General features: G+C 44.7%; 1 protein-coding gene across 3 annotated transcripts; it reads right to left on the bottom strand.

Moving 5' to 3' along the window:
- Positions 1-32,105: 32,105 nt before the first annotated feature.
- Positions 32,106-122,892, bottom strand: SYNDIG1L (synapse differentiation inducing 1 like). Of its 3 annotated transcripts, none has more exons than XM_053379535.1 (4): positions 122,829-122,892; positions 45,088-45,565; positions 41,514-41,651; positions 32,106-32,389 (listed from the first exon to the last, which is right to left on the bottom strand). In XM_053379535.1, the coding sequence occupies exons 2-4, from the start codon at positions 45,502-45,504 to the stop codon at positions 32,231-32,233; spliced, it is 714 nt and encodes a 237-aa protein (XP_053235510.1). In that variant the 5' UTR covers positions 45,505-45,565; positions 122,829-122,892; the 3' UTR covers positions 32,106-32,230. The 3 variants fall into 3 exon arrangements, with proteins under 3 accessions (XP_053235510.1, XP_053235500.1, XP_053235519.1); XM_053379525.1 differs by lacking the exon at positions 122,829-122,892 and adding an exon at positions 79,654-79,975; XM_053379544.1 differs by lacking the exons at positions 41,514-41,651; positions 122,829-122,892 and adding an exon at positions 79,654-79,980.
- Between the last annotated feature and the right edge of the window lie 3,006 nt (positions 122,893-125,898).

Here is a 125,898-nt window from a genome sequence, read left to right as displayed (position 1 = left end):
TGCAAGTTCCGGCAGATTGAGTGGATGAGACCAAAAGCAGGTGCAATGGTCAAGAAGGCGGTTTCTGCACGTGCTGTAAAGGGAAGTGAGGGGGCTCGTCGACTTGGGAAGGTAGCCTATCTAGGAGAAGGGAAACTGACCCTAAGCTTCCTCAGCCTTGTGGGACTTTTTTAGGAGACGAAAAGGCTAAGTAGTAAATCCTACACAAGTCTGGAGTGGAGTCCCTAAGATAGTTGGATGGCATCTTGCATGCCTCCTTCCTGCAGTGCCTGCAGCCAGACTGGTGCCAAACATATTGCTCTACTTTCCTTTGGAGCCCTAGAGAGGGGTCGTCATCTGGGCAGCCCAGAACCTCCATAAGCACTGCCCAGACTTGTGCCCCAGAGAGGTCACTTCAGTTTGTCTTTGCCCATGAAGGCACACACTATTGTCTCCTGAGGCAGACGGACGCCAGCAACTGCCCTCACCCTTCATCATTGAGCGGGATGGGATTGATGGGATTTTGGAGTCCAACAGTATCTGAAGTGCCACAGGGTAGCTACTCTTGCTCTAAAATCTTACATAGTTCTTCATTGTCAAATTCCTATACAGTGGTACCTCAGGTTAAGTACTTAATTCGGTCCGGAGGTCTGTACTTAACCTGAAGCTGTTCTTAACCTGAAGCACCACTTTAGCTAGTGGGGCCTCCTGCTGCTGCCGCGTCGCTGGAGCCCGATTTCTGTTCTCATCCTGAAGCAAAGTTCTTAACCTGAAGCACTGTTTCTGGGTTAGTGGAGTCTGTAACCTGAAGCGTATGTAACCTGAGGTACCACTGTAATTGTTTTCGTCGTTGATACCAAATGTTATATTTTTTTCACAAGTAGAATCTGATCGGACCCAGCAGGTGGCACCCTTGTAGTGCGGGATTGATAAATGCTTGCTGCTGGTTTTTTAAATGCACAGTTCTCTTACTTCCATTTCCTCTCCTGCTCCTGGATAATTTTTTTTTTGTATATATAAGAAAAGAGAGCTACGTATGTCTGCCTGTTAACAGCTATTGGGACTGGAAATACTGTTTTCAGCGCAGCATTTGTACAGCTCAGCCCAGTCCAAGGAACAACATGCTGTGCTGCTTCCTCCTACGTTTATGTGCCCAATAGGGAGCGGAGCTATATTGTGTAGTTGACAATACACTTGGCTGGCTTCCTTTAGTAAGTGGGTTTGTCCTTTTGGGAAAATGGTACATTTTCCATAGGCTCTTAACAGGCTATTAACATGGTTGCAGTCCTTAACAGCATTGGACCAGTTTACCTATGAGATTGCCTTACGCCACACGTGCCATCGAATCGTTTAGTGTGGCAGCACCTGCACTTTGAAAGTCCCTGCTTATTGAAATCAAGCAGGTGCCTTCACTGTACTCTTTCTGTCCCCTGCTTAAAACATTCTTGTTTAGACAAGTCTATCCAGCTGCTTAGAAAGTTGAGGTGATTTTAATCAGTTTTAGTATTTTAACTTCCGTATGTTTAGAAGTTGTGTTGTAATTTTTAAAAATCGTTTTGTAAACTGCTCTGAGGTGATGGTAGTTGTTTTTACAATTGAGCTGTGTATAATTTTTATGAAACCAATAAATAAATTTCAGATCTCAGAAGTATGGGAAGCTGTTGCCTGTATGCAGGGGCATGGTTCGGTACTTAAAGGAGATTTGAAGCCCAAATTTCCATAAACAGGGAGTGCCTCTGAGGAAACTGGAGTTGGTGGTTGGCTGTAGTCTCACTGCCCTGTAAACAAAGTTATTTTTAAAGGGGGGGGGGTGAAGGAAGGAGAACTGGGCTGCCCCAGCACTGCTTCTGCCTTCCTGTGTCCCAAAGAGAAGAACTGCAAAAGGCCTCTAGGTATGGACTTGCTTGAACTTTAGTCCGTTTCCCCTGGTGCTCTTCTCACAGTCTTGCTGTATGTCATGCCACAGAGAACCAGATGGACACAAAGTCTGCAGGGCAAAGGCTAGCTCTACAAGGGTGCCAAAAGTGACCCCTAAGGCCCTCAATTGAAGTCTGGTGAATGTGGGGCTATTCAGCTCAGCCTATTCCTTTCTGCTGTGGTTGTTTACTTTGCCCAAAATTCAGCACCAAGGAAAAAAAAATGCGGGTCCGATGTCCTTTACTCAGAAATAAGTCTTACTGTGTTGTGTTCGTTGAGCTTCGCTCACAGGTGAGCGTGCATAAAATTGCAGCCTAATCCCACGCAACTTTCCACAATGATTCAGTTTAAACAAATCTGCAAAAAATCTGGTTTCTGAGAGTTTCTTAGGCCCAACCATTCTTCAGCATATGGATACTTTAGCTGAGATTCCTGCATTGCAGGGGGTTGGACTAGATGACCCTTGGGGTCCCTTCTGTTATGTATTGAAGTTCTCACCCTGGCCACCAGGGGTATTGTGTATATAGTTTTCACTCAAGTCCACATAAGTTAATTTAGGCAGGAAACCCGGGGTTGTTGTTGTTGCAGTGTTGACAGCCGGCTGCCTATAAAAGCAGACCGGCTGAGCTGTTTGCAGTTCAGTTCAGTTCCAGCTTACTTATAAAGAATAACTTGGAGAAATCTCTGTGTCATCTGCTATGTCCACCCACTACTTAATACCATCCAACTCTACAATTCTATGATTCTATGTCTTTAAAGATCTGAGGGTTCCTGGCTTTGTGTGATTTTGCCTTTGATTGCAGTCCTCTGACACCAAACCCTCAGCTAAGTGGTGGGCCCACTGTGTGCATAGGATTTCACTGTAAGCATTAGTATTAAGAGATACTTCAAGGCCATGATGTTTGGAAATAAAATAGGGGGAACTCTTACATTAAAAAAGAATACAGTCTCTTTTTCTCAAGATTATACCTACTACTATGAGGACCAGAAACAAAAACTTTTTTTAAAAAAATGATCCGATGTATTTCATGCCTAAGTGAAAACAATGGTATTGTGAAAATCCAGGGTGGGAGAGCAGAAATAGACTTTTTTAAAAAATGACATTTTTATTCTTTAAGGCAAGAAAAATTCAGGGCATCACCCCAAAAAGGCATATGGAGGCGCTTCTTTCTCTTTAAGAAATGCACCTACTAGTGCCATCTTTCCACAGAGGAAGGTGTCTCTGGTTTCAAGCTGGGAAACGCCTCTTGCAAATAACATAAAAGCAACCCTGCAAGATCAGACCAAACAAGAGTTCAATCCTTGGAAGCAAACAGGAGACAGAAGATTTACTTGGGGTTTTTGGCTTTCTACCAAACTCCTTTCACTCAGCCCCTGAAACCACACAGAGCAGCCTTAGGGAATCCAGCTTTTAATTGATTTCATAGCAGTGTGAAATTGTCTTTTTACATGCTTTGTTCTGGCAGTGGCACATATGCCTGGACCCTTAATAGTGCAATGCCCATTTGCAGTTATTCCAGGTGGTTTCTGTAATTTTGTAAACTAACTGGGTTTACTCCCAGCAGACCCTCTCAGTGTCCCTATTTTCCAGGGACAGTCCCAGGTTTACAGAAGCTGGCCCGGTTTCTGATTTGATCCCAGAATGTCCCGCTTTTCCTTAGGATGTACCTATTTTCATCAACATCTTTATCAACGACTTGGATGATGGACTCAAGGGCATCCTGATCAAATTTGCAGATGACACCAAACTGGGAGGGGTGGCTAACACCCCAGAGGACAGGATCACACTTCAAAATGACCTTGACAGATTGGAGAACTGGGCCAAAACAAACAAGATGAATTTTAACAGGGAGAAATGTAAAGTATTGCACTTGGGCAAAAAAAATGAGAGGCACAAATACAAGATGGGTGACACCTGGCTTGAGAGCAGTACATGTGAAAAGGATCTAGGAGTCTTGGTTGACCACAAACTTGACATGAGCCAACAGTGTGACGCGGCAGCTAAAAAAGCCAATGCAATTCTGGGCTGCATCAATAGGAGTATAGCATCTAGATCAAGGGAAGTAATAGTGCCACTGTATTCTGCTCTGGTCAGACCTCACCTGGAGTACTGTGTCCAGTTCTGGGCACCACAGTTCAAGAAGGACACTGACAAACTGGAACGTGTCCAGAGGAGGGCAACCAAAATGGTCAAAGGCCTGGAAACGATGCCTTATGAGGAACGGCTAAGGGAGCTGGGCATGTTTAGCCTGGAGAAGAGGAGGTTAAGGGGTGATATGATAGCCATGTTCAAATATATAAAAAAGGATGTCACATAGAGGGGGGAGAAAGGTTGTTTTCTGCTGCTCCAGAGAAGCGGACACGGAGCAATGGTTCCAAACTACAAGAAAGAAGATTCCACCTACACATTAGGAAGAACTTCATGACAGTAAGAGCTGTTCGACAGTGGAATTTGCTGCCAAGGAGTGTGGTGGAGTCTCCTTCTTTGGAGGTCTTTAAGCAGAGGCTTGACAACCATATGTCAGGAGTGCTCTGATGGTGTTTCCTGCTTGGCAGGGGGTTGGACTCGATGGCCCTTGTGGTCTCTTCCAACTCTATGATTCTATGATTCATCAGAGAAATGTCGGAGAGTATTGAGTTATGCAACCCCTGAGCCAAGGAGATACGTAACTGAGGACTGAGGATTGGAGTGATCATTCTGTGATCTTATGGCAGTGGACAAAAGTGTATTGTAACTTTGGAATAAATAAAATAAAAAGGAGATAAGTAACTGTACAACCTTTAGAAGACCTCTGCAGGAGCTTTGTACAGAGAAGTTTTTTAAAATGATTAATCATGTGTTTATGATTAAGAGAGCCAGTGTGGTGTAGTGGTTAAGAGCAGTAGTCTTGTAATCTGGTGAACCAGGTTCGCGTCTCCGCTCCTCCACATGCAGCTGCTGGGTGACCTTGGGCTAGTCACACTTCTTTGAAGTCTCTCAGCCCCACTCACCTCACAGAGTGTTTGTTGTAGGGGAGGAAGGGAAAGGAGAATGCTAGCCGCTTTGAGACTCCTTCGGGTAGTGATAAAGCGGGATATCAAATCCAAACTCCTCCTCCTCCTCCTCCTCCTCCTCCTCCTCTTCTTCTATACGGTATGTTGGAAGCCACTTGGATTGGCTGGGGCAACCCAGTTAGATGGGCGGAGTATAAATAGTAAAACAACAACAACATTTTCATCGGAGGAATATTGGAGGGCATGCCCCAGGCATGTAAGAGCGTAACTTGTGTTATAGTTGGTGCAGCAGAAGAGTATGCACAGCGTAAAGCTTGGGGGTTAGAAAATGCCTACACAACAGCAAAATCTGCATTGCTTAGGGCTGTGCTACAATATAGGTACTGGAAAGCCATATAGTTCTTATAGATGGGCAGAGAGATCTAGGATTCAACATGAAGAAGCCTTTTGCAGCTCTGGAAAGAAGGTGGCTTTGAGCTAGTACCAGCAGCACCATCTCACTCACTGAGGCTGCCTGCATCAAGGGAGTAATTGGAGTAATTAGTTCCCAGCGACTTCTCACAGGTGAATTCCTCTGGGGGAGCAAACTGGTAATTACTCTAGAATGATTATCCATGTCTGTAAACTCTGCGCCGGAGGCTCTGTAAGTTCATCTGTTTGCTGCAGTGGCAGAACAGCTGCTATAAAATTGACATCTGGACTCCCAAGTGAGCTGTTATCTATTTCTGTATTTTATTTCACTGGGACCAGGAAAGAGAAAGAGGCTGAGTAATCTGACACCTCATGGATGCCCCCCACAATATGAGCCCCAACCCTTGATTCTACTGAGTCCCACTCCCAGCCCCAACATGTAATGTTGGAGGGTAGCATATGAATCTGTCTTCCCAGGGATACTGTGCCTTCTCTGCACCGGCTTGCAGAGTTTTGCATCTTCCCCTGGGAACAAATCCATAACACACATCTTAATATTTTATTTATATGTTTCATAAAATTTATACATCATGTGTAACCCCCCCAAAAAAACCTCAAAGTAGTTTACAAAAAGATAAGATAAAATCAAGAAAAAATTTACAACCTTGCTTTAAAACATACAAAAAGTACTAAACCAGATTAAAATTATCTCAATTTCCTAAGCACCTGGACAGGCTTTTTGATACAAGAATGTTTTTAGCTGGTGCCGAGAAGAGTGCAGTGAAGGTGCCTGCTTGATAGCAATAGGCAGGGAGTTCCAAAGTGTGGGATTGAATTCTTACAGATGAGGAATGAATATTATGTGGTACCTGTAACAATGTCAGTTCTATAGATTGAAGTGATCAGATGGGGTAAAGTGATCTCACAGGTAATCTGATCCCAAGTTGCTCAGGTCTTTATATACCAATATAAACTCTGGGGTTGTGGCGCTCATCTCGCTTTATTGGTCATGTGGCCAGCATGTGGCGAACCAGAGCAGCACACAGAAACACCGTTTACCTTCCCGCCAGAGTGGTACCTATTTATCTACTTGCACTTTGACGTGCTTTCGAACTGCTAGGTTGGCAGGAGCTGGGACTGAGCAACGGGAGCTCACCCCGTCATGGGGATTTGAACCGCTGACCCTCTGATCGGCAAGTCCTAGGCTCTGTGGTTTAACCCACAGCACCACCTGCGTCCCTTATATACCAATAGTAACACCTTGGACCTGGGCTGGTAGCAAATCAGCAACCAGTGCAGGTCTCTGAGCACAGGCATGATTTGCCAACAGGGTCTCCTATCAGCAATCATGCTGCAGCATTCTGCACCAATGTGGCAGCTTTTGAATCAAGTGCATAGTAATCCAGCCTTGAAGTAACCAGCGCGTGAACTACTGCTGCCAAGCTTTCATAGTCCAGGAATGATTGAAGCTGTTGTACCAGTCACAGCTGGTGAAAGGTGCTCCCAGTCACTGAGGCTACCTGAGCCCCAGACTGCAAACCTGCTCCTTCAGGGCATGTGCAACCTCATCCAGCACAGGCAACTGACTAATTTCTCAGGCAATTGACTTTATCCAAATGTGTTTTCCCGAGGCCCTAAGCAGATGGTGCAGCAATCAAATCTCTCCCTGCTATAAATTTTTTCTACCATTGCCACATAGAATAACCTGCATCTAGACATACCAAAAGAGGTTGTGGTCCTTAGAGCCCCCCCTTTATTGCTTGGCTACTAGCATTGCACACTGGAGATGCAGAGATGGGATGTCACGTAGGCCACCTAGTTCCCTATCTTCCTCTTACAAGTGGCCTGGTATTCAGAAGAAGTTACAAGAAATCCCCTGGGTGATAATTATAGATTACCTTGGCTGGGAGCTAGCATGCACCTTTTTTAAAAAAAAAAACTTGGTGGATGCTGCATAGCCTTCTGTTGAAAGATTTATTGCATATTCTCTCTGGCAAACGCACATAGAATTACTTATCACTGTTGTCAGTCCTTTCCTCTTACTCTTTTGGCATTTAATTATTCCATTATTTTATTCTGTGTTTCTTCTATCAAGATGTCAAACACATGCTTGTCTTTCATGGATACTCAGACTTGCTTAGCTTCAGAAAGTTTGCTTCATTGTGTGCCTTCAGCCCATGCACGGGGACCCACATGATAGCTCTGTTCCTTTGGGAAATTTCTGGCATCCCAGCCCTACACACAATCTGCCAAGCGGTAAGCCCCACTGTGTTAAATGGACTTAACTCCCAAGTAAGTATGTGTAGGAGAATTGTAGCCCAGGCTATTAATTTTGTATTTGAAAGACCTTTTGAGGCCGTATTATTTACAATTGATAATAGCAGGGTGGGAAAATTAGTTGAATAATGTGGTCTAGTCATATGTGCCAATTTTTTACAACCACCTTTGAGCAACATAATTTTTAAGAAACAAAAATGGAGGACGGAAAGGGTACATCAGAGTTAAATAGCGGGGGATGACTTGCTTTTGTGAAACCCATGCTTGGTCTTAGTGATCACAGCATCCTTTTCTAAGTGTGGGAACTTTGTCAAAAATGAGGGGGCTTGAAGGCTTTTAAGTGATTGGTCTGGATTGCTCTTATGCTAGACACTTCTCAGCTTGGCCATTCTTCCACCTTTCCTGTTTTCTTACTCATTGGCTACCCTCACTTGGTTTAGCCAGCCAATCAAAGCCATTTCCCAGGGTGTGGCCGCTGTCACATGCTGACAGCTTCTAGGAGCCACAGGTGAGAGAGTGAATACAGGATGAGAACCAAAGGAAGGAAAATATCCCAGAGGGAGCATGACTTGTCCCCTACCAGAGGTATTACCCCTTACCCCTCCCCAACACCCCATATACCCCACAGACCTGATAACATGGCATTGGCAAGAGGCACTGTGCAAAACACAGTGACTGGGTATGTTATAACAACAACAACAACAACAACAAATAACAATAATAAATTTTATTTATACCCCACCCTCCCCGGCCAGAGCCGGGCTCAGGGCGGCTAACACCAGTAAAATTACAGTAAAAACATAATAGGAAAAAAAACCCCCAATTTAAAATACAGGTTACAACGTAATTTAAAATGCAGCCTCATTTTAATAGTAGCCCATAGATCAAAACCATAAGGGGAGAGAAACATAAGGGTCAGACTGAGTCCAAACCAAAGGCCAGGTGGAACAGCTCTGTCTTGCAGGCCCTGCGGAAAGATTTCAAGTCCCGCAGGGCCCTAGTCTCTTGTGACAGAGCGTTCCACCAAGTTGGGGCCGGTACTGAGAAGGCTCTGGCCCTGGTTGAGACCAATATAACATGGCGACTTGGGAGACTACCATCACATGGATGACAGTGGTCAAGCTATCCTGGCTGAGAAATGGCCATAGCTGTCCTTCTAGCCAAAGCTGATAAAAGGCATTCCCAACCATTGAGGTCACCTGGGGCTCCTGATTTTTGTGAATTTGGGTTTGCCACCATCTGGGTCTGCCATTGTCGCGTGCAGGAAGCCATTCTTGTCAGAATGCAGCTGAATGGTCATAGAAATAGCCGGACATTCAATCTAGGCATATGCTGTTCCTGTTGGATAACGTTGCCAGATTTAAAATAAAATGCAGGACGCCTTGGATCTGTGTTGTTTAAAACAAGAGTCATCTATCCACCATGTTATGTGAAATGTGGAAATAAGCGGCAGCTATAATATACAGGCATTTGATGCCCTAAAACGACCCTTTCCTATAACTAGCATCCTTTAACATAAAGGATGTTGGACAGTTTCTGGCGACAGAAAGACTCCTGTGCCCAAACAGATGCACTAGTGGAAACAAATATGCTTTCCCTGCCTTAGGCTTTGTCTATGCCTCCCTCTCTAGGGAGACTATGGCACCATGACATAAGCTCATGGTTAAACAACTGCATGAGGTCTCTAGACAGTAACAGGACATGTTGATGCCAAGCTTTGATGCTGATTTTTGAATGATTTGATCCGGGACTGACAGGTGCTCGTAGGGTGCTTGGGGGCTCCAGTCAAAAGTATTTTTGTCTATACTTTTGTCCATATTGCAGTTTAGTCCTTTTCCATTACTGGGCATTTTGGACCCTGAACATAACACTAAAAAGGGGCAGAATAATTCCCTTTTGTTTTCCCAACCATATTTACCAGCTCAAATGGCACGTCTGCATTTTTACAATTGACCGTGGAGGTGTACTACTTGCTGTTGTGCTCAGATCCTGCTTACAGGTTTCCCACAGGCATCTGGTGGCCACTGTAAGAGCAGGAAGCTGGACTAGGCAGGCCACTGGCCTGATTCAGCAGGAAGTTCTTGTGTTTCCTGTATTGCCATTGGTTGCTAGCAGAGAATTTGCATGGTTCCTGCTGACCTGATCAAGTGAAGAGTCAGAAGCCTTTTGGCTTTGTACAGGGCAGGATTTAGGTTTGATGAGGCCCTAAGCTACTGAAGGTAATGGGGCCCTTTATATGTTCAGCTGTCCTTTGTCAACAAAAAATTGTTGCTGTTTTTTGTGTTGAATATATGCTATATGGTAATTTATGGACCTAATAGGTATCTAAAGCCATTTGCACATGTTGCCACGCAACCGGTCCATGCAGAACGTAGGCACCCTGTTTATAGAAATGAGCAAACCAGTGATATTTTAGGGAGCAGGTGGGGGCCATTACTTACATCATAGGAGCCTACACAACACAAAACACTGTTGCTGTATGTAGGTTTTATTTTATTTGTTTTTTATCTTATATTTTGGAAATGTACATCCAGTTTTTTTGGCGGGGGGGGGGCAAGAGAGTGGAGCCCTAAGCTATAGCTTGTTTAGCTTATACATAAATCCAGCACTGGTTTTGTAGTAGCAAGGGCTTACACACCTTTTATTTAAGGCTTGGAACAAACTTAACAACATGCCCCTCTCCTGTAGGCATTAATTGAAAACTGGAGGATTAATTCTGCAGGCTTATTGATTTAAATTCGTTATATTTCCAGATACCTGACTTGTGTTGATAGCTAGATCCATGTTATCTCCAAGCAATGCTGGGAGAGACTCCCAGTTTGAAATCCCAGAGAGCTTCAGTCAGTCAGTCAACCTTGGTTCCACAGATGATGTTGGACTACAACTCTCATCATCCCTAGCTAGCAGGACCAGTGGTCAAGGATGCTGGGAGTTGTGGTCCAACAATATCTGGGGAACCAAGGTTGAGAAAGGGTGGTGTAGACCAGTGTTTTTCAACCTTTTTTGGGCAAAGGCACACTTGTTTCATGAAAAAAATCATGAGGCACACCACCATTAGAAAATGTTTAATATTTTTTTCTTTAATGGCAAACAAAAACGTTGCGGACCGTTCTCTGCTCAGCGGGGATCGATCCGCTGATCCCCGCTGAGCCGGCGGATGACAGCTCCGTCTCCGCACTGTGTGCGGAGAGGGAGATGTCAGAGCCCCGCTGCTGTCTATGGGGAATCGGATGAGAGCGGACCGCCTGTCCGCTCTCATCCGATCCCATCCGATCTGATCCCCACCCAGGACGGATGGAAAATAGGATGGACACAGTCCGGCGCCCGCCTAGTGGGCGAAAATTTGACTTTTTTTAAAAAAAATCTTTCAAATTTTTCAATTTTTCCCATGGCACACCAGGCAACATCTCGCGGCACACTAGTGTGCCGCGGAACAGTGGTTGAAAAACACTGGTGTAGACAATACCGATCTAGATGGGCCTGATTCAGCGTAAGGCACCTTCTTATTTTTCCAAGCTTGACATGGGTTTAAATTATTAGTGCATATATTCCACAATCTGATCTCAGGTACAAAATTGAGCACACATGTTGTGGCGCCAGCCATCTTGTGGACAAGTGGGATACCAGCATGGGGCAAGCACTCCGTGAGGATTAAGCGCCAATAGCCCATCTAATCCCTTAAATTAGACTTGTCACCTGGATGTTTCCTGACAAGCCAGCCTTGCCTCTCCTCATGCCATTTGTTGCCTTCCCAGTTTCACTGTAATGAGGTGGTATTTTATTGCCACAGCCCATCCAGGAGGACGTGGACAGAGATGGTTCCCCGGCGTTAAACGTTCAGTTGTGGGTGTTTTTTATTTATTGAGGTAGTTTGTGGCTGAGTGGAGTCTAATTGGGGGGGAAAACACAACATACAATTTATCCCCATCACACTGAACTCTCATTGAGCTGACGGGGGAAGAGATGAATTTCAAACAGCCCCAGCTGCTCCTCACATTGCTGTCAGACTTGGCCCAATAAATCTCTCCCTTCATAGGGATGGAATAAGATTTAGTTCGAGTGTCACCTGCGAAATCCCTCACAGGATGGTACTTAAAAACACAAGCCCCAGCAAAGGAGGAAATGAAAACAGTAAAAAGAGATTAAAATGCAGGAGTTTGGGGAGGGGGGGGGGAGAGAGGTGTAGAGCGAAGAGGGAAGAGTTTTGTTTTTTAAAAAACAATACAAACCACCCACACCCAGGAGCTTGCCTGCTTGCTTCTGATTTAGCAGCCCAGAAGCTTACCTAATTCACATTCATCCCCATTTGTCATGCTACTTAAAACAGGCAGGCTAGGTGTGGGAGAGAGAGAGATAAGAGCCTCCTAATCCAATTCATAGCCCCCCCCCGCATTCCCTCAGGATATAAAGGGGCCCTTCCCCACCCAAACACAAACAAATGCAGCACTTTTAGGGTGAGATGCATATGGAATTTGCTTTGTTTTCAGTACTGTACAGCCGACTGCCCTTCAGATGGTGTTGGGCTCCAATGGTCAGGGATGATGGGAATTGCAGTCCAACATTAACTGGAGGGTGGGTTCTTCATCCCTGCTGTGCTAAAAACAAAACAAATCTGGACAGCCGCAGTCTCTCCATCCCTCCACTGCAACTAGGCCCTAGGAGTCATCCAGAAACCCTGATTGGCAGCAGATTAAGGACAGACAAAAGGAGCTGCTTCTGTACCCAAGGTGTCATTCTCTGCCTCTGGCCAGTTAAAAGACCTGCAATCCCCTGAGGCACAGCTGCTGCCCCTCTTTGGCCTGGGGAGGTGAAAAGAGCAGCAGCCCTGAGGGAAAAGGGAGTAAGGAGCACACAAACCACGAACCACCCAACTGCAAGCAGTCAGGAGAGTGAGATTGAATGGAAGGTGATGGGAACAAACAGCCCAAATGCCAAAGTGAGAACTGGATTTTGGGCAGTGTTTGAACTGCAGAGATGTGGGCGCAGAGGATACCTGGAACACATAACTTTTTGGTGATGGGCTCTTTAACTTCATCTTGCTGGCTCTGCTGTTCACTCTCAAGACACAGGACATTGGATTTCTGGAGGCAAGTTGGTGGCCATCGCTACACCTTAGGGGAGCGAGTGCCATCCACAGTTTAACTATGCACTGAGTGAAGAAGTACTTCCTTTTGTCTGGAAGAGGTCACACATTAAATAAAGGAGGAAGAGAGAGGAATAGTGTGTTGAGATCCAAGGAAGGTTGTATGATAATGGGGTGAATGGGAAATGGTCCTTGAGAGAGTCTAAAACAGGCTGAAAGTGTCACATTATCCAAACTTCTTCCCATTAGGATTCTAGGTCACTGTTCTGTTATTTATGCAGGAGAGGTAAAAGCTCCAGGCTGTTTAGAAAGTTAATGGAGGGACGATGAATGCAGTCAGGAAGTCATTGTGTCTTTTAGAGAAGCTGCTATTCAGAGGGTTTTTGCATTAAGATTCTCTTGTTTTTCTCAGCTGCAGTTTTTCTTCTTTTTATTATATTTGACGTGCAGCAAATAAACAAAAATGAATTATGCTTCCAGCATCTTCCTGGCCTGATTCCTTTTGGCAGGAGCGTCCCATGGAGTACAGGGCAATGGGCATCCTTTTTACACACTGATCCCCTATTACAGTCCACAGTATGTGACAGATGTCTGCTTAGATTAGTGTTTAGGGCTCACTCGGCTCTCTTCCTTGGCCCAGGATCTGGCAGGGACATCAGGGAAAAGACATGTGGAGATGGAGCTGAATATATTTTTTCCACAGCTGTTTTCCCAGGGGTCTCTTTGCCAGCTCAGGTGAGGCCCTGGAAGTGTAAACATGAAGAACAGCCACAGTCTAGATCTCACTCAGTTTAAAACCATGTGGAATCACAGGGCTGGAAGTGATCTCAGTGGACATGTTGTCCAACCTTCCCTCTTCCTTAGCTCCTGACTAAGTGCTACTGAAAGCAATGAAATAGAATTTAATAGCCCTTAATAAGTGTATTTACACAGAGGTCCTATGGATTTTAAAAGGAATTACCTTAAGAAAGTATGCATAGTATTCTTTTAAAGCTATCCAAGTTGGTGGCCAGTGAGTTCCATAGTTTAACAATGAGCTGCCATGTGTTTCAGCCATGTGCCTAAGTATGCCTCAGACTTGGGCCTAATTCTGCATCTTGGAAGTAACAGCACAACCATGTTTGTGACTCCTCAGAAGTCAGTCCCACTGAGTTTAATGGTGTGTATAGAATAGAAACCATAAGCATCACTTTTGTTGCATTGTAAAGGTAAAGGGACCCCTGACTGTTAAGTCCAGTTGCGGATGACTCTGGGTTTGCAGCGCTCATCTCGCTTTCCTGGCCGAGGGAGCCGGCGTTTGTCAGCATGACTAAGTTGCTTCTGGCGAACCAGAGCAGTGCACGGAAACGGCGTTTACCTTCCCACCAGAGTGGTACCTATTTATCTACTTCCACTTTGACGTGCTTTCGAACTGCTAGGTTGGCAGGAGCTGGGACCGAGCAACGGGAGCTCACCCCGTCATGGGGATTCGAACCGCCGACCCTCTGATCGGCAAGCTCAAGAGGCTCAGTGGTTTAGACCACAGCGCAACTGTCCCAATTAAGACTGCAGTGAAACTGTTGAACAACTATGTTTAGGCCCAAACAGCACGATTAAGAAAAGAACTTTTAAAATACTGTAACATAAAATATAGTATTCGTAACACCCAGTAGGATCAGTCAGTAAATGAGAGGCTCCACCTCTCACCTCAGACAAGGACTAAAAATGCTCTTATAAGATACAAGCCTCAGTTATTCATATCACATGGAAGTTCCAGGGAAAAAACCTCTTGAATGTTGCAGGGGTGTGAGTGGGTGTTCTGGAATTCGTATTGTTTTGACATGCATGGTAAAGTCCAATACAGACTTCATCCCTACCGCATGAAATACAACCAAATCAAGCCCCTGCCTCCATGTGATGTCCACCAATTTGGATGGCTTTAAAAGGATATTAGACAAATTAATAGAGGATAAGGCAATCAATGGATTATAATCATGATAGCTGTGCATCACCTCCAAGATCAGAGGTAGTAGACCTCTGAAGGCCAGTTGTTGGGAAGCATGATTGGGAAAAGTGCTCAGAACCTGCATGTGGGCTACCCCATAGACATCTGTTTGGTCACTGTGAGAGCAGGAGGAGTCAGATATCTAAAGGGCTGTCAATGGAAGACAGCTTGTTTTCTCCTCTGGAGGGTAGGACTCGAACCAGTGACTTCAAGTTACAAGAAAGGAGATTCCGACTAAACATTCGGGGGGGGGGGAATGACTTTCTGACAGTAAGAGCTGTTTGACGGTGGAACAGTCTCCCTCGGGAAGTGGTGGACTCTCCTTCCTAGGAGGTTTTTAAGCAGAGGTTGGATGGCCATCTGCCATGGATACTTAAATTGAGATTCCTGCCTTGTAGGGGGTTGGACTAGATGACCCTTGGGATCCCTTCGAAATCTACAATTCTACGATTCAATTCTTTGGTCTGACCCAGCAGGGCTCTTCTTATGAGGACACAGATGCTTAGATTCAAAGAAGAAGTTGGCCTCTCATTACGGCCAATATTAACTGCTGGTCACAGATCACATCTATGGCTGACATAACCCCTGAGATGACAACCTCTCCAGTGGAAATAGATTCATCTGTGCAATTAATTGGCTCTTGGTGAGCTTGTAAGAAGGAAGCTGAAATTACTGTCATCTCCTCGCCTTCCTTATGAAGTGCTTCACTCCCTAATCACACAGGTTTTTAGAAGAGATGGGGAGAGTATGAGAGGCCCTTGGCACTAAGTGCAGGCTTTTAGCTCTTGAACTTCATCTTTCTTAGTCTCCAGTGTAGAGTGTAGTGTGTAATCTGGGAGGTTGTTTGCTAGAACCTTGTGACTCATGATAAGAGGAGTCTATAATACGGAACTAATAAAGGCCAGAATGACATAAACATATAACTCAAGTTCTTTGAGCGGAAAATATAACACCAATGAGATGCACATTAATTTCCTTACGTGGTGTACTTCTTTAATGTTGGTTGCATAACTGGTTTTGTTTCCATCACAGACTGGCTAAACGCTATTATTAAATACAGTGGATCCTTGGTTCTCGAATTTAATCCATTCCGGGAGTCTGTTCAACGCCTGAAACTGTTCAAAAACCAAGGTGCATCTTTTGATTGGTTGCAAGAGCTTCCTGCACTCAAGAGGAAGCCGCGTCAGATGTTTGGCTTCCAAAAAAACGTTCAAAAACCGGAACACTTACTTCCAGGTTTTTGGTGTCCGGGAGCCGATTTGTTCGTCAACTAAGCTGTTCGAGAACCAAGGTTCCACTGTAGTTGCATTTCTGTATCTCACTTTTCCTCTAAGCAGCTTGATCTTTCCACATACCCTCCCCCCTTTTTATCTTCACAGCAACCCTGTGAGATAAGATTACATGGAGGGATAATGAGTGGGCCAAAGTTGCCCAGGCTGGATGAATGGGTTTCATGAATATTTGTGGGGGTGGGTGGATAGGTATGTTGGGGCAGATGTTTAGGGAATAGGAGCTATGGAGAGGACGAAGAGCCTACTGGATCCAGCCAATTGCTCATCTCATGCAGCCTTCTGTTCTCACAGTGGCCACCCAGAGGTCTGTGGGAATCTGCCCCAACAGGATCTGAGCACAAGGACACTCCCCCCTCCTGTGGTTTCCAGGAGCTGGTTTTCAGAAGTATCTACTACTGCTTTGAGTCGTACTTGATGCACAGGCTGGATTCACATTTAACAAACAGAAAAATAATAATATGCAGAATGACCACATGCCCCCACCCAATTTTTTGGTAGCTATGGAGGCTGAACATCCACTCCTTTTCGTCTACAGAAGTACAGGGGTTTTGATCGGAATTCTATGGAAACTGAGGAGTCTTCATTTGGAGCCCCATATAAATGGCGGAGCTTCAATCTGCTTACAGCCAGCCAGTCACTGGCACTCGGCAGCTGCTCCTGCTCCTGGAAGTTTTTACACAGAAAGGTCATGGCCTCGGTCCTTTGGGAAAGAGGCAATAACGACTTTCCTGGTTTTACAGCAGTGGAGGCTTGAATGGCGGCTGGTAATTGGCTTCTCTGTGTGTAAATCCTCTGCCTCTCGTCTCCAGAGAGATGGCAGTGCCACAGGCTGAGCCTCTGCTGTTCCTCTTGACTGCAGGCTGTGGTGGAAAGAGAAGCAGCAAGGAGGCAGGGTGGGAAGTAGAAAGGAAGAGGGCAGGTGGCTGTGCTTCGAAAGACTCTGTTTTGCTACAGCAATGGAGAATCCATCCCTATGATAATGAGGCACTTCTACTCTGGGCGTCTGTGAAAGGAAAATATTGATTGAAAAAGCATTCCCCCCACCTCTTGCCCACACTTCTTTCTCTGTAGTTCTTCTCTCTCTAGCGGGTTTTGAAATTAAGATAGAATGTTGTTTGAGGTTCTGTGGTGATGAACAGAATGGAGGAGCGCAGTGCAAGACCCTCTCAGCATTGTTTGATGTCCAAACTCCATTATACCTGCAGAACAAGAATAGGAGGCATCCTCAAAGCCTTTGCTGGTTTGCCTCTGATTCATTTTGGCAGGGTTTATCTGGCCAGTATGTTTCACAGCTCACAAGAACCTCTGTTTTTACCTTCCACTTCCCTACCTCTTCACCTCTTAAAAATGCAAGAAAGCATTTGGACACACAAGACAAGCGAAGCAATAAACGGATTGCTCCCCCCCCCCCAGGTTTCATTCATTAGTGGAATGAGTATGACAAGTCAAGGATATTTCCACACAACTGCAGTTAAGAAGAAAATCAGCTATTCTGCTGATTGATCATGCAGAGGAGCACAGTGAAATATGCTTGATTTAACTAGATTGGGAAATGTATTCATTCATCTTATCTGCTGACTGAAGAGTGAGCGCTGCAAATCAAATGATGCTGACAATTAATTATCTGGTGTAGTAAGCTGAAAATATTAATTGATTAATCAGCATGATTAGCTAATTAATGGTAATACTACAGATTAAAATAAAGCTCTAGTGATCAGAGCTGTCTGTGTTCTCCAGTTCTCTCAGTGGGTTCCTAAGTACTCAAAGAAAGACTGAATTGCGGGGTATATATATGAGGATCAACTGCTGGTTCACAGTTGTGATTGTTCCTCGTAGTTTCTCAGGCTAAGGAATGTATGTGCTTGTGGAATGATGATTCTCTATGCTTTCTAAATGCCATCTTGGTATTTCTACATTCCAACAGAGGTTTTCAGGTGACGAAAGAAAAGCAATCGGTAATATTTAAGTTCTAGTCAGAGTAGACTCATAAAAATCAATGCACTAAAGTCCATGGCTCTACTCTGAATATGACTAACATTGGATATCACCTAATATGCTTTGAGCATTATCAGTGCATTAGCCACAACTGCAGGCTTGTGGTGTGACAAGAATACCTGAAGGAGCGTCTCCACCCCCATCATTCAGCCCAGACACTGAGGTCCAGCTCCAAGGGCCTTCTGGCGGTTCCTTCACAGCAAGAAGTGAGGTTACAGGAACCAGGCAGAGGGCCTTCTCGGTAGTGGCGTCTGCCCTGTGGAACGCCCTCCCATCAGATGTCAAGGAGATAAACAACTACAGTGGACGCTCAGATTGTGAACGTGATCCGTGCGGGAGGTACGTTTGCAAACCCGCAGCATTCACAACCAGCAGCGCCGCATCTGCGCATGCACGGGTTGTGATTCGGTGCTTCTGCGCATGCGCAAAGTGCAATCCAGCACTTCTGTGCATGTGCGACTGCTGAAACCCGGAAGTAACCCGTTCCGGTACTTCCAGGTACCAGCGCGTCCATAGCCCCCCCTCCAAAAAAACGCAACCTGAAGCATCTGTAATCTGAGGTATGACTGTATCTGATTTTTAGAAGACATCTGAAAGCAACCCTGTTTAGAGAGGTTTTTAATGTTTGCTGTTTTATCGTGTTTTCAATATCCTGTTGGGAGCTGCCCCGAGTGACTGGGGAAACCCAGCCAGAAGGGCGGGGTATAAATAACAAATTGTTGTTGTTGTTGTTTGTTTGTTGTTATATCCCCCCCCCCCCAAGTACAGTCAAACCTCGGGTTAAAGTTGCTTCAGGTTGAGCGTTTTTGGGTTGCGCTCTGCGGCGACCCGGAAGTAACAGAACGTGTTACTTCCGGGTTTTGCCACTCATGCATGCGCAGATGCTCAAAATGACGTCATGTGCATGCGTAGAAGCGGCGAATCGCGACCCACGCATGCGCAGATGTGGGTTGCGTTCCCTTCAGGATGCGAACGGAGCTCCGGAATGGATCCTGTTCACATCCAGAAGTACCACTGTAATGCTTGAGAGCAGAGAAACCTTGCTACAAGGTGTCATAGGCTCGCAGGATGCTGAGGAATGGTGGTTGACATCCTGTTGCTCCCTTCTGTTTGTCGTGCTCCCTCTTCTCCCTCTGACCACTCGTCATCATCCCACCACCGCTCCCCTGGCTCTGAGGCTTCTTTTCCCGGCAGAGGAGAAATAAAAGAAATAAAAATTCAGAGCTTTTGCTAGTGAGAGGCGAAGCGATATAGCTGGGGTTAAAAAAGAAAACAAGATCTGTGTCTGAGTTGAAAAGCCTGCAGCTCCCTCGTATTTTAATCTGAGTGATATACACAAAGAACATGGAATGCCAGAAAGCTTACACACATGATTGATGTCCCTTTTCTGGGGAGAAAGTAGTTTAGATTCCAGAGCTGTCATTCAGCGGAGAAGAACTGGTGAAATGCTGCAATGGACAGCACGTGCCAACTGCCTTCACCTAATGTTCTTTGGTGAGTGAGGCTAAAACCAAAGCAGATCAAGGGAAGAAGAATGATTCAAGCAACTGGCCCCGGCGCCCTGGCTTCTAAAAAGACTGGGATCTGTAAGCAGCTTCCCTTCCTGTCTGTATGAAGTCATCTGGGGCAGCCTGCCAAGGTGAAGACTAGCATGAAGAAAGGGAGGCAGGAAGCCCTAGGTGTCAGCATGGCTCAGCTGTGTCAGTATCTTAGATCTGTGTCAGACAAAGCAGCATGTTTCCCTTTGATAACTTTCTGTTTTCATCGGCTCCTAATAGGCAGCAGCACACAAAGCAAACTTGGGACAGATAAAAGAGATCTCTCATCGACAAGTCCCCATCTCAGGAGGGAGGCACTCTCTTAGATTAAAAAACCGGTAATTTAGAGTACAACTTGAAATTACAGAAACAAGATAAAGGGATAGATAGGAGGAGGGATGCCGGCTGAGCTTTTCAGTAGAAGAAGGGAGAGGAAAAGACAAACAAATGAAAAACAGAAGGAAGCTTTCTGCACAGCTACCTCGAAAGAGCTGGAATAATGAGTTGGTCGCAGGTCATTGGGAGAAGAAGTTGATGGCACTACAGAATGCCTTGAAGACTTTCAGGCTTAAACACAGACAATATTTCATCTAGGAAATCTGCTTTATTTAATTTACAAAACTCTTAATATTTTGAAAATCTCTAAGTGATGCACTGGCTAAAAAGCGATGCATCATTAAAATGTTAAAAGAAAAACAGAACCTTAAACCAGTAAAACAGCAATATAAAAATAGATTAAAGTGAATAAAACAGAAATTCAGAAGATTCAAAGACAGAATACAGGGTCCAGTCTTATGAATCAAGGAAAGCCGGGGGGGGGGGGGAGGCTGCACAAGACGATCTGATGGTTGCCACAGAAAATGCCTTTTAGGTCACTGCCATATGATATTTTGTAAAGCTATGGTTTTCCCAGTAGTGATGTATAGAAGTGAGAGCTGGACCATAAAGAAGGCTGATCGCCGAAGAATTGATGCTTTTGAATTATGGTGCTGGAGGAGACTCTTGAGAATCCCATGGACTGCAAGAAGATCAAACCTCTCCATTCTGAAGGAAATCAGCCTTGAGTGCTCACTGGAAGGACAGATCCTGAAGCTGAGACTCCAATACTTTGGCCACCTCATGAGAAGAGAAGACTCCCTGGAAAAGACCCTGATGTTGGGAAAGATGGAGGGCACAAGGAGAAGGGGATGACAGAGGACGAGATGGTTGGACAGTGTTCTTGAAGCTACCAGCATGAGTTTGACCAAACTGCGGGAGGCAGTGGAAGACAGGAGTGCCTGGCGTGCTCTGGTCTAGGGGGTCACGAAGAGTCGGACACGACTAAACGACACAACAACAACAACAACAACAACAACAACAACAACAACAACAACAGGGTGTAGAGCCACAAACAGTATTTCCCCATATGATCTAAGTGATCTTACAGGTCTATGCAGGGGAAGGTCTTTCAGGTAACCTGTTCCTGAGCTGTTCAGTAGTTTATATATTAGCAACAAGATGTCGAACGTGACCCAGCAGCTGACTGGCAGCTATTACTCAACTCTTCTTATGAATTGTGGTTTCAAAAGCTGTTCCAGAAGAATAAAGGTCTTGACCTGTTTTTTGCCTTGACCTGTCGATGCCATTCTCATCTCTCATTTTGTGAGTGTAACAGCAGCAGTATTGTTGGAGAGGAAAACAAACAACTGTTATTTTTACCTCACTTATTATTTCAGTATCCTCAAGTGTCTCTGATATCCTAGCTGAGTTCAGAGGTCAGATATTTCAGCTTTATTGCTAGGACAAAACCCACCATAAAGCTCAATATAAATCAGTATCTGCCACTTCCTGTTGATTCTCTTATTTCCTTCTACAAAGAAGGACTCCGAGACCACTAACCAGTTATCGTGGATATCTATGCTATGTTTACTGGGAACATTTGCACAATTGGTGTAGTGCTATTTACACATGCATTGTTGCTGTTCTTATAACATGTTCTGAGGTCTTAGATCAGCCCAAGCACTGCTGACATCCATATTGTTGGTAAGTGTGCACAATGCTGTGCTTGTGTGGTGATGTGGTCATGTGATTATGTACAACATATGGTAACATATGGCAATGTTGTCTACTCCATACTCTGTGGGCTAGAGAGTTTATTTTGCCATTTCTGTGAGTATTGCAGTTTGTGAGCAGGGTAACACTGGTGTTCAAGGATCCTTTGAGAAACCATAACAAGAACAACATCAAATAATAATATTATACACCAAGTAAAAATAATATTACTTATACTTCCAACATAATAAAAACCCAACAAAATATCAAATATTAAAAACTTCCTGATCCAGGGCTGCCTTCAGATGCCTTTGGAAAGTAGTGTAGTTGTTTATCTCCTTGACATCTGATGGGAGGGTGTTCCACAGGGCAGGCATCACTGCTGAGAAGCCCTTTGCCTGGTTCCCTGTAACTTCACTTCTTGCAGTGAAGGAACTGCCAGAAGGCCCTTGGAGTTGGACCTCAGTGTCTGGGCTGAACGATGGGAGTGAAGATGCTCCTTCAGGTATACAGAGCCACTACCATTATGAGAGAGGCTATTAATAATTATGGACAGTACACAACAGTTCTTATTTCAACTTCTGAATCTGAACACTGAAGAGGCTAATGAGGACATATCTCCTCTTCCTTTCCTTGAGATTCACATAAAATGTAATGTGCAATTATGGAGAGGGGTTGACTGGCTGGGTCTTTCTTCTTCTTCTTCTTTCTTCTTCTTCTTCTTCTTCTTCTTCTTCTTCTTCTTCTTCTTCTTCTTCTTCTTCTTCTTCTTCTTCTCCTCCTCCTCCTCCTCCTTCTCCTCCTCCTTCTCCTTCTCCTTCTCCTTCTCCTCCTCTATTAAATTTGTCCTTTATCTGCAGATCTCAGGGTGCCATTCACAACATAAAAATACAATATAAAGCACAAAATACATGTGAAAAACAAGAACGAAAAAGCAAATCAAAATGCCCCCTCCCCCCTAAAGACACCATAACTCGACCCATTGTTTTGGACAGACTACCAACCAGTTCCAGATATCCGCTTTCTTGAGAAGGTGGTGGCAAGTCTTGTGGTGGGGGCAACTGCAAGCACGCTTGGGTGATACAGATTAACTAGACCCATTCTAATCTGGGTTTAGGTCTGGCCATGGGACTGAGTCAGCCTTGGTCACCTGTACTTAGAACAAAACAAGAGAAGTGTGACCTTGCTCCTTCTCAGTCTCTCTGTGGCTTTCGATACCATGGAACATGGTATCTTCCTGGACTGACTGCGCTATATAATATATTAATAAAGGAAGAAGCCAAGCATTTACCTTACATGATTACTGCAGTTTCAGGATATCTGCATAGCTACAGAAGGCAACCAGTATCAAAACTGCCTTCTGGTAGGATGGCAATATCAGATTGCCTCAACATTGAAGATGCTAAAAGCAAAAACCTGAGAGGACATTTACTCTCCACAGGTCCTGCCATCTGACAGGATTATAGGCCATTTCAGGTTTACCTTTAAGGAAAACCTTTATTAAGTGGCATGTCCTTTTCATCAGATAGAAGTGAATTTATAAAATAATGAACTCTGAAACACAGGTCTTTGATCTGCAGAAGATTTAGCACAGTGATAGTCAGGAAGGAAAATATTTAGATACATGTCATTGGCATAAAGAAAACTAACTGGCTTCTGCTTTGAAGTGGCAGCAGTTAGGAGCTGATATAACCTTGAGTCCCTTTGTCAGGGAAGTAAAATCAGTTAATACAGGTAGGACTAAATATTAAGGTACCACAAATCTGGATTAACTACTACTGTATATTACTGTTCTTATATGACACCCATTTAATCATTTATATGACACTAACTATATGTCAGTGCCAGGATATATCACCCCATTTTAAAAAGCTGGAGTAGATTTTTAAAAAACCCTGGACAACATATATGAAAATATATTCTAATACAGGTATAATTCTGAAAGACACTTCTCAGCAAAAATACAAAATTGTAATTGAATTGGCTCAAATGGGGTTAAGATGGCTTCCTGTGAGAGATAGATAATGAAAACTTAAATCTGCAACTTCGCCAGTTCTAAAGCAGCCAGGGACATTATTGTGTGGCCTGTATTTTTAGCCCAGCTTCTGATACCCTGGGGAATTTTATATGTGCTAAAACAAGCAATGATAGATGCAACACTGGTAAAGTGGAAACTTACTCAAATCTGAGATGCTGAGATCTTATTTCTGCCTTTTCTTGTGATGAGCATTCCTCTTCATGTGGAAGCTCCCCATATAATTTAGAACCTTGAATTTGCAGGGTTCTAAAGCAGACGGGAAATCTTGATGCGAAAGTAGTAGAATGAACCTGTCCAGCTGGATGATGTCTTCAGGATGGGGCAACTTTACAGTGGTACCTTGGGTTAAGTACTTAATTCGTTCCGGAGGTCTGTTCTTAACCTGAAACTGTTCTTAACCTGAAGCACCACTTTAGCTAATGGGGCATCCTGCTGCCGCCGCGCCACCAAAGCACGATTTCTGTTCTCATCCTGAGGCAAAGTTCTTAACCCGAGGTACTATTTCTGGCTTAGCGGAGTCTGTAACCTGAAGCGTATGTAACCCAAGGTACCACTGTATTTGTAAGTTAGTTGAAACAAAAGTAGTTGGAAAAGTGGTCCAAGGCTGTTCCTCAGAAAGAGTTGACAGAATTGTGATTCTTCCAGTTAGTTTTTCATTATTTTCATTGCTGTACAGTTCTAATTGTATTGTTTTACTGTGTATTTTGATTATGTATGTTTCTATTTAATTTTAATTTATTTTATATTTAATTTATATTTTAATGTGTGCATAAAACAGTTTTTATTTTTGGAAACCTCTTATAACCCTATTTTGGTAATAGGTGGTATGTGAAATTTAACATAAATAATAACAATAAAGGTAAGGTAAAGGTAAAGAACCACTGGATGGTTAAGTCCCGTCAAAGGCGACTATGGGGTTGTGGCGTTCATCTCGCTTTCAGGTCAAGGGACCTGGCGTTTGTCCGCAGACAGCTTTCTGGGTCATGTGGCCAGCATGACTAAACCACTTCTGGTGTAACAGGACACAGTGATGAGTGCCAGAGCGTACGGAAACGCCATTTACCTTCCCACCTCAGCCATACCTATTTATCTACTAGCACTGGTATGCTTTCAAACTGCTAGGCTGGCAGGAGCTGGGACAGAGCAATGGGAGCTCACCCTGTTGCGGGGATTTGAACCACTGACCTTCCGATCGGCGTGGTTTAGACCACAGTGCCACCCGCATCCCTGATAACAGTAACTTGACAGACACATATGGGAGTCACAAAATAGACACTTTTGAGTAGAAATATGAGGTTGGTGGGTTTTTTGTTGTTTTTGTTTTGCAGGAAGAAGATGCTGGATTTGTTAGGGAAGATGTCCCAAGTTTTCAAGGTATTTGGGGGAAATTGTTTCTATGGATTCCCCCCTCCCCCTCCCCTGTTTTTCAGCCTTTTCACATGGACAAAAGTAAGTATCTACTTAGGAGCTTTATGCCTCCGTTCAAATCTAATGTCAGCATTGATCTCACGTACATGCCCTTGTGAGGAGCCACTCTCTTTCAGCCCACAGCCAGCCATTTGGGAACAATAATACTGACCTGCCTCACCGAGAGACGCTGCGAATGGCCAAGTGGTGTGCAAATATTTATGATTCTCTTGTGCGTCTAGTTACCCAGCCTCAAAGAGTACAGCTTGTGGGAGATGGCGGGTGTCTGGGCTGCAGGTTAAGAAACAAGAGTCCTTGGGGCTGGATTTCCATTTTCAAAGAGTTTTTCAAAGTCTGAGCAAACTCATGAAGCTGCCACTTACCCAGACACTTGTTTTTCTCTCCTTTGCTTCTTTTCTCTTTGCTCCAGGGGATGCAGCAGACGCTCAGAGTCTATAATAAGTTATTCTAAGGCAGCCACCATGCTGATTCTATGGATTTCAATTTCCACAGTTCTCCCCTCCAGACGGTTTCTAGCTGGTACACTCATTTTTGCAATGTTTCCCATGGGAATGCTCTCACATAGCTCTGCCCTTCTGGGATGAACAGAAATTCACATTATTAGTGGGAAACCGTTTTTTAAATTTTGTCAGCCTCTTTTAGAGCAAGCTTCTTGCCTTGCAGCAAAATTAAACTATGCAAGCAGGGGGAAATGTCATTTTATAGTTTTTACTAGACGTCTACAGTGCGTAACTTACTGTTACTTTGAGTCATTAAGGAACAAATGCTGAATCCACAAGCTTCTTGGGTTTGTTTTCTTTTGGGGGTGGGGGGGCTGTCCTTCTTATGACATGCTTTTATTTTCAGTCTGCCTTCTCCCACAAGGACTCAGAAAAGGTTATTGTACAAAACTCTAGAATGTGTCCAGAGAAGGGCAATGGCGAGGGGCTTGGTGACCAAGTTCTATGAGGAAAGGTGGAATACGCTGGGTATGGTTGCACTTGAGAAGAGACAATTAAGAGGTGATATGATAGCCATCTCCAAATATTTGAATGGCTTCCACATAGATGATGGAGCATACTTGTTTGTGCTTGCTTGTGAGCAGTATTCTTCAACTTTGGGTCCCCGGATGTTGTCAGGACTCCAAGGCCCTTCATCCTCATCTAGCTTAGTCAGTGGTAAAGGATGATGGAAGCAAAGGCACAGGTAAAGAATTACAGATAAGATCAACCTTTGCCAACCAGGCACCCTCTGGTGGTTTTGGACTACAACTCCCATCATGCCCTGCCTGGTTAGTACAGTTGCACCATGCAGGTCTACACCATTGCAGAAGCATGCTGTACAAATATCCCTTCGGTTTTAGCTTGATGATTGAGGGAGAATGTGTTCTCCTGACGTATTGGCAAAGAAGAATATACTGATATGTGAAGTAGTCAAGGGAAATGTCCAAGGCCATTTAATGTGTGGCAATCCCCTAAACAGATATTGTACACAAAAATCCCCATCTGTAAGTAGCAGAAGTGAGTTCTGTATTGTTCCTGCTTCCCTTCCAATGGACTGAGGACTTTGCAAACAACATCACCTGTGTCAGCTCCAAGCTGTGGCTTGCATTAGCAAAGTAAACGCTAGACTACATGAAAAGCGTTGAGCTCTTGCAATCTGGCTCTGCTCAGGGGACAAATTAAGGAGAGGATTTAGGGTCACAGTGACAGGGTCCAACATCTCATATATCAACTGACAACTTGTACGCACATATAGACTCTGCATGTATAACCAGAATTCCTGCAGAAAGGTGGGTGTGCAATCACATACTAACCAACAGTCCTACTTGGAGTGGGGCACTCCAGATTTACAGAAGCAGCCCGGCTTCTATTTGACATCCCGGATGTCCTGCTTCAGCCATCTTGCCTCTTCTGTGGTAGCCTGGTGTCCGCCGCCACAGCCTCTGCAGCCTCCATACAACCAGAAGTGGGTGCAGCACATTTCCAGAGAGGCAGCACCGCTTCTGGTGGCCACGGTGAGGCCACAGGGGCCGCAAGAAGGCTGAGGCCTAGCTGCCACCGTGGCAGTGGAGGAGAGAAAGACAGAGAATATAAGGCGGTCCAGTTGTGGGCGACATGGTCGGGGTGGGGTGCCCTGGATTTGGGTGAGAAAATCTTGGGGGTATGCAATCATGCAGGGGGAGCCTTCGCTTTTACCAACTGTAGGGATGGAGGCTCTTTGGTGACTCTATGGAGGTCAGGGGCAAGATCTGCTTCTGCAATCTCCCTTCACACATTCTCCTTGGACTTCTGGTTTTGCTATGCCCAAGAGTCTTGCACCAGTTACCAAATGCATCCCATTCCCATGTTCTTTCCCACATCAGAAGTTGAAACTATCAATAAACACGTCCTTCATTTCCTTTTTATTATATTATTCCGTTATATAAAACATAATGGGCCCCTTCAGAGGTTTCTTCTTCCGAACAGGTGTCTTTTCGTGTGTGCTTCTCTCTCCATTATGGCTCAAGTACAGCAGAAATCTCAGACATTAACATGCTACTTTAGAATAAAATGTACACCTGAACTATACACAACATGCTGAGCCTCTGACAGAATAGCTACAGCGTGCACAGATAAATCCAAGACAGATCCAAGTCTGTACCTCTAGACACAGATATGGGACGCTGGGGTGGGAAGAACTGAGCACTCCGGTAGAAAGCTTGAGGAGGAGGAGGAGGTGAAGGCAGAGACTCTAGGGACTCAGCTAGACTGCTAAAGAAAAAGCGATTTATATGCGTCGTATGCGCGATATAACATTATGCCACCAGATGGCGACAAGGAGTCCCGTTTTTCTCTACTGGTTTTACCGGTTTAAATTTACAATGCTTAAAACCGAAACGCTTCTTTGATGTGTCTAGATCCAGCCTAGCTTTTCAGGGAAAGGGTGGTTCAATTATTCATATTAGAAAGCACCTAGAAAATTGTTAAATACATACCACCAGTCAATGTTTCTCTTGCTGCTTAATTCATGTAGTATTTTAATTCTGACACTAGGGAGTCAATGGACTCTTGGCTCAGCAGGGATGCGGAATCTTGGGGCCATATGTGGTCCTCCGGGACCCTCTGTCTGGCCTTGGGGAACAGGCTTGAGTCTCATAAGACCTGCTCCCTTCCTTGCAGGTTTTATTCACCTGGCCTGGGAGGACAGGGCCCTGACTGACTCCAGCTACAAAAACTGAGGTTTCTGAACACAAACTTGGGCTGGGGTTTTTTGTTTGAGGGGTTTGTTGCTGTTGGTTTGGCGTATCTTTATTTCATATGCTGTTGTTGTGATTTATGTTCAGTTTGGTTTTGTATTTTTAATGTTTTATTTATTGTTTACGACTACTTTTGTAGTTACATATTTTTTTCATGTTGTAAGCCACCTTGAGCATGGTTTGAACTGTGGAGAAACTATGTAGGTGGCATGGGATTTATGTTGGGGGGGCAGATTCTCAGTTTGTTAAGAATATTGTATTGATTTACTTGATTTAAGGAGGCAGCTGCCCCCCTGGCTGTGCTCATGTTAAGTAGGTAAACACCCTCCTGGGCCACACCCCTTGCCAGCCCTACTAGAGTGGCTTGTTTTGCCTGGCTGAATTGTGTACTGGAACTCTGATAATGCCTCTTGTTTGCCTGGAGAATAGAGAGGGACGCCTGCAATGTGTGAAGAAACTAGCCTACTATACAAAAGGTAAAATTCACATCCATTGCTCTGCCCACTTTGCCTCTGGCCTCATCCATGACTGCCATGTAGCTCCCAGAGGTTTGCACAGAAGAGATGTAGCCCTCAGGCTGGAAAAGGTTCTCCAGCTCTATCTGGACTAGAGCCTGGAGATGACCAAGGGGTCATCTCCAACTCCCCAAGAGTTGGCCTACACTATTTTTTCCTTCCTTCCACCTCTGCTAAGTCTTCTGCTTTTCTTCCTCACTTGTCAATAGCACAGCCCACTCTCAGTTCTTCCAGCTCAAAAATCTCCTTTGCCCACTCTCCCCCCTTCTTGGAATTGCTAAATCTTATGGCAGCACTTGCAGCCCTGCCAGCATAAGGCTTCTTCATTAACTTCTGCTCACTTCCTTGTGATGCCTTGGAGACACACTGGAAGCACAGACTAACCTTCCTCACATTTCATTCACAAGATAATCCACAGTTTTGTTAATGGCCATCCTATTAGCGAACAAAAACAGAGAAACAAATACCACATTAATTGAGAGCGGTATACAGGCGCTGTCAAGCACAGCCCTGGAAGGAGCTTCCTCTAGTGGGCATGAGGTTTTGTTGCTTGTCATTTTCTTTCAAAACTAAAAACCCTTCAGTACCTTTCCCCCCTACACTTTGATCATTAACAAACAGTGTTTTCTCCCTCCGGCTATGAACAGAGTTAAATTAAATCCTTGCCTCAGGAAAGGCAGACTTCTTGGTTTTGCGTCATACAACAGGCATGGAAGTGAAATCAAAACACTTGTGCTTTGTTGAAGTGGTCATAACTGGGAGTTTGCTTCATGCCAGTAAATTGTTCATGTGCAACAACACAGACTGGAGAATGGCATTGCAGAGGTTTTCCCACCTTAATTTTTCCTTAGTTACTTTACCCAGAAGCAGCAAGTGTCTGCATCTCTCGTTTCTCTCTGCAGCTTCTCTCTTAGCAGTGTAAAATACAGTTTCGTTTCTTACTAAGTTTGGCTGAAGGATTTGGCTTTTTCGAGCTAGGTATGTCTCATAGTTTTTATGGCACCCGTCTCAAAGGGATGCTCAGGGCAGCTTCCAAGCACATTAAAACTGTCAATAATTGAAACATCAATAATAAAAAGGAGAAAACCTACAGTTACTTAAAAAGAAGAAGTCCCTATGCACATCCCTAGCTATCAAATGTTTGTGTGAATAGCAATGGCTTACACTATTTGCAAAAGATGAAAGGTTCAGACATAGATGGGCTTTTACTAAGAGGAAATGTCACAACCAGAGAAGATGAACTCAGAGAGAGTCAGTCAGCCTGTTGCAGGTAAGAATGACACATTCAGCCTAACATCCCCATGATATCATAAAGGCCTCGTAGGTTTAGATGGGAAGAGGCACCACAAATTGTGCCCAGAAATATATTGGCTGAAAGTGCAGATACTGGAGTACTGCTGGCCAGCTCTACTGCAGCTAAGCTTTGGAACATATTCATGACATTCCCCACATTCAATTCACACTTAAGGCCCAAGCACAGATTCAGAATCGAGACCTAAGCCTGGCATAGAGACAAGAAGATAGAACACTCGATGTAATTTCAAACCAATGACCCCACTTAACAAATACATGCATACATTGAACCAGAACAGAGTGCCAAAGCACCCCACAGGAAAGAGATTACAAACATTTAACTATAAGCACCTTCTGTGTTCTTCCTGCCAGGTACGAACAGAGCCCCTGCAAGGCAGTCCCATGGATTTGACTTGTTCTAGTTCAAATGACTTCAGTGTCTACACTGCCCTTATTTTTACTAAGTATTTTGTGTTTTTTATATTATAATTTTATGTTGTGAACAGTAAAGGTAAAGGTAAAGGTACCCCTGCCCGTACGGGCCAGTCTTGACAGACTCTAGGGTTGTGCGCCCGTCTCACTCAAGAGGCTGGGGGCCAGCGCTGTCCGGAGACACGTGGCCAGTGTGACAAGCTGCATCTGGTGAGCCAGCGCAGCACACGGAAACGCCGTTTACCTTCCCGCTGGTAAGCGGTCCCTATTTATCTACTTGCACCTGGGGGTGCTTTCGAACTGCTAGGTTGGCAGGCGCTGGGACCAAGCAGCGGGAGCGCACCCCGCCGCGGGGATTTGAACCGCCGACCTTTCGATTGGCAAGCCCTAGGCGCTGAGGCTTTTACCCACAGCGCCACCCGCGTCCCTGTTGTGAACAGTATACAAATTTAAAATAAATACATAAATAGATGGATAAGGGCCAGCTTAGCCTAGTGGTTACTTCGAATCTATCTTTGCAGAATCACCAATTGCTTAACGGCAGTTCGATACTCTGCGGGCACTGTCTGGCTTTTAATAAATAAATAAATAGGTGGATAACTTTGGGCACAACTAAATTGACTAAAATTCAAGCATTCCCACTTATGAGCCAACCCTATATGTACCTACTCAGTAGTAAGTCTCACTGAGTTCAGTAAGCCTTATTCCCAAGTAAGTGAATATAGGATTACAGCCTCAGATGTATAAGTGTTTGCACAGAAACAGGCAGAAGAAAGCTCCCATTGCATGTAGAGAGAAGAATGGTAGCTGTAGAACCATTTTTACACAGAACTACAACATCTTATCCATTCAATTCCATTTGCCTCCATAGGCTAAGGTCTGGGACATTCTGGATGTGATCAAAAGTGATCAAACCACACCATGTTGGGGTGACTTTTCCGTGTCAAAATGGTTATGTTAAGCTATCCTGAGTGACAGTGTAATGCACATGTCAAAATATAATTAAAAACTGGAAGGCCCATGAGGACTTTCTCAAGCCCCTTTAATGAGCTTGGTTATAGTTACTGTAATAATTGTCTTATTTAAAGCAGGTATGTATCTTAGGTTGAAAGTGATGGCTGGGCGTGATTCTCCAAGGCCATCTTATTCTATTGTGGCAGCAGGGAAAGCCTCATACAGGAACTGTAGGCAGAGGGGCAAGTTATATGAACAAAGCCTCTGAAAGAGAACTTTTATGGCACGTAGCTGCTACCAGCTACCCAAGGGTGAATTATTAGCATTTGATGTTGCAAGTCTTGTCATCGGCATAATAATGCAAATATCTTGACAATGCTGTTTGCTGTCACCATGTAGCCTTCAGTCCTATCTCCCAAAAGAAAGACTTTAAATGAACTGAATCTTCCCCAGCCTTCCTCTTCACTGTGCGCCCTGAGTAGGCAGGGGCTTAGATCCGACAGGTGACTTCACAAACACCAGGTCTAGCACACATGGACATTGGTTTGAAAACACCCTGCAGACAACATTTTAAAAACTGTCCTATTCCCTTTTTGTGTTCCTGACAGTCTCAAAATCCAGGATTTTCACTCTGATCTCTACCCCCGCTTTTAGCTTGTCAGTCCGTGATGCAAAGTAGGTTGCAGTATATGTTTTATCAGAAAAAGGAAGGAGACCACACAGACAGTCTGTATGAGCACAGATCTCTGTTTAGGGAGTGCTCCGTAGAAATCCTTGTAAGCATAGTGTCCTATGTTTCATAGGAAAGTGTGTAATCCGAGAGAATTATCCATCTGATGCAGAGATTCTTCACTATACGTGGCCACCTTTGGATAGGTAAGCAATCAGTGCTACAATCACTCCAACATACACTCCCGTGCCAATGGTGATAGAGAGCGCAGCAAGGAATAGTGCTCGCCAGGAAGCAGAACTTGCCAGGTGAAAGTCCCCCTTGGAGATAGCCTTACTCGTCTGGAAACAAACAATAAATACATTATTTGTATCAATGGACAATAGCCTCAAAGGCTAATAATATCAGCTGTTTTTCAGTGAAAAGAGAATGCTTTTGTCTTCCTCAAAACTGCGTGTTAATGTATAATAATAATAATAATAATAATAATAATAATAATAATAATAATAATTTACTTATACTCTGCCCATCTGGCTGGGTTTTCCCAGCCACTCTGGACGGCTTCCAACGGAAGGTTAAAAATACATTAAAACATCAGTTGTTAAAAACTTCCCTAAACAGGGCTGCCTTCAGATGTCTTCTAAATGTCATATAGTTGTTTATTTCTCTGACATCTGATGGGAGGGCATTCCACAGGCATTCCACAGGCCAGGCGCCACTACCAAAAAGGCCCTCTGCCTGGTTCCCTGTAACTTCGCTTCTCACAGGGAGGGAACCGCCAGAAAGCCCTTGTTGCTGGACCTCAGTGTCTGGGCTGAACGATGGGGGTGGAGACGCTCCTTCAGGTATACTGGGCAGAGGCCGTTTAGGGCTTTAAAGGTCAGCACCAACACTTTGAATTGTGCTCGGAAACGTACTGGGAAACAATGCAGATCTCTCAGGACCTGTGTTATATACCGTAGTCTCGGTGGCCACTACTAGTCACCAGTCTAGCTGCCGCATTCTGGATTAATTGCAGTTTCCGAGTCACCTTCAAAGGTAGCCCCATGTAGAGCGCATTGCAGTAGTCCAAGTGGGAGATAACTAGAGCATGCACCACTCTGGCAAGACAGTTTGCAGGCAGGTAGGGTCTTAGCCTGAGTACCAGATAGAGCTGGTAGACAGCCATGGATAAAGAATTGACCTGCACCTCCATGGACAGCTGTGAGTCCAAAATGACTCCCAGGCTGCGCACCTGCTCCTTCAGGGGCACAGTTGCCCCATTCAGGACCAGGGAGTCCCCCACATCCACCCGCCCCCTGTCCCTCCAAAACAGTACTTCTATCTTGTCAGGATTCAACCTCAACCCGGGTGGTCAATACATGCATGCATATGTGTGAACTTTCAGAGGCACCTGGTTAGCCACCGCTGAGGGGGAAAAAGATGCATAATGTTCTATTTTAGTCTGATCCAATGTGTTTATGTTTGTCCATCCCTTCAGTGACTGTATTATGTTGCTTCTTCTGGATATTTCCTTGGAGATAAGCTGACCCAAATTCACTGAGCTAGTCAGTGAGAACAAAGAACACTTCGTTAGCTCATTGCTTGTTATAGGTTTTTCCTTTTCTTCACAATTTAGTATCTCTGAGGCCAAGTCCACACAGGATTCTCCAGAACCAAATTTGTGTTAACCAAATCTATACTGTGCCTACAGGGGACAATGTCAATAGGGGGCTTCCCCATGCCAGCTGTACAACTACTTTACCAGGAATCTTCTCCTGAGCTAAAATGCTGAACCAAGAGTGGAAGAGGGTGTTGTTGTTTTTTTTTAAAGTTTTGTAAATGTGGCCTTCAGCTTCTATTTTGCATAGCTCAGGTGTCAAGAGCCTTTGAGTCTGAGGACCTGCCTCTGCTTCCCACAGTTTTCATGGGGAGAGGGTTGCCTTCACTGTGTTCCTCCTCTTTGCCCTCCAGTCTCCTAGGTACCCCAAGCATCATTGAGGAATCTGTTTAGCCTTCGCACGTTTGCCTTAAAAGATTCCAAGGTTTGAATACTTTCAGGCAATCCCCATATCTCTCTACATCCCCTTGTGCCTTCCAAGTTCGGAGGGGGCCACATGATACATCTCTGTCGCTATGGTGCTACTTGCCTTGCTGCTCCCACCTGTCAATCTTACTTTCTGTTGCTCCAGTTGCTATGGCAACAATAGTAGCAGCTCTTTAGCTCTTGGTGCAGAACACTGGGCAGGCTGCTGCATCATCTGCCATAGATTGCCTTCATTGCTTTGGAGCTCCAGTCCACCATAGCCCTCAGCACCTTCCAGTATGCATGATGGTTTCCTCCTGGGGGAGGTTGTGCTCACGACCCCAACATCACAGTTCTATAGAATCATGCCCCTCCTTGACTCACAAGGGGCTAATTCACAAGCTCCTACAACCAGATAACGTCGTTCCTTCAAAGTGTGCCTTGCTGTGGTCCTGTTTGCGTTTAATCCTACCTGTTATCTTACTACTTAATTTCCAAGCTGCATAAAAGCTTTCAAAAGGACCACGTAATTCCCTAAAGCTTAATGCTTTTGTGCTGCTGGCAAGCATGGATTCATCCCTCTTCAAAACATTTCTCCCCAACAATTCTAATACTTCTGCTTGCTCGCTTACTACGAAATTCCTTATTGTCTTGAGTTGAGAGCAATTATTTGTTATTCTTCTTCTTTTCCTTTAATTAACAGTGTTACTATTAAGAATTCTTCCTCTCTTTGCTAGTGTTGTCAGGCTTCCTTAATTGGCTTTTGTTTTGGGGTTGGTTCCACCAAATTTTGGAATTCCTTCTCTAAACACATGATGAAACTGATGTCTTCTTTGACCTCTCTGTTTTAGGTAACAGACAAAAATCCCTTTTCTCTTATGCCTTAAATGGCTTTTAAGATTTGTGGCACTTTTTTGCTTTTCATGATTTTGATGTTTTGATTCAGGGATAATAACCAATGCGGTGCCTATGAAGGATGGCCTGACCCAACCACGTAGGGTAGCTCACTAGCTCACAGGTGACCCATCCTACATCTTTCTCTCCCGGCCACTTATTTGCCACCTGGGGTAAGGGGTGCAAAATACCTACTACCTTTGGTGGCTGTCTTGGGAGTAAGGGGACTGCCAGCAGAAATCCGTCTCCTACCTGGCAATTTTAGCCCATCATCCCTCCTGCACTCCCAGGAACTTTAGATCAGTAGCATAGTCCAGTCTCAGTAACATGGGGGGAAAGATAGGCATTGAGTGTTTCCAGAATACAGTGTAGCTCAGAAATCCAATTAAGCAGTTTATTATGGAGGGGTATTTAAAAAGGAGGGAAAGTGGGGAAACAGAGAGTATGCACAGTACTGGCCTAGATGATCCTATCCTAAGCAAGCGAACATAGCAAACCATTATGGTTACCATTCAAGTTGGTAGCTTCAGGAGCTGGTTGAGGGATAAGGGACAAAATAATGTTAGCAATATCCTACTTTAAAGGGATCTTCACCCAGGTGGGTTGTGATTGACAGATGGCTGCCAGCAGCTAATCAGAGAGACTACAGTAGCCAAGAAGGTTAAAAGTTGGGAGATAGGGTTGCAATAGTGTCAGTTCCTGCCACAGTGGTCTTTCTATCCTACCAGACCACAATCTGTCCTCAGCTTCTGCATTGGACTAGGGATGTGATGGAGGTCTAGAGAACTTGAGTATCGTAAGGGAACAGGTTAGGGCAAGGCATAACTTTGCCACAGTGACCTCCAGAAGTTGTTGCACTACTGCTGTCATCTTTCGCCATACTGGCTGGGGCTGATGTAAGCTGGAGTCCAGTAAGATCTAGAAGCCACTACAATAGGCACCCTATTTTAATTCATTTTACCCACTAGCTTTTTAGCTGTGTTATTTTCTCCTGCCGTTTTTATTGTTTTTATTGATTTTTAAAAAAAATAATAAAAAAGTTTTAATTTTGTATTGTAAGCTGCCTTGAAGCTAGATGTGGTAAGATGATGGTAGAAATCCTATAAGTAAAATAAAAGTGAGCTGTAAATGAGTCTTTATTGAAACACACAAATAATATTTTATTCACATCTTGCTCATTCTGAATCTGACTTCTGTTGGGTGAGTTTGATTACAATGTAGCGCAACAGAGGTCAGTAAAGGACCACTGGTATAATCATGTAATGGACAGTCTTCTAAAGTACTTCCTCTACAGTGGAGACAGGGATACTTGTAGCCAACCAGATACTTGTGGACTCCAACTTCTAAGAACCCCAGCTAGCTTCGCCAATGTTCAGGGATAATGGGAGTCTAGCAACATCTTACGAGAGCCACAGGTTTCTTAGTGCTCTCTACAGAGACGATTTACAGTACTAGGAAAATGTAGTTGATATAATCGATTTGGATCTCAGCCAAGCAAAGGAATTTTACTGCTTAAACTGGAAAGGATGGGTGAGAAAGGGGAATCAGACAAAGAGTTGTGCTGAATGTGAAGGGCAAGCGTTCAATCTGGAGGGGTGGGGAAGGCCTATGGCATTTGCTTTGCATGCAGAAAGTTAATCCCTGGCATCTCCAAGAAGGACTGGGGGAATGGAAATTCTGGTGAGCCACTGTTAGTAAAGGTAGGGACCCCTGGACGGTTAAGTCCAGTCAAAGGTGACTATGGGGTTGCAGCATTCATCTCGCTTTCAGGCCGAGGGAGCCGGCGTTTGTCCACAGACAGCTTTCTGGGTCATGTGGTCAGCATGACTAAACTGCTTCTGGCGCAACAGAACACCATGACACGGAAACGCCATTTACCTTCCCGCCACAGTGGTACCTATTTATCTACTTGCACTGGCATGCTTTTGAACTGCTAGGTTGGTAGGAGCTGGGACAAAGCAACGGGAGCTCACCCCGTTGCAGGGATTTGAACTGCCAACCTTCCGATCAGCAAGCCCAAGAGGCTCAGTGATTTAGACCACAGTGCCACCCGCGTCCCTCAGTAAAGGTGATGCTGAGCTAGATGCACCAATGGTCTGAATTGGTATAGGGCAGCTTCCTGACAAGTGAACTTCCTCTGCAGTCACTATTGGGAGACACATTCCCTATTCATTACGGATCCTGAGGAGAAGAACAGGAGGTTACTGGTGAAATTTGTGAATGAGACCAAGCTCAGAAACGGTGGGGGGGGGCGCTAGGGGGCGCATCGGAAGATGGCCGACAATACCATCTCTCCAGCTCACACAAGGTAATTAAGAGGCTGTTATGGGAGTATGCAGCCTCCCTCGTTACCCCAAGGGAATGGGGAACGCTGCCTTGCCTGCTGTGCCCATAATTCACCCCCAGATTCGAAAGGGGGTGAGGGCACTAGGCACAAAAGCCCTTGTGTCGGTCGGCTCTCCTGGACGCTGTCTCTGATCTGCACAGCTAGTTGCAGGAGCTCAAAATAAACAATCAGAACAGAAACAAATGCACATACTTCAAGTGATGATCGGGAGTAAGGACTGCTAACTAAAGGGATCTTTGGGAAGAGGAGCGACGGGCTGGACTTAACAATAAATCAAGAAGAAGAATAAATCAAGAAGAAGATTCATCAAAGGATCGGTATGTCGGAGCGAGACTGAAAAGGAGGGGGGGAGAAAAACTTTTCTTTTTTTGTCTTATGTGAGTACCCAATAATCCCCCCCAAAAAAATAATCGTTGCAATTACTGATCACAAGCAGGAGGAATAAGAACTGTGTGGAAATTAATTACTATGCAAGGACGTGGCTTATGGGAGCATCCAGAAACAAAAGTAAGTCCTTTGTGACGCAGTTATAAAAATAGATTTATCATGGCAGGCCCACCCGCAGGAATCCAAGGGGAGAAGGACTATGGCTGTTACTACGTTGGAGTGTGGGTTCGGCCTAGCAGGGCCCCCTGCGAAAATTTATGAGGAGCGGCAGGCCTGGGGAGATCAGGACAGACTGTCAGAATGTTTTGAACGGAGGTGTTAAAATGGCGTCTGTCTACTTTTATGGCTCTTGGATGAGTGTAAAATCCACACAGGAAACAACGACGTTTGTCTTCAACCCGCTTGTGGAGATTATCAGAGATCACAAAGAAAGGAGATAACAACAAGAAGATGAGGAAAACAACAAAGAGAAGATTGAACAGAACTGTGAATATTATTTTGACAGAACTGTGTAATTAAAGCAGTAGTAAGAGAGATGATCTGATCCCTTTCTGAGCTTGAAGCATGGGTACCCCCAACAAAAATTTTAAAAAATTTGGCTGTGTAATTTGGAATTATTGTTATTTGGAATTAATGTGATGTGATTGGCCTGTTAATAAAAATTATTTAAAAACGAGACCAAGCTCAGAAGCACTGTCAGAGCAGGGAAGAATTGGGTGATGATGTAGGGTAAAAAAGAATAATAGAATTGCCATTCAATTCATAAATACAAAGTTTGGGGACAATATTTTTGTTTCTTTAAGCAGTTGTATATCCTGCACGTCTATTGTAGTGAGTATAGCCAGGGTGGCTACATTGTCAGCTTTGAGACTTGAAAGGTGAGAGGAAGAAAGACTTTGAATATTGGATAATCATAATGTGATTTACAAGCTACGGTATTTTTTGGATGTGTTTGGCAGGTTTCTTTCCTTTTCTTGACTAAATACAGGGAAAATTTGATATCATGGTGTAAATCACTGGTGAGGTGGTATTTGAAATATGGTGTAGTGGTAAATTTTGAAGAACAGCAGCTCATTATGACTGCCCTTACAGCAGGGATAGGAAGCTTGTGGCCCTCCATATGTTATTCAACCGCAGTTCCCATCATCCCTGTTCACTGGCCATGTTAGCTGGGGCTGATGGGAGTTGGAGTCCAACAACTTCTGGAGGGCCACAGGTTCCCCACCACTGCCCCATACTCACAAGGCTGTGTGCTTCTGCAGGTTCCTAGCTAGACTTAAGACAAGATAACCCATCTTACTATTCTCTGTAGCATGACTGCAATTCCATGCATAGTTTCTCAGAAATAAGCTCCAATGAACTCACTGATGCTTATTTCTGACCATAGAGATTCAGCTTGTAAAACACAATGAGTTTTAATAACTTGTAAAACACACTGAGACAGCTGAAGTGCAGCATTTAGCTTTTAATTAGAAAATCTTGCAAGGAAATTATACCACTTAAACCATTGGTATGAAATAGGAACCCCATCAAAAAGAATTTTAGAGCCTCTGCATGATTATTCTCTGATTTCTTTACTGCTAAGTTGTCAAATGTAAAACTTGAAAGGTTCATCATCACCTCATTCTCTTCCTAGAGCAAGGAAAGTCAATCAATTGCCCAGGTGCTCTGGGAGATGATGTCATTGCTCCTGCTGTGAAAAAAGGCCCAGAGCTGTGCCCCTGCCAGAGCACCACTGCTGCTGACAAGTTTTCACTGACCATGTTGAAGACACTTGGCCATCTGTCACACAGCTTTGTCATTCTGTGGCTGGAGTGATGTAGCAGAGGATTGATTTATGGCCAAAAATAATGCTTAAGGAATAGCATTTTGTGTGTGTGCCAGGAACAGTGAAAATAAATTCTCCTGAGATGGTGGCTGTTAAATGTGCTTGGCTGTATGTGGAGTTCTCTGTCTGCCCTGCTCCCTTCCTGAATGTTATGTTCTCCATCCTTCTCTCCATTCTGATATGTGATTGAAGTTCAAGTTTACCTTCTGAGTAGACTGTACTTTGCTGGATTACACTTTATTTAAGTTACTCTGACAATTTGTCAGACTGCAGGCTATATATCCTTTAACAACATAAAATGCAGAAACAGGTGTTTCATTTACAAGGAGAGCAGTCAGAAGCAAAAGGAGAGTGGGCTCCTGTAACCTTTAACAGTTAGAAGAGGGATGATCAGCAGAGATCTGTTTGCGATGATGCCATAGTGCAGCAAGGCTGCTGAAGTGGGTGTTCTTTGTAACGCCTGTGCTGGAAGATCTGCACTATCTACCACTACATTACTAGGGCAACTTTAAGGTTTTGCTATGGGTATATAAAGCCCTGAGCAATGGGCTATTTCTGGGAATACCATATCTTGTCTGGCCAATTTAATCCTTGGGGGAGACACATTACTAGTGCTGTATGCTGTATGCTCCTCAAGTTTGTCTTATGCTCACTAAAAACAGGGCCTTTAGTGTGGTGGCACCTACCCTTTGGAATGTGCTTCCAGGGAGCATCAGGTAAGCACCTACAGTATTGACATTAAGGCACTTGTTTCAAACTCTTCTGTTCACCTTTCCTTTAGAGGTGATCCAGCTTCGTTGATGTATTAATGTTATCTAGAGATTTGTGATGTCTTTTAAGCACATAAGAGCCTGCTAGATTAGCCCAGTGCCTCATCGAGTCCAGTATCTTGTTCTCACAGTGGCCTTGTTTTACAAATGTAGTTTCATGATTGATTTTATGCTGCTTACTGCTGTTATTTTTTTAAAAAATGTTGACAGTATAGAAAATTTAGCCTGTGAATAAAAGTGGAAAGGCTGTACTTGCCAAAAACTCTTTTTTGCACAGCTATTCAATGTACAGTCATACCTCGTGTTGCGTACTTTCGCATTACATCCCGTGGCAACCTGGAAGTACTGGAATGTGTTACTTCCGGGTTTCGCCGCTTGCGCATGCGCAGAAATGCTAAACCGCACTTCGCGCATGTGCGCCAAATCGCACCGCGCACCTGAACAGACATAGTGCTTCGAGTTGCGGGCATTTCAGGTTATGGACAGGCCTCCAGAATGGATCCCGTCCGTAACACAAGGTACCACTGTACAACAGTCCGATCCATCTTCCCTTTTGGATAGTTCAGCTTCTTTTCTTACAGGTTGGGAATAGCAGTGCTTACAGTTACCTTGTGAGGTTTCAGTGTTGCTTTAAAGAACAGTTGATCCTATTAGGAGTTATTGGTTGAGTCCCACGTGACTTTCACACATAAAGCCAAGCACCCATGCACTCCCATAATTCACACTTGAAATATGTTGCAATGCAGAGAGCAAATCCTGTCGGCTTCATGACAACATGGACGCTGCTGCTTTGCCATGTGATGAGGATCCAAGCACTGTTTTGAGCCTGGTACAAGAACAGCCCTATCATTTGATAGAATGAGGACAGATTTGGGGGTAGCATTAAAGGGGGAGGTGAGGGATGAATGGTGGCAAAAATTTCCCTGTGGTGGAAATTTTTAGTAAAATATGGAGTGACATTTGCACTTATTCCATCAAGCACCGACATGTTTGGGGTTGGCACTAGGTAGCTAGACACACACACACACACACACACACACACACACACACACACACACCACATCCCAGCAACTTCCCAGATAATTTCATGTTAGCAGGGGTCCTAGTCGCGTGGGACTGCAATATACTTGGCACAGTAGTGAATCGAGCCCTGACAGGCCTTTTATAAAATAGTTCCCTAAGACAAGAAGAACACAGTACATAGCAGGAAACATCAGCACACGCAAATTCTTACCCCTTGAGAAAAGTAGAAAGCAGCAATTCCCAGAGGCCAGAAACAACAGAGCATTGAAAAAATTGCCAAGCCCAGGTGGTCTCGTGGGGGAAGCATCAGAAAATGATCTTCACTCTCGCTGTCACTGGAGGAGTCACTCTGGAAAGCAAATCAAGGCAATGGCACACTGTAAGTCTGACCCACAGAGTATTCAGCAGCAGCAGAACATGTAACCAATTTACACTACACATGTTTGATGTTGCTGCTGTGACAACACTTTCCCTCCTGATATACAGCAGCAGGCAGATGAACTTCATGGGGCAGGAAGCACTGTGATGGGAGTGTCGGCGGGACGAGTCCATCACACATTCAAGCGATACAGAGTCAGCCTCTATGAGCTAGGATGTTTATCTGCCAAGGAACAGCGGCTAATATGAATGATCTTTTGGGAACTGGATGTCCAACAGAGATGATATACAGGGCACCACCTCAATCATCGCCATACTTCCCCGTCTTCAGACTGAAAATACTTGATGTCTATTAGGCAGCAGATGTACTGCTTAGTATGCTGATTGAGAATAATCTTCTTGGCTTCAGTCCACAAACCATTTAATCTGGAGTGGTCTGGCAGGTATTTCATAGACCTCAGTAGGACTTCAGTGAGACTATTGGGAGTAAGAAACTGGTGGTTTTCAGCAATCTATGCATTACTGGCATTCTATATGTCTATATGTATCTTGTCTTACAACATGCTTATCCTAAAACACAACATCAAAAAAATGTGCAACTGACAAATGCACTTGGAAATCTAAACAAATAATCCATACAAACATAATTGAGCTGGATAAATAAGATGGATGGTTAAATAGGAACCCTAGAGGAAGCTGGTATCCTCATTATGCCAGCTCAACAAAGATGTCCTCAAATCACTTGTTTCAGAAGGGACCCTTAATTCTAATGGGCTTTTCCAGGGTAAGACTATTGAGAATTTGAATCTGTCACATTCCCTGAATGACTATGGGAATTACTAAGATTGACAATTGAGTCTGGCTGTGTCAATCCTGCAAATGGAAATTACTGGTGCTTTAACTACCCAGCTATGAATCAAAAGAGTAATGGAATATGTAGGCATGGGGTCCTCAACCTTTTTGGGCCCAGAAGCAAAATTGGAGGTTTAAGAAACTATTGTGGACGCCACAAAATACCCCATTCCAAAACATTTATCCTCCCCAACTCACCTGCCCCCACGGACCAGTATCCAACTCACTCATACCATCAGAGCAAGGATTTCCACAAGTGCAACTGAATTCCCCACTTCTCCTCTCCTGTGGACTCCCTAAATCTGTTCTGGGTTTCCTCCAAAACCTCTGGAGCAGATTTGGGAAGGGTACCAAAGTGGAAATCCTTGCATTGATAAAACAAGTTAGAAGAACAGCATCCAAAGAAAGAAAGCTACACCCCCTAGAAAAAACAGGCAAACCCCCAACCACCATCCCAACACCCCATTTAAAAGAAACAGTAAAAAATGAGAGTGGCAAGGTGCCTTGATGGGTGCTAAGGGGTGTGTGTCTGAGGGTGCTACTGTGTCCACCAGCACCATGTTGAGGGCCCCAGATTTAGACTGACAAGTTGACATAGAGAAGTTCTGAGATTAAAGGATGGTTGGCTATATTACCAAATTGCCATAGAAAGGATACAGTTACTATTGATACTACCAGGGAGATCCCCAGTATTAAGAATGGGAGACAAGTCTTGAATACCTTTTAGATTATTTCTGAAAAACTGAAACACCAAGACTTGTCAATTTAAATCAATGGAGATACCGGCATATACTTATAGCAAAATGGAATAAACATCTGATTTTTGTGTGTCCTATCCCTTCTGGAGCTACTTCCTGATAATGTCGGAGGCGATGCCTCAACAAGAGGCATCTCTTCCGATAAAGAAAGCCATTCCCAAGTGCCACCTTGGGACCAGATGATAAAGAATTGCAACTGTTTGATTTGTACTATACTGCCGGCTGCCGTTGCTTTATAGCTCAATCCCAAGCTTATTCACTTGGAAGAAAGTTCCATTCATTTTAATGGAAGTTGCTTTCAAGTTAAGTGTGCTTAAGGACACTTTCGTTATTAAATAACTCAGTGTGAAATAGTAACCCAGAAAGCTGCAATATAATAATAACAGTGATGATGCTGGAAGTGATGATAATAATAACAGAAACCGTGTTAGAAGCCCCCACTCACTGCTGTCAGCTCCAACCCTTGATGTGAAGCAATAGACGTCCTACTGATTTCTCTCTTCCCTGACCGAAAGTTGCATCTGCCAACGTCGTCTTGATATAATATTTCTAGGACATCTATCGTCACCATGGCATTTAAGTAGCGTTTTTCACCCTCCTACTCTTCCTCTCGTTAAGTATTTTACAGTCTTCCCTCACTCCCCACTCTCTTATTTGACCTTCTTTTCAGCTCTACTTTCACATATTCTCTCCTCCTTCTTAACAGTTTCACACAGGAGAAGAAGGGCGGGGGGAAGGCTTTGCAGAGTTTATACAATAAACCACATCTTCTCCAGCCACTCGGACGCGGGGCAAAATCCTAACAGAAATCACTGCATGGAAATAGATTATCGTTTTTCTTTCAAGCTAAATTCTCAGCTCACTAGCTGGGGATTTGGGATTTCCATGGAAAATTATTTTTCTTGAGTGCCAGTGAAACAGGGCCGTTTTTCATCTTTAGCAATGTCCCTCGCTTGCATTAGGACTAAAATTGATAAATTGTGAGCTAAAATGGATTAGAAATTCTGGATGTGAGCCTAAAACAAGCTTATTAAAATAATTCATTCTAACTACACACCTCTCTATAATTATTTCTAGTCGTATTATTCTTAATGTATTATATTATGGTAGAAAACCCTTTTTCTTTTGAGAGGGGCATTCTCTTTGGGGTAATCTGTCAGGGGCTGCATGGCAACTCTGGGTGCAGCTGAAGTCAGTGATGTGTGGGGCCAGAACCAAAAGAAGGCGTGGTTCCCCCCTTTCTCCTCTTGCCAGGAGGTCTGAACTGATCGCTTGCAGAGGGTTTTTGAAATCAGGCTGAGGGACGCCTAAACTTAGGCTGAGGCCTAAGACCACAGTTGCTCACCCCTGTATTAAACCCTCAGGCTTAATTCCTCAGAAATAAGGGAAGCTGTCTCTCAGGAGAGAGAAGTTCCCATGCAACATTTACCTCAGTTCTTCCTACTATCATGTACAGTGGTACCTCGGGTTACATACGCTTCAGGTTACATACGCTTCAGGTTACAGACTCCGCTAACCCAGAAATAGTGCTTCAGGTTAAGAACTTTGTTTCAGGATGAGAACAGAAATCGTGTTCCGGCGGTGTGGCAGCAGCAGGAGGCCCCATTAGCTAAAGTGATGCTTCAGGTTAAGAACAGTTTCAGGTTAAGTATGGATCTCTGGAACGAATTAAGTACTTAACCTGAGGTACCACTGTACATAATCACAATTATTATATTTTCTATATTTGCTTCTCTGTCCTAAGCATGGTTACTCAGAAATAAGTCCCAAGATAGGTTCACAGCCTCCAAAATTTACCTCATATTCTTGCAATTCCTCCTCTTCCACTTCATAGGACACTGTCTGGATTTTGATGTCATTTTCCATCAGGGACCTCCCTTGGGTTTCTTGCACATCAGAGGCCTCAGCAGGATGCTCTTTGTTTCCCATGAAGGCTGTCTCACAACTCTCACCTTTGTTGTCCTTGACTTTGACACTGGTCTCATCCTTCACCAGGATGAAATTTGGGCCATACAATGCTTCAACAGCCAGCTGAAGAGAACTGGCATCCAGCAGTTGGTGAGTCCTCGCATTACCAGAATTTTGGAAGATATAGGAGTACAGTTTACCCTGGCAACGGTGGCCAGGATAATCCTGGTGGTAACTGTAACTGCCATGAAGGTGTCCATTGTTCTTGGCCAACAGGGGATTCTGGAGTTCACTCACACTTTCCATTTTGCTGAAAGCTCAGTGCGAGGTGCTTCTAAGACAGATGGATGACAGAGAACAAACAACCCTGAAGAACAAATGAAAGAAAAAGGAGGCAGAATTAGGGGGCACATAAAATATAAAGGTAAAGGTAAAGGTACCCCTGCCCGTAAGGGCCAGTCTTGACAGACTCTGGGGTTGTGCGCCCATCTCACTCAAGAGGCCAGGGGCCAGCGCTGTCCGGAGACACTTCCGGGTCACGTGGCCAGCGTGACATCGCTGCTCTGGCGAGCCAGAGCCGCACACGGAAACGCCGTTTACCTTCCCGCCAGTAAGCGGTCCCTATTTATCTACTTGCACCCGGGGGTGCTTTCGAACTGCTAGGTTGGCAGGCGCTGGGACCGAGCAGCGGGAGCGCACCCCGCCGCGGGGATTCGAACCGCCGACCTTTCGATCGGCAAGCCCTAGGCGCTGAGGCTTTTACCCACAGCGCCACCCGTGTCCCATCACATAAAATATAGAAACTCGTTAAGTCAGGTATGGGGAGACTGTGGTCCTCCAGCTGTTGTTGGAGTCCCATTAGTCCCAGCCAACATCTCTAGTGGTCAGGGATAATGGGCGCTGTATACCAACAACATCTGGAGGGCAACAGGCTTCCCATCCCTGGAGTAAGTGGTTCAAGAGCAATAACTGTGTAATGTTAACTAGCATTGGGGCATGTCTATGTTGATGGAAATACTGGGATTGAACTCATATAAGATAAATTCCAGCATGCACCTTGACTCAGAGAACCTAAACTATAGTACTTTGAGGGAAAGTTGATGGAGATCTTTTTCAGATGTGTGCTGAAATTTTGGGAGATTTTGCAGTCAAACCTAGGAATGCATATCTAACCCATTCATTAGGAAATGAAGGGATTAAGGACCACAGAGCTATAAATTTCTAGAGAAGGCCTTCTAGAGAAGGCTAGGTCACAGCCCCTCACCCTCAGGGAGGGAGGGAGGGAGGTAGGTTTGTTTCTCCTTCCTTCCTTCCTTCCTTCCTTCCTTCCTTCCTTCCTTCCCCTCTCTCCTCTGTGAACCATGTAACTGAGAAGATGTCTGAGGCTGGGGTTTCAGTTTGAGACTATGTGTTTGAGGCCAACTTCTGTATTTTTTAACCAAGAATGCCTTACCTGTGTTGTTTCTGCTGTAGCACTGAATGATGCATGAGTGAGACTTCTGATTACTGTAAGTAAAGCATTTAAACTTACTTAAGGTTGTAGTCCATCCATTCTGGGAGGGGTAGGGGGCGGGAGAACACAGTTGTGAGTGCTTAATACTGGGAGACCTAAAGGTCTTAACAATCTGTATCTATGTGAAAATCTGAAAAGTTGGCTGTTAAAATGCTGTAACGGAAAATGAAATCTGCAATGTACTGTACTGAAACCATCAAAGTACTAAAGATCTGGACTGTGTGCTATATAGCACTTGGATAATTGGGCAATCAGAAAATCAGAAGAGCTCAGCGATGAGAAACAGGAGCTCACTATGGACATGCCCTGTTTTTGATGGTAAATGAAAGCATTTGGCTGTGCTACTGTCCACGAATTCATGTACATCTCTCCACAGCCTGCCAAAATATGGCTTGAAACTGCCTTTATTTGAGTCTTCTTGTCAAGAATCATTGTGGCAGGTAGTAAGATCAGACTATGAGCCATTTGATAAGATGAGAAGGTCAAAGCCATCATGATGGTTAGCATGTGTTGAGCGCTGCCCTTTCTCCTTGGCAGCTTGAGAAAGGGAAGGAGAATCTGATGTAAATGCGCAGTGCATTCTTCATGCTGGGTCATAACTTCCTGGAGAACTACAGTGAATAACAGATGGCCCTGGCATAGACCTGAGGTTGGCATCCCCTGCAGAAACCCTCCTTGCATTATAAACAAGCAGGACATGCTGCGAATTACAACCCTTTCATTTGTGAGTGATGCCAGTAAATGTAATATATTTTGCATGCTAAAAACCACCACACAAAACTGCAGCAAGAGTTCTGAAGCTCGCAAGGTGAGAGTGGAAAATGAGAATGAAAAAAGAAAACTGAAGGCTGCTTGCTATGGAAGTACTATCACTCTTATGGGATCTTGTCTATGCAGTTATATTTTTATATCTAGTGCCTAGGAAGCTGCCATACTGAGTAAGACCATCGGGTCCATCTAGCTCAGTATTGTCCACACTGATTGGCAGCACCTGTCCAGGACTGCAGACAGGGTTCTCTCCTGGCTCCATCCAGAGACGCCAGGGATTGAGCACCACTTACTAACAGTGCAGATGTGTTACAGAAAACCAACAGCCCCCCTTATTTACTCCCACTTTGGGCCTGTGCTCTACTGCATCACTCAAACCACTGTATCACATACCATCATGTAACATCATGCAATCCTCAGGGGGTGCAGTGGGTCAGTGTGAACAGCCAGGGCCGTCTTTAGCAGATGCGGCACCGGGGTGCAAATATCTGCCCAGTGCCCCCAAATTACCATGGATAGTGTTGGGGTGGCCGTAACTGTGCACTGCTAGCTATGGGGGGGCACAACTCTCCCCCATGCCACTGCGGGAGAGCAATTCTCACAGAGGGTTGGGAGTGAAATTGCGCCCCTCTCAAGCCTCTGCGGGAGGAGAGCGATCCCCGCAGAGGCTTGGGAGGAAAGCTGCACGCCTGCCAGCCTTATGGTTGGCGGGGCACAGCTGACGGGCATGCAGGGAAAGGGGAGGCCACCGGCAAAGCCATGCAGCTCCCCCACTCGCTGGGGCACTCCTGAGAGGCTGGCACCCTGGCGCAATGCACCACTAAGCCCCATGGGAAAGACGGCTCTGCGAACAGCTATGGGCAGGATTCCTGCTTTGCCAGGGGGTTGGACTAGATGACTCAGGATCCCTTCCAACACTACAATTCTGTGTTTCTATGTCTGGGTTTGTGGTCAGGAGGCAAAACTGGCTATCAAGGAGACACATGGGCTGGGCCACTCCCAAAGCACCTCAGGCAGCCTGCAGCTGGTCCTGCAACACACCTTGGAGCCTTATTGCTATGGAATCCTACGAGTCTCTTATATCAGTTGATTCCAGCTGAACTGATGGTTTGGAGATATTGCAGCTATCCATACTGGCGATGCTACAGTTCCACAGAGAGCAGGTCAGCAGCGTTGCCCTCTAGCAAGTTGATATAGCAGTGCAAAGATTGTATAGAGGCATTTCTGCACTGCCACTGACCTCACTTCAACACAAGCAATGTGTTGATCATCCTTCTTCCATGTAACCAACTGTTGGAGGTTTCCTCCTGCCCTCAGCTGATTTTTTTAACACCCCCCCCCAATATCTCACCAATGCTCCTGCCCTTGACTGATGTTTTACTTCATTTCCCCCTGTACCTGATACAAGTCCCCCTGTGTCTTACTCATTAAGTTGGCGGTATGTGATAGTATTTCTTTATTGGCTGAAAGTTTGAAAGCAGAGCTTTTTTGGGGGGGAAATGACATGAAATATCTTTGATGCAATCAACAATTTTCCAGAATATTAAACTACCAATCCATCTAACAATTCTACCTGTTAGCTCCTGTCAATTTTTATACAGAAACGTTAGGGGAAACCCAATGAAAATATTGTACAACCCTAATATATACACAAGAGCTTTATATCCTACTTCATTAAAATCAATGAACGTGTTGCTGTTATCCTCAGCTAGAGCAGGATTGCATCTGATAATGCCTCTGCGTATTTATACACATATGAACTTGGAATAGTCTATTAACCGACTAATATTATACTGTGATATTTTCAGGGATATCACACTGCCATGCCATCGTATGAGAAAGAAGGGAAGGATAGAGATGAGGACAATTAATTTTATGTAAATGTAAATTATATTTTGGTGAAGCAATGTTCAGTGAAATCACTTATCTGGGGGATATGAATCCAGCAATGAATATAAGACATTTGTGAGGAATGCCTCTTGTTCAAACAAATTTTTATATTTTCGCAAAGTCCTCGAGAGCTAGTTTTATGACAATTTTCTGCCAGCGTTATCTTAAATTGAGATGGATGGGGAAATTCGTGAGTGAACTGAAGCCTGCCTGAAGGACTGATAAAGAGCAGCACGCAGAGCTGGCAAAAGGGTTCTGCTAAGCACAGCAGGTTTCAACATTCTGTCTGCTTTTACTAGAGAACTTTGTTAATGGTCTTTTAAAAAAAAGAAGACGGATAAAACACAAATTAATGAACACGGTTCAGATGAAAGTATATTACACAGAGTCGCTCTGGAATTATCCCGGTGGCTGAAGAAAATTAAAATATTACCAGACGATTTTGATTAAACAAACTCAGGAATGGGGAGTGTAAAACATTGGGGGGAAGGAATCATCGGAGCCAAAAGCCTACATGAGATTGTACTGAGGCATTTCTGCACTGCCACAAACCTCACTTCAACACAAGCAATGATTATCCTTCCTCCAAGTAACTAACTGTTGGAGGTTTGCTCCTGCCCTCAGTTGACTTTTTTTTAAAAAATATTTTTTATTCATTTTTACCTTTAACAAATATCATCACAAATAAATCACATACACACAGGATTCTCTGAATCCCCGGACTTCTCTCCACCCTTCCATGGTTTCCATCATTATTCATTTCCAACTGCATCTTATAATGTTCTCCATATTTTCTTAAAACTTAATTCACATCATAGTTCTAGCTACATTGCAAGTGTTTTTTAGAATCCTGCCAATGTTTTTAATTGTTTTCAGTGTTCTTTTAAGTGTTGTTGTTGTTTAGTTGTTTAGTCTTTTAGTCGTGTCCAACTCTTCGTGACCCCATGGACCAGAGCACGCCAGGCACTCCTGTCTTCCACTGCCTCCCACTGCTTCTTTTAAGTAATTTATTAATTTCCCCTATTCTTTATTAAATTTATTATCTTCTTGATCTCTAATCTTCCTGGTCATTTTCGCCATTTCGGCATAGTCCAACTATGTCCTCATCTGATTTTTAATCTGGTACCTGTATCTGGTACTAAAGGACTCACCAATGTTTACTTCTGAAAGTAATAAATATGGCAGTGCTGTGCAGAGTCCTTTTCTCTCACCACTAACAGGCCACCCTGATTTATGTGAACAAGAGGAGAGGCTTCCTAACTGGAGAGTGATATTTCTAGACAGAGATTAATGCCAACGCCTTTTAAAGATTCCTACAATTGTCATGCATGTTAGGCCAGACTTTTAAATAAGCGTACAAAAGCTATCACCTCACAGATAATTCTGCTAGCCTGCTATGAGGCTAATCACCCGTGTTTCTATGGATCCCTCCAGAGTGCTGGCTTTGGATGAATGTATTCTGAAGAATCAGCTTTCCTCAGGAATGCATGTAGCCGCATTGCCACAGCCATGTGGCACTCAAAAGGGTGGTAGTTGTAAAATGCAATCAGGTCCAGGATAGTTTTTTTCAATAATGGCCACACTATTGCCTCCTTCAAGATGGCTGGCACCACCCCCTCATGCAGAGACCTGTTCACTGCACCCAGAACCCACCCAGTCATGCCCTCCCAGCCAGATTTAAGCAGCTATGAAGGGCAAGGGTAGTACAGCAACCAGAAACGTAAGACCCCAGCGGTGGGGAGGGCTGGTGCCTTCAGTGGAGAGTAGCCTGGCCTGTGTTACACCCAATGACAGTCTTTTCAATGACAATGTTTGCACTGCTGTACTCTTGTGAAATCCTAGAACTGCCCAATCATGGAGTAAAATAAGGAATAAGTAACACAAAGCAAACCCACCCACCTGACATGAGCTGGAGAAGGGGCGGACTGGCTGTGTGAACAGGCAGAGTAATCTGATTCCAAATTGCAGGGGAAGCAGAAGCTTGAGGGAGTTGTCAGTTTCCTCTCATTTTGCGGCAAAAATGGGGCTGGGGCATTTTGCTCACATTTTTATTTGCTTGGGTGGCGATGTGGTCTAAACCACTGAGCCTCTTGGGCTTGCCGATCAGAAGGTCGGCGGTTCGAATCCCTGCGATGGGGTGAGCTCCCGTTGCTCGGTCCCAGCTCCTGTCAACCTAGCAGTTCGAAAGCACGCCAAAAAGTGCAAGTAGATAAATAGATACTGCTCCGGCGGGAAGGTAAACGGCATTTCCGTGCGCTGCTCTGGTTTTGGTGTTCCGTTGTGCCAGAAGCTGCTTAGTCATGTTGGCCACACGACCTGGAAAAACTGTCTGTGGACCAACGCCTGCTCCGTCGGCCTGTAAAGCGAGATGAGTGCTGCAACCCCAGAGTCGTCTGTGACTGGACTTAACTGTCAGGGGTCCTTTACATTTACCTTTAAGGTAAATGCAAATGTAAGCTAAAAGGGATGACAGAACAGCTTGCAGAGCCAGTGGTAGAGCACATGCTTTGCTGATCTTCAGTTAAAGCTCTCCAGAAAGAGGGTTTGGAAAGACCTTTGCTCGAGTCCTCTGGGAACTAATGCTTAGATGGATCTTTGGTCTGACCTTTCTATTTGACTGGAAAGGTGAAGACTTCTAGGATGAATGGGAGGTTCTTTGATATTGAGCTGTACAGGCTTGTGACACCATGGCAAAAACCTCTTCCATTTTCCACTGACAAAGTTAAGAGTGGACAAAGCACCAATCCATGAAAAGTACAATTTTACATTGGCAGGAGGTGGGGTGGAGGTCTTGGAGGTCATTTCCTTCACTGACTACTGGGAGTTTATAAAACACAGCCATTTTTGAGAGCCATTTGAGATTGTGTAAAATAGTGATGCCTCTTTTAGGTAGTTCCTTTCTTGGGTGGCCCTTTGTGATAGAAATGGTTCCACGTTTCAATAAATGCTCACGTGCTTGCTACCACCCCAAAGGGCACTTCTCTTTAAAATGGTACCATGAAGAGAAAAGGTAAGAGAGGCTGAGTTATTAATGACTATTAAAAAAGAAAGAAAGATGCCCATAAGGGCAATTTCCAAACATGTGGCATCTCAGTGATTGTTTTCACAGGCATTTTTCAGAGTTCAGAGGCATTGATCCATCATATCCAACCTGTTCAAGAATTATGAGATGTCACTATCAAGTTTCCTCTTGTTTTCTGGGGGGAAATTTCCCCTAAATCTTCAGCTTTGTTCTAAAGCACATGGGAGATATTCCTGGGCCTCACCACCATAAGATCAAACCCCAAGGATAACAAGAACCCCAAAAGGGAAGAAATGACTCGTGGGTTCACATCAGAACAGGCCTCATAATAATGCAGATAAACTATGCAGTGGAGCTACAGCAACACAGCCTCATTTCTTGTTTGTAGCTGGAACTTCACCTGGAGGAGGAGCTAGTTGTGATGCCCCATCAGTTGCTGCATTTTAATTTTTAATTTAATTAGCTGTATTTTAATTTAATCCTCAAGGGTGTTACATGCAATAATGCCAGCGAGTTTTCCAAACTCACACATCAGTTCTCCATCGCAGCACACACACAGAGAGATGGGCATAGGAAATAAGAGGATAGGGACTGTGAAAGCTCAGTTTAGTCTGTTTCTTAAATTTGCAAAAGCTTATGGATCCTCTGACAAAGGATGCCACAGTGGTTTACCATGATTGCTTCCAATTCACCCCTCCCTGCTAGCAAATAGAAACAACAAACTATGATCCTTGGCTTGGCATTACATTCAAATTGAGGAACGTGGCTTGTGTTGTGTTGTGGGGACAGGAAAGCATATCAGGACAAAGCAGGGCTCTTAAACACATCTGTCCTTTTTTGCTACAAAACAAGACTGGAAATTGAAACTGTATTCTGAAGTTCTGCAGTATTCAAACTACAGAGCTCAAGAGGTCCAAAAAGCACTATACTGAAACACAGCAAGTCCTGGCATATGTAGTGGCTTGTTTTACTCCAAACCAACCATAATTGGAAGCCAATATTTGTTCCTGGCTTACCAATCATAGTTTTAGGGCTGGTGCTGGCATTAGTCGATGTGATGGCCTGGGACTCTGGGTTGGACTTGGAGCCAGAGGAGTCTCAGTCCACACTGGATCCTTTGCCTCAGGCAGCAGCTGAACCTAGTCTGGGGCCTGATTCTGGAGAGTCCCAGTCTGCACAGGTTCCCCTGCAACAAGCACCAGCTGGGCCGAGTCAGGGGCCTGAGCCTGCCCTGGCCCCGGATGCGGGGATTACCTCGTTGCCTTCAGCTGGGCAATCACTTACAGCTGCTGCACTACCAGTTGGGTCAGGAGAGGCTGAGGCGGCCTCTGGATCTAGTAACCCACCAACATCTCCCGAGCTGCAGAGACTGAGGTCTGAGAGAAGGAGAGACCTGAGTACTCGCAGGAGGAGTGCTCGCCTTTGGGCGAGACAGGGAGGTGAGTCACTGGGGGATCAAGACTGGAAGTTACCCCAACAGAGATAAAAGGCGGCTGGACCCCGTCCCAGGTTGCGGGAGCAACGTTGCTGTTTGCCAGAACCTGCCTGTGATCCTGTGCCTGACCTTGCCTGGTTTCCTGCCTCGTGTCCTGCCTTGAGCCTGTCGGACTGACTCCTCACGGAACCCTTGGATTCGAGACTGGACCTGGACCGCGTTACTCGGGTTACCCCCGGGCCCAGCACAGAACTTGTGCACAAATCCTGCTTGCGGGTTTCTGACAGGCATCTGGTTGGCCACTGGGAGAACAGGAAGCTGGACGAGATAGGACATTGGCTTGATCCAGCAAGCTCTTCTCATGTTATTGTATTCTGTTGGTCTAACAGCGTAAGGCAGTTTTCTTCATTCCTATGATCTGCCTGTGATCCTTGCCTGGTTTCCTGCCTCGTGTCCTGCCATGGCCCTGTCGGACTGACTCCTCACGGAACCCTAGGATTCAGGACAGGACCTGGACCATGTTACTTGGGTTACCCCTGGGCCCAGCACAGTCAGAATGAAGCTGCTACCTCAGGCAGCAGGTGCTGGGGGACAGGGAAGGGAGGCAAGGTGACAGAAGACAGAGCAATATGGGCTTGCTCTGTGCAGGACAGCACAGTGGAAGACGCTGTCCAATCCCCAGTGCTGAACTAAGATACAGCTGCCAACCCAGTGGGCTTGTGTCTGTGGAATGGTAGGGGGCACACTTGCCCTTCAGGCAGCCAAATGTCTTGGGCTGGCCCTGCATGGGTTATTTGCAGAGAGATAAGCCATGATCCTTGGGCAGAATGTAGAGCTAAGCCAAGGATCATAGTGTGTTGCTTCCCTTCCCAGCGGGGAAGAGCAAAGCCGGATCGATGTGCACAGTCACGGAAAACCATTAAGCCCGGCTTATTGTGACATGGGAACACAGTCAGTGCATGAGTGCAAAGAACAAAGTTTCGGAGACAGGCACTATGACCTCCTGTTTGGGTAACAGCTGCAGTGCTTCTGGCACGACTGAGATGTAATTTATAATAAAGAAGAGGGATTCTCTAGGGAAGGCAATGCACACAGCTAAAGCCCAGCACATCACCCACAGATCTGCAAAGCGGATTGGACATTTCTCATGTTAAAGTGTATTTTGTTCAAACTGGGGGCTTATTGCCCAGCGTCAGGCTTTCAAGATATAAGAAATCAAACTCAATTCAATCTGAAGCAGTTGTGAAACAGATAAAATTTGCTAAAAACAACCATGATCTGTTCTCATTTAAAATCCATTGCCATATGCTGACGGACGGTATTGGTATTCTCATCCATACTCTGTTAGACTGTGCAATACTAGCAGCTAGTAATGGTTCATAGCACAGGAAAAGCTAAACGCGCATACACACACACACACGGGAGACAGTGACATTAAAGATGGATTGAACTGAACAATGATGGCACTTGAAGGGAAATAAATAAACTGGACTAGATGCTGGTGTCCATCATCTCTATGCAAGTCTGATGTCATCCACTTTCAGCTGTCCCTGGAGTCACAACATGACTAACAATGTCCCTTACATAGTGCCACTCTGTCCACCCAGACTCAGGATGGTATGCTGATCCTCATATCAAAGCAATGAAGTTACAAGTGGTTGAATCTGTAAATGCTTGTCTCAGCGAAGCCTCTTGGATTCCAGTTTGACACTTGGCTCCCTCACAGCTGGACATAATAGTCAAAGCTAATGGCAGACTAAGTAGTTTCCCTAAGAATCAATCACAGGATAATTGCCCTGTCAGGTAAACATTCCGTTTTCCCTTCTATGCTCCAGTTATGCCCCGTATACGCCAGATGTTAGAACAGCATGTTGGTGTGGACTCCTTTTTCTGTATGACCTTCTGGGTAACACGCAAAATGAGCTAGCTACTTGCACATTCAACAAGTGAAACTCTACTCTGTGGACTTCTTGTGGGCTTTGTGGGAAATGCAGTAGCAAAAAGATCAGAGGGGTTTGTTTCAGCTACTAAACAAGTCATTGGTCCCAAAGTGAGAATTAGAAATGTGGTCCCCCAGGTCCTAGTCTGACACTCTAACCGGTAAACCATACTGGCTCTCAATTCAAGATCTTGAGGGTCATGAGTCTTCCTTGCAGCACTCTCTAACAGAGGATCTGCTGCATTCTACACCAGCTATGACTTTTGGAACATCTTCAGCATCTTTCCCACACAGAGCAAATTGCAATAATCTGGGAAGTCACCAGAGCATGGGCTACTGAGGCTATCTAAGCTGAGAACGGCCTTAGCTTGGTGCACCAGCCAGCACTGGGCAAACGTTCTCCTCATGACTTTATGTTACCAGCAGTGGGGCAGATTGGAGCAGGAATGTGAGGCAAGTGCACTCCAGTACTTTTTGACAGCAGGAACAATGACATCATTGGCTGCAGTGATACTTGCTAATGCTGCAAGTAAGGCTGGGCAATATAGCAATATATTGTCCAAAACCAGTTTGAAGTCCATATCATGATATTGGTTTCATAATTTTTGATCTGGCAATATATTGTGAATCATGATGTGTGTGTGCTATGCAAAAATCACAATTTGGGGGGAAAACTGTGAAGCCAGCCAATGCCTCTACATAGCTCCATCCTTATTACAAACATTGTGATATATCACAATGTTTAGCTGGTGATATATCACAATGTTGAAAACCAGATATCACCCAGTCCTAGCTGCAAATTTGAGGGTTAGAAGGCAGGTGTGGTCTGGCACACAATCCCTTTGATAGATACGCTAGGGTCAGCAGTAGGCTGGACCAAGTTCAACCAGTAAAATTGATAGCTGATGGAATGTGTACTCAAGTCTCTTCAGCCAAAGTCCAATAGGCTAACCAAATTACCACCCTTTGGCAGCTCACTATTTTATGACTATCAACTGATCCTAAGAAATTGGATTCTCCTTGGGGCATGACTATGGGGGCTGTCACAATGAACTTCTGTACCTCAAAACTTTTCACTACAGTCGTACCTTGGAAGTCTAATGGAATCCGTTCCGGAAGTCCATTCAAGTTCCAAAACATTCAGAAACCAAAGCGCAGCTTTTGATTGGCTGCAGGAAGCTCCTGCAGCCAATCAGAAGCTGCAGAAGCCACACTGGACGTTCGGCTTCTGAAAATTGTTTGAAAAGTGGGACACTCACTTCCAGGTTTCGATCGTTCGGGAGCCGATTTGTTCGGGAGCCAAGGCATTTGAGATCCAAGGTACGACTGTATTGCACTACTGCCAGGTGAGGAAAAGGCTCTGAAACTACAGAGGCACCACTTTAATGTGGGGATTTCAGACCTGGAAGAGGCGATGGAATTATTACCAGCATTTGCTGGGCTTTTGTTCCAGTGTGGGATCTAGGAAGTATACTGAAGAGGAGAGTTCAGACAGTCTATGATGGAGGGGAGCTAATTCACCTGTCTGAAGCGACTAGTTCAATAGAGCTAGGAAGGAGTGAATATGCCATTTGTTCTTTTCTCCTAATAGCAATAGAGTCAGCTGCCCCAGTGATGGGCTTCTGTATCTGACAGAGGCTAAATTGCTTTGAGAATTGGGATGCCATGTGCTGATGTTTAGAGGTTCGCTAGTCAAATTGGCCAATTTCCAGATGGAAATCAAATCTTTATTCTCGCTGATAAAAATGTTTCTTGGCAGAGGCAAAGTGCTGACTGCCAAGACATCTCCGCTAATGGTGAAAAACCAAAATTAGGTGTGGAACCCTGGTGAGGGCGGATCATAAAGCTGCCGGCAAGCGTTGGCATATTGATGGAGAACAGCCAAAAGCTTTCCTTACACCGCCATAAATATTCCCAGATAATTTCTTTTTTTAAATCCTCTGCACTGTAACCTTGCTGGGTTCTTTCTCAGAGCTAGTTAGAAAGCAGCTAACTGAAGTTGTGTGGGTTTTTTGGGGGGGGTGTTGCTCCTTCCTGAAAAATTCTCCGGCAGAAATGGGGAACCTGTGGACTTTCGGATGTTGTTGGACTCCAACTCCCATCAGCCCCAACCAGCATAGCCAATGGTCACAACTACCAAAGGGGCAGAATCATTTGCATCTGCCCACCCTAAGGGAAGTTTGGTTGTGGCTGGTTACTGAAATTCATGGAGGTTAATATGGCTACTAGCCATGATGGCTGTGCTCTGCCTCCAACTCACAGAGGTGGCATGGTTCAGAATATGAGTAGCTGAGAATTGCAGATGGGAAGAGTGCAGTTGTAGTTGCACTCAGGCTCTGCTTTTGGGTTTGCCATGGGCATCTGGTTGGCCTTTTAGTCCAGGCTCCTGGACTAAATGAGCCTTTAGTCTGGTCTGAGTCAGGTAAATAGTAAATGTTGATCTGAAAACAATAGAAGAGCTCATGTACCATGTGGGGAAGTTGGAGGAGAACCTCTCCATCTTCATGCCTCATAACTTAAGAGTTGGTGTTAAAGAGCCAAAAGCTGAGAACAGGTCAGAATCATCTTCTTTTCACTCCCCTGTTCCTCAGTTCTTCAATCAACTCTTGCGTTTGGCAATTAAAAAAACTGAGACATATTGAAATTATTTTCATTTCCACCTGTTTCTTTGCACAATGAATGTCAAGGACCCAAGAGCCCAAGAAGCTCAGAGTGAGGAGGACTTCATGATCCTCAAACCATAAAGAAAGTGGGTTATGGAGTATTCTCCATAAAAATGGAAAAATCACTTAAATCAGGGAAGTATTCGGCCGCAATGCAAACAATGCACTGCACCACAGAAGAGAGATAATCAACTCAGTTTCTGTTTGGTCACTAGATGTCTCTGTTGGTCTATATTTAGACTGATTCCCTAAATAACACTTAATAGGGACAGTTTTGTGTGGGAGGTTTAGAATCCAAATCTCCTCTACTCAACCAAATATTGACTGTAGACTACGGAAAGCTGTCTCCATAAGTGCTCTCCCACTAACTGCCTTGCTTATTAACAATGCAGTTTCTCAATGAATAGTCCTATTGTTGTATGGCACAGTATGTCTATAATTAGGCAGGGCATTTCATTAGAAGCAGTCCCAAAGCCTTTCAGAGCATGACAAAGAGATACAGATTCAGGTTGGACAATCCTAATAATCTGGAGGCTCTGGAATGTGCTGCAGCCTCGTACGCATCTCCCACCTGCTTTCCAAACGTAGCTGATTGGAAAAGGATTCAAAGGTAGAATTGCAGGAGTCAAATTATGTTTTATTTGGGAAGGCTCACTGTCTTACAGTCCAAAGATTGCTGTGGGCAACCCTCCCTGCACACTGCTCTCAAAACTGTTCTGGGATGACTTTTAACAGTCACAAACAAGAGATCCACTCTCCAAAGTTAGCACCACTCCACCAGTCTCCTTTCTCCCAAAAGAGGAGGGATTCTTGGGCATCTACATACAGCCAACACTTAACTGATGTAGACCCACACATAGGGATCTTATAGAATTCTAATGGAACAAGGAGTGGAAATTGCCAATGATTCGCCCCATGATCAGTTGTTGCTTTCAGCCTGCAAATGATACATAATTATGGCCCACCCACCCAATTTGCACTGTGTTTCCTTTGTAGTGAAATGAATGGGGTGGGATAATGTAATGAAAACTTAGTTTATGTAATTATGTAATTTGCTTAAGCTACGTAATTTCACAACAGCGGACGCTGAGAGGAATAGCATCAGTTTTTGAAGAAGACCAGCTGCAGTGGAACGGAAACAGTGCTGAGAGCAACATATATGAGGTGGCACAGAAAATGATGCCTTTTTACATCACTACCGGCACACACACACACACACACACACACACACACACACACACACACACTGGTTTTCCATCACTTGTTCTAATCTGTCATATGGTCTGACCATTTGCAAAATACTCAGTTGTCTATAATTCTGAATTACTACAATGCATAGGAGCCAACTCCCAGGGGCCATGGGGGCTTCGGCCCCCACAACAAAATATTCGAGGGGGCAGGGCCCCCGTAAAGTTGATAAGCATTCCTATTCGAATAGTGTGCGTGCACTGTGTCATGTGATTGATTATGCGGGGTGGGGCTTACCTGGCCCCCACAACATTTTATTCAAGATGGCACCCCTGCTACAACGTAGACAGTGACATGTGAAAAAAGTAAGATGCAGGGATTTGCAGAACCTGAGGATTATGTGGGTATTTGGTAATTTTTATGATGCATTATAATAATTGTCCTGATCTCAATATAGTCCCCGCAAAGTATGAATTCATCTGGAAGTAGCTTTAACTAGTATTTTCCCTGTTTGTTTTCCTCAGCCATATATGTGTGTGTGTATATATTCTATTTTTTCTTTTATATACTGGTACCTACTGTGTCCATTGTGTATATTTTTCCTTTCTTTCTTTTTTTACAGATGTATACCCATTGATTGAATAATGAACAATTAAAATAATAGTTACGGGTAGGTAGCCGTGTTGGTCTGCTGTAGTCGAAACAAAATAAAAAAATTCCTTCCAGTAGCACCTTAGAGACCAACTAAGTTTGTTATTGGTGTGAGCTTTCATGTGCATGCACACTTCTTCAGATACACTGAATCATGAATCACAAGACAGAGAAACCAGTAGGAGAACACTTCAATCTCCCAGGGCATTCTATACAAGATCTCAAAGTAGCTGTCTTATTACAAAAGAATTTTAGAAACAGACTGGAATGAGAAGTTGCTGAATTGCAACTTATTGCCAAACTTAAGTAGGGACGCGGGTGGCGCTGTGGGTTAAACCACAGAGCCTAGGACTTGCCGATCAGAAGGTCGGCGGTTCAACTCCCCGCGACGGGGTGAGCTCCCGTTGCTTGGTCCCAGCTCCTGCCAACCTAGCAGTTAGAAAGCACATCAAAGTGCAAGTAAATAAATAGGCGGGAAGGTAAACAGCGTGTCCATGCACTGCTCTGGTTCACCAGAAGCGGCTTAGTCATGCTGGCCACATGACCCGGAAGCTGTACGCCAGCTCCCTCGGCCAATAAAGTGAGATGAGTGCCACAACCCCAGAGCTGGCCATGACTGGACCTAATGGTCAGGGGTCCCTTTACCTTTACCAAACTTAAAACCATGAAGAGACCTGGTCTGAATAGAGACTTTGGATTCTTATCTCATTATACATGATAAAGCTATTTTTAGCCATCTCACCACTTGCTTTTTCCTGTAAGACCAATTGCAGTCATTAACAGCCCAACAGGTTTACCACATATATCAGCCAACCACCCATTCCCACCACCCTTTTGAGTAATACCCCTCCCCACCCTCTCACTACATATAAAGGTCTGGTGACTTCTGTTCCAGTGTATCTGAAGAATTGTGCATGCAAACAAAAGCTCATACCAAGAACAAACTTGGTTGGTCTCTAAGGTGCTACTGGACAATTTGTTATTGTATTTTTATGTTGTGAATGGCACCCTGAGATCTGCGGATATTTTTTAAATTAAAATAATGATTTATTCAGTAAATTATAACACAGTTTCAGGCACATGAAAGGAAACCTAAAATAGCACTCTTGTTAATTACTGTGCCAGCAACTTAAATGGTAAACTAATGATTGGGTTCCTATATTAAGAATGACCTAGATCATTCTTAAAGAACAATGCTGTCCCCCAAGCCTGGCAGAAGTTGACACAAACATGGTGTCTGCATGAAGCAGGTCTTATCAAGAAAGTTCTTCTTTGAAGTATGGAATAACTGAGTTGGAGGCTGAGGTTAGCAATTTTAGCAAACTGGGAAGTATAATAATTAGCCCCATTCATTAACCCAGATGGGTCTGATAAAAAGCCTCGGGGGCGAATTAGAAAAGATGAAAACAATTTCAATATGGCTTTTGGAACAAAAGACTACAATAGCCTGATAGGCACAAACAATGGAACATATACAGGCTTTACATTACAGACAGGCAAGCAAATTGATACATGCCACGGGTTTGATTTGTGACCCCCTCAGTATGACAAGGATGTAAGAGTTACTGGGAGACATAAAGAGAGAGTTTGGATTTGATATCCCGCTTTATCACTACCCGAAGGAGTCTCAAAGTAGCTAACATTCTCCTTTCCCTTCCTCCCCCACAACAAACACTCTGTGAGGTGAGTGAGGCTGAGAGACTTCAGAGCAGTGTGACTAGCCCAAGGTCACCCAGCAGCTGCATGTGGAGGAGCGGAGACGTGAACCCGGTTCCCCAGATTACGAGTCTACCGCTCTTAACCACTACACCACACTGGCTCTCTAAACCAACACCAAAATGAAGCTGAGAGAAAATGTGTTTATTCTTGAAGATTGGGGTGGGGGAGAAACTGAGTTGACTTGGCTGCCTTGCTAGTAGATGAGAAACAGTGTTATCAGTGGCTCGTATCGCATGAAATTTTCTTACAGAAGTTCAAGAACCTCAGATGACAGTAATAACTGCATTCATCAAGCAGTAACTAGAGACTCCTGGCCAAATAAACCAATCTGTGAAATCCAGCTCTCCTCCATGCCAGCTTGACCTTTCAGCTTCCTGGCTCGCAGTCCTATTATTTCCACATCTCTCTCAGAAACCATCCTGAGCCCTTGTGTTTAGGGTTGTTGGGCCACAGCACAGACAGAGACATGCTCTCCTGAAGGAAGAGAGAAAGCAGGCACTGCTTCCCTCTCCTCAGCTGCTGTATGGAACAGCTTCCAGCGCCTTCCTCTAAAGTTTCCTGAAAATGAAGCCAATAGGACCAAAATGGTATTAATCCAGAACGGCATTCCTGTTTCTTTACTGCATGTGTTGATCAGGTCTCTGATATGCGGACACCCCCTAAGGAAACACTCAGGCTTTTTCCTGAGAGCTACACAAGAACCTGTCAGCTCACTTTGACCTGAATTGAAATGAAGTCATACTCCTTTGCCAAGATCTCCATCCTCCTCGTGGAGTTCTTGTTGCTAAGGATGGGACAAGATAGGCCAGCTGCTCCCAGTGAATGCTGAACAGCTTGTGCTTGGGAACTGTATGCTGATTGCATGCATTAATGGTGATTGTTTCCAAACCTCCACCAGCATCTCTGCAGCCGCTTATCTCTGCAGTCTATGACACACATTTGGCCTCTCGGAGAGCTCTAGGCATACACAGGCTGCCAAGACCTTCCTCTTTGCCCATTGTCCTGATTGCAGCTAGTCCCACTGAATGCTCCCACTACATTTAACTGCCTGTAGTACATTTACAACAAGATAAGGTGTTTTTTTTAAAAGAGCCACATTAAAGTACATTTAAAAGATCAGGGATCTTCATAGCTCTGCCTCTTTCCTTTTTTTTCTATTACACCATTCAAACAAAAAAACAAAAACAAAAACACAGGACACATTGAAATAGTTCCCATTTCAGGGACCAGGAACTCTGTTCCAGCGCTTCTGATTCCCCCAAGCCCAGCCATATAGTGCCAGAGCTGGTTGCCCATTGTCTACATGAGAGAGCAGTGCTTGCTGTGAATGGCTGGGTTCCCTCGCTAAGTACAATGGTGTTTTTGTCAGGATGCAAAGGTGCAGTTCCTGAATGTAGTGGCAGCTGAATGTCAGGCGGCGATTTAACCTGAACACACTGACTAGCTGCTGGTCAGATGGGAAGAAGACTGGGCAAACAGCCAAGCCTTCAAGAAGCTCCTTGAACATCTAAAGTCCAGACCAAGTCATGTAACAAGATCCCTCCTTCTTTCTCTCTCACACATTCACACTCTAAAGCAGGCTTTGCTAACCTAGTGTCCTCCTCGAGTGTCCTTTGCCAATGTGGCTGGCGGCTGATACTGATGGGTGTTATAATCCCAAACACCTGGATAGCACCAAGTGTGAGACATACAAGAGCCAGGGGTAATTAAGGGTTAATTATGTTCTTGGTCTGGATGACAGCAAACTCTGATTGGCTGGAAATTCTAGTCATTTGGGAGTTGGTGGTCAGTAAAGAATATGGTTGAAATTTGGCAGATGAAAGGGGGGAAAGTAGTTCTAATGGAGCTTTCCTCCTCAGCATGCCTGACCTAAAAAAGAGAAACACCTTTCATTTCTCCTCATATCATATGCTGTTTTTGTTCAGTTTTGCTCAGTGAAGTATTACGAGTTTCTTTTCCTCCCTGGACTCCTCATCTGTTTTATTCCAGCCACTCTGCTGACATCAAGCTGGTGAAGGCTGCTCTAAAAGCTTCCAGGCTAGGCTGCCGGTGACCTCTGAAGACCTTTCAAATTTCACAATGAAATATATTATGCTCGTGGAGCCAGTGCTGTTCAATATCCTTACAGCATAATGCCGTTGTCATCAGAATTCCGTCCCACTGTGATAATGGAGTCGGCTCCCTAGTGTGTTTAAGACTGCAGCCTTGATTAGCAGTGGCTTGGATGCAAATATTGTTAATTGTGGGTACATTTGAAGACTTGAGGTAGGGTGGTGGGAGACAGTTTAGGATGAAACCTTGTGACTGCACAAGGTATTTGTGTGTTCAGACCCAGAAACCTCCCCCCTAAATAAATTCACACTTGACTAAAATTTTGGTTTGGTTTTTGGCAGAATCTAGGCCACAACTTTATTGATTACAGAAAGTGACTGGTTGCATAGGCTCTGGTTCGACTAGCTCCCTACCATGCAGGTAGCACTGACCCAGGACACCAGCATAGGTCAGTCAAGGGTGAACACCTGGATAAGCAGAAAGCCGGGAACAGGCTATCTCCACCACCCAAATGTCCCCCTGAACTCAGGCATGGGCACAACCCACTCTCAGGGCTTGACCAAACCATCGAGTCCCTGGATTCCTTTAACGGAATATCCTTCACATAGGGATGGTGAGAGCGTTCTCCCATTCCTATCACCTGAACCAGAGCCTATATGCAACCTTACAAGTTGTGACGATTTGCTATGCAGCAGGCGAAACCCAAATGGCAACAGCCAATCAGCCAAGTGGGGAAAATTCCTGTTGTGCCCCTGTCCCAACGAGACAGACGACACACGACGGCATAGCAAGGTCAAGCGTAAAGCCCTAAAAGTAGGGAGAGGTGGGCGGGTGTTCCGAATGCATGCGCAGAAAGAGGAAGCTCTGGGTCATGTGCATGGGCATAAATAGGTCCCTCGAACCATGTGGATTGCGTCCCATTGGCCAGATTGTACCTGGCTTCGAGGGACCTACCAATCAGGTGTTGTGGCTGACCAATCATACCTACCCACAACACAGGGTGTCGGTTTTCCAGGTCTCACCGCAATATGTGCCCTCTTTAAGGGAGGACCTGATTTGGGCAAGATGCAGAAAAAGTGAGGTACGCTTAGATTCCATTGTAATTAACCTGACCGTTATGTAAAGGTAAATGTACCCCTGCCCGTACGGGCCAGTCTTGACAGACTCTAGGGTTGTGCGCTCATCTCACTCTATAGGCCGGGAGCCAGCGCTGTCCGCAGACACTTCGGGGTCACATGGCCAGCGTGACAAGCTGCATCTGGCGAGCCAGCGCAGCACACGGAACGCCGTTTACCTTCCCGCTGTTACCCGGGGGTGCTTTCGAACTGCTAGGTTGGCAGGCGCTGGGACCGAACGACGGGAGCGCACCCCGCTGCGGGGATTCAAACCGCCGACCATGCGATCGGCAAGTCCTAGGCGCTGAGGTTTTACCCACAGCGCCACCCGCGTCCCGTTATGTACCCAGGTCCTATTGCTTACATTTTTAGGAAACCATGACAAACCTAGACAGCATCTTAAAAAGCAGAGACATCACCTTGCCAATAAAGGTCTGTATAGTTAAAGCTATGGTTTTCCCAGTACAGTGGTACCTCGGGTTAAGTACTTAATTTGTTCTGGAGGTCCGTACTTAACCTGAAACTGTTCTTAACCTGAAGCACCACTTTAGCTAATGGGGCCTCCTGCTGCTGCCACGCCGCCGGAGCACAATTTCTGTTCTCGTCCTCAAGCAAAGTTCTTAACCAGAGGTAATATTTCTGGGTTAGTGGAGTCTGTAACCTGAAACGTATGTAACCTGAAGTGTATGTAACCAGAGGTACCACTGTAGTGATGTATGGAAGTGAGAGCTGGACCATAAAGAAGGCTGATCGCCAAAGAATCAATGCTTTTAATTATGGTGCTGGAGGAGTGCAAGAAGATCAAACCTCTCCATTCTTAAGGAAATCAGCCCTGAGTGCTCACTGGAAGGACAGATTGTGAAGCTGAGGCTCCAATACTTTGGCCACCTCATGAGAAGAGAAGACTCCCTGGAAAAGACCCTGATGCTGGGAAAGATGAATAATAGAATCATAGAATCATAGAGTTGGAAGAGACCACAAGGGCCATCGAGTCCAACCCCCTGCCAAGCAGGAAACACCATCAGAGCACTCCTGACATATGGTTGTCAAGCCTCTGCTTAAAGACCTCCAAAGAAGGAGACTCTACCACACTCCTTGGCAGCAAATTCCACTGTCAAACAGCTCTTACTGTCAGGAAGTTCTTCCTAATGTTTAGGTGGAATCTTCTTTCTTGTAGTTTGGATCCATTACTCCGTGTCCGCTTCTCTGGAGCAGCAGAAAACAACCTTTCTCCCTCCTCTATGTGACATCCTTTTATATATTTGAACATGGCTATCATATCACCCCTTAACCTCCTCTTCTCCAGGCTAAACATGCCCAGCTCCCTTAGCCGTTCCTCATAAGGCATCGTTTCCAGGCCTTTGACCATTTTGGTTGCCCTCCTCTGGACACGTTCCAGTTTGTCAGTGTCCTTCTTGAACTGTGGTGCCCAGAACTGGACACAGATGGAGGGCACAAGGAGAGGGGACGACAGAGGACGAGATGGTTGGACATGCGGGAGGCAGTGGAAGACAGGAGTGCCTGGCATGCTCTGGTCCATGGGGTCACAAAGAGTCGGACACAACTAAATGACTAAACAACAACATGAACATAAGAGAAGCCTGCTGGATCAGGCCAATGGTCCATCTATAGTCCAGCATCCTGTTCTCACAGTGGCCAACCAGCTGCCTGTGGGAAACCTGCAAACAGGGCCCAAGCACAAGAGCAATCTCCTTTCCTGCAGTTTCCAGCAACTTTAGGAGCATTACCATAGCCATCCTGGAGGGTTTTCTAAAATGTAATGCTGTGCCCCATATGGGCCATTCCCTGCTAGTTGAAACAGAAGTGACAACACATGGAGATAACATGGGTATTGGGAAATACCCCCCCCCCCAATAAAAACAAATCCCAACAGAATTGGCAAATTCTATCAACTGCTACGCTCACAAATGCTGGTCCTACCCCCCAATCATAAAATACACTCCTTAAATAGATATGTTGCCTGCTGTTGCTATCACTACTGTTTCACTCATAAGGCTTTTATTGTTAGCAATTATTGTTATTAATCGATTTTCCTTGTTAGTTAATGTTGTTAAACTGAGGGGCAAAAGAACCTTATGTTTGACAAAAGCAAGTAAATATGCAGTAACTTATCCTTGCTGTCTTCTTATGCCTCCTTAACTTCTTCATATGTTAACAAAAATGGACAGAACAATATAAATTGCTGATATATATGTGTTTCTAAAATGCATAAATTGCATCCATTCAGAGAGCTTTCCCCTAATATATAATATGGCAATTTTTTCTCCTGCCACCTCTTAATTCCATTCTCTATTTTTGCTCTACCCATTGTTCTGTCTTCCTTTCCCAATATGACAAGGACTATTGCTGTAATTGTCTTACAGTACCCATAATACTTTGCTCCCAAGTAATGATAATAATACTGTACATTAAAAGAACATACCAACTACAGTCTATATTTAGTATTACTCTACTGTCACTTTTACAAGCTTACTTTGTATTTTAAAAGCTGCACATTTTCATTTTATCTTTTTGAATCTCTGAAATATGTCGCAAAGATACAAAAGGCTGGAGGATAAAAAGAATTCTTCTATTCAAAGTCGGGGGTGGGGCCTTTCATTTGCTGACAGTTTTGTAGAATACTCAGCTTAGATTACTGGATGGTGTCCTATGAAATTCTTACTTTTGGGGTGTATAGCAAAAATGAAAATGTGTTTTCTGGTGGCTCAAATAGCGGGTTCCATAGGAGCCAACTCTTAGGGGCCAAGGTCCCAAACAAAATATTTGAGCCCCCCCTCCAAACAAGTTGATGGGCTTTGTCATTCAACTGGTGTGTGCGCTTTCTGTCATGTGATTGATTATGTGGGGTGGGGCTTACCCCCCCCCCAATATTTTATTCAAGTTGGCCCCCCTGGATTGGTTCCTTTCCTTTTCACAATTTTGTGTCACAGGAACGATCCTCACACAACACTCTAAAATTCTGAAGTGAGGAGACGTTATCTGAAACTCAACCTGTGAAAAACAGAAATGTGTGCCATAATTCAGATCACGGTAGCTACATCATTTTTCCAATAAGGCAAATATGTGGTACTTTCCCATGTTACGATTTTAGATGGTGACCTGAATAGCAGGAACACTTCTGTGACTAAAATAAATAAATAAAATCAATTATTTGATTAATTAAAACTCTTGCGAAATTTGGCATGAATTCAAAATCTGGTAAATTTCTCCTGGTAGGAATATTGCCCTCCCTAGCATATCAGAACGACAATATCAGTCAGAAAAGCCTCTGTCTCATAGGCAGGGCTGGGGATTGTATTGAGTGAGGAAGCTGTTGGGAAGGGGCTCATGGAAAAGATCCCAGGTTCAATCCCTGATTTCTCCAGGTAGAGCTGGGAAAAGGTCCTAGAGTATAAAATCCCTAGAGAACTGGAGACAGTGTAGAGTGAGATGGACCGAAAGAGCAGCCAAAGTGGTCAAGGGGATGGACTGTGACTCCCCTATGAAGAACGGTTGCAGCGTTTGGGACTTTCTAGTTTTGAGAAAAGGCTTGTTAGAGATGACATGATATAAGTTTATAAAATTATGCATGTGACTTTCTTTAACTTACAAAAGCAAAAAGTCTGTCTAGAAATGCATGCTGCCTCTCTTACTGAATATGTAAAGAATGATTTGATTCATGGGTAGGCAGACTAAGGCCTGGGGGCCGGATCTGGTCCAATTGCCTTCTAAATCTGGCCCGCGGGCGGTCCAGGAATCAGTGTGTTTTTACATGAGTAGAATGTGTGCTTTTATTTAAAATGCAGCTCTGGGTTATTTGTGGGGCATAGGAATTCATTCATATATATATTTTCAAACTATAGTCCGGCCCCCACAAGGCCTGAGGGAAAAAGTTTGCTGAACCCTGATTTGATTCCCAGAGGACTACATGTCCCAAAGGCACCTACTTTATTTAAGAATGATAAGAGTTTTGTTGAGAAATGGGTATCTATCCTTAATAAAATTATGCATGGCCAAAAGACAGTGGATAGTGAAAAGTGCCCCCCTGAAACCCTTTCAAAACACTCATGCGGCTGAATGTTGGAAGATTCAGAGCAGAGAAAACACTTCATAAGGCACAGCCTTAAACTATGGAATTCACTCCCACAAGAGGCAACAATGGCCACCAACTTGACTTCAGAAGAGGATTGGACAAATTCATGGAGGATAAATCTACCAAGGGCCACTAACCACGATGGCTGTACTCTGCCTCCACAGTTGCTGCTTCTGAATACCAGTTGCTGGAAACCACAGGAGCAGAGAGTGATCTTGTGATGGCCTGGGACTCAGGCTCAGATTCGGAGCCAGAGGAGTCTCAGTCTGCACCGGATCCTTTGCCTCAGGCGGCAGCTGAACCTAGTCTGGGGCCTGATTCTGGAAAGCCCCAGTCTGTACAGGTTCCCCTGCAACAAAACCCAGCTGGGCCGAGTCAGGGGCCTAAGCCTGCCCTGGCTCCAGATGCGGGGATTACCTCGTTGCCTTCAGCTGGGCAATCACTTATAGCTGCTCCACTACCAGTTGGGTCAGGAGAGGCTGAGGCGGCCTCTGGGTCTAGTAACCCACTGACATCTCCCGAGCTGCAGAGACTGAGGTCTGAGAGAAGGAGAGACCTGAGAACTGGCAGGAGGAGTGCTTGCCTTCAGGCGAGACAGGGAGGTGAGTCACCAGGGGATGAGGACCGGCTGTTACCCCGACAGAGATAAAAGGCTGCTGGACCCCACCCCAGGTTGCGGGAGCAACGTTTCTGTTTGCCAGAACCTGCCTGTGATCCTGTGCCTGACCTTGCCTGGTTTCCTGCCTTGACCCTGTCGGACTGACTCCTTGTGGAACCCTTGGATTCGGGACCAGACCTGGACCGCGTTACTCAGGTTACCCCCGGGCCCAGCACAGATCTTGTGCACAAATCCTGCTTGCAGGTTTCTCACAGGCATCTGGTTGGCCACTGGGAGACCAGGAAGCTGGACAAGATGGGCCATGGGCCTGATCCAGCACGCTCTTCTCATTTTCTTGTATTCTGTTTGTTAAGTTGTGGGTGAACATATCAGACGACACAGCGATTCTTCAAACAGCTCTTCTTTATTCAGAGGCCAGAACAGAACTGAACTGAAGAGCTCAGTCAGCCTGCTTATATAGAACAACGTAACTGTAGCACCTTTCTAAAACTATCCAATCACTGAACGTCACTTTCAATCCTTCATTTGCATAACTATCTACAGTATCCCCCTACTGGCCCAGGGTGAGAACTTCAGTACATAACACTGTTGGTCTAACAGCGTAAGGCAGTTTTCTTCATTCCTATGATTTTGGAAGCTACAACTTCTCCCTGACTCAGTTTTCTAAGCCTTTCAGCAAAAATATGTTCAGTCCCCCCTCCTCATATATACCTGACTGTCCCCATTTACTAGGAACCATCCCTGTTTTCTGTTCTCTCTGCTGATAAATCCCTGTCCGTATATTTGACTTTTACGGGATGTTTTGTAACATGTCCCTACTTGTCATTCTTCATGGTTCACCTCTCCCCTCTGGCTCTCTTGAATTTAAATCTCTGAGTGGGGTAGTGGCAGAGGATGCAACTTGTCTCTAATGCATATGCATGTGGATACACATGTAAAGACGATAACACTATGCAGTTCACATTCTGTTGAGGATCATTTCATAATACTGATAATAGCTTATGGGGCAGAGTTATTTTTCTAACACACCTTTACAAGAGGAAGAAACACTTTCTTATTTTTTAAAACAGAGCTATCACAGAGTGCAAGGGAACAACAGAGAGAAATTTGAAATGGGGAGGTGTGGGCTTCAGATAGTAACTCTTGGTATGACTCACAGGGGTGCTAGAAATCTGCCCCTTTTATCTATAACAGTGCTGCACAATGGTTAGAATGTCAGGCTAGCACCTTGGAGTCCAGAGTTCAAATCCCTCACTCAGTCATGAAGTTCACTGCATGACCTTGGGCCAGTCACCATCTTTCAGCCTAACCTGAACGGTCCATAGAGGAAAGTTGGGATATAAATTTAACATTAAATAATACTGGAAGAGTGTGCAACTTATGCATTTTAGAAAGACAGGATAGATTGGAATTGGGAGAAGCCATGTTCAATTCTGTTCTGCTGTGGCCAGGATGGTTCTCAAGTATCCTAAGATTGTAGATAGTTCTGAAGACTTGAGCAGACATTGGAAAGCCACCTTGGCCAAGAAAAGGCTTTCTGCCCTTGTGTGACATCACCTGTAACCAGGGAAATGCCGTATGGACATGTAGTGGAATTTGGTAAAGGTAAAGGACCCCTGACAGTTAAGTCCAGTCGCGAATGACTCTGGGGTTGCCGAGGCAGCCAACGTTTATCCACAGATAGTTTTTCCGAGTCATGTGGCCAGCATGACCAAGCCACTTCTGGCGAAACCAGAGCAGCACACGGAAACGCCATTTACCTTCCCGCTGGAGTGGTACCTATTTATCTACTTGCACTTTGACGTGCTTTCGAACTGCTAGGAGCTGGGACTGAGCAACAGGAGCTCACACCATTGTGGGGATTCGAACCACCAACTTTCTGATCGGCAAGCCCTAGGCTCAGTGGTTTAGACCACAGCGCCACCAGTGTCCCGTGTGGAATTTGGTAGATTTCAGTAAATAAGGCTTCATTCTGGTTCCAGTTCAGTTCTGTTGCAGCTGGAACCACTTTCGCACCACCAAATCCTCAGTAGAATTCAGCAGCACCCCTATAAATAAATGTTGTGCCTTGAGTTAGGGACAGCAGTAGCTGGAGAGGAGACGCAAATCCCACACTCCCCTCTCTCTTTCCATTCACCACTAATTCCAGGAAAAGGCAGCTGCTAGCAAATGGCTCCAGCACAAGAGAGGTCTCAAATGTCCTTTCTAATTCTGAGATGTGCCAACCCCTATTCACAAGTGCGTGAGGTGTGCTGTGGAAGGCCTAGTGACAAGGAGGTGAAGGCAGTTTTGCCATACAGAGGCAGGCACAAGGAGGGGATGCAGGAGATGGCAGATATGGATTTTTTTAAGGGAACCATCGTGCTGTGAGCAGGCCTCACCGAAGAACAGTGTGATCTTATTACCAGCGTCTCTGTCCTTCCTTTCGCTCACCTCCCCACCCCATTACTTTCCTGCTTGTTTTCTTCTTTGCTTTGTTGCTCCTGTGATGGAAGACGGAAGCTCTTGCAGTGAGAGTTTTCTGCTGATTTCTATTAAGTGCCCAGCAAGTCTTTAGGTGTTAGAAAAACATTAAGTGATAAAAAATAAAATAAAAAGATTCGGAGATTTGAAACTGTGCCGCCTCATGCAATCTTACTTGAGAAACACATTTATTTAGGCACAGTTATGGTCCTGGCACAGAGACAAACACTGGAAAGCTGACAGAGACTGTAAATAAGCAAGGGGTATTCAGATAAACAGCAAGGAATGGAGGTGTGGGAGGTGTGGAGGGTGGTCTGATGTAGCTTCTTCATTAGAAGTCTGGAGATTGGACCAGGAGACTATAATGAGATTCAGAGATGATACTAAATCAGAAGAAGCTGCAAACCTCAGTGAGGATAGAGAAATTTACATGCATCCATCTTTTCCCGAACCTACTAAGGCCAAGGTAGATGACATTTAAAATGATATAGAGTTCCATTCCAACTGGAATACCGATTAATGGAAGTGGGGGAATAAGCATGTTTGAGAACGTCAGTGATGTACAAGAGAAGGGAACCTCATGGAACAGAGAGAGATCTAGCCCCAGGTCATTCATTTCCCTAGTCATTTTGCAACGAGGCTATGTTGAGTGTTGTGAAGGCAACAAAGGAACATGGGAAGCTGCCTCGTACACAAAGACAGGCCGTTGGTCCATTGAGTTCAGTACTTTCAAAATAATGCTCAGTGGCTCCCCAGTTTCAGACAGGGGTCTCTCTTGAACCTGGGGCCTTCTGCACTCAAAGCAGCTGTTCCGTGACTGAGCTTTGGCCCTTCCCCCTCACTGTAAAATGGGTTATACATGGTTACACTTAGCAACCACCTTTTTGGTATAGGAACTAGTTACGAAAGGGATTATTCCAGTTATGTGGAAATTGAGCAATATGTTGACTAATCTAGAATAAATCATTGGGGTGGTGTGATTAATCAGTTCAAGAAAGAGTTGTTTTTAAGAAAAAATAATTCAGGAAATATGAGGAAAATATATTTATTTTTGGCTTATTCTCATAACTGATATGAGTCTTGTGGGATACTAGATAGCCAGTATGGTCTAGTGTTTGGACTCGGACCAGGGAGACCAGGATTCAAATCTTATTGGGTGACCTTGAGCCAGTCATTAATTCCCAGCCTGACCTGCCCCACAGGGCTCTTGAGAAGATAAGATGGAGGAGGGCTATTTCGAACACTTTAGAGGAAAGGCAGAATATAAATGAAGTAAGTAAGTAAATAGGTAAATATGATAATGTAGGGATACTTTATTATTATAAAAAAGCCTGTTTTGAGGGCAATGCACAAATTGATGGATTGTATGCTGCATGTCATTACAGCATCCCGCTTTTCAAAATGAAGTAAAATATAATTAAAATAATAGCATGTTAATAAAACTCCACACATTATGCATGTCCAGAGGGGCTGATTGATTAAACTTTTCATTGTGCCTCAGATCAAAAGCAAAACAAAGAGAGACAGAAAACCAGGCTCAGATGTTGCATTTGTGGTATGATAGAACCTGAGGAATGATGAGGAGAACAGAGGATGAAGATAAAGCAAAGTTGCTTTTCACAGACGGGCTGTGCTGAGCTGCATCCATGAATGCAGTAGGCGCTGCCAGTGCTTCCTGGACAAGGTGTCCTCTGTATGGGACTTCACTAGAAGTGGCAGCAAAAAACATGTATAGGTAAAGGGTAAAAGGACCCCTGACCATCAGATCCAGTTGTGGCCGATTCTGGGGTTGCTGAGCTCATCTCGCTTTATTGGCCAAGGGAGCCGGCGTACAGTTTCCAGGTCATGTGGCCAGCATGACTAAGCCGCTTCTGGCGAACCAGAGCAGCACACAGAAATGCCGTTTACCTTCCCGCCGGAGCGGTACCTATTTATCTACCTGCACTTCGTGCTTTCGAACTGCTAGGTTGGCAGGAGCAGGGACCAAGCAACGGGAGCTCACCCTGTCATGGGGATTCGAACCGCCAACCTTCTGATCAGCAAGTCCTAGGCTCTGTGGTTTAACCCACAGCGCCACCCACGTCCCAGCACCACCTGCGTTGACCTCTCCCCAAATAGCAGATTTCCCAAGCCCCTGTAACATAGAGATAAGAGAAAGCTGTTACACTGAGTCCGGGGTAGTTTGCACTTATATCTACACCTCTTAATTTGCTGTAATGATTCACAGCTGAATGTGTGAACTGACTCAATTAACAGCATTGAACCTAAAGTATATATGAGCAATGCTATGATGACTAATTCAGTCTCACCCATGCAAGCCGCAGCTTCATGCTTGTGTCATCAAGTTACAAAAATGCAAATGTGTCTTTGTAGAGGAGCATAACCTCTGGGAACGCAAGAAGCTGCTTTTCACCGACTGAGCCCAGCATTTGTCCCTTCTGATTGACAGAGGTCTTTCCGCTCACCTGTTACCTGGTTCTTTTAATTGGGGGCATCAGGGATTGAATCGAGGATCTCCTGCATGCAACACAGGTGCTATATGGAATCCCACAGGAATAGAAACCTCACAAAATATTCTCTTTTGTGGCTCGTTCACATTCCTCAGCTGCAGTGCAAACGAGGAAGGGAATAGCTTACACTCTTCTGGAACTACAGAAAGGCTTGGGCGTATATTCGCCACCTCTGCATTTCGGATGCCCAAGTGGGAAATACAGTCAGTTCCTTAGGATTTGGTGTCCTCAGCTTTCATATTTTTAAATCAGTCATTATGATTACTAACCGAAGAGGTTGGAAGCATAATGCCAAAGGTTATTGGATCAAAGGATGGCTGAATGTGGCTTGTAATAGCCAGAGTTTTTGTGCTCTGTACCGCTCCTTCCACTTCCCCCACATTTATTCTGGACATTCTCAAAGTGTTTCTTTCCATTTATCTTCTTGTGCTTTGCACCTGAATGGTTGAAATTGTGGGTCTTAAGAGGAGAAAATACTTAATAAATATATATAAAAGTGTAGACCTTTTTTTACAGCACATAATGTAGGCTTTTTTGACATGTGAGGGTCGGCTTGACTGCAGTTGTCCAGTACTCATGGAGAGCTCTGACCCAACAGAACTTTTATGTCTCTCACATCTAAAACCTTCAGAGGCAGCTGCCTTGATCTAAAAAAGAAGAAGAAAAGGCTGGGGAATAAAGCAAAACTGACACTCAGAGATTTGTCTTGTAAAAGTGCTTGTAATACATCTCTCTGGGGAAATAATTTCCCAAATGCTCAAAAGACACCGCAGAAGGAAGGAGCAAGGAAGGCTGAGACAGACGGGAGGAGAAAATTAGATGACGATTTTCAGAGTGATGTAATTTTGGGAAGAGGTTAGTGCAGGAAGGAAGGAAGATACAGCTGTGGGAACTAATGATTGCATGCAAATGCAGGCAACAACCCCCATGATCCTTCTCAAAAAAACTTTCTCTATCCCCTCACCTCTTTATCTGCACCCCACAACAGGGGACCAATCATGTCTTTGTCCTATACAAATGTCATTTGGAACTTTGCGGGGTGTGTGGGGTGTGGGTGTGTGCCTTGGGGGTGTGTGATTTGAATTCAAAAGGGGGGATGGGAGACAGAGAGTTAAGGATGAGCAAAGTGTTAATTTCTCCATCAACCAGCCCCAAAGTTGTTTTTTCTGGTTCTTGGAAATTTGTGATGTGCTTACATCACCACCTGCCTGCTTCTATGCCATTGGTGCAACCTCCCCAAACACACCTCATGCCACTATCCTGAGTTAGGTGGGTCTGCAGAAGATGGGTGCTTGTGTCCACACTCCCCTCGTTCAGCATTCCCAGCAGGATTATGGAATTCCCAAGCTGTGATTGTTTATGTGTGCTTCAAAATTGAGAGGCGATGGCATTTTTGACTCTTCAGCAAAGCCAGAACAGCCAATTCATTCCAGGTTTTAAAAGTCAATTAATTTCCATGCTTCTAACCAACCCATTAAAGTATCACTGAATCGAGAAGCTATTTTTAAGAACATTTCATGCCAAAAGAAAAGGGAGGGAGAAAAGGAGTGTGGAAAGGTTCCCATGAACGAAAACCACACATTGTTTGGAAAGCCATTTTAGACATATTGCCTAGAATAAAAGAGATTTGTGTGGCTGACTTTAAACAACCACCTTTCACAGGAAGGCAGTTCTAACAAAAAAATGATTTAAACTCCATGCTTTAGTCCTGCAATTAATTAATGAATCGGTGTGTGACAATAAGGTAGCCAGCATGAGAAGTCAAGACTGGGTTGAGGGATGAAAGGAGCCACAGTTGGGAAACACTTTGACTGCAACGAAAGATCCCACCCTCATCTGACAAGGCAATGTTGTTGTTGCGGAATATATTGCAAGATGCAGAGGTATTTAAGCAGAAGATGGACAGGCTTCTGTCAGTGATGCTGTAAATTCTGGCACTGAGCAGAGGCTGGGTGAGATTGCCTCAAAAGTCTTTGCTAGTTCTACAATTCCTATGCTTCTATGTGTCCTTCATGAGCTTATGTCAGCATGACACCAAAATGTTGTCAGACAGACCTTAGTTTCCTACACCCAAAAAGGCAAGGTGCTAATTTACCTCAGAGTAGCTACCTGTCCAGCCCTAAACAGTTGAGAGGTTGTTAAGCAGAGATAAGTAGGAGTCTACCCTCAGGGCAACTGCAGCTTATGTTTAGGGCAGGGGTCCCTGATCTTTTTGGACCAGTGGGGGCACATTTGGAAATCTAAGAAACTGTCATGGCCCTCCACAAAATACCCTTTTCACAGAAGAAAAACTGGTGATGCTCAGACCTCCCCACAGCGATAGACAGGAGGTCTACATTCTCACACATGAACCAACAGAGATAAAAAGCAGGCAACACCCCTCAAAAAGCAGGCAGCACCCCCTAACTAAGCAACAACAACCCCAAAACCCTCATTTAAACACACAGACACACACACACACACACACACACGGGAGTGGCAGAGGCCATTGGCAGGGATGCTATATTGTGGACCCCAGGTTTAGGACAAGACAGAAAGAGGCAGCAACTGCCCTGGAGTAACTCTAACTAATTTGCCTAGAGGAGGAGTAACCAACATAATCTGCGCTAGATGTTGCTGGACTTTTAACTCCTATGAGCCCCAGAGGGCATGTCAAATGGTCAGGGATGATGGGAGTTGTAAAATTATAGATTTATAGAATTGGAAGGGACCGCAAGGGTCATCTAATCCAACCCCCTTTAGCCCGATGTGGGGGTCAAACCTATGACCCTGAGATTAAGAGTCTCCTTCTCTACCAACTGAGCTAGTTATAAAAACACCTGAAAATCAGCACATTGACTACCACTGGCACAAAAAGATGATGTCTCCACCAGCCGCCAAGTGACACTGAGTCTCAGAACAGGTAAGCCACAGCTTCAGATTCATGGCTTCATGGGGCAGGGAACATATTAGAGGTCTGGCCGTGGGCCGAACGGCAGTGAAAGTGCAGGAGAGAGACATCCGTAACACAGGACTGGAGTTTTCACATCTCAAAGTGCCTTTGAGCCTCCCTCGCACTGCATGTGCGCATGAGTGGATGTAGCTCATGCCAGCCAGAAAGCGGAAAAGAGCCATTTTAAAAAAACGAATATACTTCCCAGCCAATATTAGTTAATATTACATTCCACATTACAGGCCAATTTGAGCAAAAAGCCATTTAAAACCTTGGGTATAGGAGTGCCATAGACTGGAACGACAGATGGCACACACTCTTTAAGCATCGCTGCCACACAGAATCTGTCCCAAATTCTGATGGAGCCTAAAAAGGATGAAAGCAGGTGAGAATGAGAGTGGCTCTATCCGAGCATCCCTTGTGGGACCTGCCGTGCCCAAGCAGACCCAGGCAGCCCAGGCTGGAATTGCAGCAAACTGGGCTTCGCTCCAAACTTGTGACAGTAAAGCTTTCTCAGTTCTCCGCCAGCTTTTTCTCCCATCCTCCTTTACCTCTTGGCTGCTGTCTAAAGAAGAGGTACCAGTCCAAGAAAACACTTCTAGGTAGCTTGTAAACACTGATTAGAGGAAAATCACGCTTGGGTGATGACTGGATCCTGCATCCAACTTAACTTCTGTGTCAGGCATCATCTCCTGCCAAGCACAAGCAAATGTCTTCAGAGACGAAAGGCACCAAGAGTTTGCCTTGGACCACATAGGTTCAGATCCTCGAGTGGCAGCAAAATACAGTGGATCATCTTGGGCTAGTCGTCCCGCTGCCTGACTTACCTCGGTGGGGGCTTGTGCAGATAAAATGGGATAACCTCCCTGCTCCCCCCTCGCAAAATCTTTTGTATTCCCTAAGCCTCAAAGGACCCCTTCCCAGCCCTCCTGAGTGAGGAGGGAGGCGTTGTTGTTCTTCCCTCCTGCCTTCTCCTTGGGGTGGGGGGTGGGGTTAGGCGCTTTCCCTCAAGAAATTCAAAGTGCCCAAGATGAGCAGCCACATCTTCCCCCGCCTCGGCTCACCGGGGACCGTTGGCTGGCTCTTAGAGGGATGCTCAGTCCTAAACCCGCTTACGCAGAAAGAAGTATTGTGAAGGCAAAGGGGTTTCATTGTGTAACCCGGGGCGCATCGACTCCCATTAGACGCTGCGGAACTTCCACGCGTGGAAACATGCTTAAGACCGGGGGGGGGGTTCATGTTTGCCACTGCCTGGCTCTCCTTCGAGTCTCTCCCTCCGCGCTCCTGTGGCTCCCGGGCAGCGCGAAGTTCAGTCAGCCGCCGGAGGCGGAGGAGGAAGCGACCACAGCAGGTGGCTCTCTCTCCGGAAAGTGCAGCCCAACCGTCCGGGGAAAGGCATTTCGGAGGCAGGGAGACCCTGCCCAGCTGGGGCTGTCTGTCGAGGACCAGGAGTCGTCCACTCAACTGGTCTAGCAAACCCAACACGCAGAGATTGTCCCTGCGCCCCTCCCCAGGGCATCGGGGCGCTTGAGAAGCCTGCCTTCCCAGTGGGTTCCTCCGACAGCCGCTTACTTGGGATCAAGTTCAAAGGGGACTCGCTTCTGAGCAGATGCGCACACGAGGGCGCTGTCCACGGGGCGTGCCTGGAGGAGCCACATATTCCCCAAACTTCATTCAAAGAGTCGCCCATTTGTCCTCAGATCCCCCCCCCCATCCCACCCACATATGATAGCTGCTCCCTACTCCGGCACCCGCGCTATTGCTCTCTTTTTTCGCTTGGCCCACTACTTTGGAGAGGAAGGCGGCGGCACTCGGGAGGTCCTCGCCGTGCGCCTCGACGGCACGCGCCCCCGGTGGGGGAAAGGTGCTCCCGGGAGCCTTACCTGAGCCGAGGAAGCTGCTTCAGCCGCCGAGTTGGAGGGAGCCGAGCGCAGGCATCCTTGTCCCTCCCCCGGGCGCGGCCGATCCTCGCCTCGGGGCCCCTGCCTTCGGTGGGGAGAGCTTCAAGTAGGCGGAGGGTCAGCGTCCGGGAAGCAGCGCCGCGGCGCAGGCGGGGCCAGAGCTGGAGATGCGCCCTTGCGCGGCCGAGAGCGGCGCTGCTCCGCACAAGCCTTCAGCTGCAGCAAAGCTTCCCTTCGCTTGCGAGCCGGAGACCCCCGCCGAGCGGAGTGTCCTCTCCTCCCGCCTCCCCCCCAGGGGGGAACTGCGCCGCCAAACGGGGGCTCCGGCTGCCTCTCTCCGACTCTCCCTCTGCCCCACGCCAGACACTTGGCATCTCCCCCCTAACCATCTTCTCCCCTCCCATTTCTCCAAGCGCCCCCCCCCACTCCGCAGCCCGCCCACCCTCACTGCCGTGGCTTTTTCCTGGTCAACAATATGTCATAAGCTCAGACAGAGCTGCACGGAATGTCATTCTTGACACCAGCTTGATTCCAGCAATAAGATTGTTTTGTTTTGTTCCAGATCTGAGCCCTTCATTTCTAAACCCAATCTGATGACTGGGAGATATTTGAACAGCCCAGTCCCTAGGCTTGTTTACTCTCAGGCATAAGACTCGCTGTCTTCCATGGGATAGTTTCTCCGAGGTAACTGTGCAGAGGATCGCAGCCCCAATGCCTCATCTGTATATTTTCGGAACCATTTAGTTTATACCTATGCGTATTGGGGGGAGTTAAATAGGACAGCATCTCTAAACGATCTATAATAATAGATGGATTTAAAAAATAATAATTAAAACTGTATTTATTATAACCTGTTTTTACTTGGGGCTGCCAGGTAAGGGGCTGAGGAACTAGCTTAACTGCCCAGGTTCAGCCCCAGATGTTCTCGCCTGGTCTGAGACCGGTTGGGGCTTTGGGAGCGGGGAGGGCTAGGCAAATTTGAATTTGTGAGGCTAAGACTGAAGGATGGTTTTCATTTTCATTTTCATTTCATTTTTAAAATTGTGTTATCTTCAATAGTCTTCCAAAGGTTCCCAAATTACGCAAACAGTAAATTAAAACTGTTAATTTGAGGGTACAATCCTAAATGCAACCGACAGGGAATAAATCTTACTGAACTCAGTGGAACTTATTTCTGAATGGACATGCTTGCGATTGCCCTGTAAGCTGCAAGCCTATGAGCAGTTACTGGGGAGTAGGGCCCACTGAGCAGAGTGGGTCTTACTTCTGAGTAAACATACATAAATTTGGGTTCTGCCATGATCTCCAATCGATTTGCAGTGCTAATGATCAAGCAAGGATATGAAGAATGCACTTGTCACTCAGTCTGTGTGCCCAATGGACTGATACACAAACTACAGGCCCCTTTTAAGACCTTTCTACACATGTTCTGCACCCCAAGGTGGGTGAGAGACTTGGGATTTTGTGAAAAGCCAACTGGATCCCTCTGTAATTGCTGAAAATCTGCTGAGCATTCACCAGATTACCCCTTACTGTGATGCTGTATTAGTCTGGTAGATAAGGGAGTGGTTGATGGCTAATTTACCCACTCCGTGGAATCTCTCTGCCAGTAAAAATTAAGAGATGCTTCTGCTTCCACTCCCCCCACCAGTCTGATTTTTGTCTAGTCTGAGTAGAAATGTTTAAATCCCTGTGGTATTGAGCAAGTGACATGCTCTCCCAACCCACACTGAGGAAAAAGAAAAGACACCACTGGGCAGCCTTTGCCAACCTGCTGCCCTCCAGATGTCGTTGGACTACAGGTCCCATCAGCCCCCGCCATCGGGGGCTGATGGGAGTTGTAGTCAAAGAACATCTGGAGGGCACCAGGTCCGCAGGGTAACTTCCATATAGAGGAGTGCTTGATTTTGTGCACTTGAAACAGAGCAACATGAGGACAGTCTTGCTGGATCAAGCAAAGATGATGCTCGTATTCTGCCTCTGATAGCCAGATATCCCTGGGAAGTTTGCAGAAGTTTCGATGATATATGGACAGCAAAATGGGCACCAATAACTTTCAGAATGGGTTAAGTCATATGCACAGAGGATGGAACCATCAGTAACAATTAGCTATGTCAGCTAAGTGGAACCTCGGTGTTCAGAGGCAGTGCAACTCTCTGCTTGCCAGATGCTAGGGGCAAAAGCAGGGCACGGTGGCCATAGAGACCCTAATTGATTCGCTTTCAGCATCTGTTCACCAGGTGTTGCCACAGAATGTGGAAATTCCCCTTTGGGGCAGAGATTAGTTTAGTGATATGCAGCATATGGTCTCCATGATTAAGATATCATGGTCAGACCCTGACATCTCTCATTTAAAGGGTCAGGTGGTAGGTGATGAATAGGGACTGAGCTAGACTGATAAAGAAAAAGCGATTTACGGTATATGCATTGTATGTGTGACATAACATTGTGCCACAGGATGGCGACGTGGAGTCCAGTTTTCCTCTACCGGTTTTCCCTGTTTAAATTTACAATGCTTTACCAGAGGTCAGCAACCTTTTTCAGCCGTGGGTCCCTCAGACCTTGTGGGGGACCGGACTATATATATATATTTTTTTGGGGGGGGAAATAAAAAATTCCTATGCCCCACAAATAACCCAGAGATGCCTTTTAAATAAAAGCACACATTCTACTCATGTAAAAATACCAGGCAGGCCCCACAAATAACCCAGAGATGCATTTTAAATAAAAGGACACATTCTACTCTTGTAAAAACATGCTGATTCCTGGACCGTCCGTGGGCTGAATTGAGTAGGTGATTGGGCCGTATCCGGACCCCGGGCCTTAGTTTGCCTACCCATGCTTTAAACTGAAACACTTCTTTGACGTCTCTAGACCACTGGACCTGAGATGCTGGGGTGTCACTGCCAGGAAAGAATGACCAGTATGGACCAATGAATATCAGGGGCCTACCAATGTGGTGCCAACAGGTACACAGGCAGTTTCAAAGGCTGCCCCTGGGGCCCACAGTGTCTTCCCAAACAGCTGAAATTAGGCTTGAAAGAAGCATTTTGGTGCAGTCAATATAATAGGCTGTGGTGTATGCTTGGCTGTGTGGTGTATGTATACGTGTGTGTGTGTGTGTGTGTGTGTGTGTGTGTGTGTGTGTGGTGCCCGCAACAGTTCCTCCAGTGTGCAAACATGCCCACAGACCCCCAAAAGGTTGGCATCGCCTTGCACCATAACTATAAAGCAACTTTGTATGTTCCTATCGCAGTCCTAGCTCTCATAGCCACTATAGGACTCTATCCTCCATAAATTTAATGCAACCCTTTCCTAAAGTTGCTTTCAGCATCAACACAACTTTTGAGAATCCGTCTCATAAGTTAAATTATGCTTATTGTGCGAAGAAGCGCTTCATCCTGTCTGCCTCTAACCTATCCCCAATCAACTGTGTTGGGTGACTCTTTTTCCAACAATTGCAAGAGAGGGAGAAAAATGCCTGCCTGCCCACCTTGCTGGTCCTCTTCATCCATCATTCCATTCATAATACCTGGAAGCCATCCAGGGAGAATGTGCCTGATCCTCGTGCTGATTGTTGTCTGTCCAAAGAGCAGACTGGCAATGAGCATGATCAGCTGGGTTGGATGGCAGAGTCCCAAACAGCAAATGCTGCAGAAAAAATCTGGAGCTAGAAGCTGGTACCTCTTTCTTGTAATACTTATGGTCTAGCGCTACATCAGCCCTGGGCTCTGCTACCATCTGGAGAGGCCCTAACTTGACAGTGTATGATATTTCTCAAGGCAAGCAACACTTGACCCTTCTGGTACATCAGCTTTGCCATCAAGCAGCCCCTGGGTCCATCTGCAGCTCTTTCTGCTTCCTCTCACTGGAGAGATTAGCCTGGAACCTGGACCAGACCATCAACTGCCAAGGGGGAGAAAGACTGTGCAGATCAGCGAGAGGGGCTGCTTGTGTGGGGGTTAGCCTCTTTATCATCAGCCAGCCCCTGGGTCCATCTGCAGCTCCTTCTGCCCCTTCCATCTGGATGAAAAGACTGGCATCTGTACTGTGCCAGCAGCCGCCAGGAGCTAGAAGAGACTGCTCCCCTCTAAAACACACCCACCCCTAAATTGCACCTTCGCATGGATTTTAAGTCTAAGCCACTTTGCAGGCCAGTCTTGGCTGAAAGGCCGGGTGTATCCAACATATAATAGAATAACATGTCACTGTGTAGCAATGATCTGGTATCATGTCTAACAAAGCCTCTTTGAGGTTTTTTGCCACCCCCTCCTCTTCTTGGTTCTGTGCAAACTTTTTCAAGGAGTGTAAATTTACTCCCACCTAAGCTTCAACAAGATTCATTTCAATTTTATTTTTATATTTTATTTTATATTTTATATTTATATTTATATTTTATATTTATTTTTCTATAATTTTGTAGTCATTTTAAGTTCCATGTAACGTGAAGAAATGCTTTTTGCCAATCCAAAGTAGTAAGTGCCCTTCTATTACAATCCTAATGCAGCCAGGCTGACCAGAGCTTGCCAGGGAACTGCTCTGGCAGGAAAAATGCTCACACACCCCTTACTTTCCTGTGTGTGGATCAGGTATAGTCTGTAAAATGACTCAACCTTAGTTATTTAAATACATTTAAAGTTCTGAAGGGATCAGAGAATCATAGAATTGTAGAGTTGGAAGAGACCCCAAGGATCATTTAGTCCAACTGATTCTATTCCTCAGCTTCCCTCCCTCCAGAATTTCTTTCTCACACAGTAGCAAACACACAGGGGATCCTATCTTCTGCTTCACTGGGGAGAGCCAAGCAGCCTCTCCAGATTTTCCAACTCTCCCTCTCCCTGCATCAAATTGTAAATGAGCCTTCTTCAGCTTCATGGGGAAAGGGAAAGGATGGAGCTTGTGGCTGCCAGTTCACTTTTTCATCTTTCTTGCTGGCTGAAGCCCAGATTTGATGGAAGGTTGCGAGCCTCAATGGCTGTCCAGCTCCGAGGGTCTTCTGGCAGTTCCCTCCCTGCAAGAAGTGAGGCTACAGGGAACCAGGCAGAGGGCCTTCTCAGCAGTGGCGCCTGCCCTGTGGAACGCCCTCCCATCAGATGTCAAGGAAATAAACAACTATCTGACTTTTAGAAGACATCTGAAGGCAGCCTGTTTAGAGAAGTTTTATTGATGTTTTATTGCTTTTTAAAAATTATTATTCATATTTTGTTGGGAGCCACCCAGAGTGGCTGGGGAAACCCAGCCAGATGGGTGGAGTATAAATATTAAATTATTATTATTATGATGGAGGCTTCACCCAGGGCAGAAACCCTGGCTAGACCCTCCCCTAGCTATGGCTCTGCTTTTCCACAGTCCTACTTATGCCCCCCACCTATCTTTTTTCTCTCCAGCACTCTCAAATCATTCCAGGGCACAACACCTCCCACACTATAGGGCTGCTTTACACACTACAGGTTTTAGATTTATGCCTAACAGGATAACTAACACATCACATGCAAATGCTAGTGTAAGTTGTAGGAGGTGCTGATTTCTAATAGAGAAGGAGGGTGAGGACAGTGGGGGAAAGAGAAGTATTAAGCCATGACTCTGGCAACTGCTTCTCCATTCCAAATGGCCCTTTTGACATTTTGTGCCAGAAAAAGGCACCTTCCTATGATCCTATTTAAGGGGTTGTGGGTGGCTTCAATTGCCCCCAAACCCAAGACCTCTGCTCCACCTATTGTCTTTTGCATTCAGAAAGGTTTCTTTCTGGGCAAGGGCTGAGCAGTCAGAGAAATAGGGAGAGGGAGAAAGTGGCAATGTGGGGAGATACGCTTGTCCACAGGTGACAAACTGTTCTTATCCATAATCATTTTTCTGCATTAAGGTTTTGGATGAATGAGGAACTGTTTTATTTCATCCACGTAGATACCACTGGGAGATCAGCTGCATTGTGCTAGGTACAATGGAGAAAGAGAAAGAGACAAAGGGGCAGAATCTTTTCAACTCCGGCTCTCGGAGGCAGCTGTCTTTTTCTAACACTGGAAATGAGATAATTTCATAGGAAGGAGATATCGGAGCGACTGGCTTGCGCTGCGGGTAAGACAAAGAGAATTTCCTGCAATCGCAAGATTTCACACAGGTCTTGTTCTTGCATGTTGAGGGCAGGAAATTCTACTTTGTTGGCCAGGCAAAATGTAGGCGGCCAGGATCTTGCAATTTATTTATACCTGGCTGAGCCAATCCAGAGGCCTCATATTCCCTGCCAATTACAGGCACTAATACTGCATGTCTCTATTTAGTTTATAGGGCTGGCACCAGGCTTCTGGGAACCCTGGCACTGATGTCCTCCTGCCCATGAGTTTACTCGACAGTAGTGGCTGAATCTAGAGGCTTGCTTGTTAGTCTACTGTTCCCAAAGTGCATGGTAAGAAGTTTCCCAAACCCAGCTGTTGCTACCAAGTAAACTTAAGGCCGGGAAAAGAGGTGAGAGGGAGATCTGACAAGGTTTTGAGGTCAGCACTGCACCAGTGGGCCCTGGCAGCTGTCCAAGAGTGCTGGGTGCTGATGCCATCCCTGAAGGGGGTGAAACAGTGGAACCTGTGAAAGCATACTGTTAAGTTGTGGGTGAAGATATCAGACGACACAGCGATTCTTCAAACAGCTCTTGTTTATTCACAGGCCAGAACAGAACTGAACTGAAGGGTTCAGCCAGCCTGCTTATATAGAGCTCCAGTACAACGTAACTGTAATAACTTTCTGTAACTATCCAATCACTGAACGTCACTTTCGATCCCTTATTTGCATATGTGGACCTGAACTATCTACAGTATCCCTCTGCTGGCCCAGGGTGAGAACTTCAGTACATAACACCCCTCCCCACCGAGATAAGGCGTTAGTTACAATCGTAATGGTTTTCTTATATACAGCACTACACGTAATGGTTCAATTAGGCATAACACATACAGTCATTAAGTGACTGGCAGCCTTTGCTTGACACCAGCAGCTTGCATCCATGTGTGGTGCTAACTGAGCCGCTCCTGCTGCCTCCACCGCTATCTCCTGACAGTTACCAATAAAGGAACGCTTTCTCTCTCTCTCTTGTCCCACAGGACAAGAGATAAACGCCCACATCTGAGATACCAGCCCACCACTAGGATTACATCCACACCATAGATTTAACACCCTCTTATACCGCTTCAACAGTCAATATTTCCTGCCAAAGAATCCTGAGCTGTCACTTCTTAAGGGTGCTGAGTGTTGTTAGGAGACCCCTCAAAGAGCTACAAATCACAGCACCCTTAACAAACCCTTAACAAAATTCAATTCCCACAGTGCGGAGCCAACAACATATTTATACCCTGTCCCTCTGCCTGGGTTTCCCCAGCCACTCTGGGAGGCTCCCAACAGCATATTAAAAACACTGTAAAACATCAAACATTAAAAGCTTCTCTAAACTGGGTTGCCTTCAGATGTCTTCTAAAAGTCAGATAGTTGTTTATTTCCTTGACATCTGATGCGAGGGCGTTCCACAGGGCGGGCGCCACTACCGAGAAGGCCCTCTGCTCGGTTTCCTGTAACCAAGTGTGCATGCACACGAAAGCTCATACCAAGAACTAACTTAGTTGGTCTTTAAGGTGCTACTGGAAGGAAAAAAATTTTTTGTTTTGACTATGGCAGACCAACACGGCTACCTATCTGTAACTCACTTTTCACAGTGAGGGAACCGCCAGAAGGCCCTTGGAGCTGGACCTCAGTGTCCAGACTGTGATCCAGGTTATATAGTACAAGGTTTGAGTTCCGGTCTCAGTTGATAAAGTTCTTCCTGGTCCCAAGTCCTAGAGCCTGCAACACTTCACCTCCTTGCTTGGGTGCTTATAGAACCAGAAAGCACTGGCCAAAGCAGACTACTGTGGACAGAATTGGCAGACCCATGCCCAAGAATGTCACATAAACACTAGGAGCAGTTTCTGACCTTGGGGACTATAATGGGAGCTACCAAATGCAAGGTAACAGCATGGCAATCTTATCAGCTGGGTGAACTCACAAGATAAGGATCCTCCTAAGCACCACTGGGAAGAGCTAATTCTCTAAGCTCTGCTGGCATCCAGCCTCAGACCTGGTGATGTGTTTGTTCTCAAGTCTTTGGTTTGTTCTGGCTATCAAACAGCTTGCAGCAAGGTTTAGGCCACCTGGGCTAATTAAATGTAAACATGCAGGACCAACAATGGACAAAGCCTTATTATAAAACCCAAGAGGTGATTCCTCAATGGCAAAGCCTTGGGTGGGTGAGTGGAAGTCACCACCACCCCTTACTAGAGAAGCTGAAAGGACGCTTTGCTTTGAAAGTGAGTTCCCATAAAACTAAACTGGCACTGACTGAGCTCATCAAAACCTCGCTCCCGAAAGACGCAGGCCACTACAAAATAGATTATTTCCCACCCTGAAAAGCTACGCCTCACACACAGCTTGTTAATTCGCTTAAAAGCATCCTTGCAGTACATTAGCGATAAGCTGCTGGAAATGCATTCCAAGGGACTAGGGGGGTGGAGGGAAAGGATGGATGCCCAAGGTGAGCCACTGCAAGAACGGAATCATCTGGGCCACGCGGCATCCCAGTCCAAAACCGCTAGAGCCGCTCTCCTCAATTAAAGGTGGCTGCAGTCTCCTTCATGCGGACCACACACATCTGGCGGATTAAAATGCAAGCACTACAATTACCCAGAGAGAAGGGCTCAGGACACAACAAGGGGGAGATTAGCTTTCCCAAAGAGATATCTGAGCAGCGGAGCTGCCAGCCTTTGTTCCAGGATTTACTAGCAGTCACAGTGAAATTTGAATGGATACATCTGCACAGGATGGGCCTCTGTGCTCCTGGCTCAGGTCTCCTAGCACACAACCAGAAAAGCAAGGAAACAGTCCTAGGGAAAAACCAGGTGGGATGTGGCGTTTCTTGAGTGAGCGCTGCGTATCTCCTTCTGTGAAGAGTGAGAAACCCCTTTTCGACCCAAGGGTCCTGTTCCCTTGTTGGCAACGTTTCTGGCAGATGCAGAGCCCAAGCAGGTGGAGCAAAAGGTGTGGCTCTTACTGCTGAACAGTAGGCCAGTGTTTCCCAACTGGGGCCCCCAGGATATTCCAAATCCATGAAAATTGTGTAAATGGAGGGCCACAGTGTGAGGCTAAGAGGCCACAGAGGAAAGTGAGAAGTGAAGAAAAATAAATTTTTTTTAAAACAACCCTCATTGGCTGGCTATCCGCTTGGCCAATCACAAGCGGGTAAGGGGGCAGGTAAGGGGGTGACCCACCAGGGCCTAACACTGCTTTTTGCCACATGTGTTTTCTTCTAGTAGTCCTGGTTTGTTTCCGGAGGGGAGGGCAATTGCTGAGGCTCCTGTTTTGACCAATAGAGCCCGTGATCCAGAACCCCCAGGTCAGGTAAGTACGGTGGTGGGGTGGCAATGGGTAGGGCTGGGCGAGCTGGAGCTGCTTGTGCTGCTGCCAGTGCCGGGCCCGGTGGCAACCTGGGCCTGACTCTGCAAGGTGCAGGGTGCAATCCACCTCAGCACCTAGTGGACCAGGGCCTTTAGATGTTGCTGAGGGGTGCAGGGCCCATTGGCAGCGTTGGCCCGGCTCTGCAAGGTGTGGGGTGAAATCCACCCCAGTGCCTAGCCGAGCAGGGTCATCTGGTGCTGCTGACTTGCATCTAGTAAATAACTAAGTGTCTACTCAGAAGAAAGCCACACTGAATTCAGTGGGCCTTACTGCTCTACAGCGGTACCTTGGTTCTCAGACTTAATCCGTTCCGGAAGTCTGTTCCAAAACCAAAGCGTTCCAAAACCAAGGCGCGCTTTCCCATAGAAAGTAATGCAAAATGGATTAATCTGTTCCAGACTTTTAAAAACAATCCCTAAAACAGCAATTTAACATGAATTTTACCATCCAACGAGACCATTGATCCATAAAATGAAAGCAATAATCAATGTACTGTACTATAAAATGAAACAGAATTGTAGATGATAAAAATTAAAATTCGGGTTCCAAGTTGTTCGTGAAATAAGCTGTTCGAAAACTGAGGTACCACTGTAGTGTTTTATCCAACCAGCCAGGCCTACTCCGGCTGACAAGATCTTTTTGCACCAAGTCAGTGAGGACCACTTGCTTTTTAAAATTCTCCCATATATTCAGAACTCCCTGTGTGCCTTTTGGACTGTATCTGTAGATTTCCCGCCCTGTGTCAAATAACTGGGGTCAAATAAGTGTTGTTAACTTTTTATAATACATGGAAGATGGATCTCTTTCTGAAGGTTCCAGACTCTCCTTCCTTGGAGGTTTCTAAGCAGAGGTTGGATGGCCATCTGTCATGGGTGCTTGAGCTGAGTTCCCTACATTGCAGGGGGTTGCACTAGAAAGGTGACCCCTGGGGTTCCTTCCAGCCCTATGATTCTGTGTTTTTCTGCTTCAACAATATTTTATTATGTAATAGCATTTTGTATAAATTATAAAAATATAAATAAAATGTGTTCTATTTCCAAATGAAACATTTAAATAGATACCTTTCCACCGGTAGGGTGGGTTGGGTGTAGTTAGGATATTTGTTGGGGGTCTAGAAACTCAGATTTGTATTGATTTGTATTGATTTTTTTCTTATAGGGGGCAGCTGCCCCCCTTGGCTGTGTCCATGGGGGGCACAGGAAGGAAACAAGGTCAGAAGGGGGTCAGGAAAAGGTTGGGAAACAATGCAGTAGCCTATGTTCCAGCCACGAAGCCAAAGGTTTCTGCCCTCCCACCCACCTTTCCATCCAGAGCAGCAAGAAGCATTGTCACAAATCAAAGACACAATCTAGCCAGACAAAAGCGGTCAAAGAGGTTGCAGAACAAGGTCAGCGAGGGACATGGCCAGGGCTGCATTAAACATTAAGCAAAATAAGTACGTGCTTCGGGCATCAAGGGAAGGAGGGCACCACGGAAATTGTCCACCGTCAGATTTTTAACATTAATGGTTACTAATTGCTCCGCTGGGCATTCATTTTCTCATATTTAAAATCCCAGCAGAACAACTGTGCAACAAGGCAGGCTGGATGCCTCATCTCTGCTAAGTATAGAAGCAGATGTGCTATGTAAGATTAGTTCTGAGGATCTGATTGCCCACTTTGAAATTAGAAAAAGGAGGAGAAAAATTTTCAGATATAAATAAAGTGGAAGCATACAAACATGGACATTATTTTCCATCTTACGGTAGGTTTCATTTCATTTTGAAAAATAAAATGTTACTTAACAGTTTATTATTGTTTATGTTTTGAATTAGTTATATATGGGGGCATGAAAATCTTTTTAAGTGCTTAGGGCCTCTAAAGGTCTTAATCTAGCCCTGGATGTGGAATCTAGCCCAGGGAAGGTCATGTAGACTGGAGGCAGGAAGGGCAGTATATGGGCCACAGGTAGATGTTCCTCATCCCTGCCCAGTGTGGACTGTGGTTTCTGTTCACATCCTGGGATGCTGCTCAGGCAAGAGATCAGGGCAGGTGCCCTGAATCAGTGTACAGTGGTACAGGTTACAGACGCTTCAGGTTACAGACTCCACTAACCCAGAAATAGTACCTCGGGTTAAGAACTTTGCTTCAGGATGAGAACAGAAATCGGATGGTGGCGGCAGCGGGAGGCCCCATTAGCTAAAGTGGTGCTTCAGGTTAAGAACGGACCTCCAGAACAAATTAAGTTCTTAACCAGAGGTACCACTGTACCGAGTACTAGAGCAGAAGCAACTTTTCAACATGCGATGATGGGCTAACATCGAAGTTTAGAGCTTTCAAAGAACAGCAGCACCATGCAAGCTTCTCCTCCCTTGGATCCTTCTAGAAAGACGAGCCAACTCGAAGGACTGCGAACAAAAATTGAACCACATGTGCAGGAGGAAGGAACAAAACGCGCAAAACCCAGAGTGGAAGGGGTTGTCCACACACTAAGCACCACTACACAGAATCCTTTGCTTTCCTGGAGCTCATTTTCAAAAGTATGAGAATGACTGAAAGTGACTCATAAAATGGGACGGTGTAAGTGCTCCCCTGATTGTACTTTGACGCAGAAAGATCTCTGAGAAGAGCACAGAAAGCTGGGGGAAAGCTCTGTCTCATTATCTTAAATACCATAGAATGCACCGCGTTATGATTTGATAGGCTTTATGGATGTCACCGCCACTCCCGTGTTGGTTCCATTTGGGAAAAAGAAGCCTTCGATGGCTAGGAGAGACGTGAGGAAAAAGCAGCGCTAATGTTCTGCAGTTTCCCTGCAGTGGTGGGAGGCGGCAAGTATTCTATTTAAAAGGGAGAGTACCATTGCCAACGTGTCCTCAGCTTTGCATTCTTCATCTAACAACAGACATAGCAACAGATAAATACACTCTGACAAATTTGTTAACACTGCATTATTGGCAGCCAGAAGAAGAAGAAGAAGAAAAAGATGACTCTGAACTAGGCGCTTGACTTCCTGCCAAGAAGTAACAAGTGGATCGGCAGCTGAGCTCAGGGATTTAAATGTTTAAAAGCCACAAATAATCAGAATTAATAACTCTGCTCCATTGTGTTCTTGAAACCAGGCTAACTAGTCCCTTCAAAGAAAATAAAGCACAATCACCGTGTGCTGAGCTTCTGGCTGTAAAGCACACAAACCCCCCCTATTAGAATTATTGAGGGTTTTCATGGGCATGAGCCAGCTGAAATTATTTATGGGACAGATTTGAGCAGGTGCTTTGCAGCTTAAGGCATACTTTGCTAAACCGGAGTTACTAAAACAGTTTTGATCTTACAGGCTTTTCACTCATTTTCTCCAGCAAACCTTTCAGGAAAGATATACATTGAGAATAGAACAATATACAGCCTTAAACAAGTAGACACATGAAGACTTTAATTAATGTGACTTTCATCATTAAATAACCAACAAGCTCCCCATCCATACAAATTAATTAAAGTTGTTCACTTTCATTGTAGGATAAAAGTACAGTCATACCTTGGATCTCAAACTCCTTGGCTCCCAAACAAATTGGCTCCCGAACGATCAAAACCTGGAAGTGAATGTTCTGGTTTCCAAACAATTTTTGGAAGCCAAACGTCCGGTGTGGCTTCTGCAGCTTCTGATTGGCTGAAGGAGCTTCCTGCAGCCAATCAGAAGCTGTGCTTTGGTTTCTGAATGTTTTGGAAGTCAAACAGACTTCCGGAACGGATTACGTTCGAGAACCAAGGTACAACTGTAGTGGGAACAAGTGGATGGAGACCTGAAGGCAAGCGTATATGAGGCGAAATGTCACACTCTTAGATCTTCAAAATTGGCGAGAATTGATCAGATAATGGGCCATTAGTGATCCACCAGTGCATAGTCTGACTCTTTACCCCATTATCACTTACATTATTTTGTAATTTCTGCCTTACTCATCCATTTATTTCTGAGTGTCTAGCTTCTGCATGACAGCTAAAGATTCTGAATGCTTCTTGGCCTATGAGTGCCAGTTCTGGGTTTGATAGTTGGAAACCACAGCTCAAGCTCCTGTTCAGTCATTATGTTTGTCACGCAGCCTTGAGGAAGCCATCATTTCTCAGCCTAACCTTCCTCACAGGTTTGATGTGACAATAAAATGAGAAAGCTCCTAGCCTACCTCTTTGAGCACCGTAGAAAAAGATTAGGATAATAAAACGTGTGACAAAATAAACATGCCATTTTACAAGAAAGTGTATCCACACAATGGATTGCAGCCGTCCAGTTTGTGGGAGATTTTTAAGAACACCGAAGACCAGGGCAAGACAGTCACTTCTTTGAGAAAAGACACCCCCCCCCAACCCTGGTGGTTTAAGAACGGCATGGTGCCTCTTTAGCATCTGAGAGAGACAGAGCTTTGGGAGTATGTAACAGCTCTTGGCAGGAGAGAAGTCTCTGGAAATGAAACTTTACAACATCACTAAAGCCTGAGCTGAAATGAAAGGAACAGGATTAGGAATAAGACATGAGGTGGCAGCTGTGCTGTCACCACAGGGAATTTACCCACTTCAGCTCACTCACTTATTTGAAGAGAGCTGGAGCAGCATGGAGGAGATGTCTGAAGGCAAAGACAGGATGTGTGGCCTTTGGCCTTAGGAAACCCCATCTTGCCAGCTTTGGGGGCTTGGTTGAAGATGCAAGGCAGGATCTATTCACAAGAGCCTAGGTGGCTTAGGCCCACTCTACCCACATAAGACTCTGTAGCTTTAGCTAGCAAGCTACCCAGAACTTAGAGAGACGACCATCTCTTTGCTTGAAAGAACACAATAGCACATCTATCTATCTATATCTATCATCTCTCTCTCTCTCTCTATCTATCTATCATCTATCTATATCTATCTATCATCTATCTATCATCTATATCTATCTATCTATCATCTATCATCTATCTATCTATCTATCTATCTATCTATCATCTATCTATCTATCTATCTATCTATCATCTATCTATCTATCTATATCTATCTATCATCTATCTATCTATCTATCTATCTATCTATCTATCTATCTATCTATCATCTATCTATCTATCTATCTATCTATCATCTATCTATCTATCTATATCTATCTATCATCTATCTATCATCTATCTATCTATCTATCTATCTATCTATCTATCTATCTATCATCTATCTATCTATCTATCTATCTATCATCTATCTATCATCTATCATCTATCTATCTATCTATATCTATCTATCATCTATCTATCTATCTATCTATCATCTATCTATCTATCTATCTATCTATCTATCTATCTATCATCTATCTATCTATCATCTATCATCTATCTATCATCTATCATCATCATCATCATCATCATCATCTATCATCTATTCTCTGGGCCAGCAGACCCTCCAAGTGTCCCTATTTTCCAGGGACAGTTCCAGATTTACAGAAGCCATCCCAGTTTCTGATTTGATCCTGGAATGTCCCGCTTTTCCTTAGGACGTCCCTATTTCCATTGGAAAAATGTTGGGAGGGTATGGAGTTATGTGACCCCCCAAGCCCAGGAAATAAGTAACTATACAACTTTTAGAAGACATCTGAAGGCCAGCCCTGTATAGGGAAGTTAAAAAAAAAAAGTTTCATGTTTTATTATGTTTTCATATAGGTTGGAAGCTGCCCAGAGAGGCTGGGGGCAACCCAAGCAGATGGGCGGGGTAGAAATAAAAAATTATTATGATTATGGAATAGGACATCCTATTCCATTGCTCTATTTTCATTGGAGCAATGTTGGAGGGTATTCTATATCTATCTATCTATCTATCTATCTATCTATCTATCTATCTATCATCTATCATCTATCATCTATCTATCATCTATCTATCTATCTATCTATCTATCTATCTATCTATCATCTATCTATCTATCTATCTATCTATCTATCATCTATCTATCATCTATCTATCTATCTATCTATCTATCTATCTATCATCTATCTATCTATCATCTATCTATCTCTATCTATCTATCATCTATCTATCTATCTATCTATCTATCATCTATCTATCTATCTATCTATCATCTATCATCTATCTATCTATCATCTATCTATCTATCTATCTATCTATCTATCTATCTATCATCTATCATCTATCTATCATCTATCATCTATCTATCTATGCAGGGGTCACCAATATGGTGCCAAGTAGGCCTCCATCCCAGCTGTGATTCCTGCATTGCAGAGGTTTAGGCTAGATGACCCATTGGGTCCAGTCCAACTGTAGAGTTCTATGGTTCTATGATTCATGCCACTAAAATTAGGCTTGAAATAAACATTCCACTGTAGCCAACAGAACAGGTTGCAGCATATGTTTGACTACAGTCTGGTGTGATGCCCACAGCAGTTTCCCCACTTAGCAAATGTTCCCATTAGCCCCAAATGTTTGGTGACCCCTGCGTTACAGCACTTAGCTTTTCTCAAATTGGGGTGGGGGTGGGGATACACACCACAAAGATAATGGTCCCATCAAATATCAGGGTGACTTTTACATTGCCACTTGAACATTAGGTTCATTCATTACACTGTACCAGTGGCAGAACATCCTGATCAAATATTAAAGCAATGGAACTCATCAGGATGATAGAATGTCTAGGAGACAACTCACCATAATTGTCTAAGGAACAAAGAGATGCAAGTTGAATTGTCAGATCTGGCTGCATCCAAGCTCTGAATGTAATATCTGACCCACAGCGTTTCATGGAAGCAACACTTTGCAAGAGGAGTGGGGAATCTCTGGCCCTCAAGATGTTGCTAAACAGCAACTCCCATCAGCCCTAGGAAGCTTGGACGATGGCCAGGGATGGTGGAAGCTGCAATTCAGCAACATCTGGGGTGGGGAAGGTATCCCACACCTGCTTCATAAATTCAAACTGTCCCAATTTGAAATATGATCAATGTAGATAGAGATAAAAAAATATTATGAAGCAGAGGTACTGTTCAAAGAGAGCCTTCCTTCGGACGCTGACTTGTTCTCTCTTTGACTGGCTTCTCATGGGAGGCTTCCCTAACCTGGGCCATCTCTGGATGCTTTGGATTGCAATTCCCACAATAACCCCTGGCCTTGCTGGCTGGGCTGATGGGAGTTGTAGTCCACTTTTTCAATTTATTTCAAAGCATCTGCTGGAGAGGGAGCTCTTGATAGGACTGCCATACATCAGGGATTTCCCAGACATATCTGGGATTCATCCATTGGAAATAGCATTGGGGTGGAATTTCCAAAAATAGGTAAAAATGTGCTGGGAAACATGGGCGTATGACAACCCATGACTGAAGTGTTAATTTTTTGGTGAACCCCAGCTCTTGATGCCCAGTGATGGAGGAGGAGTGGTAGTAATATTTAGTCCTTCTACGTATTTCAAGCATAAATTATTTCCTGAGCTTCTGTTAGCCCCACTGGGGACTGGGGGGATGCAGACATGATATAGGTTCTCTAGTGGGGTTAATTTTTGAATTATGGTGCTGGAGGAGACTCTTGAGAGTCCCATGGACTGCAAGAAGATCAAACCTATCCATTCTTAAGGAAATCAGCCCTGAGTGCTCACTGGAAGGACAGATCCTGAAGCTGAGGCTCCAATACTTTGGCCACCTCATGAGAAGAGAAGACTCCCTGGAAAAGACCCTGATGCTGGGAAAGATTGAGGGCACAAGGAGAAGGGGACGACAGAGGACGAGATGGTTGGACAGTGTTCTCGAAGCTACCAGCATGAGTTTGACCAAACTGCGGGAGGCAGTGGAAGACAGAAGTGCCTGGCGTGCTCTGGTCCATGGGGTCACGAAGAGTTGGACACGACTAAACGACTAAACAACAACAAGTGGGGTTAATAGCAACTTGGGGGTTAGGGCAGACAGGCCTAGAAAAATGGGGAAAGGGCTAAACACCTCCTGCTTCGTGGCACTGTTCCAATCAAGATCAGAGCCTTCTATAACTGCTTTGAACTAAATAAAGCCACCAGGTGGTTAATAATAATAATAATAATAATAATAATAATAATAATAATAATCCCAACAGATTATTAAAAACATGATAAAACATCAAACATAAAAAACTTCCCTAAACAGGGTTGCCTTCAGATGTCTTCTAAAAGTCAGATAGTTGTCTATTTCCTTGACATCTGATGGGAAGGCTTTCCACAGGGCAGGCGCCACTACCGAGAAGGCCCTCTGCCTGGTTCCCTGTCGCTTCACTACTCACAAAGAGGGAACTGCCAGCAGCCCCTCGGAGCTGGACCTCAGTGTCCAGGCTGAACGATGGGGGTGGAGACACTCCCTTCAGGTATACAGTCATACCTAGGCTCCCGAACGCCTTGGGAGTTGAACATTCCTGCTCCATAATGATTGAAAACTGGAAGTGAGTGTTCTGGTTTTCGAACTTTTTTTTGAAGCTGAATGTCCGGCACAGCTTCCGCTATTGTTTCTGGTGCACCTGCACAATCGGAAGCAGTGCCTTGGTTTCCGAACGTTTCAGAAGTTGAACAGGCTTCCAGAATGGATTCCGTTTGACTTCTTTTTTTTTATATATAATATTTTTATTAAGCAATTTTTATGTTCATACATACAAAACATACATAAACAAACAATAGACAAAAAACAAAACAAAAAACAAGTACCATTTCATGTCCTAATTTCTTAAACCTTTCTTCTTCGACTTCCTCATGCCTCCCGTTTCTGTATTCCAAATTCTAATCAATTGTTCAGCAAATCTTCCCTTATTTTACTGTAAATTTAAGCTAATCATCTTTGTTCTCCTTGTCTTAACCATTACTGATAGTAACCATTTACTTTAGTCCAACATCATTCTAACTGTCATTGATTTTGTAATATTTCTTTAAATAGTCCTTAAACTTTTTCCATTCTTCTTCCGCCGCTTCTTTTCCCTGGTTTCGGATTCTGCTCGTCATTTCTGCCAAGCCCATGTAGTCCATCACCTTCATCTGCCATTCTTCCAGTGTGGGTAAATCTTGCGTCTTCCAGTACTTCGCAATGAGTATTCTAGCTGCTGTTGTGGCGTACATAAAGAAAGTTATGTCTGTCTTTGACACCCCCTGGCCGACAATACCCAAGAGAAAGGCCTCTGGTTTCTTGGGGAAAGTATATTTAAATACCTTTTTCAGTTCATTATAGATCATTTCCCAGAATGCCTTAATCTTCGGGCACGTCCACCAGAGGTGAAAGAATGTACCTTCCTTTTCCTTACATTTCCAACATTTATTGTCAGGCAAATGGTAAATCTTTGCAAGCTTGACTGGGGTTATGTACCACCTATAGATCATTTTCATAATATTCTCTCTTAGGGCATTACATGCCGTAAATTTCATCCCGGTGGTCCACAACTTTTCCCAATCAGCAAACAAAATATTATGACCAATGTCCTGAGCCCATTTAATCATAGCTGATTTAACCGTTTCATCTTGTGTATTCCATTTCAGCAGAAGATTATACATTTTTGACAAATTCTTAGTACTGGATTCTAACAATTCAGTCTCCAATTTTGATTTTTCCACCTGGAAACCAATTTTACTGTCCAATTTAAATACTTCATTTATTTGGTGATAATGCAACCAATCTCTCACCTTCCCTTTTAGTTTCGGATTCCGTTTGACTTCTGAGGTACGACTGTACTGGGCCGAGGTGACAGCAGTCCACAGATGTCACTTGTCTGCTTTGGCTTCCAAGGCTGTAGGGCGAGGAACCTGGCATTCCTGACCCTAGAACTCCAGGCACTTCAGCTGAACCGACATATTGCCAAGAGGTACTCCAGTATGGTATGAATAAAGATCAAAGTGCGTTGCCTGGATGGCCAGGTTGATACGCCTTATCACCTCTTCTCAGAATGGGGCTATTATTCTGCAGTTCCACAGCATATGTGTCAGATTTGCCTGTGGGGATCCTCAGTGCCAGCACAGCAGACAGGCCATTATCCCAGCTTGTGTTAAGCATGCTGGGGTTCAGAAGGCTCCAGCAGACAAGAGAGAGAGATGTTATCTTTTGCTGCCCATGAGAAAATGGTCTACGGAAAATAAAGAATGCGCAGAACACCCTGAGATTATAGAGAGCCCCTATTATAGAATGTTTTGCAGTCTAAGGATTTGGGCAGGGCACTTCACCAGGCTGCCTCTTTCATTTCCTTCCTTCTTTATTTTTCCTCTGATGTTGCAGCAAAGAACGGAGATAAAGGATGAGCAGTGGGATGGGATGGATTTCTTAAGCAAAAGGGAAACAAGACATACATTGTGAAATTTTATTGATGTAGCTATTTAATTTGGATTAAATAAACAACTTCTTCAAAAAAAAAATTCTGTTTTTTTTTAAAATAAAAAACACACACATAACACAACTCCGCCACCCCTGTTCCAACATATGGGGCTTTTTAGTTTAGAAAAAAAAATGCAAGTAAAAGGAGACTTGACAGAGATGTATAAATTTATGCATGGTGTGAAATAAGTGGAGAGAGAAAAGTTTTCCCCACTTTCTCAAAACACTGGAATTTGTGGACATCCAATGAAGCGGAATCAACATTCAGGACAGACAAAATAAAGTAAAAAAGTGAATTATGGCCACCAACTAGGATGGCTTTATAAAAACTTGCCATGTTCTTACCTCCACTGTTGGAGGCAAAATACTTCTAATACCCATTGCTGAGAATTGCAGGTGGGGAAGGTGCTGTTCTGGATGAGATTCACCTTGGGCCCAATCCAGCAGGCTCTTCATGTTCTGTCCAAATCTGCTTCCTTGCAACTTCCACTCATTAATTCTAGCTCTGCCCTCTGGAGCAACATCTTCTACATGACAGCCTTTCAGATATTTGAAGACCATTATCATCTCTCTCCTTAATCTTTTCTTCTCCAGGCTGAAAACACTTTCAACTAGTCCTCATGGGATTTAGCTGTGATTCCTACATCCCAGGGGGCTGGACTAGAGAACCCTTGGGGGTCCCTTCCAACCTGTCAGGAGCCAGAGTCAAGCATAGGTTGGCAATAAAAACATGGTGTCCGTGAAGTTAACCCTTTATTCAAGGCAACCAAAACAGTGCAGGCCTAGTGCTCTTCCCAGCTGCCCTTCCCAGTAGGTCTTGCTTCAGTGAGGCAATTGTGAGGACTGAAGGTCCCTGCCTTCCCACAGGTGCCTAAGTCTCCTCCTCTCCAGTGTTTTCCCCAAGCATGACCAATCTTCAGCAACCTGTCTTGTGGCTCCTCTCCTCTTCTGCCTCCTCTTCTTCCCCTGAGCCTGAATGGCTCTCTGCCGCAGCCTCTTCCTGCTCACCAAACCATGTTGCCCCTTCAGCTTCCACCTCCTCCTCCTCCCTCTGACCACTCACCATCCTACCACCAATCCCTGATTCAGAGCCTTCTTCCCCCAGGGGTTCCCTTTGGGGTTCCCCAGCTGGTGCTTCCCACCACTGCTTGGCATCCAGCTGGTCCATCACATCACCCTACCATTCTCTGATTTGGTTCCAGAACCCTCACTCTCCTAGTCACCCTCCTCTGGAAGGCTCTAGTTTGTCAGCATCCTTCTTAAAATGTGGTACCCAGTGGAAAGGTGGGGCAGCCCCTGCTCCAGTACCAACCCTGCAGGGTAGCCTAGTAGCACCAGGGATCCTATTCTCTCTCTGCTGTCACTACCCAGTTATGTGTGACTTAGGGTAAGAAGCACGGGGTTCCCACTGCTGTACGGTGGTCTCTTTGGGAGCAGGGAAACAGCCAGATGAGTTCCAATTCTCGGCCCGTCTCCCCTCCTGCTCTCCCAGTCCCTTAAGCAACTAGTAAAGGTAAAGGGATCCCTGACCATTAGGTCCAGTCATGACCGACTCTGGGGTTGCGGCGCTTATCTCACTTTATTGGCCGAGGGAGCCGGCGTACAGCTTCCGGGTCATGTGGCCAGCATGACTAAGCCGCTTCTGGCGAACCAGAGCAGCGCATGGAAATGCTGTTTACCTTCCTGCCGAAGCGGTACCTATTTATCTACTTGCACTTTGACGTGCTTTCGAACTGCTAGGTGGGCAGGAGCAGGGACTGAGCAACGGGAGCTCACCCCGTCGCGGGGATTTGAACCGCCGAACTTCTGATCGGCAAGTCCTAGGCTCTGTGGTTTAACCCATAGCGCCACCCACGTCCCAACTAGTAGCGTAGCCCAAACAGTTGAAACTGTGTGGCAGGACAAGCAGCCCCTGAGAAACCTGTTCAGAAACCAGTACAGCTCAGAAATCCAATTCAGCAGTTTATCCAAAAGAATAAAAGTTAGCATGTATGCAGATCAAAAGTGAAACAAAACATTATCTTGGTCTAGCTGTTTCTACACTGGTCCAGACTAACACTGCAAAACTTACTCTTGTTGTCACCACCAGCTTCAAGCATCCAGTGCAAGTTGGGGGGGTCAACAGGAACAAAGGACCATTTTGCAGCAGTCCACTTTTAAGGGTGTTTGGGCACCTAGGTGGGACTTGACTGACAGCTGACAATATTCTGCTAATCAGAAACCTGGTCATGCTAGCCAGGTAGAAGGTTGGTAACTTTTGCAAGTTGGGAGATAACTATATTGGTGTAACTCATGGGTAGGCAAACTAAGGCTTGGGGGCCGGATCCGGCCCAATCGCCTTCTAAATCCAGCCCACGGATGGTACAGGAATCAGCATGTTTTTACAAGAGTAGAATGTGTCCTTTTATGTAAAATGCATCTCTGTGTTATTTGTGGGGCATAGGAATTCGTTCACCCCCCAAAAAAAATATAGTCCGGCCCCCCACAAGGTCTGAGGGACAGTGGACTGGCCCCCTGTTGAAAAGGTTTGCTGACCCCTGTAACTCATCACTAGATTGCTGCCTGTTGCTTTCAGACAGAACATCTATTGTCAATTGTGGATTCACAGGATGACCTGACTTGTCCACCAAGGCATGATGGAGAACGAGAGATCAGGCCCACCCTTCACTAGACCCATAAGTGGACACAGTACTACAGGTGTGGGTGACCAGCATAGTTGTTATAAGCCAAAATTCTAACAAGACAGAAACATTTTTCCTTAGGGTTGATAATATATTTGCCAAGCATGATGCATGTCATTGGGAACAATGAATTAGGAAAAAAAAACAATCCGACAACAATCTGCCCTACATCTGGGATGGTGAAGTAATTTCAGCCATTTTAATCACTCTAACAGCAGGCCCATAAAACTTTATCAAATGGTACCAGAAAGGCAGGAAGGAATGTTACCCAGGTGCAGGAGAAACGACAAAGCAAACACTTAAGCAAATATTTCCCTCCTAAAAGTGCTATGTCACTGATAACCAGAGCCAGCAGTAAGTGGCAACTACAGAATAAACATACATATGCAGACAAAATTTTATTTGTATGCTCAAGGCGGCTTACAACATTAAAAAATACACAACCACAACGTAACAAAAGTACCTATAAACAATAAATAAAACAGTAAAAAAATACAGAACCAAACGGAACAATTTCCACATAAATCTCAACTAAATTGAAAATAAAGATGCAAAAAACCAACAGCAGCAACAGCCGCCCTCCAGCAACTCCCTCTCCAAACTAGCCCCCCAGCTAAACATAGCTAAAGGAGCCAGGCTGTCACCAATGTACTGTGAGAAATCTAAAGCCAGCTGTCTCCTTGCACACTTCATTCACAGACACACCTTGAGTGGCTTGGATTAAGAGAAGAAATGTACAGTACTTGAAAGCCTCAGGAGGCAAGATGTCCCAGGGACAAATTGGTAACAATAAACTAGCTTTGGGACACACGGAGAAAGGAAAGAATCACATTGATATATAACAAATTGGTCATTCGGGTTTCTCAGTGACACTCTGAACTGCTTCGAAGCTGGAGAGGTGCCAATTACACAGCATCTGGAACCACTTGGGTAACAGCTTCTTTCAGAGAGGTAAGCCGAGGTTGTTGTGAAGAGGTTATGCTAAGGAGAGCCGGCCAGTGGATTGGTTTCCCTGCAGATATTCGGCAGGCACAGCAAGCCAACCATGAAGTCTATTAAACTGTTTGAATTTTCCATCTATTCTTGTGGCTGTAATTTTAGCTTTATTGTTAGCTGGCTCAACTTCAAAATATATTTTTAAACAAAAAACAAAACAAAAAACCAGTTAGATATATACTTTTAATTTTTAACATGCAATGTTAGGGCCAAATAAGAGGGCACATACAGTTGCAGACCAAGTGTCCCTAGTTTCCAAGACAGTCCCGGATTTTCAGAACCCTGGGTGAGGTATAATAATAATAATAATAAAGGTGTTATGTACTGAGTTGAATAGGATCCAAAATGCAGCAGTCTGATTGGTCCTAGAACAATAGGATCCAAAATGCAGCAGTCTGATTGGTCCTAGAACAATAGGATTCAGAATGCAGCAGTCTGATTGGTCCTAGAACAATGCAGCAGTATGATTGGTTGGCAGGAACCATCCAATCATGCTCCAGATAGAAGTGAATCCACAACCTGATTGGCTTACAGTAGAATTCCGGAATTAGCCAATCATGTGCAGCCCATTGTGTAAATAATGTATATAAAGCAGATACTGTGAGGGGACTTTGATTCATTCCTCCTCACCACTATGAGCTGAATAAAGAGCATGAAATCACTTTGCGACTCTGAGTATATTTCAAAAGGTCACCCTGGAGAGGAACCAGTTAAAAGTTACCAATTTCTGCAGCCACAGCAGGCGCTGATTCTCCAGCGGTTTGACTTCACCCCCAGAGGTGTACTCCACTGCATCCATCTTGAGACAGACAGATGCCGACAAATCGCTACACCACCGGTAATGCCAAAATCACATATAGTCAAAATACATTGGGTTCAATGACGAGTGAGATTGCTAATGTCATTTTTTCTAGAACTCCATCTCCTTTCCATTTTTTATTTATTTTTTAACCATGCACGTAAAGCTGAATGCACACAATTTAAATGAACGTAAATTGATGTATGGAAGTGAGAGCTGGACCATAAAGAAGGCTGATCGCTGAAGAATCAAGAATTGATGCTTTTGAATTCTGGTGCTGGAGGAGACTCTTGAGAGTCCCATGGACTGCAAGAAGATCAAACCTCTCCATTCTTAAGGAAATCAGCCCTGAGTGCTCACTGGAAGGACAGATCGTGAAGCTGAGGCTCCAATACTTTGGCCACCTCATGAGAAGAGAAGACTCCCTGGAAAAGACCCTGATGTTGGGAAAGATGGAGGGCACAAGGAGAAGGGGACGACAGAGGATGAGATGGTTGGACAGTGTTCTCGAAGCTACCAGCATGAGTTTGACCAAACTATGGGAAACTGTGGAAGACAGGAGTGCCTGGTGTGCTCTGGTCCATGGGGTCACGAAGAGTCAGACACGACTGAACGACTAAACAACAACAAATTGGGGGCTTACTGTACTAAGGGCTGCTTCAGACATGTCTGGTTTCCTGTACGTCTGGGGTGGCCAAGGAGATGCCCCCCAGTTTTTGTAGACTACAGCTCCTATTCTCCCTGACCAGTAGCCATGCTAAGAGGGTCTGAGAGTCCACAATATGTGTAGGGCACCACCTTTGCTAACCCTGCTGCACATATATCATTTAAACTTTGGAAACTGTATTTCATGCACCACATGTGATGGATACACACTGCAAAACAGATACACGTGAGCTCACCACCAATGGGTTCTCTCAGCAGGGAATGTGTCCTGTGCAAAAAGGGCTCTTGGGTGCATCGCTTCTGCTCAACCTCGCACTGACTGAGCTTTCACAGTCATGTACCGTACCTGCTGGATTTCCAATACAAGTTATTGCAGCATGCTGAACGCCAAAATTGTTGAGAGAGCAGAAAATATATTGGACTGTGCATCCAATTCAGTAATGGGAGGATCGAAAGCATCTCGGGTTCCACATAATTCAGTAATAATATTATCGAGTCTGGAGGGACAGCAGAACAAAAAGCTCCAGCGACAGAATTTAGCATGGGCTTGATGCAAAGATCCTTGTTCATAACAATGCATGAAAGGTTGTTTCATCAGTTTTAAGCATTGTCTTGCAAATGTACTGAATGTTCCCTTGTTCTGTATTACTGGGGAGTCTAATTTACCTTCTCTTTACCACACCATTTATCACTTTGTATATCCTTTCTCATGTCCAATTTACTCATCCTCTCCATAAACAATTTCATTCACTCCTACTCAGTTTCTCTGCAGGCACGAGACGTGTGCGCCCATCTCCCAGGCCTGCCCCCCTTTTGTTTTCAAATGAATCCTTTTAGACCAAATGCCTGATTAGCTTCGAACACAGCATTCAGATGACTATCTGTATTTTATTAATCTACTTTTGTCTTCTTTCTGACATAATTGCTCTCCGCAAAGTGCTAATTAATAACACTAAACAAGCCTCTTATTGCAAATGCAGCCTGACCATAGAACAATGTCATATCCAGGGAAGAAGTATTCCGCTTAATGTCTCTTCCACTCTGCGTATTGTTACAAAAGTGGCGTGGCAACCCCCAGTCTCTGCTGAGCAATGACAAGATTCTGAGTGGGGTGTGTGTTTTCCGGGTGCTCACCCAAGGTTTGTGTTCCTTTGAGAATCAAGATGCAGAAGGGACTGCCGTAGCTTTAAGAAATACACCTGAGTTTAGATGGAGGGAGTCCAGATCTCAAGAGAGGCTTGTTCCCCACAGCAGTGGAGCACTAGAGTCCAAGGCATCTCTCCCAGCCTCCCTTCAGCCAGCCTGCCAAGATGGTTCTGTCCTTGTTGTCTGTTCCAAACAACTCCTCCCCATCCCTCTCTTGCTTTGCGAGGCCCCGGGCCCCGCAGTTCCCCTCAGAAATAAACACATAGGCACGAGTATGTTGTGTTAATGGGATAAATTAGGCCACAACTTTATTGGTTACAGATGTGAGCGGTTTGGCTTAGGCATTTGGGTGAAGCCAGACTATATCCTGACTCTCCTGCCCATCTGCAGGAAATCTCAAAGGGTCACTGATGGGGTCATGGCATGATCCTGGCCCACGGCCAGGCTTCGGACAGGAACCACACCCCTGGATCTCTTTAACGGGATACCCTTAGCGTGGAGGGGCAGGCGGAGGCAACAACCTCCCCCCCCATAACAAGGCTTACCCAATGCCTAACCTTAAGTTGTGACATTGCTGCAAGGTAGGCGAACACCAAATGGGTGGTGCCTATTTGCCAAGTGGAAAAATTCCTACCTGGCCCCAACAATAAAGTGACCAACATTAGTCCATAGCAAAGCCAAAGCCAAGCAACACATAAAAGGGGGGGTGATGCGGCTGGGAGCCCTAATGACGTGGGCAGCATCCATCCGTCCACCCCCGGGTCACTGGGAGGTCCCGGAGGTCCACCAGCAATGCCGTGCCCCCAGGGAAGGGGAGCGGTCTTATCCAAAGTTTAGTTTTGGGGTTTTTTAAGGCACATTTTTCCTGTGAGCACAGCCTGCCCATCACTTTGGCAATCTCTGTCTGCCCAGGCCCAAGGCTTCCTCTCTGATGTGGGTCATCAGCACCTTTTGTTGTGTTGTGTGCCTCTGTCCCAGGTGAGGAAAGGAGGCTTAGCCTGTGCTTTCCACTGGCCTGGAATCTTCCCTTCTATATTCCAGATATTAGCTAGATCCTGACATTCATCAATTTCTACTATTCACTAGTAGACTCTCATACCAAAATTGTACCAATATGGATGAGAACCGATAAACCGTAAGAAACTTTGTAATATCCCAAAATGTGACAACACCATCAAGGAAGCTGTGCTGTTGCCTTCTCCATCTCCTCAGTTCCCCAGAAACATGTGGGTTGCAGAGGGAATGGACTTATTTTATTATCTAGGTCAGCAAGCCCTTCTTACTAGCTACAGAGTGCAAAATAGTAATGCAGTTTCATTATCTATAAACCGGAATTAGGAAATGCAAGCTTAACTATTCAGATTAATCCACAAACTGGCAAAAAAGTTTGAAAAGAGCCCGCTATCAGACACACTCTGCTAGGAAGCTCAAGCTGGAGGGTGTAGGATGAAAGATGACCACAGAACACAATAAATCATTTCAGCTGGTCCCTAGTGACTGGTATAAATTGGAATAACCCCAGGTGTTTGGCTAGTTGATATAATGTGCCAGCAATTATATTTATGTCACCACTGCCCCCTGCTGGACAGGAAGTTAGATAGACGTAGGTGTGCATGAAATTGAACCTAATAACTGCGGCCTAAGGAAATGACACACCAAAACCAGATGCAAAAGAGGACGAGGCACCTGTAGCTTCAGTAGCTACATGGAAAACAGCACTTCAGCAGCTGTAACTTGGGTGAATTGCAATTGTGTAATAAAACCACCTTTTACTCAGTTGATAGGTGGAATGGCATATCCAGAGATACATTTTGGCAGCCACAAAGCACTATGTAGGGTGTCCACTTAAGCTGCTCAACCAAGTGTCTCCTAAGGGAAGCCCACCATTCAGACACGGGCAATTTATTCACAAGAGCTCCAGATCAGGAAGGCAAATCATCCAATCAAACAGAACTTCTGTAGCTCTTGGTTAGCACTCACTCAACACATGCTATGGGACACGGGTGGCGCTGTGGTCTAAACCACTGTGCCTAGGGTTTGCCAATAGGAAGGTCAGGGGTTCGAATCCCTGCGACGGGGTGAGCTCCCGTTGCTCGGTCCCTGCTCCTGCCAACCTAGCAGTTTGAAAGCATGCCAAAGTGCAAGCAGATAAATAGGTACCACTCCAATGGGAAGGTAAACGGCGTTTCCATGTGCTGCTCTGGTTCGCCAGAAGTGGTTTAGTCATGCTGGCCACATGACCCGGAAGCTGTACACCGGCTCCCTCGGCCAATAAAGCGAGATGAGCGCCGCAACCCCAGAGTTGGTCACGACTGGACCTAATGGTCAGGGGTCCCTTTACCTTTACAACACATGCTATTATGCAGTTTCAATATATGTGAATAGTTTATTCATTGGTGAAGGGATGGGTGGTTCCAGACAGGTGGAATGCCCCAGATTCTCTGGCCTGCTTCACATATCGCCTCACTCAGTATGTTTGTGAAGTGTTATGTCCATCTGTGAACATCCCAGGGGCCTACAGAGGAGAAGGCAGGAAACGAGTGGCTATTGAATGATGGAGATTCTCTTGACTAATAACTGGGAAATAATTGGAAAAAAACAGCTTTTGTCATCAGCGAGAACCCACATGGCGACCCCCTCAGAAGGAGCTATGCCTTCCTCAACCTACTGAGGAGAGATGGCAGCCCACAGGCGGAGGAACTGTGTTGGCTGAACGGGAAGCAAGGACAGCTCAATTCCTGTTTGGCCAACAGAAGGAGCGGAATAATTTCTTCCTTTTCCTTGATTGCTTCAGATGTGAAAGGAGGCTGAACACCCCATTCCTATACTGTGTGGTCTTTTGAGACCAGACTACCACCATCACCCTCCACTCACCCACCCACCCAGAGTTATTTCTGAGGGAAGGAGGAGAGGAGCTAAGCACTTTTCCACATTCTCCCAGGGCCCATATCCTCTAAGGAAATAGGAGCAGAGGGAGGATTGACTCCAGAGGAAGCTTCCTCAGAATACAATTCCACGCCCACCCCCCAAGCAATCAATTCATTGCAAGGGAAATAATTTTTGTTTAAATGGCATTTTATCTTTTTTTAATGAATCTTGTACACTGCCCTGAGATTTTGTATGAGGGGATTTTAAATATTTATTTTTTAAAAATGCAACAAAAGTGAGGCAAATGGCAAGAAAATGTTCCTTGGCTTCTCCCGCCAAAAAAATCCTTGCAGGATTGTGTTGAATTGCGTTCGAATCAAGGCAAACAAGCGGATGAGGATTGTGTACCTCATACTCAACACTGGAGTGTGAAAAAACAGGAAATTTGTCTATAAACACGTGGGCTATATGCACTGGGGAGAGGATACTGGCCACAGTTTCATGATGCCTGCCATATTTTTTAATAGAAATGCATCTCCCCTTCACACTTCATAATGCATTTAAGTGTCCATCACAGTAAACACCAGGGCTTTTATCTTCTTCAGCCGGAGCTCACCGGAACTCAGTTCTGGCACCCCTCAGGTGGGTGCCATTGCCATTCTAAGAAAATGTGGGAGGAGTTTGTGACCTCTTTTTCTAGAAAAACAGCACTGACAAAGACCCATTTACAAGTGGCAGACACCCATGGTGTTTGAAGTGTGAACTCTTTTAGATTCCTAGGAGGAGGAGTTGAGGGATGCTCCCTTCATCACTTTGGATACTTTTTCATTCTTCCTTCCTCTGTGTCTCTCAGAGGACAAGATAGGAGACTGTTTGGCTTTCCCCCGTTGCGCAGTTTGCATAGGCTTTGCCCTTATTTACAGCATCTTGCAGTGACCTTGTAAGAGCAACAGAGACCCACGTGGCCGCAAGTCTTGGCTTGATTATTGTAATTTCACTCAGCAGGTTTTTCTAGCACTCTCAGCTCTCTCAGAAACAAGCAGCGTGCTTGGCTCTCTGTTTTGAGCCACACTGATCATATTAGCTCCACTCTGGCTGCCTATGAAAATGTTGAATTGACTAAGCTGGCCCTGTCATTCTTAAAAGCCCTTCACTGGGCAAACTCTGGCTGCATTTGAGACTTGGAAGCACAGCTGCCTGATCTTCCCTTTCCAAACCTATTTGTCAAGCCGCGTCTCACTCTCCTCTCAGATCACTCTTCCAAATTCACTCCTACAGGACAACAATATATAAAGGGACTGTGTAGGCGGGTGCCTTAAAAAGAAAGCAAGGTGGAACCACCAGCACATGTGAAACGTGATAATCTTAACATGCTTTGTGGTACTTCCCAAGTGCTGCATGCCAGACTGCCAATAAACATTTGACACTCTGGAGAGATTGTTGCTTAAGCCCCCCAATGATCTTGCTGTTGAAAACCAGCCAAGGCTGACTTTTAGACACAGCATAATAGGTACCTGCCATTTTAATCTACACTCCAGCACAGGGGAATCGGCGCCAGTATAGGACAGGGCCAGGTGGAAGGAGCTGAGGAGCAATGCCAAGCCACCGCATGGGGACACCTATCTCACTGCCTCCCTTTCAACCCTTCTGAGCACCACTGTAATCTGCCATTCACATCTCGTTGTGAAAGGTGAATGCATGTGAGGTACCATTTGCACAAAAAACAATGCCCAGCACTCTGCACACACTATCCTTTTAAAGCACATTCAATGCACATTCTTTCCCTCAAAGAACTCTTTGTTTACCCCTCATAGTTACAGTTTCCAGCACCATTTAACATATGAACATTGGTATCTAGTAGTACAGGGAACTCCCCAATTACATGAATTCCAGGCACGTGCGACCACAACCATGTGCATCACCACAAACCCAGAAGTGGCATGAAAAGGGGCAGGGAAGCAGCCCTAAAAAGCCCCCAAATGGCACGGAAACAGAATCTAGCAATCCCATGAGCCCTTGCGATCCCAGGAGCTTTTGCACCAACCTTTGAGGCCTGTGGAGAGTTGGAGATTGACAAAGGAGGATTGGAGAGAGTGGTTGCGGTGGAGTTTGGTGGAGTTATGGTTTTTAAAAGGGGTTTTCAAAGGCTTCAAAAGAGGTTTAGAGGGCGTATGCAGGCTTTTTCAATGGTTTTCCTAATATATGTGTGTTCACTTAAACGTGTGGTGCCGTGGAACGTAACTCCCACATAAATGGGGAGTTGCCTGCATTATCTCTGGAAGTGTGTTTTTGTAGGGTTGTTTTTTAAATGAAAATAGTTTCAGTGGGGATGACTGAGGCTGATCTTTAATGGGAGCAGAGCAGGCATGGAGAGAACATGTGACTCTTTCCTCTCCTGCCCTGGTCCTCAGGGGGGGAAAATCCCTTTTTTGAAGCTAGCATCTGCACTGGGAAGAAACTCTTGCAGACGGCCTTCTCAGTAGTGGCACCCGCCCTGTAGAACGCCCTCCCACCAGATGTCAAAGAGAACAACAACTACGAGACTTTTAGAAGACATCTGAATCAGGGAAGCTTTTAATGTTTGATGCATTACTGTATTTTAATATTTTATTGAAAGCCGCCCAGAGTGGCAGGGGAAGCCCAGCCAGATGTGCGGGGTTTAAATAATAAATTATTATTATTATATTACTTTAGCAAACAAACAAAAGAGCAAGTACTTTGACATGGTCAGAAGGCAGCCGGGATGTCAATCTTTCGGAAGCTAAGCAAGGTTTGGTGGGTGCAAAGCCATCTTTGAAGCTTGCCTATGTGGCCATGGGCTCCATGGAGCAAAGGCAGGATAAGAACTAGATAAAACGTTCTGTTCACAACCTGAGCTGACATTTTTTGTTACAATTTTCATTTCAGGTCACACTGACAGCTGGGGTTGCGGGGGGGGGGGAACAAACCCATTTTGGTCGGTTAATCTCTGTTCCTCCCAAATGTTTTGTTTCTCATGGTGCTGGATAAAAGGTTTTGCTGGAAATCCTCCAAATGCTCCCGGTGAAGCCAAATAATTTATATCATCTGGAGAGAGAAAAAAGAACACCTACGAATGCCGAGGAAACAGCAAAACAGAATGTTGTCTGCTGGAGAGCAAATAAAACAGGAAATGCAGCTACCCAACCCGGCAGAATTAATGGCTTCTCTCTCTCTTTGTCTGGCCCAAATGATATAAATGGTTGTGATCTGCAGTGAAGAAACAAGGATGTTCAGAAAATGTCTGTTATTAAACAGGCCTAAAAAGTACAGGGTGACCTTGCATTTGGGCAACCTAAAAAGAGGGTCATTGGAAACCCATCAGAAAGCATACACCATATGGGGGGACGACAAGTGACCCCCAGCTGTTGCTTCTGACTTCAGCTTCTACCATTCCTGATCACTGGCCATGCTGGCTGCAGTTGATGGGACCTGGATTTCAACAAAATCTGAACAGCCACAGCTGCCCTGACCCAGAGGCTACTGTAAGCTGCAAATACTATGCAATAAAGACAACATAAGTCAAAGCATTGCTGATCAAGGGTCTAGAAGCCAAGCCTTATGAGGAACGGTTGAAGGAGCTGGGTATGTTTAGCCTGGGAAAGAGGGGACAAAGAGGAGATATGAAAGCCATCTTTGAATATCTCAATGGCTGTCACATGGAAGATGGAGCAAGCTTGTTTTCTCCTGGTCTGGAGGGTAGGACTCGAACCAATGGCTTCAAGTTACAAGAAAGGAGATTCCAAATAAACACCAGGAAAAACTTTCTGGCAGTAAGAGCTATTCGACAGTGGAACGGTCTCCCTCAAGAAACTTATGGATTCTCCTACCTTGGAGGTTTTTAAGCAGAGGTTGGATGGCCATCTGTCACGGATGCTTTAGTTAAGATTCCTGCATTACAGGGGTTTGGACTAGTTGACCCTTGGGGTCTCTTCCAACTTTACAATTCTATGATACTGTAAGGTGAGCTGTGTGTATGATATGATACGATATGATAGGACACTATTTTTTTTAATTGTTGAAACAGGGTTGGCTTCATAATGGTGGTGGCCATCATTGTCTTGCAATTTCCTTCCTCCCATGGCACAAGATTAAGAGGATATTATTGGAAGCCCATGTAAATGCATGGATGGTGGGGAGGGGTTTGTATGAAACATTTTGTTTATTTAATGATCAGAATGCTATTTCATTAGATATATCACGGTGGTGTACAACATGCAAAATTTAATAAGGTCAATAGAAGTAGCCATAAAAAACGTAATGAAAAAGAGCAATAAAGCATTAGTAGATAATTAGGTGGTGGAAAAGAAAACAAGACAGCTTTCAGAAGACATCTAAAAGAAGGCCGGGGTGGTTCTTGGTGGACCTCTAGTGGCAGGGAGTTCCACAGGGCAGGGCTTGGTCCCTAATGATTCCTTCAGAGTGATCATTCCCCCTTCATTGTCTCTCACATTCCCACATTCATACCCGGCACAGTCTATCAGCTGATCCAAACTTTAACAATAATGCCTATTCTCTTCTCTGTTGAACCCTTTCCCAATAACAGCCCATATTACCATCTGTCCCTACACTGTGCATGCTGACAATTTGAAAGCACAATAATCATAACAATAAAAGCAACAATAACACTAATATAATGCTCGTACATATTTCATAGCATTTTAGCAGCTAAGGGAGGGATTAAATGAAAGATGAAGCTATGAAATGTAGAGATTGCAGACTGTGTTGCCTTCCTTTCCTCCCTTTCGTTGAGTTATTCTCTTTTTGTGAATAAATTGGCCAAACTGCTATTTTTCTCTCTAAACATATGTGTTGAAACCTTAAATTTGATATCTTATTAGTCACTCTGAAATCATAGTAATTGCTGAAAAAACTTTCAATTGATATGTAGATTCCGTGAATGGGAGCACTAGGTTATTCTAGGGCAAAAAGGCACCAATTTGTTCTCTTACCCTCATAGCTTCTCTTGCACAAACATGGGCTTTATGAATAGCCATTAAACCTGCAATCAAATAAGCGTTTTCATATTTTTATTGTTATGTGTCATAATACTGTTGCTGCTCGTCTAACAAATTTGCATAGCAGCTACGAGGGATCAAATATAATTGGCACCCACAAAACAGGAGGGGTGGACAAAAAAAGGGGTGCATTTATGACAGCTTTCACCCACAGGTAATACTTACAATGCGTGATTAGCACGGTTTCTTTTCACACATACTTTTGCAGCATAAAATGTAAGCAAATAAACAGCACTGTAAATAGAAGCACTTAAGTGGAAGCTGCGTAGTAATTTGCAATTTTTCAAACTGGTATAATTTTCAGAGAAATATCAATGCACTACATTGATTCTGAAAATCTTTGCAGATGGTACAGGTCACTCTTCAGAAGTGACTCATATCATGCTGCAAATTACTGACGCTGGCAAGTAAAACCTTCTACCTCAGTGTTTCAAAGGATAATCAGAGTTACTTAGAAAGGGCTTTCTCTGTCAAAACCAGAAGGAGAGGGAGAGAGTCACACTTCTTACTGAGCCAGCCTCTGTTTATAAGTGAGTGTGCAAGTCTTTGAGCAAATTAAGAATTCCTTGCAAAATCAAAAGCTTGAATATGCTTTCACCAACTGAGAATGGGATAGTAGAAAATACACTTTGCTACATAGCATCTGTCAGTCTCTGAAACCAATTCTCTACCAAACTCATTCATAGATAAATACTCATAGACTTATTCACGGTTCTGCTGCCATAACCTCATGTATTAACTGAGTAAGCAAACAAGGATATGACAATCTGTTCTTCAGCATGCCATGGTGGTCATGAGAGAAGGAACACAGCTGCTGATCTGAATAGCTAAGGAACAAAACCTTTCAGTCACAGATATTCACAGCCCCCTGAACAACCCCCTCCCACCAACTCAAATAACAATTCCTGCAACGTGGAAGAGGACCCATTAATGATGATAATGATTATACAGGAATCTCAACTAAAGTATCCATGACAGATGGCCATCCAACCTCTGCTTAAAAACCTCCAAGGAAGGAGAGTCCACAACTACCTGAGGGAGACCATTCCACTGTCGAAGAGCTCTTACTGTCAAGAAAGTTCTTCCTGAAGTTTAGTTGGGATTTCCTTTATTGTAACTTGAAGCCACTGGTTTGTGTCCTACCCTCCGGAGCAGGAGAAAACAAGCTTGTTCCCTCTTCCATGTGACAGCCCTTGAGATATTTAGTGATGGCTATCATATCTCCTCTCTGTCTCCTCTTTTCCAGGCTAAACATACCCAGCTCTTTCAAGCGCTCCTTGTAAGGCTTAGTTTCCAGACCCTTGATCATTTTGGTTGACCTATTCTGCACACATCCCAGCTTGTCAACATCCTTCTTAAGTTGTGGTACCCAGAATTGGACACAGTATTCCAGGTTTGGTCTGACCAAGGCAGACGCGGGTGGTACTATTACTTCCCTTGACCTGGACACTCTACTTCTGTTGATGCAGCCTAGAATAGCGTTAGCTTTCATCACACTGTTGACTCAATGACCATATGTATCACTGCTATCTTTAAGCTTAAAAAGAATGGCTGAATAAAAAAATTACTTTAAAACGGACAGTGGATACATTTTTATTATTTTAAGGTGGCCAATAAATACATTGGCAGTTTAGTATGCCACATTGTTTGTGTGGCAGCCCCTCACACACCCCATTGTTAGAGAGCCCTCAGACAAGAGAGGAAGGAATGAGGCCAGCGCTTCAGCAAGAAAATGTTCATCTCCTATAAATTGCCTCAACAAGGCATCTCTAGCGGATGGTGCTAGAACTATTAGCGTGTATTGATTGTGTTTTTAACTAACAGCCCAAGGCAACGCTCACTTCAGAAGGGAACATTTCAATTCTTTATATCATTGAAGTGAACGAACGAATGAATAAAACAAAACCCTGGGCTTCAGTCCGTGCCAGTGATGGACAGAGCTAAGAGTTCCCTGGGCAGGAGTATCCTGCTCCCTTGCACTGCCGACCTGGGGACTATAACATCCCCATTCCCCTTTGTTGCCACGTCCCCATGGCAACTGGCCAGCGGACAGAGCTGGCTTGCAGCTCTGCACAAAAGCGAAGCTTCAAATCAGACACTAGCTTGGGCTCTTCAGTTTTATGGCCTCTCATCTCACGCTTCGCCTCTTTGAAAATGAAATTTATGAGCAGAACCGTGAACTTTACCACATCACTAATTTTACGGCTGCCCTTGTCAAACTGCTTCCTGCTGTTCACTGGCAACACTCTGAGAGGAGGAGAGACCTGTGGCCCCGGGGCCTAGCCGCCTGTCGGCAGGTGCAAAGGAAGTGTGAAAGATTTGTGGGAAGAAGAAGTGCCCCCGCTCGCCTAGAAACAAAATGGTCCAAATGACTCCAATCCATAACACAGAAAGTAGCTCAAAACCCCCGTGAAAAGAAAATGACCCAAACGTTCATTTCTCTCTGGGGGTATCTAATTGTAGAATATGCCAGAAAAGCACATCAATGATTGTTGGAAAGAATGACATTGATTAAAATGGTGCTTTCTACAAATTATGCTTTTGGGATTCAAGAGAGTCACAGGAGACCAACATGGTCCCAAGCATGTCTCTTGGATAACAAAGCTCCTTTTTTTATTTTCTGGTCCCTGTGGTATTCTCTAAAAGCTGTACTTGTCACACATGTCAGAGTTTGACTGTTTTCCCCACCCAAAACTTATGTGGGCCAGATTAGCTATTATCCATGATGGCTAAGTGGAGTCTCCGTGTTCAGGGGGCCTCTAACAATATGCTGGTAAACAGCATATTGTTGCCTTCATACTCTACTTGAGGGCTGCAGGGCCTTTGGGAAAGATACTCTCAAAGTCTTCCCCCTCACTGCCGCTGCTCCTCTGCCTCATCACTGCTACCACCAGAGACACTGCCAATGAGCAAGCAAGCAGTGGCAATTCCTCCTTCTCACTGCCACCCTTGTTTGCTTGCTGGCCCCACACACCTGAGCCGGATCACAAGGCAGGTGAACAAACAAGGTGCAATGATAATGAAGAGGAGCAGGTCCAGGGGACTTTTGTCAGTGAGTATCTAGTTGGGCCGAGAGCAACTGGTAACTGGACCTGTGTGCTCATTTCCCTGCAACATCTGGCTGGTCACTCTTTAATATTGTATCTTCAAATTATTGTAGCCTGCTCTGTGACCTCATGGTGAAGGGTAGGTAAGAAATAATAGTACAGTGGTACCTCAGGTTACATACGCTTCAGGTTACATACGCTTCAGGTTACAGACTCTGCTAATCCAGAAATATTGCTTCAGCTTAAGAACTTTGCTTCAGGATGAGAACAGAAATCGTGCTCTGGTGGCGCGGTGGCAGCAGGAAGCCCCGTTAACTAAAGTGGTGCTTCAGGTTAAGAACAGTTTCAGGTTAAGTACAGACCTCCGGAACAAATTAAGTACTTAACCCGAGGTACCACTGTAATAGTAATCATAATATTTTTGCTCTACTAGTTTGACCTTTGGTGTGATCCAGCAGGGCTTTTCTTTTGTTCTTATGGTGTCGGTACATACTGTACATATATACTTACTAGAACAAGTCAGGATCAGCTAATCTGGATCTGTAAGTTGAGTAACATCCTATGTAATACACTCAGTATATTTAATTGGTCAGTTCTCACTAGCTTCGTAGTTAAGGAAGCTGAGGGATAATTGACCCAGATTCTTGTTGTGCCACCCCAAGCCGCTTCTGTTTAAGGTGGAGCCTATTCAGCTGCTACCATAGAATTTCTGATTATTCCTCCTCATTGTTATTTTTAATATATAAATATTCGTTTTACCTCTCCCTTCAAAAACCAGCAACACTTTTAAAAACAGCAGTGTCATCTGTTATATGTCCCCAGACAACGTAGCTACAAATTCCCTGTTGTGCTGTGGAAGGTGATATCAAATTTTGCTATTCAAATAGGAATTTTACAGCAGGAGGAAGAAAGCAGACAGTTATCAAAGCACTGTCCAACTGTGAAAGATGGAAAATTGATCTGAGAAAATACCGTGCACTTCCAAGCACAGGGTAATGTGGCCAAAGTGAAATTGAATTGGCTCTACATAGTGAATTCCATAAATTAGTCTATAGTTTAAAATAATGTAATGACATTTGTTGTTGTCTTGCCTTTATCCTCTCCCCCGCAGCCAGCACTTTGAAAGTTGAAAGGAACCAGATAATAATATTATTACTTTTCATTTCTTCTTAAGATCCATGTTGAATGTAAACCCTTGATTTGGAAATGTTTCAACGCTTCTAACAACTAGTTTGCCGCCATAATTTCAAATGTTGTTTTTGGCCATATAACTCTTGCCCTGAATTGTTTGGTCTTGCTTCATATCAGCGGCATGTTTCCAGCCCTCTCTTTACACAGCAAACCTAAACGCACGATTGAAAAAGTCCCATGGAAGGCAGACAGACTTATGTCTGAGCAAACATGCACAGGGTTGCCTTGCAGGGCTCTCTATCTGCTTGCCTTTGATATTATCTCTACCCTCATCCTCCCTTTAAAATCCTTTCTTGTCTCCTGCATTAGAAATGCTCTAAAACACCCGTGTGAAGGATGCAGCAAGCACCAGTCCCTCATGCTGCCTGTTCTTTGGCATCAATTATAAATTTGCTTTTCACTTTGCACCCAGTGGGGGGATTCACAAAGCCCAACACTCCCTGAGCATTACATAATGTCTGAAATGGTTCTCTGGAGAAGAACAAAAGCTTACACACAAGGCAGCAATAGTTTCTGAAATTTCCAGCATCATCTCTACCTGGCAATCCAAATATACCCCTTTTGGGTCTGTTTCTTCCATGCTGAAACAGCAAACCAGAGAGCTGGGTCTTTTGAACCTTCCGGACTCCTTGACAATGGACAACTGACCCACAAGATGTGGCAGCTTGAAGGCTTTTTAAGGGGGGATTGGCCACTGCAATGGTGGATGATGCTTGTTGTTGTTTAGTCGTTTAGTTGTGTCCGACTCTTCATGACCCCATGGACCAGAGCACGCCAGGCACTCCTGTCTTCCACTGCCTCCCGCAGTTTGGTCAGACTCATGCTGGTAGCTTCAAGAACACTGTCCGCCCATCTCGTCCTCTGTCGTCCCCTTCTCCTTGTGCCCTCCATCTTTCCCAGCATGAGTGTCTCTTCCAGGGAGTCTTCTTTTCTCATGAGGTGGCCAAAGTATTGGAGCCTCAGCTTCAGGATCTGTCCTTCCAGTGAGCACTCAGGGCTGATTTCCTTAAGAATGGAGAGGTTTGATCTTCTTGCAGTCCATGGGACTCTCAAGAGTCTCCTCCAGCACCATAATTCAAAAGCATCAATTATTCGGCGATCAGCCTTCCTTATGGTCCAGCTCTCACTTCCATACATCACTACTGGGAAAACCATAGCTTTAACTATACGGACCTTTGTTGGCAAGATGATGTCTCTGCTTTTTAAGATGCTGTCTAGGTTTGTCATTGCTTTTCTCCCAAGAAGCAGGCATCTTTTAATTTCGTGACTGCTGTCACCATCTGCAGTGATCAAGGAGCCCAAGAAAGTAAAATCTCTCACTGCCTCCATTTCTTCCCCTTCTATTTGCCAGGAGGTGGTAGGACCAGTGGCCATGATCTTTGTTTTTTTTGATGTTGAGCTTCAGACCATATTTTGCGCTCTCCTCTTTCACCCTCATTAAAAGGTTCCTTAATGGCAACTGCAATGGTGGATGAGGCTATCAATAGCTATTAGTAAAGATGACTATTGTTACACCTCTCAATGTTAGGGGTGTGTTTATGATCTATGTAGTCATGTACGTTCTTTCTTTCTTTCCTGTTTGTTCTTCCCTTATAAGATGCCTTTAATCTCCCCAGTTAAACTTCTAAGTATAAACTCTGTATCATTTCCTTATAAACTGCCTTTATCCTTAGTTTTATTACACTCCACCAGTGTTTAATGCCACTGGTTTAATATGAATAAACAGCGAGTGAGGAATGGTGTAAGGAATGAATGTTTAGCTTAGAAAGAACATTCTGCTACCCAGAAAGAAGCAACAGGCAATGTTAGCCTCATCACAAAGTGCGGCATTTCAGTACATATCCAATCACTGGTGTTGCTGGACAAATGTCTCTCTAACCATGCACTGACAGCCTGTGGGAAAGATAATAAAGTGTGTAAAAGAAAAATGCTTGAGCAACTGATACCTGGAGAAAAAAGTATAACTGATTGGCCACAGTGATAGCAGAATGCTGAACTAGATGAGCTTTTGGTCTGATCCAGCGAGATCTTCTTTTGTTATTACTTGCTGAATACAAGATGCATTTATTTGTGTTCAGGATTGAGCTTTCCCTAGAAGGATAGAATAGTTTTGATGTGCTTGAAAGGTGGCTGTGATAGCTTCCTGGTGCTCTGGCCCCTGATCCGTGCCTCTGCGCCTCAAAACCGGCATGAACATTCCCCACTAGCATTCACCCAGCAATAGAAACTTCACTGCAATCCCTCTAAGTCACCTATTTGCTTGACGTTTCTCAAGTAGCAGCAAGCATATGCCAAACCCCTGATTCTCCAGGATCTTTCAGAAATCCTGATGTTCACTGTGATGGATGCTGCATGTAGTGTTTGACAGCTCTGAAGTTTCTTTGCTAGACTTTTTATGTTTATATGCCACTATTTTGTAACATGCAGCTCCCCTGAGTGTGGTACTTGATCTCCTTGACTAGGCACCACTGACCCATAGCAATGGAGATTCGTGAAAGTGCAACATACTCATTACCACGTTGAACTTCCTCCTGCACAGGTCGGCAGTGGGTCAGATGTGTACACTGAAGTGAGTCTGCTATTAAGGCGTTCAGGGGAACCAACAGCTGCCATGCTTTTTTGCGTTAGCTTGGGAGTGTGGTTTAATTTGAGTTGCGCTGCAGGAAGATGTATAATATCACCCTTTGCAGCCCTCTGATGCTCGTGTTCCCTTCAGGCTACTCTACACTGTCATTGTAACACGATGTTTACTGTATAGGATAGCAAGATTGCAATATGCCTTGTAGGTGTAAAATCAGCTCAAGTTACAAAACACCCATCCTGACCTCATGCTAATGCCAGGACATGATGCTACAAGGATGGCAAAAGGCCATTATAAGGGATGAGCTACTAGTCTACTGCTTCTGGATCCTACTTTGATTGCTCTGAATCAGTTTAATCTAAAATAGTACTGAGCCACATCTTCTTCTTCCTTATTGGCAATTCAGGGACACGAAACACTTCTTACAAGGGCTGAGTTGCAAAGCCATTTCAAAGTCCAAGAATCCTCTTTGTTTATTAAGAGTAATAGGCTTCACAGCATAATAGAGTTGGAAGGGACCCCAAGGGTCATCTAGTCCAACCCCCTGCAATGCAGGAGTCTCAGCTAAAGCATCCATGACAGTTGGCCACCCAAACTCTGCTTTAAAACCTCTAGAGAAGGAGAGTCCACCACCTTCCAAGGGAGTCTACTCAACTGTCAAACAGCTCTTACTGTCAGAAAGTTATTCCTGATGTTTAACTGCAATCTCCTTTCTTGTAACTTGAAACCCTTGGTTTGGGTCCTACCTTCCAGAGCAGGGGAAAACACGCTTGCTCTTGACAGCCCTTGAGATATTTAAAGATGGCTATCATATCTCTTCTCAAGCTAAACATACCCATTTATAAAGATGTTGAACAACAATGGGCTCAGGCTAGAACCATGTGGCACCCCAGTTGTCACTTTTTTCCAGGAAGATGAGGAACCATTATTCTATTTGGGTTTGGTCAGTGGTCCCTGTCTCTTGCTCCTATGTACACTATGAGAGAGCAACCTGGGCCTCTCCTTCAAACTCCCCTGCTAAATGCCCTTGCAAACACCCCTGTTTACAAGACTTAGTCAAGAGCTCCTGGTCAATAGCTCCCACAAGCTGCTGCTGGCTACTAACTCCTCCCTCAACTCCATCAAAGTTGTTGCATGCATGGAACAAAGTCTGCTTATGCAATGGGACCGTCCCCCCTCTTTCCTCCTGCACCCCCTAAATTTGCTTTGGAGGGCTGCGGGAAACCCCAGAACAAGTTTAGGGGGTACACGAGGGTGGAAAAGTCTAGTTCTACAAGCAGACCTTGTTCCCTGCACTCTTAGTGATACATTGAATTCTACCCAGTATGTCTAACATTCCTTGCCCGAGTACTCTTTATATATTGGACAGAATAACATCCATTATCATATTAGACAACCCTAGATCACAACATGACAGCCATTGTGCCACAATCAGAAAGTGGAAAATGGCCTGCAGGCAGTGCAAATAGAAAGGAAATGAGCCAAGCCACACACTACAAGTCAAGTCTACAACATATGGTCAGTGAATGAAGCATGTAGAAAATATTTGCTCATTTTACAGATATAAGGCTGAGACTAGTGAATGTAACAGTGAATGCATGGCAGAAGCAGCAGTGTTACTGAGCTCCTTTTACAGCAGATAGCAGTAGATTCCTTATGCATTCAGACATCCTCTTGTACACTCTCATAAACACAGATAGGAAACAAAACACAACTCTCACCCTCATCTTCACCATACTTGCAGCTGGGGAAGGCAAAGAACAGCTCAACTGAGCCTGAGACTCCTAACCCGGTTCTGATTTGCCCAGCCCATTCTCTGCCACATACCAACAGCAGTCTAGGCCTGTGGCAACAAACTCAACAGTAGCTCCTTGTCAACATCTGCTGTGGAGATGGCCAGGCAAGGAACCTGCTCATCTCAAGGTAAGATGGGAACAAAAAGAGTGAGGTCAGGGCAAGTCTTGACTTTCTCTGGCTTCCTGTTTCATCTCTTAAGTCTGGGATAAACAGTAAGAACACTGGCCTATCAGTCCTGTCTCAGTTCTGGAGCATGAGACCACCCACATCCCTCCCATTTCTGGCCCCCTTAACTATTTTTGTCCACCACTGTCATTTACCTCTCAAGCCCCACAGATGCCTGAACAATGGAGCTGCATTGTTTGGTGGTGTTTCTGTTTGTCTCCCTCCATCAGCCCTGTGAGCAAAGAACTAACATCAACTCAATCAGTACCATGGAGAGCTCCCCCTGAATGCTAGTGCCCTAGGTGGCTACATGCTACCTCAATTGAAGAGCAGACCCTGGCTATAGGCTGACATCTGTTGTCCAGCATCTCCTGTCCCAGTAAGATACCACAACTCTGAAATACCCCCCAAAGATTTGCTGTTACCTGCTTCCAGGCTCAGCTTGATCTCTCAGCAACCACCAGCCAGCTGCCTATGAAACCGATTGTGTGCATCACTGACGCTAACAATTGGGATAAAAATGCAACAGATTTGCTGGAAACAGAAAATGACTCAGAGGATAAAAAAGTGAAAAGGAAATGGAAAGATCTTCAGGTGAATCTTGCAAAGTGTCATTTTTAGAAACAATGGGAGGTTCAAAGCCTCCCAGTGAGGCTGCCTGAGCAACAAGGAAATGTAACCGTGCTAGGATAAGGTGGTAAAATTAAAAGGACCAGAATAAAACACTATACAACCCCACATGATAAAGCCCATACAGCACTGCTCCATCCTATAAATGTGAATCGAAAAGATTCCTGCACTGCAATTTTTACTGCACTTTAATTCAAGGACTGTCATTTTGGTCTTCTCCCCTGCATGGAATGCTGTCTAAACACCTGTGCCCTTTAATATAGAGATCTAGTAAATGATAAACAATTTTGCACTGAATATATACTATTTAGGCTTCAGCCGTTTTTGTTTCAGTTTGCTGATTAAAGTCTTTGTTCTAGCATTTTATCAAAAGATCAGTACTATTTCTTCTACTAAGATTTTCATTCCTATTCATCCACGGAGCATCACCATATATGTTAAAACTGAATGCCAGGCTAATGTTGGACGTGAGCTATGTACACAATGTCATCCTTTGACCTGCAATTATTCATAATTCCATGGTATTCAGAGATGTGCTCAGCTCTCCTCTACTCTCTGATCATACCATTGAACTGAAATGGCAGCTATTCTTGAGAAAAGTAATGTTTCGGTAGGTTCAGTTTTGCTACATGCCCTGGATCAATAATCCATCAATAATCCTGAGCCGTCTCAGTGAGCATCTGCCTGTTCACCTCATTTAGAATGCCTCTCTCCTCCCCATTATCTCCTTTCCTTCTCAGCATGCCACACATCTCCATCTTCCACCCTGTTTTTCCCCCTTTAAATTTTTTTTATAAGTAGGTCACTATTCCCTCTTGCCCTCTCATTTATTCTCTCTCCACTAATCTACATCTATATTTTTTATTTACTCCTATCTCTCTTGTTCAGTTTGCTCTGTCTTTTTTCTTTTCTTTATGAACTGTTCATTTCATTGACAATTACCATAAAAAGATATTCATGAAGAAATAGCAAAAAGCCTGTCTTTCTCCTCCGCAAACCAAATTTATTTCACATTTTGTCCATTCTCTATTTTAAAAGCAACCAACTTCAAATGAGCCATGTATGCACTGAGAGGATTTGCATTACTACAGAAATGAAAATGCTGATGGGGAAGATTGGTTATTTTGCTCAATGACCATCAGGCTCTGATCTCCTTTTATAATTGATCATGAAGATTAGTAAGGATGATAATAATGGTTCTCATGTTGTGTTTTTCACCCATTGCCTTTGGGCTGAAATGCATATTTTGTTTGGGCAGCATTTATTCTGACATAGGCACATTTTGTGCTATGGTACTCTGACTTATCCCTTGTTTCCCTGAACATCAACTCAGCTGAGTTACTTGCTCTGTGGGCAAGCTCACCCAAGCCAGGATGCAGAGCAGAGACGAGGAACCTGTGGCTCTCCAGAGGTTGTTGAACTCCAACTCCCATCATTCCCGGCCAATGGCCATGCTGGCTGGGCTGATGGGAGTTGGAGTCTAACAAGTTCTCCACTGCCGCAGTACAGGAATGGAAAGAATCAGGAATCTTTGCTTGCCTCACCCTCTCATCTCTCCAATGTCCCCAAGTTACATTAGAAAAAGATCGCAGCTATGCCCTTCATAGGGTGGTTTGTTTGCTGGCTGGCTGGCAACTACATTTGTCTTTGATATGCTAAATCTCTCCTTGCAGGAGCTTTTTATGCATTCTGAGTGATATTCCACACATGAAGTCCCATCTCACACTGTTATATGTGTAACCTGCGTCTCTTACATCTTACAGAGTGTGCAAAGCTCCTGTCCAAACAAGCTGAGAGGTAACAGATCATACATTTAATGAGGGGCTTGTATACTTGATGAAGGTTCATCAACATATCTCCAGTATGCAATGCTTTTTGATGTTTCCAGAGGGAGAAGCAAAATTATGCATTTTGGGGGCAGGAGCCCACTTTGCCTCCATAGTCCAATTGCAAGCAATACTGCCTGCAGCTATTGGAATTTGCTATTTTTCATTTGTTTCCCCTGTTGATATACCTGGACAAATGTAGCTCACACTCAGTGATCTCTGCAAATCAAAGCAGGTCCCCAACTGTCAGTGGGAGCATTAGCCATGCTGGGGACCCCTCTTGCAATGGTGTGAGCTGTTTCAATAAGATAATGAGAAATTAGCCAAGTGTTTATGAACAGATGCTCTTTCCTCTGAGAAAAGCAGGGCTTGTTTTGTTGTTTGAACAAATCTTTCACCTAAGCTGTTGCTAGCTGTGATGGTGCTGATTTGATGTGACGCACACCATTCATCTTCATAAAAGTTTTAAGCCCAAGAGAGACAAACTGAGGCTTGTTGTCACTTACTAGCGGCTCTGGTGAAACATGACAGATGAACATCATGTACCACCTCTTCCAGCCGGCGTATTCATGGGAGTAGCAAAAAACTCATTTACTTGGTTCATAAGGTGACTGCCTTTTCCTTCTTCGCATCCCTCCTGAAAATCTCTCATACTACAAAATATACAGGAGATGGCCCAGCAATTAGATTTATTTTCGAAGTGTCTTCTCACACTGATGAGGCTTCTCAGAGATTGCTCATTTTGGATAATGCCCAATGGGAAGTATTAACTTTGAGATGCACATTTCCCATAAAACAATTCCTGGTTTGGGGACTTTTGATATGATGCTACTATTAATTACCAACATACAACAATCGAATAAATCAAGGACTGCTATCATTTTCTATGAAGTTTCCCCAGATAGACCCCCACTATATTTATTTCTTAATTGTGTAAAAATATGGACTCAGCTTCTCCTAACCTAATCTCTAAATTCAATGAAACTATAAAAACAATTTAAAGTCAATAATCATATTCAATATAATTAATAGCCGGTGG

This window comes from Podarcis raffonei, chromosome 1 (genome assembly GCF_027172205.1).
Source record: "Podarcis raffonei isolate rPodRaf1 chromosome 1, rPodRaf1.pri, whole genome shotgun sequence".
NCBI lineage: Eukaryota > Metazoa > Chordata > Lepidosauria > Squamata > Lacertidae > Podarcis > Podarcis raffonei.
This window is presented reverse-complemented; position numbering and strand designations above follow the sequence as displayed.

Excerpts from the sequence above, each read along its gene's own strand:
- SYNDIG1L (XM_053379535.1), bottom strand. The coding sequence starts at position 45,504 with ATGGAAAGTGTGAGTGAACTCCAGAATCCCCTGTTGGCCAAGAACAAT. Across the intron at positions 41,652-45,087 it reads AGGAATTGCAAGAATATGAG|AGTGACTCCTCCAGTGACAG; the intron begins GTAAATTTTGGA and ends TTTGCTTTCCAG. Across the intron at positions 32,390-41,513 it reads CTTTCTACTTTTCTCAAGGG|ACGAGTAAGGCTATCTCCAA; the intron begins GTAAGAATTTGC and ends GTTTGTTTCCAG.